Source organism: Anopheles moucheti, chromosome 3 (assembly GCF_943734755.1).
Source record: "Anopheles moucheti chromosome 3, idAnoMoucSN_F20_07, whole genome shotgun sequence".
NCBI classification, from domain to species: domain Eukaryota; kingdom Metazoa; phylum Arthropoda; class Insecta; order Diptera; family Culicidae; genus Anopheles; species Anopheles moucheti.
This window is the reverse complement of record NC_069141.1, coordinates 56,476,953-56,580,667: the sequence shown is the minus strand read 5'-3', so window position 1 is coordinate 56,580,667 and position 103,715 is coordinate 56,476,953. Positions and strand designations below refer to the sequence as shown.

Sequence of the window (103,715 nt, the reverse complement as noted above, 5' to 3'; positions counted from 1 at the left end):
CAGGCGACGAACAGGACGAGGGCAATGATCGATTTCATGGTTCCGCGCAAGGATGGTGTTAGTTTAACAGTTGTTTAGATGTGTATGCTAGCGGTTAAGCTGTTTGGATGATGTTTCCAATCCGTTGCGACTGCTTTTAAATGAAAATAATACCCTTTTTCCAATACAATGTACGGAATAGGGGTTGTGTTTGGTTTTGCTCTGAAGCACGTTTCGTCGAGTCACACAAAAAAGGAGTTTGATTTTGTTTTGTTACAGCAATCTTTCAAAGTTGTTTACTATACCTATAGTACACAAAAAACTATATCAATTTACGCTGGCGACACAAAGGTGCCTTTACGCGTGTTATTTAGACGTGCAGACCAAGATGATCCTGCGAGTGTGTGTGTGTGTGGTTGTTCAGCAAGTTTTTCAAGCGGGTCTATTTGCAACAATAAACATACAATTTTTCATCACCACTCCCACCTTGTTATAAATGCATATATAGCTATAAAAAGCTGGGCTACAATTGTGTGAGATATGAAACAATAATACGTAACAGGTCGTTTTTTGAACATATTTGCCTCGTACGATCTAAAATTCGACGCAAGAAAGAAGGATAGTGCTGAACAGTGAACAAGCAATGAATCAAAGCATTGGTAGGGGGTGGAATATTTTGTATGAAGTTAGAATTAGCATGCTGAATTACTTGCAACAAAGTACTCAATGCGAAAAATCATCTCAACACACTCGACACAATGGGATTCCTAATGTAGTTATATTTGGTGTCGAAAAGGACGAAAGAAAAAAATTAGTAGTCGAAGGAGAACACTTCTCCTCTCTCTCTCTTTCTCGGTCAGTTTTTCTTTGTGCATTGGCAAATTTTTGTTAGACAAAGATCGCTAATTACACATATCAAATGCTCTAACATTGCAGAACACGGACACGGGGCGGTACACAAACCATCACACGGGGCCAGTGTTCCAACAACATTGGAAACATTTGAGACTTTTTTGACCAATTTCCAATCATGAAACAGACACTATAAAGCCGTTGGCGGGGGCATCATAATGTCAATTGCATGGAAAATTGGCTAGAAACTAGGGCAAACACACGGTTAAATGCATTTAATTAAGCTCCGATTAACCCCTACACCGTAGAAGAGTGCAGACTACTTTTCTTGGCTAAAGATTTAACTAATATTAGGATTAATTATTCTCTCTTTGACTTCTGGCGACGGATAACTGTTCCAAAAATAAACACACTCATTAGCTACGCACCCGAAAACTCACATTTGTAAGGCTCCAAATGTACAAACCTAATTTTGTCATACGGATTGCATACATTGCGTACAAATGCGGTGTACGGGGTGCAAAGTATGCAACCCGCGATACATCGGAGCCCAGTTGCGGACAGTTTCTGCTGTTGTAAGTACAATAAAAACTAAAACACAATAAAAGCTATTTGTGCTGAAATGAATGTGTTATGGACAAATTTGTCTTAATAGATCAATGAATATATGATAAAAAGAGAATATAAATAGTATACAAAGGTAATAAAAAAGATATAAAATTACTGTAATTAAACTAGTATTCATTTCATTACTACAGAACAATTTCATAACAAATGAAAACAACTTATTTTATCGTGCTTTCTGATCAAAGATGTGTTTTTTATTGTGAAAATTAAACTTGAAAATTAAATGTGGATTTTAATGATTGCATTCGCACGGGCCATGCTGTCTGTAGGGGCATGGGTACAGCTCGCTGCTCTTCTTGGGCTTGCAGCTCTGACAACCGTGGCAAGTCTTGCACGGAACGTGAGGCTGATAACAGGGTCGGTCGTGGTGCGATACGACGCTCGGGCAGTCATAATAACGGTGCAGGTGGTTGTCCGGATATCCCAGCAAATGGTGAACGGGTACGGGATGGGGCAGAAAAGCTACAACGACACAACACAAGACGCCATCATTTGTTTGGCCTTATACATGCGCAGGAGAATCAACTTACATGAGTACGCCTGGGTGGCGCAGACGACGAGGAAAACCAATGTGGCTAGAGACTTCATGGTTGCTGGGTGCAGACTATGCAAGGCTATCCACTAAACCAAGGCAGACGATGTTGAATGGTGCCTGACGCAGAATTCGGATTGGCTTTTATACAAGAGCCTATTGGGTATGGCCAACAGCATCTCGGCAAAGTTGAGACACGTTTTAGCGATAATGGTTGATTGGGGTGCGTAGTGAGAAAAACCACACACATCCCAACACACCTCACTGTGCACGTGTTGTCAGAGGAAAAGCTTTAAAAGTAGAACTGCAAACAAAGTGTCCAATCTTCTTGTACATCGATGGAAAACAAACAATTTTTAGTTCTGAAAGATTGGAAAACTGATTCGAATTTCTCATACAACAGGTTTAGGCGCAGGCCCTTTGTCACCTCACGCCGTATGTACTCGCAGACAAGTTTAAGAAGTTGGTTGAATCTTCTACAAATAATTTGTTCAATGCTATGTTGTGTTCAATGTTTATGTTAGCTAAAGTGTTTTGCAATCTATTTAGCAGCACCTTTTTATATTTTCAACAAATCATCTCATGCAACAATTGACAAGAGATTCTTCCACCTAGTAACACGGTGGCTTGTGGGTGGTGCACTTGCAGTCAGGAACACAGAAATATCCATTCCAGAAGAATCCATGCGGACAGTGCTCCTCCTCGTACGTATGTTCACAGCTAGGCTTGGTCGTAGTGGTCACATCGCAGTCATCGTGATAGACCTTTTCTTCGACATAGTGCTCCACGCAGTACGGCTTGGGGGTCGTGGTCGTCGTGACACACTTCGTGCACGTGGGAACTCCACAATACTCATGCTGGACCTCCTCTTCACTGGAATGGTCTCGGTAGCTTGGTTCGTAGACCGCCGAAGCACACTTCTTGCACGAAGGTACTCCACACTTTGGAGAATACGATCCAAGACAAGCTGGAAGAAGAATCACAACACTTCGATTATCCTATGCACCTGCATTTGGCAAACGGAAGATCGTTACCTGTAGCAAACACGACGACGAACAGGAAGCTCAGGATGTACTTCATCTTGCGGGATGGAGAGTGTGTTGTGTATCTGCGATTCGAACTAGAACCAATGATTGAATCGATGTCCATCGCTTCCGCTTTATATAGCGACTTTTCTTCCTGTTTCCCATCTCCAGACAGCAGGGATCCTAAAGAATAGACGTCCTAAGAAACCCGAGCGCATAGCACACAATGTACATTCCTGCATCAACACGCGATCGACTACAATGTCGAGCCATGAGACCGGCGTATCCACGTGTTGGTCCGAACAACCGAGCGAACTGTTATGCAATGGCTGTTGACATCAATCGGAAGTCACGGGCCATTCTTCGGATAAACAACCTTCGGATACAACCGATGGGAACGTGTCTTTAATTCGTGCGCATGTGACTGATGATCGAACAAAGAACGCTCCGTATAAAAGCTTAGACCTCCATGCATTCGGCATTCAGCCAGACACACCTTCAGCTCCATTCTCGTAGGAATCAGCAACATCTTCAAGCAATAACACCAATCATGAAATTCTTCCTAGCCGCTTTTCTGTTGGTAGTGGCAGTAGCTCAGTTAGCCGAAGGTAAGAGTACCGAAAGCTGGGAGATGCTTTGGACATACAGTCTAGCGATCGTTTGTCCTTCTGTCTTCTGCAGGAGGTTGTTATCCGGTGACCACGTCCTGCTCGAGCTGTCTGAGGCCGCTTCCAGTGCACTATGAAGCAGGATACGTAACGCCAGTGAGATGTAACAGCTGTGAGAAGAGGTGCTGCCCGATGGGCTACAGGCAGGAGGGAGGACATTGTGTTCCGGATTGTGCCTGTATTCGCCAGCTAGTGTCGCGGTATTGATTCAAGAGCTGTGAGGAAAGCGGGTGAAACGTTATGAAGTGTGGAAAATGGGAATGCTAGAAACATAATAAATGATAATTGCAAAATCGTACCTACGATCGTTGTATTTTTGATATGATTGCTACTGTACGTATACTTCCATGGCCAATGTGTTATCATTGATCTTGTGCCTAATGGAACAATGGCGCTTTCTAATATCAATATCAATGGTTGTTGTAATAGGTTGTAAGTAAGGAAAACTGCTGATTCAAAGAAAAAGTATGTTGCAACATTTGGCATTGTAGATCCGTCCGCTAAATCGCCGTACAATACAATAAAAAATGTAGTAATTCTATACTGAAAGAAGCCATTTGAATTCTTCAATCAATGGGATATTCCATTTATTGCAGTTTTTACTATTTATTTGCACCCTTTGCATCAATTAGCCCTAACAAGAATGTTTGACACAAAAAGGGCCTCTGTAGCAGGTTCTTTACGATTTTATTAAGATCTTTATTACGAGTATTCCTTTCAACGAGTTTTTCACGTAACTATCAGAATTAAATGCTTTGTACACTTTCGAAGTATTTCAACTATTTCCATCAGTGAGTTTGTAAATTTATGAACTTATTATTGCTGCACCTTAAACAAACCTTTAACAGGACATAGAATGTTCAGAAGCTAGTTAGATCAATGCAACATACACGAAGAATATGTTTACATTAGCGAAATGATATTAGGGTTAGGAAAAATTTATACGATCACGTAGTATTACGAACTAGTTCAACTTCATACGGATTCGCTACAGACAGAAACAAATACCTCGATATATTTCCAATTTATTTTATTTTTTGTTTCATTGACTTCACATATTATTCATCACTCTACAATATTAGTAATGGCTTGCCACTGTTTTAAGACAAACGCTCTTTCGGACGCATTGGCATCCGTCGTAGTTGTAGCCCATTGGACAACACTTTTCGCACGAACAACGTTCGATGGGAGTTGTGTAATGTTCGCGATATTCCAGCACCGGCTTCAGACAGGTCCTACAGATTGTGGTCGACGGACAGCAAGCTCCTGTGAATGATAGGCGATTGTGGATGTCATGACAACGGCAGCAACTTCACTGGACATCTTCCGTCTACTTACCCGATGAAAGCTGAGCTACGGTCACAACGAGCAGAAGTGCTGCTAGGAAGTACTTCATGTTGAGTAGTGGTTGGTTGGGAATTTCAGAACAAGGAACTTGGAGGTTGATGATTGACTGATTGCAGATGGAAAAGATGTAGCCTTTTATACGGTTCGTTCTTTGTCAGACCATCGAAGCATGTTTAGGCAGCAGATAGGAAAAGACACTAATGTTTTCATTCTACATGGTAGTTGTTGTGATAAATTGGGGCAATAGATGTGTCTACCTCTTTGCAAATCCAATAGGATGGGGTTTTTGAAAACATGAGGTTATTTGAGAGGTTTCGCAAAAGGGCCCGCAAGTTTTCAACAGTCCGGTGCATTGCGGTATGAATTGCTCTAACATGAACAAGTATCGAGAAGAACTTTAATTGGGAAAATCCTGGATTCGCGATGAAAGCCCCTCAATCAACGAGTATCGAATGAAAATCGACTTTATCGAATATAATGTGGAATTATCGAATATAATGTGGAATTAGAGATTTAAATGGAACTTGTTGATGGAATGGAGTTCTTGTTGACGAATCCGATTTTGCACTCAAGAAGTGAGAGGAACAGTGTATTTCCACAATTTATTGAATGAGTATTGAATGAAAAAAGTAGTCAAAATTCCATTCTCTCTTCTTGGTAATTTGTTTTGGGTCCTGTTTTCGATTGGTTGGGGGGGGGGAGGGGGGGGGGGGTAGTGGGAGAGGGTCTACAGAACAATTTGTTGTGTACACGATTTAAACAATTATAAAATTTATCCTTTAAAGAGTTGTGTAAGGTAACTCTCTTGACCTGTTTCCCGTAGAAGAAAGCAGACTACCATTTGAGCTGCAATATTTATCTTCCTAGCTTGTACTTCCACATTTTCCATTTCTAGCGATGCATTATTATTCTAAAAATAAACGCACTCACACAGACTCCAAATAATTGTCCCTTGAAGAACCTTACAAATGTCGTCAGATAATGTGCCAACGATCTCCCAGAAGACAGGAATAAAACAAAGGGATAGGAAAGGAAAAACTGAATTAATCGTGTAAACGATCTCAATATAAGGCCGAAGAAATCTTAAGATGGTCAACTGCTTAAGTTAGAATTCACGAATTTTCAGACAATCGCATTGATGGCTCTTTCTTGGGAAACATGGGAAATTGGTGGATTTAATGCATTTTACTGCATTTGTTACATTTTACCTACTTCGTATTTGCTGTACTCATAAGGATTATGTGATACGCATCATTCAACAAATTATTCGCGGTTGTACCAATAGTCATTCACATTTTATTATATTAGATAGCAATCATATCCAAACAATAGATAAAGCTTGGATTGTTTGGTTATATGCGTAGGCTTTACGTAATTGGTACAGTGATGGCATTTTTAAACCGGGTGTAACAAAACATAAATCATCGAGGACATCGAGGTCACTGGCTCGTGTATGCCGTGAGTCTTGCATCGAATCTTATTCCTCTTCATCATTCCCAATATAGCAAATCCCATAGTAGCAATTTTAGTCTAATATCGAGTTTGCATATTCTTAGCAGGTATAGGGTGCAGAGACTTGGAGTTCTGAAGAAGTAGGCTCGACGGAGGCCTAAGATGTCATTGTTATTGCATGATATTTGTTTTTACTTCACATGCTTCTAGATATAACACAACGTTCTTCGTTGTAATGACGTTAACAATGTATCGTATTTTTTACTACCTCAAACACAGCCAAGTTTTATCGCATGAACGTGACCGTTATACTAAAGACTTATTGATACGATTCTAACAATGGATACTGAGCTGAGATTTGTCGTATAAATTCGAGCAATAACCACAGCAAGGAACAATTCACAGCATCCAACGCTCAATAAACCATCACCCAACGTTACCAAGCCACCCGATCCTCGGCTCTCAACATGAAGACGATCGTCGTACTTGCTCTGTTCCTGGCCTGTGTCGCGCAGATCCATTGTGGTGAGTGATTAGATTAAAAAGATTCGATCATTCATTTATAGTGTCCGTTCCTGTATTATACAGTATCGTATTCGTCGTGCGGAAAGAGCGTCCACTTTACCGAGAGGAATCCAGAGGGTTATTTGGAGGAGTTGCACCACAATGTGTATCCCTACCCGTACGCTGGATTGCACCATGGGCACAGTAACTGCGAGTGCTTGAAATGCAGACCTGCAGTCTACACACAGCTCTACAGAGCGCGCCACACCTACCACTGAGAAATGTTTGATATGATTCAATAAACAGAAAAAGAAACCCATCTCTACATTTGCTGTTTTCGAATGCTTCAAATAGTCCATAAACACAGCTTATTAAAGTGAATAAAAGTTTACAAAATTTAAATCTCCTTGTCACAAAAACGCTCTTGTGGACTATAATTAAATAAAAAAAATCATACAAGGAGAATACGCGCGACCTCCAATCAACAGTTAGCAAAAAAAGTCACATCTACAGTTTCGCTAAATCGTAGACACGTCTATTGCCCCAATTTCTCACAACAACCACAATGTAGAATGAAAACATTAGTGTCTTTTCCTATCTGCTGCCTAAACATGCTTCGATGGTCTGACAAAGAACGAACCGTATAAAAGGCTACATCTTTTCCATCTGCAATCAGTCAATCATCAACCTCCAAGTTCCTTGTTCTGACATTCCCAACCAACCACTAATCAACATGAAGTACTTCCTAGCAGCACTTCTGCTCGTTGTGGCCGTAGCTCAGCTTTCATCGGGTAAGTAGAGGGAAGATGTCAAGTGAAGTTGCTGCCGTTGTCATGACATCCACAATCGCCTGTCGTTCACAGGAGCTTGCTGTCCGTCGACCACAATCTGTAGAACCTGTCTGAAGCCGGTGCTGGAATATCGCGAACATTACACAACTCCCATCGAACGTTGTTCGTGCGAAAAGTGTTGTCCAATGGGCTACAACTACGACGGATGCCAATGCGTCCGAAAGAGCGTTTGTCTTAAAACAGTGGCAAGCCATTACTAATATTGTAGAGTGATGAATAATATGTGAAGTCAATGAAACAAAAAATAAAATAAATTGGAAATATATCGAGATATTTGTTTCTGTCTGTAGCGAAACGGTATGAAGATGAACTAGTTCGTAATACTACGTGATCGTATAAATTTTTCCTAACCCTAATATCATTTCGCTAATGTAAACATATTCTTCGTGTATGTTGCATTGATCTAACTAGCTTCTGAACATTCTATGTCCTGTTAAAGGTTTGTTTAAGGTGCAGCAATAATAAGTTCATAAATTTACAAACTCACTGATGGAAATAGTTGAAATACTTCGAAAGTGTACAAAGCATTTAATTCTGATAGTTACGTGAAAAACTCGTTGAAAGGAATACTCGTAATAAAGATCTTAATAAAATCGTAAAGAACCTGCTACAGAGGCCCTTTTTGTGTCAAACATTCTTGTTAGGGCTAATTGATGCAAAGGGTGCAAATAAATAGTAAAAACTGCAATAAATGGAATATCCCATTGATTGAAGAATTCAAATGGCTTCTTTCAGTATAGAATTACTACATTTTTTATTGTATTGTACGGCGATTTAGCGGACGGATCTACAATGCCAAATGTTGCAACATACTTTTTCTTTGAATCAGCAGTTTTCCTTACTTACAACCTATTACAACAACCATTGATATTGATATTAGAAAGCGCCATTGTTCCATTAGGCACAAGATCAATGATAACACATTGGCCATGGAAGTATACGTACAGTAGCAATCATATCAAAAATACAACGATCGTAGGTACGATTTTGCAATTATCATTTATTATGTTTCACGTTAGCTTTCCCATTTTCCACACCTCATAACGTTTCACCCGCTTTCCTCATAGCTCTCGAATCAATACCGCGACACTAGCTGGCGAATACAGGCACAATCCGGAACACAATGTCCTCCCTCCTGCCTGTAGCCCATCGGGCAGCACCTCTTCTCACAGCTGTTACATCTCACTGGCGTTACGTATCCTGCTTCATAGTGCACTGGAAGCGGCCTCAGGCAGCTCGAACAGGACGTGGTCACCGGATAACAACCTCCTGCAGAAGAAAGAAGGACAAACGATCGCTAGACTGTATGTCCACATCATCTCCCAGCTTTCTTCTCTTACCTTCGGCCAACTGAGCTACGGCCACTACCAACAGAAAAGCAGCTAGGAAGAATTTCATGATTGGTGTTATTGGTTGAAGATGTTGCTGATTCCTACGAGAATGGAGCTGAAGGTGTGTCTGGCTGAATGCCGAATGCATGGAGGTCTAAGCTTTTATACGGAGCGTTCTTTGTTCGATCATCAGTCACATGCGCACGAATTAAAGACACGTTCCCATCGGTTGTATCCGAAGGTTGTTTATCCGAAGAATGGCCCGTGACTTCCGATTGATGTCAACAGCCATTGCATAACAGTTCGCTCGGTTGTTCGGACCAACACGTGGATACGCCGGTCTCATGGCTCGACATTGTAGTCGATCGCGTGTTGATGCAGGAATGTACATTGTGTGCTATGCGCTCGGGTTTCTTAGGACGTCTATTCTTTAGGATCCCTGCTGTCTGGAGATGGGAAACAGGAAGAAAAGTCGCTATATAAAGCGGAAGCGATGGACATCGATTCAATCATTGGTTCTAGTTCGAATCGCAGATACACAACACACTCTCCATCCCGCAAGATGAAGTACATCCTGAGCTTCCTGTTCGTCGTCGTGTTTGCTACAGGTAACGATCTTCCGTTTGCCAAATGCAGGTGCATAGGATAATCGAAGTGTTGTGATTCTTCTTCCAGCTTGTCTTGGATCGTATTCTCCAAAGTGTGGAGTACCTTCGTGCAAGAAGTGTGCTTCGGCGGTCTACGAACCAAGCTACCGAGACCATTCCAGTGAAGAGGAGGTCCAGCATGAGTATTGTGGAGTTCCCACGTGCACGAAGTGTGTCACGACGACCACGACCCCCAAGCCGTACTGCGTGGAGCACTATGTCGAAGAAAAGGTCTATCACGATGACTGCGATGTGACCACTACGACCAAGCCTAGCTGTGAACATACGTACGAGGAGGAGCACTGTCCGCATGGATTCTTCTGGAATGGATATTTCTGTGTTCCTGACTGCAAGTGCACCACCCACAAGCCACCGTGTTACTAGGTGGAAGAATCTCTTGTCAATTGTTGCATGAGATGATTTGTTGAAAATATAAAAAGGTGCTGCTAAATAGATTGCAAAACACTTTAGCTAACATAAACATTGAACACAACATAGCATTGAACAAATTATTTGTAGAAGATTCAACCAACTTCTTAAACTTGTCTGCGAGTACATACGGCGTGAGGTGACAAAGGGCCTGCGCCTAAACCTGTTGTATGAGAAATTCGAATCAGTTTTCCAATCTTTCAGAACTAAAAATTGTTTGTTTTCCATCGATGTACAAGAAGATTGGACACTTTGTTTGCAGTTCTACTTTTAAAGCTTTTCCTCTGACAACACGTGCACAGTGAGGTGTGTTGGGATGTGTGTGGTTTTTCTCACTACGCACCCCAATCAACCATTATCGCTAAAACGTGTCTCAACTTTGCCGAGATGCTGTTGGCCATACCCAATAGGCTCTTGTATAAAAGCCAATCCGAATTCTGCGTCAGGCACCATTCAACATCGTCTGCCTTGGTTTAGTGGATAGCCTTGCATAGTCTGCACCCAGCAACCATGAAGTCTCTAGCCACATTGGTTTTCCTCGTCGTCTGCGCCACCCAGGCGTACTCATGTAAGTTGATTCTCCTGCGCATGTATAAGGCCAAACAAATGATGGCGTCTTGTGTTGTGTCGTTGTAGCTTTTCTGCCCCATCCCGTACCCGTTCACCATTTGCTGGGATATCCGGACAACCACCTGCACCGTTATTATGACTGCCCGAGCGTCGTATCGCACCACGACCGACCCTGTTATCAGCCTCACGTTCCGTGCAAGACTTGCCACGGTTGTCAGAGCTGCAAGCCCAAGAAGAGCAGCGAGCTGTACCCATGCCCCTACAGACAGCATGGCCCGTGCGAATGCAATCATTAAAACCAGCGACTTAAGTCATACGAGATCATGAAAAATCGTGTTACAAAATCGTAAATCGTGTTACATTAAAGGTCTTTTAATTGACTATTTGAATCGAAGTTGTTTATTTATATTCTTTTGTCGGTATTTTCTTCTTGATTGTTTAAACAGCTGGCCACTTGTATGGCATGCTGGAATTTTTTGTTTTTGATTATTCAGTGCTTTTTATCTTTTTTGTTTGATTCATTTAATATTTTCCCCCAATCAGAAAACCCCGATCGCAGGACTAACTGTCTTCAGCAATGGGTGGATCCAGTCAAGCCAGACGAGCCGGACGAGCCAGGTCTAGATCCTCTGAATTTTTAGCGCAAAAAATTCAAGACTAATGTAATAGTAATACAGAACTTTTTCTCTGTCTCTTTATTGCTCTCTGTGACATAATTTAACCATTGCTCTTCAAGTCCGTTAAATCCTGCACATGCACATATCAAACGATTTCTCAATAGAAAATACCAATCAATTACCAATCGACAATAAGCGTCAGGTATCTTTAAGTCGAATGGAATTCAGATGAATTAAGCAACTTGATGAAGGAATCAAGCCTGATCTGTACTAATCGGTGCACACACGAACCAAAGACTTCTGACGAATAACCTTCGAGCCATGGTCAATCGGTTTATATACTTTTTTACATTTATTAAAATAGGTTTATCGACAATTACATAAATTATTACATTCATCAACGCCAGAATAAATTTCTGTAATAATAATATTCATTTCATATCGCAACAGTGTGTTTTGGTTTATTTAATGTTTTGTGTAAATGAGAATAAAATTGCGCAAATGTATAAATAAATAATAAATAAATTAGAGCAAATGTAATTATATGAAGTCAGTTGTAATTCCCTTGTTGCAAGGAATTAAGCATACAGCCTTTTAGAAAATGGAAATTGTAGGTACATTTAAAGTGAAATTCATTACATTACAAGATGGATGCGCCTGGTGGTTTAGTGGCAACGACCGTTTCATTCTCTTTTAGCGGTCCGGTGCTAAGCAACACCTGAAGCCTTTCTGACACAGGCTAAACTCATTATTCAAATAGAAAGATCTATTAAGAAAGGCATACAAAATCATTTAAAGAATTAACAAAACAGCCTTTACTTCCAATGTTATAATAATGTGGCGAATAATAACATATTCTTGAACTTGCTACTTCAAATTTCGGCCATCTTCAACGGCGAGTGACCTATCATCGCTTAATTTACGGATAAGCTAAGACATTAAGCTTAGAGTCAGTGGCTGGTAGATGCTTCTCAGCATTAATGTGCCTAAATTTGTTTGTACATTGAATATCTGAAACTTCGCTTCTGATCGCCTTAATTAGTTAACGGTTCCCGTGAATAATATGTGTTTATGGAACAAAAGTCAGAAAGCATTTGAAAACAGTAGCAAATGTACAGCAAATGTAGAGATGGGTTCCTTTTATCTGTTTATTGAATCATATCATTCATTTCTCAGTGGTAGGTGTGGCGAGCTCTGTAGAGCTGTGTGTAGACTGCAGGTCTGCATTTCAAGCACTCGCAGTTACTGTGCCCATGGTGCAGTCCAGCGTACGGGTAGGGATACACATTGTGGTGCAACTCCTCCAAATAACCCTCTGGATTCCTCTCGGTAAAGTGGACGCTCTTTCCGCACGACGAATACGATACTGTATAATACAGGAACAGACACTATAAATGAATGATCGAATCTTTTTAATCTAATCACTCACCACAATGGATCTGCGCGACACAGGCCAGGAACAGAGCAAGTACGACGATCGTCTTCATGTTGAGAGCCGAGGATCGGGTGGTTTGGTAACGTTGGATGATGGTTTATTGAGCGTTGGATGCTGTGAACTAATTCTCTACATGCTTGTGGAGTCTATTTATACGGAACAACATAAAGAATCTTCCTTGATTCTAACCCGACAATTAGTGTCCAAGAATTGAAGGCTCGTGTTCGGAAGGGTCACGTTTAAACGATAAGCGTTGGTCGATTGATGAGTTGTCAGGTGCAAAATTGTGTCTTTGTGATGTTGTACGAATCAAACGGGATTAAAACATACGAACAATCAACTCGATTGGTAGCTTTTTTCAACTCTATTGTCCGCGATACAGTAAAAAAAAGCTTTGTTGCAATTATTTTCTCGCACGATCAGTCAGTATGAAGCCTTACAGGGCTTGGGGGGCGTAGTGGTATTAACGATAGATGTGATATGACGTGCGTACCTTATTGTATCGCCAGTAGAGGATCAATCCCCTTGAAGGCCCAGGGCGGAATTATAGTTGGGGCCTCTAATTTTAAAATCGATGCAGGAGGGAAGGGGAACATTGAGGGGACTTGAAATGAGACAAGGTGAAAAGCGCAGTAAGAAAGGGCCTACTCCGCCTACCGTTTTATTCGCCGCTGGGCGACCCTAATCATCTTCTTCAAATGGTCCGCCAGGGCCATCACCATCTTCGAATACAATAACGGAACCGGCTATATCACCACCAACACCAGTTACCACTGTATCTGTACTCTTCTAAATGGAGCTACAATCATACGTGCGCCAATTTCGAGAAGCAGCACGTGGTGGAATTTACAACTACAGCATTCAAGGAGCACTTTGCCATCGAATTGGTTCGCTCGCAGTGCTTCCGGGATATTCGCCATGCAACACTCAGTTGCAGCGGATACAAGAGGGCACAGTATCAAAATTCAATGATCATTGTTTGTGCTTTTGGGCAAACCAGATCTGTTCATCACCGTGACTTGTAATCCGAGTCTTGATAATAGGAATATAGTCCAGTACGATTTGCAATACAGAATGAGCGAGTTACTAAGTTGTGAATTTCGATTCTTTTATTTATTTGTTATTTAGTAGATTGTTTAACATTGTGTATCTCATTAAGCAAACAACGCAAATTTTATTTAATAATAATAGTAATTTGTGTTATGCACAGCCGGTTAGATTTGCATAGCTTTTAGCATTTGAAAACTAAAATCAAGTCAAGTTTTTGTGTTGAAAGACTACCTCTATGATCAAACAAACATCAGCAAAGTATCGAAAACAAAGTTCCCTTGCGTGCAACTCAGAGTTCTATTGCGTAGCCCTGAAACCGGGCCGTTAAGCTAGTCTCTATATAAACGTTTGTATGAGCTAAGGAGAACCATAACGCCACTACTTGGATCACATTTTCTACGATTTACGTACATTTATGATTCCTGATTAGTCCAACGCCTTCTACGATTTTTTCGCCCAAGGTACAGTTTCCAATCGGTTTACTTTTTCGGTAACAATCAGCGAAATTTCTTAGCAACCTGTTCCGCTCATGTAGGTGTTTTAGGCGATGAACAAAAATTAACGGTTGACTTCTGTGGTGAGCTCCTACTTACTGAACTTTTTCAACAATTGATCATGTTTTATAGCATTCTTTGATCCATTAGGTGCAGGGCCACGAGAGTTGCCAAAATGCTGACAAATTTGTCCAATGACAGAATCAGCTGGTCAACTGTGAAAACCACTATACCGTAGCCGCGCACACAATTGTTTTCAGATTTCCGATACCAGGAGAGCATGTTTTTCAAGAAGTGGAAAAAATTTGCGCTGCAGGTGAAATAACCTGCCCAACACTATTGCAATAAATAATTTACCCATCACTATTGCATTGCCTACTATCAAACCCGTGAGAGCGTTCACTAGTTTAAGGAAGATGCTGTTTTCAGATTTCCGATACCAGGAGAGCATCCACGGAATAGCACCTAGTACAGCAATTTTGCTCGAAACCGCCGAAAGGTATGCAATGTGTAAACACTAACTTTCCCGTTGGTTGTGAAAAATTTCTTCGAAAACTCCAGTTTCCGAGTGTATAGTTCCAGGAGAGCATCCACGGAAGAGGTAGCACCTAGTACAGCAATTTTGCTCGAAACCGCCGAAAGGTATGCAATATTTCAACACTAACTTTCCCGTTGGTGGAGAAAAATTTCTTCGAAAACTACCAGTTTCCGAATGTATAGTACGAGGAGAGCATCCACAGAAGAGGTAGCACCTGGTAATTTTGCTCGCCTAAAGGTATGCTATGTTTATACACTAACTTTCCATACAAACCAGCTGTTTTCAGATTTCCGATACCAGGAGAGCATGTACTTCAAGAGGTGACCCTCAGCCACTCAGACACCTGAGCCCCTGAGCCCCTGAGTTACTGAGTGACCGGCACTGAAAAAAGACCGTTGATTAGCCGTCAGTTAGACGTCAATTAGCCGTCAATTAGCCGTTAATTAGCCGCTAATTAGCCGTCAAATAGCTGTCAATTACCCGTCGATTAGCCGTCGATTAGCCGTCAATTAGCCGTTAATTAGCAGTCATCTCCAACCTCGTGTCACCTCCCACCTCGTGTCACCTCCCACCTCGTGTCACCTCTCCCCTCGTGTCACCACCACCCTCGTTTCACCTCTATTCTCCCACGTGTCATCACCTACCTCCCACGTGTCATCACCTACCTACCACGTGTCACCTCCTACCTCCCACGTGTTACCACCCACCTCCCACGGGTCACCACCCACCTCCCACGGGCCACCACCCACCTCCCACGGGTCACCACCCATCTCCCACGGGTCACCACCCACCTCCCACAGGCCACCACCCACCTCCCACGGGTCACCACTCACCTCCCACGAGTCACCACCCACCTCCCACGAGTCACCACCCACATCCCACAGGCCACCACCCACCTCCCACGGGTCACCACTCACCTCCCACGAGTCACCACCCACCTCCCACGAGTCACCACCCACATCCCACGGGCCGCCATCTTGTCCGCCATCTTGGCCGCCATATTGTCCGCCATCTTGGCCGCCATCTTGTCCGCCATCTTGTCCGCCATCTTGTGTCCGCCATCTTGTCCGCCATCTTGTGTCCGCGATCTTGGCCGCCATCTTGTCCGCCATCTTGGCCGCCATCTTGTGTCCGCCATCTTGTCCGCCATCTTGTGTCCGCCATCTTGTCCGCCATCTTGGCCGCCATCTTGTGTCAGCCATCTTGTCCGCCATCTTGTGTCCGCCATCTTGTCCGCCATCTTGGCCGCCATCTTGGCCGCCATCTTGTGTCAGCCATCTTGTCCGCCATCTTGTCCGCCATCTTGTCCGCCATCTTGTCCACCATATTGTCCGCCATCTTGTCCACCATCTTGTCCGCCATCTTGGCCGCCATCTTGGCCGCCATCTTGGCCGCCATCTTGTCCGCCATATTGTCCGCCATCTTGTCCGACATCTTGTCCGCCATCTTGTCCGCCATCTTGTGTCTGCCATCTTGTTCGCCATCTTGTCCGCCATCTTGGCCGCCATCTTGTGTCCGCAATCTTGTGTCCACCATCTTGTCCGCCATCTTGTCCGCCATCTTGTGTCCGCCATCTTGTCCGCCATCTTGTGTCCGCGATCTTTGCCGCCATCTTGGCCGCCATCTTGGCCGCCATCTTGTCCGCCATCTTGTGTCCGCCATCTTGGCCGCCATCTTGTCCGCCATCTTGGCCGCCATCTTGTCCGCCATCTTGTCCGCCATCTTGGCCGCCATCTTGTCCGCCATCTTGTCCGCCATCTTGGCCGCCATCTTGTGTCCGCCATTTTGTCCACCATCTTGTCCGCCATCTTGTCCGCCATCTTGTCCGCCATCTTATCCGCCATCTTGTCCGCCATCTTGTCCCCCATCTTGTCCGTCATCTTGTCCGCCATCTTGTCCACCATCTTGTCCGCCATCTTGTCCGCCATCTTGGCCGCCATCTTGTCTGCTATCTTGTCCGCCATCTTGGCCGCCATCTTGTCCGCCATCTTGGCCGCCATCTTGTGTCCGCCATCTTGGTCGCCATCTTGTCCGCCATCCTGGCCGCCATCTTGACCGCCATCTTGTCCGCCATCTTGGGGTGGGAAGGGGGGGGGAGGGGGATGGAAGATGTTACCGCTTGAACAACATGCTCACCTGGTATCGGAAATCTGAAAACAGCTGGTTTGTATGAAAAGTTAGTGTATAAACATTACATACCTTACGGCGGAAAATTGGTTACAAAGTTAGTGTATAAACATTGCATACCTTACGGCGGAAAATTGGTTGCAAAGTTAGTGTATAAACATTGCATACCTTACGGCGCAGTACCAGGAGCTACCTCTTCCGTGGATGCTCTGCTGGTACTATACATTCGGAAACTGGTAGTTTTCGAAGAATTTTTTCACGACCAACGGGAAAGTTAGTGTTTAAACATTGCATAACTTTCGGCGGTTTTTGAGTAAAATTGCTGCAAAATTTTACTCGACCAACGGGAAAGTTAGTGTTTAAACATTGCATACCTTTCGGCGGTTTTCGACCAAAATTGCTGTACAAGGTGCTACCTCTTCCGTGGATGCTTTCCTGGTATCGGAAATCGGAAAACAGCTGGTTTTGTATGGAATTTCGTACCAACCGACGGAAAGTTTGAGCGAGATGAAAGATGCTTTCCGTTTTATTGATATTACTTATTAGCGATCGTTCTGACGTGTTTGATAGTATGCAATAGCAATTGTGATGGGCAAATTTGTCCCAAGCTGCAGATGTCACCTCTGGGAAACCATGCTCTCCTGATATCGGAAATCTGAAAACAATTGTGTGCGCGGCTACGGCATAGTGGTATTCACAGTTGCCCAGCTGATTCTGTCATTGGGCAAATTTGTCAGCATTTTGTCAACCCTAGTGGCACATATTAATGTGAATTTCGATCGCTCGCTTGATTTTCGCGTATGAAGTTTGATGCTCCAATTTTAGGTCGGTTGTCCATGCGTCAAAAATACAAGAATTTCTGGGAAGATCTCTTCGCTCATTGTGAAGACACTTGCGATCATTTCGTCACATTTATACTTGCACATTTACATTAGTATGAAACACACTATGTGCTCCTCAGGCACAATTTGATAGTCAGTAGCCAATTATAGGGATACAACACCACAAAGCACTCACTAATTTTTCTCAAACAAACTGAGTTTTCAATGCAAAAAAACGAGACCGCTTTCAGCACGCACGACAATGTTTTAGCAATACTACTATGATAGGTTCTTCACTGAACACATCGTTTTTATATCAATGCAAACTTGATTTCTTCAAGTATCTTTTTTCATGTTCTTTTTTTAATTTAGATCAACGATTTCGCGGTGATGATCTTCAACCGTATGGATTTAGAATTGGAAATTTTAGAACAATTTCAGTCTAACAACGATGCAAATGTTACCGAGATTACAACAATGTAGTTTGAACAGTATTCTACACGGGGATATGATGAAGTGTTTGGACAGTTTGGGATGGGTAGACATAAGCTGAACCTACAATCCAGCTTCGAATAAGTAATAATCAAGAAAGACAGAAATGGTATTCCAAGAACCATGAAGTATCAAATATCGAACGGAAAAGAAAGTTCTAATGATTGCAATATGATTTTATTCATATTCTATGACAATGCTAGCTATTTCGTAGTACACTGACAGATTGTGTCAATTATAACATCATTAAGCCGGTACTTGCAGAAATTGTGACAATCGAAATACTAAACACCATACTCCACCACAATACTGTTCCGAAACACGCAGGCTGGACATTTTGACGGTTCTATCGGCGAGGGAAAACAATACCACACCACGAGTATCGCAATGGCAATAGCTGACGAATATTGCGGAAGTGAAAACAAGCATGGTTTCTATTCTAGCATCTAACGGTAGGATCATTTACGAACAGATGAAAAAATACCGTTCAAGAAATAGAATACATGAATAGGTTGAAGTAAAAGGGCATATAAGGGTTCACGGGGCGGCCAGATGGTGTATTGGTAGCGCAGTCGGTCTGCACAAGACAGGACCACGGAAAAATTTCATTTGGGCCACCAAACCTCCGTACGCAGCACTGACTATCCTACGGGTAAATAAAGTAAACAAAAATAGAAATGATAGGCTTAAACATCCTAAAGATGTCGTGCCGATAAAGAAGAAGGAGTTTGAATACACTGCATACTTCTCTTGCGTAGCCGTGTAACCGGGCCGATATAGAAAACTCAAATAGAAACAAATGTTTTATATAACCAAGGATATATAAAATCCAAGGATATTTTCGATCAAATTGTTTCCTTTTTAATTCGATTTTGTGCTTTAAATTAACTCTGCTGCTAAATTTCCAAAAATCGCACAATCGGCACAAGTTGTTTGGGGCCCCCAACACGGCGAGGCCCTAGGCGACCGCCTACTCCGCCTACCGTTTGATCTGCCGCTGTGTATCGCGCAAGTGAATAAGAGAGCATGCGATTTATTGTGAAACGCAAAACACTTTACGGTATCGAACAAAAACTGGATATGGAATCGCGTGCACAATTTAGAGAATGCCAATTCGTCCAGGCTGTTTACGCATATTTGAATTCCTATCTATTGCCTATCTAGTTAGCCACGCCATATCCTATATGTTGTCAAACCCTGTATTACATTTAACTAATAAATCGATGTTATATTTATCATTGGTGGTTGGTAACGATGCTGGTTTGACACAAAAAGAACTCTCCTTCTCAGATACTTCCAGAAAAATCCCCTATGCGTAGAACTGACTATCCAGTTACGGGTAAATAAAGTCAAAGAATAGTCAGAAATGGTTGGCCTAGACCTAGGAAGTGGTTGTAGTGCCACTATAGAAGATATCGATCTATTACTGAGTTTCTTCTCACTGAATTTAAATGCTCTTCTGAGTCTTAACTTATGTGGTTAATAAGTTTCAATTATTTATGACTTACACTTACACTACGACTGTGTAGAAGCGATTCCTTTGGGGTCGTTTCACTATTAGATCAGATATGAGCCTGTAAAGTATAACAATTCAAGTAAATACAGATGAATGAAACTTTTTTTCTACCAACATCGTTTATTGTCATGGTTTTTGTTGTTAACGCTAGTTCATGTTGTATAGTGTACAATCTTCAAAGTATTTATAACTGTTCTCGTTTAGGCTCTGAATGTCTTCATTAAAAAATATTAGAAGTGAATCCAAATATGTCTGTAGCTTCGGATTGCGAACGTTCTACGAAAAGTTATATAAACAATATTGATTGCTTTTTTTGATTCATTGTGATTTCCATCATTCTGATTTTAGGCGAATATCATGAAACCTTTCATAAAATTGTCATTCTTGATTAGTAACATGGTGGCTTGTGGGTGGTGCACTTGCAGTCAGGAACACAGAAATATCCACTCCAGAAGAATCCATGCGGACAGTGCTCCTCCTCGTACGTATGTTCACAGCTAGGCTTGGTCGTAGTGGTCACATCGCAGTCATCGTGATAGACCTTTTCTTCGACATAGTGCTCCACGCAGTACGGCTTGGGGGTCGTGGTCGTCGTGACACACTTCGTGCACGTGGGAACTCCACAATACTCATGCTGGACCTCCTCTTCACTGGAATGGTCTCGGTAGCTCGGTTCGTAGACCGCCGAAGCACACTTCTTGCACGAAGGTACTCCACACTTTGGAGAATACGATCCAAGACAAGCTGGAAGAAGAATCACAACACTTCGATTATCCTATGCACCTGCATTTGGCAAACGATCTTCCATACCTGTAGCAAACACGACGACGCACAGGAAGCTCAGGATGTACTTCATCTTGCGGGATGGAGAGTGTGTTGTGTATCTGCGATTCGAACTAGAACCAATGATTGAATGGATGTCCATCGCTTCCGCTTTATATAGCGACTTTTCTTCCTGTTTCCCATCTCCAGACAGCAGGGATCCTACAGAATAGACGTCCTAAGAAACCCGAGCGCATTGCACACAATGTACATTCCTGCATCAACACGCGTTCGACTACAATGTCGGGCCATGAGACCGGCGTATCCACGTGTTGGTCCGAGCAGCCGAGCGAACTGTTATGCAATGGCTGTTGACATCAATCGGAAGTCACGGGCCATTCTTCGGATAAACAACCTTCGGATACAACCGATGGGAACGTGTCTTCAATTCGTGCGCATGTGACTGATGATCGAACAAAGAACGCACCGTATAAAAGCTTAGACCTCCATGCATTCGGCATTCAGCCAGACACACCTTCAGCTCCATTCTCGTAGGAATCAGCAACATCTTCAAGCAATAACACCAATCATGAAATTCTTCTTAGCCGCTTTTCTGTTGGTAGTGGCCGTAGCTCAGTTGGCCGAAGGTAAGAGAAGAAAGCTGGGAGATGATGTGGACATACAGTCTAGCGATCGTTTGTCCTTCTTTCTTCTGCAGGAGGTTGTTATCCGGTGACCACGTCCTGCTCGAGCTGTCTGAGGCCGCTTCCAGTGCACTATGAAGCAGGATACGTAACGCCAGTGAGATGTAACAGCTGTGAGAAGAGGTGCTGCCCGATGGGCTACAGGCAGGAGGGAGGACATTGTGTTCCGGATTGTGCCTGTATTCGCCAGCTAGTGTCGCGGTATTGATCGGTCGGCAATGAAGATTGCAAATTGTTTCATGTTTCTTGAATAAACCGTACCATGACCGTTAAGTCTTGAATAACATTATTGTTTTGTGTCTGTTTTTTTTCGAGATTTGTTTGCCTAAAATATCTTCCATTTGTTGCATGCTGTTTGATGATTACCCACTACTGTTGTGTATTACTGTTGAATGTATTTTGTTTTATGATTTCTATGTTATTATATTTTGTTTGCTTTGTAGATAATTGCTTCTATTAGACAACTATTCAAGATGAGTTAGCGATGAAGGAAGTGTGAAATCCACAGACGGATTAATTTCAACTCTCATATAAATGTAACTGTAATGCTTGAAGCTAAGTAAACCAAAATGTAAAAATAAATTCGCATCAACACGTACTCAAGTTGCCTCAGATGGCTTTACGAAACCCATTTTTTTTTTTTGTAAACGTTCAAGTGTAGCACGAGTTTTAGCGAGATTAATCGTACTGGCACGTGTATTTGCACATTGTTTCAACAATTTTGCAGACGTTGTTGCGCCAGGGTTGAACAATACAGTGTATGTACAATGATTTACCAAAGAAGATATTTTTGTTTCATAACAGATGAACTTCTTGTACAGGATCAGTTAATTTTATGTTGGACTCATTTTATTCCCTTATTCTGACATTGTATGGCGTATCGTGTAATTTTTAAAAGTTAGTTTTACTGCTCATATTCTATAAATTAATCTCGTCTGTTAGCAAACGCAACAGCACGGTGGCTGCACGCGAATTTGGCTCGAAAAATCCTGCATACATTTTGCGCCATTCCAGGTAAATCCTTCAGGGCATTGGTGTTCATCGTGGGTTTTTGTTTGGCAGCAACAACCCAACGCTTCGCCACAATCGACTGTTTTGCAGCGCGTTTCACATATGACACATTTGCTGTTGCATGGACCGGTAGGAAATCCTTAAATATGAAAGTGCACATTAAGGTCAAGCGCCATATATTACTTATGCTTTTAAATTTACCTGATATACCACGTGCAGTTAGGGCGATCACAACAATCAACACTAGTGCAAACTTCATTGCGTACATCAAATACGACCGAGACTGTGAGACAAACTCTTGATGCTATTGTTGTAACATTCGCTTATATAGTGGATAAGTTTAAATTAAAATAATTATGTAGGTATGATTATACCAGCTGCTACTCCTAACAGCTGCACACAGAAAGGGATAATCGATAAAACGTGCAAAATGCATAAACAAATAATGTACCTATTTACAAAACACAAGAATATTTAATAACCCAAAGAAATCGAAACATTGTTGTTAGAGCGACACAAGTTCTTTATTGTTCGCATACACCTAATGTTCACGAATCGTCCGCTTCACATTCGCACTTCGGGATGCTTGAACCGCTGTTCCCGGCCGGTTCCTTCGTTAGTGTTTCACATGATTCCGACAGGCAGAACTCTTCCACGGTTTCACTTCCCTGTCCATAATTCTGATAACCTGCGGCGGATAGAGAAATTGTTTTTGGCATAACGTTAACATAGAAAAATCGGAGAATGAAATAATCCAGGCGGGTCAGCAGATTAGTCTTACCTAGTATCATCTGTGCGAACAGTACCAACAGGACAGCGATATACGCAAACAATTTCATCCTTTCCACTGAATTGAACAAAATATTTTATTGAAACTCGTTTTCGAACAAATGGTGCTGATGTAGATTTGATCCTCCCTTTTATACCGGTTGTCACCACGTGCGTAGAACGCTGCCTAGCTGCCATTAACCATCAATCGGCACGTACCCTGCAGCAAAACATTTATTCCTGTGGTACAGCATGCGTGTACGTCTGTTGAAACTGCTCACAGGTGTATTGCAAACGAATTGATGTGATTTTAAAATATATATAAACATTACATTGTTGTACATTACCAGTTTTGACCAGTGAAGGTTTAGATACGCAGTTCGTCGAGTAGATCGCGTGTGAAATTCGGAGCATTATTTTTCCATTTATTCATACTTTGTTCAGCAGATTTACATCTAATTGAACATTGCAGCAATGTAGCTAAGTTTATCCTGTCTGTTCATTCTAATAACTTCTTGTTTTAGAAAGAATCTTTGTTGATATTAAATTCGTTACCGAAGAAAGATATTTAAATAAAGAGTTGCTATTTCCCAAAACCTGCTCCAAAAGTGCCCCGACCATTAATAGGCACCCACACTGGCTGTAAAAGAGAGAATTATGAATTGTAAAGCATGTGCAACAATAAGTACAAAAAAAGGTAGTCGAATGTTTAAACTTCTCGGTAATTTTTTGATAGTTATGTATTAGTAGTTCTGATATTTTGTGTGTATGGAAAGAAAAATCGTTATTAAACCAACTTTGACATGTGGCGGCTGTAGGGGTTAGTAATACATAAACATGGGGACAATCGGTACAGAGTACCAATAATGAGCAATCATATTTTTTTGAATTTGTTATGTTATGTAATTCCAAATCATTATGAAAAGTGATCGAATTGAATCTACCATAAACTTGATACAGTAAAAGTGAGTTGTGTACGGTAACTCTCCATTGACCCTCGACCCGTAGAAGTTAGCAGACTACCCGAGTTGTGACAGTTGTCAAAAACATGTATACATCGTTATGCATTGTCACGCTTCTAGTGATGGATAACTTCCCCCCCTCCCACATATACACACAGACGATCGCAAAACGAAAAGTATGCAAACCGCAGAACATACGACAAGTTTTAACCTGTATGCAATCCGCATTACAACGCAGTATCTCTCTATCTTTCTCTAACTCTCTCTCTCTCTCTCTCTCTCTCTCTCTCTCTCTCTCTCTCTCTCTCTCTCTCCCACTCTCTCTATCTTTCTCTCTTTCTCTGTCTCATTCTCTCTTTCTCCTTGCTCGGTCATTCAATAAGAGCTAATAATGTTAAAAATGTGTAATCTTTTCAGAATGTTACGAGATTTATTTTGGAATTATTCAGATGAAATTTAGTAAAAGCTATCACGTCTAATGATGGAATATTCGGCCGAATCTTGGCTTATGCATTCCAAGAGTACAGCATTCTACCACAGACGGAAAAATCACTTACGTTTGAATTAAAAAAAACTCTCATCTATTACAAAGAAACGATTGCCATGCATTTCCATTTACAATTGTCCATAGCAATGATATGTGGTTCTAGCCTAGCAAAGATAATTAAATCAAACCCCACACGAAAACGTAAGGTCGTTTGTAGAACAGCCAGCATAGGCTGGTTAAGCGGAATGAATGGAATTAATATTCGATTGTAACATTCTTCTTTTTTATTATTTATTCCTCCACGGTCAATGACGGCACACGTTCACCTGTTTGTTCCGTGTCTGTGCCGTGTGTGTGGTTATGTGTAGACACGAGTCCAGTCGGCAACATGACACCCTGACACAGTCCTAGGCATAGCATATGACTTTGGATCAGGTCAACGGTGCAGTGCATGCAAAGGACACACCTCTCACAGTTCGACCGGTCACCGATCTGCCAACGCTCTTGTATTGCACTTTGCTTCTGGAATCACGAACATATACGTTACAATCGGCATTCTGGAATCACCGTGTTGACCTCCAAAAGATTAGCGCTAAAAAGGTTGGCTTGTCATTGCAGCCACCGGCCGCAAAGCATGCTCACTGATAGCACATGCTTGGGGCATGCGATGATGGCAGTCAGTCGTGCGTTGCGAAACGGGCACGGAGATGCAGCAGCGGGGACGGTTTGCCCGTGACGTCACCAGAACGTCATCTCGGCGTTGTTGCGTGATTTGGCTGCCCTTTCCGTCTGGTGCGGCAAAATTCCCGCACCGAAACCAGACGCGCCCTGCACTCCCATTGGTTGGGAACGCAATCGAACGATGCTGTCACGCAGCGCACACTCGCCGGCAATGCAGAAGGCAAACGGGAAAGGGCGACACATCACTATCATCAGACGGCCGCAAACGGATGATCGGTTTTGGTTAGCAAATTTCGCTCTTTGTGTGTGTTTGTGTGTGATTCGAGACTGTCTGGTGTGCGATATGTTACGAGCATGATCACTGGGAAGAAGCGGATCGTATGTTGTGACCTAATGCACTGATTATGATGATGGATTTTGCTCTTGCGAACTGCATGTTATTCTTCTCACCTTTGGTTGAATGTAGACTGATAAAGCGTTGTATTAGACCAATGGATGTTAAGAAGAATGTTATTTTTTTAATTTCTCTTCTTAAGGGCGGATATAAAGTCAGCATTTTCTAGAAGAAAAATAGTTTTAATTTAATTTCCTCGCTGTTTCAGGTTGCCGTAATTTGTCACATTACACTTCAATCTACCGACACATTCGATTCTTTAGCCCGAAGAGTATATAAGAAGGCACAATAATTCCAACGTTTAAACTCATTTTTCTCGTTTTTCAATAACATTTTGCAAATTGTTGCCGTGATTGGCTTGTCACTTTTTCATCAGACTTTTTTCGTGCAATTTATTTAACACTTATCGCATGCTTTTAATTTAAATTAATTCTCATTCTTCTTGGTGTAACGAAGACTTTACGAGATCGTAATTTGCCTGCCATTTCAGGCTTGCTAGAATTTTATGACCACGTAGCCAGATAGTCACGGTTGCGCTACCATGTACTCCACCGGAATAACCCATTTAAATGGAAATAAATGGATTACTATACTACACTACTGAACTTCACTGAGCATATATCTTCACATGAGAACAACTGGCAAATTTATGGACACATCAACGTCATCACTGCTTCTCAATTTAGGCCTATCACGCCCCTTCTGTTAATTTCGGCAACTCTACGGACCGGCATCGTCCGGCATCATTCTAATGGCATATCCTGGCAACCGAAGTCTGATGTGTCTAATCCGCGGTAGGACAGTGAGCTCATATGCAGCATTAGCCATTGTAGCTTATCCTCCTTAATTGTCCTTCCACACATCTAGGCGTAATGACCTGGCCTATTTCTAGTTTACCGGACTTATTGTACCACATAGCAAGGAGCTAGTCAGTCCTTGAACAGTCCGGATATGCTGTGTGAAATTGACATCGCTACCAAATACGCTTCCGGGCATCTTTGGAGTCAGTTTTGGAGAAAGTCCATGCTTCAGAAGCGTATGTGAGTAACAAATCTTTATAAGATCTATATAGTCCCACCTTCGATCGTTCGCTCCAACAGGTGTTTCGAGAGGCAATCAACAACCCTGCCCGTATCTCAACTTTAATGCTATTGCCGGTTCTGACCTTTGAGCCAGGACAGGTGAAGTTTTGAACGATGAAGTTCAAAGGTGCGATCCTCTATCTGTACGTAATCCCTCCATAAGTCATAATTTGCATTCAAAAGGCTCAGTAGGGGGGGTCCATTTGGGATTTGCCCCGTAAATCTCCAACCCCACAATATCTAATGGGGTATTATATAGAAGTGTAACAAAGCATCCTTAATATGTAGTTGTACTTCATTTAATTTTGAATACTCTTGATAAATGGTAATAATGAAAATAATAATGACAAAAAATAATTCTTGAATGGTGGTGTATTGGTAATCCTTGTAATTGGTGGTGTATTGGTAGCTGAATCGGTCGTTACACGACAGAACCGAGACAAAATCCCATCCGGACCAAACCCCCGTAGCAAGGACTGACTATCCGGCTACGAGGTATTAAAGTAAGTCGATACAGCCTGGTCGTTCTTCTGAGAAACAAAAATCTGATGTAGTATATTTCTGGTAATATTAGTCACTTTCGAATCCCTTCTGATGCTAGGTGTGTACGTGCAGTTGCTCTTTCAACTTCCAAACGAACCCATCTTAGTCAACCGACGTTCCAAAGGTCAGCAGAAAAGGTTTCCTGTAAAAATGACGAAATGATGCATCATCGCTAAATGTACGAATGCTTATCAGTGTGACCAACCAGATCGGTACACATTTCTTTTCGAAACTCACCTAAAATAGGACGCCCTATGTGAGTGTGTGTGTGTGTGTGTGCACACCATGCACCGGACAAAGGAGATGTGTGCAATTAGACGACCCTCGACCAGGGCTATACCGTGTGCCAGAACTTAACATTGCCAAATGCTATTTTATGATTAATTCTTCGTCCCCAGTACCGGCAGGGGAGTACACTTGTACTCCATGCTGGCGAAATTGTGCTGCGAACAGTTAAAAAATCGCCCTACTCAGACGGCTTAAGCCAGTAACACGGAGGGCACTATGCAACTTGACCGAATTTTGACGAAATCCAGCCCGCTGACGAAGTACTACGTTGGCCGTTGCCCTCGGAGGTCGCGCCTACGAAACACACACGTCGCAAGCCGGTGAGTAATGTTGCGAAGGGAAAGCCACGTAAAGGCAGATACGGTACGGCGACATCCGAATGGAAACAATGACAACCAAAGACAGGAAGGAAGGAAAAATAAAACAACGAATTGTGTTATCTCTGGTGCGATTGCTTTCGGCGCACGAGGGCAAACAATCGAACCACGATTACGCTGTTGCGCGAGAACGCTGACACAGGTGGATCTGGTATGTTGCTATCGGCAACGCAATAATAACTCACAATTACGCACCGTACATGCACTATTATCTTCCCACAAAGTAGGACCTGTTGCATCGTTTGAAAAAAAAACAGATTTCTTGTGCGTGAAATCTACAGCTCATCCGATTGACTGCAGCTTCCTTTTCTTCTGTCGAAAACATCTCGTTCGGTACGAATAAACCGACGGAAGCTATGGAAGCACAAGGGAAAAGACAGCGCGTGCCAACGATAAACAAACCACGCGCATCCCCCGTTCGGGCGAAAGGGATGGCAGATGGCCCTAGGGGAGCGCGTTTAGATAAAGCGCATGCGAAAGAGCGCGACAAAACACTTCTCCCTAGAACGCACGCAATCAAACACGCGATGTGGACGCGTGCGAGTGTATGCGTTACCGCGGTCTGTTGCGATTTCCGTATAACGCTCTCAGTGCGCCGCATGGTAACGCTCATTCATTGTAAGCAGCTCAAACCGTTCGCTTCGTGCCAGCTGCCGGTACGAAAAATCGTGTGCGCGTGTGGTGTTTTGGTCCTTCCAAACAATCGTGTGCGAAGGGCGGCGTAGCAGAAGTGATACCAGCGCGAGAAGTGAACCCCCTCCACGTGGTGGGCTTAGTGAAATAATAGCACTCGCTTTGTTTGCTGTGTGTGTTTTTGGTTTTCGTTTTGGGTGAAAATTACGCACCATTTTCGTGAGCGCGAGAGTATGGAGTAAAGCAATAACGACAACAACAGAAAGCTACTAACCTCTCAACAGTGACAGAAATCATATGCGCGCTGTATCGAACGAAAACAACGTTGTGTGGCTTGCCTGTATTGTGTGTGCCGTACCTTTCACCTTTCCCTCACCCAGGTCTGTGTCTATCGTGTGTGAGTTTGTGTGCATAACAAACGGTGCTACTTCGATGTGTGTGAGTGGAAAAGTGGAAAATTCTCTCTGCGTACGGTACGAATTTTTGCAACAACGCGGTCAGTCGTCTGTGTGAAACGAACCCCGAAACTGTCAAGGTGTCGCAGTCAGTCCGTACCGTTCCCTTAGGTGAGGACACCTCCAAGATCCACCGCGGACAACAAGCAAGTGTTTTAGCAACCTAACCAACCCTACTCGTCGCTAGAATAGTGTTGAACACATCGAGTGTGTGCGTGTGTGTGTGTTTGTTCTAGAGTCGAAGTTCGAACCAGTGACCCTGCGACCGTAACCATGCCATCGGAACCGGAAAAGGTGTTCAATCCACATGCGGATGTCGCCAGCAAGGCGTACATCAACAGCATGCAGCAGTACCAGGAGTTCTACCAGCAGTCGTTGGAAAATCCGGCCCAGTTCTGGGCGAACGTGGCCAAGCAATTTCACTGGGAAACACCGTACGATCCGAAGAACTTCTTCTCCTACAACTTCGACATCTCGAAAGGGCCCATCTACGTCAAGTGGATGGAGGGTGCGTCGACGAACATTTGCTACAATTTGCTGGATCGAAATGTAAAGAATGGTCTCGGTGACACCGTTGCCTACTACTGGTAAGAAAATGGTTCCGCGAATGAGTCATATGTACGGGATAACGGTTGGAATCGTTCGTCCTTGCAAGATTATGTAACTCGCAGCCAACTTGGGTTGTAATCCGTGCATAGCATGCAGTTGGTAGTAGGCGAGCGAGATGTCTCTGTCTCACTTTAGTGCGTTTGAAGAGCGAAGCGGATAGAGCGAGAAGAACGCGTGGAGATGCTTTGTTTCGAGTCCTTCGGGAAGTTTGTGAAGGATGCGCCACACGGTGTGGGGATCGGAACACCCGAACGGAACCACGCAGAAGGAAGACAGAAGGGAAAGCAAATTCGAAGGTCGGATCCGTGAGGTTAGACCAAACCGCAAGAAGAATCCACAGCCCCGTTGCATGGGACGAAAGAACACCTGCAGGCTTACGTCAATTTGATTCATCGATTTTTTTTCACTCGTTTGTTGTGTTCCAGGGCCCCGCGAGTTCTTTGAGAATTTTCGGGGGAGCAAATACAGAGCGAGAAAAAAAAACTATTGGCGGATTACGCACACAGCAAGTGTAGTATCGTTTGTTTGGACGATGCGTACGTTCGATAATTGGTACCACACTCAACTGGAGTTACCATTTGCGTAGGTTCGAACTTCCGCAGGAATTGCCACTTGCGAACACGGTGAAGTTATCGAACCGAATGGGCCTACCCGTGTTCGAGGCGGATTGACCGCACGTTCGGTTACGAGAGCGCCGAATGAATAATGGAAGGAACGCGGTGTTAATTCAGGTCGATTTAATTCGCTCTCCTCCGCACGTTGAGGTTAAGCGTGATACCGTGCCGATCCGTACCGCGCCAACCAACGCGCTCCACCTGAAGGTGGAGGTGCCTTCGATTGAACTGCTGCAGCGGTGGACAAAACCCCGTGGAAGCGAAAGTTCAAGTCAAAGACATACACCGGCCTGGTCGGTTGCTATATCTACGTAGGACCATTACTTGGGAACCAACCGACTGTACCACTGCCGCCTATATGAACTGTGTGCTCGACATGTTTCCTCGTGTAGGGTAAACCGAGAGCTTCCGGACATTCTAAAAGCAATCGCCAAAGCGGTACCCTTCATTCTGGTCCAGATTTGTGGTGTCCAGATATATAACAACAACAAAAAAAATCCCCCTATCCAGACAACATGGAAACTGAAGGCTAATGGTTAAAAATAGACTTCTGTTTTACATTCACAGAATCTTTAACTTGGAGGGTTACTTTTTCTTCGTTCTGTTGCGCCAGTTCATTGAGGTCGGCAAGCTTTGCAGGGTCACTTCTATCCCCCTCCCGTCGGTTGTGTAAAGAATGGCAAATTGCATCCTTCAAAATGTACCAACCAACCAGAACAAGATAGCAGCAATGGCAAGGTGTAGCTTGTTATGAACACGCCGCAAGTTATGCGTTCTTGGTTGTGGAAGAAGAAAAAACCAAGACAACACAGGAACAACACACGGCACACGTGCATTATTGTTCGAGGGCCATCGAATGAACACGATTTTACACATAACTATATTTTATACGAGATTATCTGTACGATCAACAGGTGGAATAGAGAGAAGGACGCTCAAGCATAAATTCTATCACCTCTTCTCTGTCGGCAACAACAAACCTCAAGAGGTTTTTTTTTAATAGAAAGGACCTCCTAAGTTTTGTATTTGTAAGCTTTCTTTGATTTAGTTTACACACCCGCAATTGAATAGTAAAAGTCCTGCGGGGTATGGGGGATATAGATAGAAATCCTGGTGGGATTTTATACAGAGTCTGTCGTGTGAAGAGCGACTCCGCTACCAATATACCACCGATCTGTCCCGAATATTCTAGCTCATTTCCAATTTAATCTGTCTCTTCAATGCCACTCCATCACTCATAAGCTTTTGAGAACTCCCCTTATCGGGGAATCGTTCAGTAGCTAGTGCGCTTAAATGCGCACTAATACACGAAATCTACCAGATGGAGCTGATTGTTAACGTAAATACAACAACGATCGATAGCATCCCCCACCCATTTGGCAGCGTGAAAGTAGACAATCGGTACACATTCGTTAACAGGCCGATTATGAGCGTCTGTCGCGGACGTCGAGTGTACCGAGTGAAGATTTTATGAGACATTGACGTTTATTGCATTCGTTTGCTGTGCTGCTGGTCGTCTATTAGCCACGCTCAATGTTTATTCGCAGTTACGTAAAGCTTCAAAATTCGCATAAAAAGTGGAGGTTTTTTTTTATCGACGCCCGTGCTCCACTATTTGCGTCACCTGTGTGATGTTTGTTTGCTGATCGTGTGAAGTTAATTTGCTACGGGCCTCTTGCTGGGCCGGAGAATTATACCTACTGATGAAGCTTCCCGTAAACAACCATCTCACGTTCCTCACACGTACATAAAATTCAAACTTTGCGAGAAGGTTAAAAAACATTTCTTATACAAGTAGGAATATGGCATAGGGAACGAAGCCGAAAAGAACAAACAAAAAAAAAAGCACACATTCAGACCAAACAAGGTCATGCGCCACACAGATGTAGGTATGGTAACGCTTGAATGCCATCGGCAAAACATCAAGCACTTCTCTCCTTCAAACGCGGAGGAGAACGCGCAAAACGCGAATCAAGCACGTGACCGCGAATGTTAGAAGAATGATAATGGTAGAAGTACACACTCAGCATTTCAAAACCAAGTGCCACGATGCTTCGTTGTCACTCGACTTAATGTAGTTGCAGGTTGGGGTTGGGCTGCTCCACGAAATGGCGCGTCTGTTTACTTTAAAAAAAAAACCATTACACGGAAGATGTATTTTTAAAATTGCTTTTTTAATTAATGGAACCCACTTCCTCGACAGGAAAGTAAGAGCTTTTGCGAAAGCTTTTTACCAAAAAAACAAAAGTACACACAAGCGCGTATACACGTGTCGTTACGGTGTTGTTTAGGTGTAAACATTTTAGAATGAAATTTTCATCGCCTTTCGAACCTCATCCAAGCAGGTTGGGTTTTTTTCGAATGGGAAGTTATTTATTCCAGTCGGTGTAATCGAGCAATACCTCGCAATACCTTCGCACGATATGATGGAGTTGGGTGCTACCGAACGGAACCGCTATTTTACCTTCGCATGCCCGAACGTGATTACGTGATTATGGTCAATTTGTGCAATTTTTTGTCATCTTCTTTTCCGTGGTTTTTTCCTTCCTCCAATCCGCGATCCAAACACTATGTTATCTGTGCATTTTCTATTAATTGTTAAATCATACGACATGGCATCTGGAATCAGTGAGCCGTTCGAAGGGGGGGGGGGGAGTTCTTTTTTTGTTGCTGTTGTACAAAGGAGACTGTTACCAATTGCCTTGTTCAACCTTGCCTGACCATCAGCTTGACCCACGTAGATTACAGCCAAATCGCAATGGATGCGAACTTGAAAGAGTGGTGTGATTATGGCTTTCTTTTATGGCACGTAATAAACGCACTACTGAGTGGCACGACTGTGGTTTAGTGGTATTGGCGCCGGTCTTCACATGACACCGGACCGGTACCGAATCCCATCCTTGTCTGGACAAATTGAAGGAATTCTACTGCCTAGTTAGTAGTACTAGGATAACGTGCTCTTTCATTGTTCCGAGAAGGAGATGTCTCCAAACTAATGCGAATTACGTACTTGTGATTTGGATCCAATAGAGTTTAATTGTTGTTGTTGATTAATGAATCCTTAGCGAAAAGTCTTTCATATAAACCTTTAGTGAGCCAGTCATTTAAATCAGAAATCGACTCTCAAAAGATTTATTAATCCTCCAATTAAACTTTGATGTACAGATGCAAATTCCATCCTCCAATTCAAAGATTCATTCAGATTTATAAACCTTCTTCTGCATCATCTCACCTGGTAGAATAATATTTTTGTGGATGGCGCTGGGTGAAATAAAGTTTAGGTTTGAATGGAAATGTTATAAATATGCTAAATTGTTCTTCTCACGACTTACAAATTCAATTTCGTGATAAAATCTTGTCTGAAGGCATGTCCACTGCATGCTAAACTGACTACTATTCAGATGGGAGTATTCCAATAGATATCCCAGTTACGCGTTACGCGAGTACGAAGTATGTGCACTTACTTCGGCTTTGTTCAGTATATCGCGCCTGGACAATAGTGTCGTTGACGTCAAACACCTCTCTTTCCGTCCGTTCGATGCGGTTTTTGCATAAACTAAAAGTTAGAGGCAATACAACATAACACTCAACTTTTTGAAAGGGGAAACAAAACAAAACTCCCGCCGTTGGGTTTTGTAACGAAAACCACACGGAAATGATTGACGTTGGCAAGGCATGTCTAACAATACCCAGTCCACCCTCTTCTGCACCGCATCCTTCCCGATCGCTGATGTTGTTGATCGATCGAGATTTGTAGCAAGGTCAGCGGGACGTAGAATATCTCCGGTTACACGGTTCCAAGTTTTCACACATTTAAAGTGTGCAAATTATCAAAGTTCAGCCACTGATCGACCTCTAGGGTAGTTCGAACAAAAGCCCCCCCTCAACACGGCCAGTTTGAACTGGTTTCGAAACTTCTTATCATAGTTGCAGTGTGTGTCTGCGTGGTGTACTGATGTGCTTTTCACCGTGACTTTCTCCGTGACCTCGTTTCTCTAGGGAAGGAAACCACCCGGATGACTATAGCCGGCTGACGTACAGGAAGATGCTGGAGGAGGTGTGCCGTTTCGCGAACGTGCTGAAGAGTCACGGCGTACAGAAGGGTGACCGGGTGTCGATCTACATGCCCATGACCATGGAACTCCCGGTTGCCATGCTAGCGTGCGCGAGAATCGGTGCCGTTCACTCGATTGTGGTAAGAACGCGAAACAGCCGGGCACGGCAACGGAACAACAAAAAATGAATAATCGCTCAACTATCTGATACGATTCCTTTCTATTTTGCCATTACTTCCAGTTTGCCGGCTTCTCGTCTGATTCGTTGGCGGAGCGAATGCACGATTGTCAGGCCAAGGTGTTGATCACTGCCGATGGAGCCTGGCGCGGTGAGAAAATCCTTCAGCTGAAGGAAATCTGTGATATTGCAATGGACAAGGCGGAAGAGCTCGGTCATCATGTGCAGACCTGTATCGTAGTGTCACACATAAACCGTGTTACGCCGGGCAAGGAAGATTGGGACGGTTCGTTTGATGTAGGTAGCAGAGATGTGTAGACCAAACCAAACCAAGAGCGAACTACATTGATCTCCTCTGTATTGCAGACTCCCTGGAGGGATGGACGTGATTTCTGGTGGCATCAGGAGATGGAAGATGCCGAACCGGCATGCTACCCCGAGTGGATGTCGGCGGAGGATCCACTGTTTATGCTGTACACTAGCGGCTCCACTGGAAAACCGAAGGGTGTACTGCATACCACGGCCGGCTATCTGCTGTACGCGGCGACCACGTTTAAGATCGTGTTCGACTACAAACCGCTCGACATTTACTGGTGCACAGCTGACATTGGTTGGATTACCGGGCACACGTACGTTCTGTACGGTCCATTGGCAAATGGTGCCACCTCGGTCATGTTTGAAGGTACACCATTCTTCCCGGACACCGATCGTTACTGGGAGATCATCGACAAGTATAAGGTGACACAGTTCTACACTGCACCAACCGCCATTCGTTCGCTGATGAAGTTTGGTGACGAGCCGGTATTGAAACATGATCTTTCCACCTTAAGGTAAAGAGGAATATGATTAATATCAAGCGATGCTGAGACATAACAAAATGTCCTGTGTTCTTCGTGATTACAGAGTTCTTGGAAGTGTCGGTGAACCGATCAATCCGGAAGCGTGGCTTTGGTACTATCGCGTGATCGGTAAGGAGCGTTGCTCGATCGTGGATACCTTCTGGCAGACGGAAACTGGTGGACATGTCATCACGCCACTTCCAGGAGCAACTCCAATGAAGCCTGGCTCTGCCGTATGTATTATCTTAGTGCCTGAAGTATATCAGTAGCAGTTAATTGCAATGCTCATCTGGACATTACAGTCGTTCCCGTTCTTTGGCGTAAAACCAACACTGCTGGACGAAAGTGGCACAGAAATCAAGGGTGAAGGCGAAGGCTATCTCGTGTTCTCACAACCTTGGCCGGGAATGATGCGCACGCTGTTCAACAACCATCCTCGCTATGAGTCGACATACTTTTCCAAGTTTAATGGTTATTATTGCACGGGTGATGGTAAGTGATAGACATGAGGCACGTTGTATTAAGAAGTAGTTATTGATTGTACTGCCTTTCCCTACAGGTGCTCGTCGTGACGCGGATGGATATTACTGGGTAACTGGCCGTGTGGACGACATGCTGAACGTGTCTGGACATCTGATGTCCACCTCGGAGGTGGAATCGGTGTTGACCGAGCATAAACGTGTATCGGAAGCGGCTGTCGTTTCTCGGCCTCATCCAGTCAAGGGTGAATGTTTGTACTGTTTCATCACACCCAACCAGAACGAAACGTTCGATAAAACGCTCATCAGCGAGCTAAAGGTGCTGGTGCGGGAACGTATTGGGCCGTTTGCACAGCCAGACGTCATTCAGCATGCGCCGGGACTGCCGAAAACACGCTCCGGCAAGATCATGCGACGAGTACTGCGCAAGGTGGCAATCAATGATCGTGATGTGGGTGATACGTCTACCTTGGCCGATGAGGCGATCATTGAGCAGTTGTTTGCAAATCGGCCTACAAACTAAACGGCTTCGAAGGCACTGTTCGTTGCAGACCGTCGAGGTTATCATCCTCGATGATGCTGTAGCTCTAAGCGAAAGAGTGCCGAGTTTCGCTGGGGATGGAACTCACACCGATTGTTTCAGGTATCTCACTGGAAAGGATAAGATTCTGTCGGCTTTTCTTCTGTACCATAACCTGCCCGCACATTACCAACCGAGAGGGACACAAATACGCTAATACAACATACGCATACGCATATCGAAAATTAATGCTGGACATCGGGGAACAAATCGGGGGAAAAAGACAGTAAAAAAGCAGAGCCTTAGCGATAGGCATCCTGAATTCGAGAATTCGTGCAAATTTGGCTGGAAGGAAAACAAACAACATGGTGCAGGAACTACCATGCATACCATACCATGCAGTAGCTCGAATTTACCGCGCAAAGGTATCGAAACGAACGAAGCTGGAAAAATCCTTCCCACCGGTGGAAGAGTGTAAGGATTTCAGTGCTGTAGCTTTAAGTGATGCCTGGTGGGTTGGAAGAAGGTTGGATTGGCCTGTTGTTAATCTGATTGGATGAAACATACTTTAAGTAGCTGTTATTGCATTCTAACAAATTTAAGGCTATCTTTGTTTAGTATTAAATGTTGCTAGAGCCCGCTGGGTGCTCCTATGTGCTGGGTGGAACTATCTGCCGCTTCTCGTTTGCCGGTAATCTCAAAAAAAAAGTGGAAAAGCAAAAGGCTTCACATTTAAATTAATTGTTGCATCGATTACACCAACCTCACAAGAAGTGTTTACACTACTTCGACAACGAGAACAAAGGGAAAAATGTAGAGGAGAGAGTGAGAGTAGCAAGTGTTATCAGAAAAGCTATTTAGAGAAGGGTTAGGAAATGTCGCAGAGCGATGTTTTAGGGGGTGTGATAGACAAAATAGGCCAGCGTGGATTAGAATGCGAAGCATACTATGAGTTAGTGAGGAAGTGAACGAAAACACACACACACAGTCACACAAGAACATCTCCCTTTCCGGATCCCTCACCATTCCCCATACACGTACGTCATCATAAGATGGTAGCATTTCTTCCTTTCCCAGTGTGTAATTACTACCGCCATTACTGTACGTACGCAATGCGGGAATAGTAACATCATGGATATTCAGTTAATCATATTTTATTATTTTCACTGCTTTTATTTTTCGCTTATAAGTTTTACCACAAATAAACACTCACAACGCTTGTCTATGGCACGTACCTATACACTTGAAACCGAAAACCATACACCATCATTGCTGTACCCATGCTCTTCCCACGTGTTAACCACATCTCAGCCACAGATTCGATGACGATTCCATTGAGCTACCGCAAGTGTCTGGTGCGGGGTGCATGCCAACTGATCACCCTACGGACGCCCCAGAAAAAAGGAAAACAGAAACTAAATCAACACATATCATTTTCCCCCTCTGCTAGGAATTTCCCAGCGTGGAGGAAAACTAAAACCATTTGTAGAATTAATGAAATCTATGCATCCACAGCATTGTACTAGAAGTTTATCAACTGTTAAAACTCGTAGCGCTATATATCTATTCATGAGGGCCACAAACCGGTGGTCCTCTGTGTTGTTATCTGGATGGGAAAATTGTGTTTCTCTCTAGACCGATAAAGAGGGATAGAGAGAAAGGATGGAAAGCAAAAGGTTTCTGTTGGACTTGCGCACATTTTCTCCAGAGCCATTAAACTAAGCGGGGTGCGATTAGAACACCAGTCCACAGCCCCCAATTCTTATCAATCGCCCAAACAACGATACATATCATGTAGCGTGCCTACACCAACACCCCATTTACCCGGGGAAGGGAAAGTAGGTGGCTCCCATGCAGTGGCCCTTACCACAGCTGTTCCCCTTTTTTGCGGTGTGACTATTTGTAATACTTTTGATAGTGGGCACGGAGCATAATGCAACAGTAGTGCAGCGGCGTGTGCATGGTTGTCCGTTTAATAATTTTAATGTACCTACATGCCCATTCACATGGGCATCCGTATTTGCATGCTGTTCGTTCTCGTGAGTCTATATACAACTTGAAGGGTGTAGTGCTCATTCCAGATATGGCAAATTAACTACAACAATAAAACCATCTCAAATAACTGTACTGAATGAAACGATACTGGAATAAATATACTACCGGAACATATCAATGTTATGCAAAATGAAAAGTAATGCTGCTTTTTCCTAATTCTCTCCATAACTGCAATCGTTCTGAACGTGGTTCATCGATGCAATCATATTGAAAGTGTCGGGTCTTTATATCACGCACTAGGCTTTCTAGGTGTGTATGAATAGAAACATTTTTGATTGAAACCTAATTTCCTGTGAGGATCTTAAGCATATGAAGATTGCTTATCGTGGTTCGAACCACAACCACCCCTTCTTCTGAGTTAGAATGATTTACAGTGAATGGGATCGTTAAAAGAATACACTATCTAATCTTTCGTGTGTATATGGTAGCAGAAAACAAATTTTAAGCTCAATTTGCTATCGAAAAACGAATAATGCATTACGAATTTTAAATTTACGCAACGGTCCGTTCGTATGACAGTTGCCAATTCCCGCATTTTATGCACACAGTTGCAGGAGTGTCAAACTAACATTTCACGAGCATAATTTTAGTTATAAAAAAAATATCTTATACTAGAAGTCACCATAAATTGCATCGAAAAATACCTTTTAGTATGTAGTCTAATGAAAATACTTTTTTTTGTCTTCCAAAATCAAGTAATACAAAGGGATGTGTCATTTGTATAACAGCTTGTTGTTTATACACCACTGGCCGTCATCAAAGCTGTCATCTTGACGAGCTGTTTACCAACAAAACGGTTCCACTCGTGATAAAAGATTACGAGCAGCGATTGCGGGCGCATATTTAGAAGCATAGAAAACGTGAAAAAGCAACGAGTGAGATACCCGAACCAATCCGTCCAGACCAGTCGTGCAAGAGGGCTGCGTTAATGTGCGGTTCAGTTGGTTTAAAGCACGCGAACGGTAAACAATAACAGCAGCTAGGGGTGGTAGTAGTCTTCTAATTGATTGAGCTTTGGGTGTGAAATTTGAACCTGGTGCTATTGCGCTCCACACAAAAATGGCTCTTAACTTGGACGAATGTTACGAACATGTTCTCGGATTGGTGGAAACTGCTGGAAGCGTAAGTTTCATCATCCTCGAGTCACTTCTGCTTCTATTGTGAGGTAATATTGATTGGTTTTGTAACCCTCCCTACAGCTAATCGCTGCCAGAAACTCCCAGCGGAAACGCGTGGTAGAAAAGTCGAGCAATATCGATCTGCTGACCGAAACCGACCAACAAGTGGAGCGCATGCTGATGGAAGGAATCACGGCGAACTATCCTGACCATAAGTAAGCGCAGGAGGGCGAATCGATTCGAATGGTTATTTCGAATGAAATTCCACCCGTTTGTAGGTTTATCGGCGAGGAAGAAACGAGCGAAGGGAAGAAGGCCGAACTGACCGATGCACCTACCTGGATTATCGATCCCGTGGACGGAACGATGAACTTTGTGCACAGTTTTCCACATTCGTGCATTTCCATCGCACTGCTGGTGGAGAAGGTGGCGGAAATTGCCATCATTTACAATCCGATCGTTGGCCAGAAATTTACGGCCCGCCGTGACAAGGGTGCATTTTTGAACGGCAACCCAATCCGTGTGTCCGGCGAAACGGCGTTCGAACGGGCCCTTGCAACAACGGAATTTGGAACATCCCGGGAAGAGGAAAAAACACGCGTTGTCCTAGAGAACATTGGAAAGCTTGTGCGACAGATTCATGGGTAAGAGAATTCGAAGGCCGTGACCGATTTGATGTTTTTCTGTAATATTTTTCTTTCCACAGATTGCGTAGTCTTGGTTCGGCGGCACTCAACATGGCTATGGTGGCACTCGGTGGGGCAGACTTTAATTACGAGTTTGGCATTCACGCCTGGGACATTGCGGCGGGAGATTTGCTGGTGCGGGAAGCGGGAGGCGTCTGTTTGGATCCTGCCGGTGGTCCACTGGATCTTATGTCCCGTCGGGTGCTGTGTGCCAGTACGCAAGAACTTGCCGACAAGGTGGTGCTCGCATTGACACAGTTCTATCCCGAACCGAGGGATTAGAAAAGTGAATCATCGGTTTGTACTTCCATCCCTTAAAAAATACCAATTGTTACCGTACTTACTGTCAAGAATAGTACAACGTGCTAATATCATTATATTATCCAAACCGTGTCAAGAGTGGTAAATAAATGTTGTTCTTAACTGTTGAGTGTATTGAAACGGTTTAACTCTAAAACATTTCCATTTTTATTCACGTTTCTCCATCGTATCGTATTACCGTAGCACCGTGCCATGCCAGCTTTATTCCGTGACCTCCCTACTAAACGCTTACACAACGAAATGGCCATCCCTGTTATACACACTCCCCTATCCAGTCAGTTCCGAAGTGCGCTGCTCCTCAAAATAAACCGTTACATGCACACATTGCATAACGTAAAAGGGAAAATGTGCGGTAAACAAAACTTAACAAAAGCACGGAACGCAACACATGGACGCACATGGACCTATCCGCAACCTAAATCCTTCGAACCCGGATAGCACAGAGCAGCAGGGTGGGGGGTGGTAAAGTGTCGTTTCCTAACATCATTTCCATACAGCACCATGGTGCGCGCAATAGTTTGCCGTCACGTAGAGGGCATTATTAGAAGGATGGGGATCAAATTGGCTAAAAAGGACACTAACGCTAATCAAAAGGCAACAATATGCGTAACAAAAATATGTATACGTGTATAGATGTATACGTTCATTATTTCAATATAGCTAAATCGTAGTCTCACTTTCTGTCCCACAGGGAGTCTTGTGTTTTGCTTCTTCAATACGTGTAAAAGGGTGCGATTTTGTACGAGCAGTGAGTCGCACAACGCACAACGATATAGCAAATAACAATAGATAAATAGAGTGAATGTTACGCGTACAGTTTTGCGGCATTTTCGCACTCTCGCAGAAACGATTCTCTTGTGTGTGTATATAAAAAGGAAAATGGGGAAAATATTTTCACTTTAACATATCGTTTAACAACACCGAAAGGGAAGCAACAACAACCCATACTATACGTCTAAGTAAAAGCGAAGTTTGAAATTGTTTTATCTACGCTTCTTTTTTTTCTCTGTTTCTCTCTCTCTCTCTGTCTCAATCAAACATCGGCCAGTGGTAAAATCGATTGTACTCGATGGGGCTGTACAATGATTAACGATCGTGAAACTATTCAGCATGATGATAAGCACAGTTAAAAATTAAACGCTATTCTTTTTCAAGAAGCGAGTTCTTGTTCGATCGCATCGAAGAGAGAAAGAATCGAACGCTATCGGAAGAGTAGAGTTCTTTGATCCTCCTACCTACAGAGAAAAAAGGATCTATATGGCTTAAAATTAGTATCGTAAAAATTACAGCACCAGTTTGTTCACTTATAATTTAAATAGTCTCAATTTGCCTATTACACTTCCTTCTTCCGTCTGCCGAAGGTGTCGATGATTGTTTCTTACTGCTCTCCTACCGCGGTAAAATATGTTAAACGCTAATGCTATTATGCTCATCTAAGTTCTATTCCACACAGGAGGGGGGAAATTGTGGCTACAGTTCACTACTGCTATGATATATTGCTCGAGTACAGCTCCATTTGTCACAACTCTGGAAGGAAGGATGAGAACAACAGTTGACCCAAACGGGCAGCACATACACGCACACATCGAGATATTTGTGAAGAAGGAGAGCACGAACGATAGCCTATGTAATGGCCACTACTTGCTTACTTATTATCTGCTGGTAAGATGTAACTCTGTTAGTCTTGTTTTTATCTTAAATTCCTATCGTGCTTGTTTGCTATCACCGCACAAAAAAGCCGATCAGTTTTGTGGTTAGCCAGCCGTGGTGGGCCTTTCGCTACTTATTGCCATTATCGTGTCATGGTACATAGCTTATCAGACATATTCAGCGGTCAGCTTGTGGGATTGGCAGGGAACGAACAACCCCCAAACAGACCACTCCACTATTGCTTTTGCTTCAACTAACACCACAACCCTGCCTGGACCTTTGTATTGTTGTTTTAACCGAAAAAAATGGTCTTATCTAGTTGATGCTGCGAGTAAGTGGTAATGGGTTTGAAAAATTCACATCAATATTCGTGATATGTGTCCAATAGTAACGGTATATGCCTATTATGCGAACGTACGCTTCGTCTTCCATTTTGCTAATCTGATGTGTATGATGTCACTGATAAATGGGGGTTTGTTTTTCCTACGGAATATTCGGTACCTTAGTACAATCACGTTACGTTACAGCATTCATCATTGCCTCTTGTGGCGATAGTTTTGTGTCACTCAACGTTTCACTCATGTGCAAACTGGGATCGGTATAGTGGTAGTGACCCGCTCACTGCAGATCTTCCTCGCACTTGGGCACATCGAAGATTTCCGCAAACAGGGGCGGCAATCGTACGGTGTTCCAGTTCGTCCGGAACCATTCCAGGTGCGCGGAATGTTTCTCGCCCAGCATTCGCAGCTCGTGCACTCTCGCTTCCAGGGCGGGCATTATCTGCAGCGCACTGATGCCATTGTTTGCCCGCGAACGTGTGATTTGTACTCGCAGCGCTTCCGCAATACATTCGCGGGTTTTGAGAATCAGTTTCGTCTCGACCAGCCCGGGTCGGTCCGAGAGTAGGATGAGCGCGGAATACAGTCCAATCTCGGTATCGCTCAGGCAGCAACTATTGAGACCGGTGGTAAAGTTGAACAGTGCGTTGGCGTACTCCGGCTGGATGAAAAGATTAATGAAAACGATTAATGATGTGGGTTTAATTGGATCGTACTTTTTTGCACTTACATCGTAGATCGCTTCTAGCTGCTGTCGCGTAATGTACACGCCATCGTCAAACGTTAGCGTAGAATCGTTTGTCGAGCGAGCAACGTGTGTTAACCACACCTCGAAGAATCCGAGCTTGATCAGGATCAGCTGGTCGTCCTGCAGAAACTCACCGAATCCCGGTACCCGTTTGGCAAACTCGACAATCCGCTGTACGGCCGGTGTCATGCGCATTGCGTACTGCTGCCACAACCAAATCCGCTGATCTTCGAGTGATTCGAGTGGCTGAAAAAGGCAAGAGAACGATCATTAGTCAATAGTACTAACATACACCGCAGAATACCGCAATCACATCACATTTAAAAATTGGACTGATATTTGTGATTTTTATACAAGTTCTTTGCCATGTAGTGAGTTACCGAAAATTGCTTCATTTTCTAATGTTATCAGTTCATTTGTTATAGTCGCTACGATAACAGTTGGAACTGCAGGAGTCACACAGAGTTCTCAGGATATAGTTGGGGTGACATATATTTTTCAGGTAGGAGAAGTATCTGGAGAAAGGCCAGAGTGTCAAACAGAAGTCTTTTTCTCGAAATCCGACAGACTGTAGAGATCAGCATCAAATCTTATGTGAAAATCGATGCAACGTGGACTTTTTTTATTCCTGTATTTTGAGACAATTGGGCAAATAGTGGCGATGTATCGGACATAACATGAACACAAAATTAGCTTTGTTGTGCAAGTGTAAGTCGAAACAGTCGAATCTTTATCTTTTAGACACCTCCAGGTAATCTCCTAATAGAAGCGATTGATGGTTCTATCTTAAATTAACGGTGACAAAGCTTAAGAGCTTAAGAGAGTAAATCCAATACCTTACGCCATTAGTAAGACAACGCTCATCAAGGGGTATTCCTTTACCGTACCGGAGAAATGTGTCACAAATAGAAGAAGGTTCTAGGAAAAGAAATTCCTTGATGACCTTTTCGTTCTGAAAATGATCTTTTCTTGAAGATTGTCAACCCCCCTCCTAATGACTGTTGCATGTGACGAACAGAATGTTTTTGGGCAAACCTTGGAGGACATAATTAATTTCGAGGCTAAAGCAAATTGACAGTTTTGTCTAGGACCCAACCCAAGAAAGTTGAACTCAAATCTAACATAGACTGCTTTGCATCACCATTCGAAATAAGTTATTTTTGAAACGTTAATGAAGAGTTAAGAGAGGAGTCACTCAAATCAGGAAACGACTCCCAAAAGATTCATGAATCGTCAGTGTCGTGACGAGAGGGCACCATCCCTCTGCTGCCTAACGGACAAGCCCCTGGAGGATAATAAATCTTGGACGATTCCTGAATCTTTGCGGATTAATATAGAGATTCAGCTTCCATCATTCAGTTCAAGGATTCATTCAGATTCAAGAATCTGAATCACATTCACCCAGTACTACTTCAGACCACTTACGTTATGTTTCTCGGTGCAGCTGAGCAGCGATATCCGGTTCTGGTCCTTGACCAGCTCGCTCGTGTAGGTACAGTGGCCACGGTGTGCCTGCGCAATGCACTGGATGATATCGTACACGGACAGTTCCGGTGGTGTGAACGTCAGCGAATCGGGCAGGATCGTCGTAGACGTGCTGATCTCGGTGCAGCTGTTGGTGGACATGGCGTTTGGCGTGCTGTTGCTGATGGCGGTGTTGCAGCTACCGTTGCTGCTACTGTTGCTGATCGTCGTGGTGGTGGTGGGCATTCCGTTCCCGTTGTTCGTGTGACCGTGCCCGAGCGCTCCGTTCAGCTGTGTCACCGAAGGAGTCGTCGAGTTGACACATATGCTCATGTTCTCCTCACTGCAGCTTCCCGCTTCACGTGACTTTTTCGGCACGCGACCATACCGAACGGCTGGAAGGATAGCGATACAATAAAGTGAGTGTTAGAAATAGACGAGGTCAAACTATACCATTTCCTAGCAGCACATTTATTTTTTCTGTCGGGTCGAGTGCCTGCCTTGAAGTGGTGTGTGATAGTGGCAACTATTTTACTCCCAACACGCATAGAGTACCCCGCCCGTACATGTACCGTGTATTCGCAAACAGAAAGCGCAACCATAATTGCATAGCGCCCACACGACGAATCGATTATGCATCCCCTGCCATGTGCCATGCGGAAGAACTAACCCTATCTTGGAGAGCGGGAACACAGTACACATATGGCAACAACGGCTTGCATTTCACCCCAGGCCCTTGGTACACTCCTTTTGTGCGGTAAATGGGTCGGTTTGCTCCCTCTCGGACTCCACACTTCAAACGGCGGAGAGAAGAAAATTGTAAATAAATCGAAACCAAATGCCAAGAGAAAAGGGCCCCGGACGGAGTGGCAGCGTCCATAGACCACGCTGCGTTACCTTATGATGCAAATTTTTACTTCCGCCTCTCGATGCACCCAGCGCCGGAATTGTGGTACGCTGTTTGAACTTTTCCTTTTACAGAGGGTGGAAAAAAGGGCCCTAATGGTATAGGGGGGATGCAGGTTGGGAGGACACTTTCAAAATCGGCATGTGCACGGTGGTGATGGTTTCGCGACGCAAAGGGCACTGGCATGCAGCACCACACTTTACACGGATGTTGGCGAAATCTGCACCGGTCTAATGGTGTGCTGGAACTAACGTTCGCCGCCCCGAGGTGTGTAATATATTTGATATTGAGTCATTGTGGTAGAATGAAGCAATTTTGGTACAATTTCGTACAGCACGATTATGACGGTTTAATGTGTGTAGGTTTGGAAGGAAAAAAGATCGCCTAGTGAATATTATATTTAAAATACTATAAAATTGAAACCAAAACGATCCTTATTTAAAGAACGTATAATTATAAATCTTTTTAAAACAAGAAATTTAAGTTTAATTGCTAAACTTGCCGCCATTTCCGAATCAATTATTAATTATTTATTAAATTAGAAATCCTCAGTAATTAAATTAGAAATCAGTTCTTCGAGTAATGTTCCAAAATTGGGGACATTCACAATGAAATGAAATTAATTATTCAAGACAATCAGATATCTTCAAGACTTCAGATCAAGACATCTTCAGAAGTCGAGAGATCTGAAGAACAAAAATCCACTTCTTCTAAACAAAACGTTGAAGTTTTTCGTTTTCTTCAAATTTGGTTCAAACATATTATAGTTTAGTTTCAAATTTGATCGATAAAGAATCCGTTAAAAAAGTTTTTAAAATTTTTGGATACTCACTTTTTTGTCTAGATTTTGTCTCAACTTTAAATATTACAACAACTAATTTACTTTAATAATTCAGATTATCCCATGAAATGTTCCAGGCACTAAAGGCATTATTAAATCATCTGATATAATTAAAAACAAACAAGTTGGACCATTTAATTTATCAAATACAGATTAAATAAAATGGAATATTTTCACGCAATTTCATATACTCGGATGGAATGGGTCAAAAGGATTCTGTACTAAGGTTTTTCGACTGACATAAACGTCATCTAGAAATGGTTCTACTTTAACTCGATTGTTCTACGTTGGTATAAATGATGTATAAGTATAAGTATCAAGAAGTATAAGATATCACTTAATCCAATTTTATTCTGTTAATTTAATCAGATTTACAGAGTTTTCAAATGCAAGTGGTAAACTTGAAGAATTTCCGGGATTTCTAAGCAATGCTTGCTTTACTGTTAAACTTGCAAATTTGAGGCTCACTCAAGAAAGCTCAGTACAAAATCTAACACATTTTACAAAAGGTTCAAACGGCAAAGGTAGATTCCTGATCCTGAGTTAAGCATGAAAAGCATCTAGTAATTGCACCATCTTTGCCCCCCGTAAATCGTTACATTACTTCATTCCTTCTACGCAAATGGCGATGAAAAGGCACGCGAATTGATAAATGTTTCTAAATTGTAACCTATGTCAAAGCCACAAGTAGTCACATTTCTCCTCTCACGTGCGTTGTTCAACTGTAACCCGAACCATCAAACATTCCCTGACCCCTTCATAACCCATTCCCATTCCTCATCAGCGTCCACTCGAAAAGCACCTTTTTCCAGCTATGTCGAACGCATGGTACACTTCCGCGTTGCAAAAAAATGTGCAACAGCAGTGGAAGGGAAAGAAATGTGTCACGATATCACAGGCAGGAGAGTTCAAAGAACCCAAGCGCCACGATTTCCGCAAAACACTTGGGAATGGCCGCCGGAGGTATCATAAATTGCGAAAAGAAATTGCACCCAGGCACAACGCAGTAGTGCGCCATTTACTGTAAAAGTACAACCGCGGGCAGCTTTGTTGTGGTGCCATTACTTCACCGGTACAGCACGACACCTTGCACCGTGGGTGTTGCAGTATGGGCGGCAAGCATAACAGGCGCCCGTAGTGAAGCGCGTGGAACATTATGCTACGATAAGCGGCCATCCGACCCGTTCCAACTATTCAGACCACTAGAGGAGCGTCACGGGTGGAGAGTCATTTTTTCACGTCCACATTTCACAACGGTAACGAGTGTATTGGGGGAACGCAACAAACTGACTGCACCACGTGCAGTTCCTGGTTGCACTTTTATTCGGCTGTGTGTTCCTTCCTTTTAATCGGGTGACACGCAAGGTAGTCAACATCAGTAACACGGCAGCTGGTATGGAAAGGAGGATAGTTTTTTTTTGTTGTTTCCCACTTTTGCTTGTTGAGGTTACATTTCATTTCCCTGAGATCTTCGACTCCATTGGGTCGCCCCTCGTCGTGAACTAACCGGCATGCAACAAAGGGGTGGATCGCCCGCACACACGCTCATGTTCGCTCGTATCAATTTGGCAAACATTAGTGAAAGGAGTGAAAGAAAGGGTGCAAAGCGTTTAAGGGTGATGCTATCGTAGTTCTCTTCCTAGTCTAATCGCCTGTTATGGGTACTGGGCTCAAGTAAGTGTGTGAAATATTACGGCAATCTGTTTTGTTTAGCATTTATTGTGATCACGAAATGGTCACCAAAATGATAGAGTACAGTAGAAGCTAATTATAAATGGAACTTGTACTGCTAGAACAAGCAGCCTACAGGGTTTTCGAGTTGAAATTGTAAAATTGGAATTGAATATGTTTTTTCGGTCAAAATTCAATGTCTGACGATGCAAATTCAACCCACTTGCTGCTCAAAAATTGTCGAAAGACGCATCATGTCATGTTTGAATTTGTAAACTTTGCCCGCAAAAGATTGATAAAGGCGGAATGAATTTACATCTTCCTTTTCATATTTCTTTGCAACATGAAGTGCAAAAGAAACACTTCAAAATCTTGTATTATGTTTGTTATTACTAAGTTCTCAGGTTGGGGGTAAATTTGAACGCATTGAGTCCATCCAGACGAAAGTTTACATGCTTTGCTCTGAGCTCCTGGAATCACCACCTGGATTATAGGACGAGCTGTTTGCTGTGAGGACTAATGCCCCTCGAGGAGAGGGTATTTAACACCAGGCGGGGCTATTAAATGGTCACATAGAGTCTACTACACTACTACTACAATCAATCAATACGTTTATGCCCATGCCCTATGCGTGCGGTTCTTGTTCGCGGTAGATGATCGACGAAATGCGTTTGGATCATCCGGCCCGTTCCTGCTCATGTGCCGGAACTTCGACGAGATCTGCGGCTTGTTCGAGCCTGGAACGTCGACATCGGCATTTGTCAACCACATTAATGTACTGCGTGTGTCGTCTTCAGAGCTGTAAAGTTGCATGTATATCTGTTGCTGTGATATCGAGAGGGCCCTGCAGTCGGTTGATCAATAAACCAATTACAATTACAATATGGGAAGGTTGATTCCCGATTTTTTTACCTTTGCAAGTTGAAATTGATACTGTTCACACAATTACAAAAAAACATTAGCGTATCAGACTAGAAATCTTTTACAATTGGAAAGGATTTAAGATTTTCTCCGATACATTATTGTTCGACAAGAACGAAAGGGGTTTCGTGAGAATGTAATTCAGAAAGTGCAATGTATTCCAAGATAAATATCAGAATAATCTAATTTAACATGAAAGTAATCCAGAAAAGAAAATTGCCCTTGCCAGATGTACTCGAAACCCCTCTATTTTAATGTATTTATTATTTGTTGTGCTACCAGGTTGATGTGAAAATTATTCTGCACTTAGAACAGAACCTTTCATAGTTGATTATATGCAAAAGAACCTTTCCGCATAATGAATATTGAAATACAACGATTAAAAGACGCTTTATCCTCATTATAATAGTATTGAGATGTCTGTAGTTGGGACAAATAAATAATGTGGGAGATGCTCCAAATGAGATTTGGTACTGGACCTGCCGTATGAAGATCACCCTCACTACCCCTAAATCTTCGACTTACGCATACGCCGTGTACACTAATTTACAAATAAAGTCGCACCGTTGTGACCAGCACCACAAGCACTAAATATTTTTAAAACACCATCACCACCACTTAGGACAACTTCACGAATATAATATTTCTTATAATAAACATCACCAGCATACAAAAACCAACATTAACGATGTATAAAAGGCATATTTACTCGTTAGACTTTGCTGTACGTTGCACTGCATGGCGTTTGCATAATAAAGCTGCGTTGCTTGCTTTTTGATAGAGATTTTAACCGCTTGTTTCGCTCAACCGTCGTCCAAGAACACTTTCACTTGAAGCTTTCAATTCGAACCGATGCGTTAAAGCTTGTTCGGCGGCACCTTCACTTATCGAACGCTAATCACCGTACGTAAACTTTACAAAACACAGCACGAAACGATTGTGCGTTATAACGCGGCCGAAACACTTCTCGACGACGAGCGTGTTATTGCTTAACTTTTGATTTAACTGTTTCGTGTACCGATCGAACCTGCCGTACGTGCGACACTGGCCCAAACGCACTAAACTGCACATGCATCGGTTGCATCCAAACACCCGAATACGGTTTCGCAGCGTGCTTTTTTTTTTGGTTTTGCTCTCTTCTGTCTGCTCCCCTTTACGGGAAGGGAGCACTGTGTAACACTGCTTGTAACACCGATAAGAGAAAACTACCGACTGCCCGGGTGGAAAATAAAAGCGAAAGGTAAGCAAATGCAATCCGGAAAAGCGTGCAACTGCAACCGGCGTTTGTTTCTTGTGTGTGTGTGTGTGTGCTTTGCTTCTTCCTCGGCTTTGTTGCTGTTTCTCCTTCCAGTCGCAATGTACCACCACCGCGCACTATCACTTTCCTTCCGCCTTTTGGGACGAACCGCTTTTGAAAGAGCGGGGATAGAGCGAGGGTTAAGGGTGTGTATGCACTTTTGCCGCAAAAACACACACCCCCGGAGACGCAACGCGATTGCAACCCAACGCCCGAAGCACGATGGAAGGGATACGCTTCCGGTCACGGTTTAGGTGTTTGGACGGGTCCGGAAAACGGAACTGTGTATCGCCCTTTGCCGTACCCTGCGCGTACTTGCGCGCCCTTAGCTTCAGGTTCCAGGTGTTTGGGGTTGGAAAACTTGGTGGGCTTCCGAGTGGGACAAGTGGACGCTTCCGAAAATGCCAAATTAAAACTTGGGGCTGCCAAGCGACAAAATGGTAACTGTTGCGAGTACATCGACATTGAGCGGCAAGGCAATGTCGTGCACTCGCGCAATTGCACTTGCAAACTACGCTAGGGATTGGGAAGATTGGAGCGCCCGGGGGCGCAAGGGAACGATGGGGATGGCCGGGTAACAAAAACTTTCTCTCCCTCCGATTACGGAACCACATAAGCCCAAATAGTCGAATGCTCTCTCACACTTACCGATGGGAATGGCGATGGGAGGGGCGGCGGCTTGGGAAGGAACAGACAGAAAATGCACTTCAGATGCAGAATCCCCTTCCAACGGCATGCGGCAGCAGCAGCAGCAGCTTTTGCGCCAAGCACGCTCGAAGATGGAAGGATGGGAGTTGTTTGTTGCATTCGCGGTTGCAGAAGAAAATCCCACCGTACCGAATGGACGGAACAAATTTTCGAACCGTGTAAACGGAAAGGAACACAGGGAAAAGTGCAGCTTAAGTGTGCCCAGTGCCGCAGTGAAATGCCCTCCTCCTCGACTGCCGCCGGAGTGCAGTTTCGGGCAACCGACGGGCAAGAAATGCTAAATCTCTTTCAGCACACCTTATTTTCTGTGTTTGTGCGTGTGTTTGTGGTACTTCCATCCCTCCAGAAGAGAAGTTAACCGTTAAACAAAGAGGGAGCAAAATCGGGGGAGCCACAAAAGAGAATGTGGCAAAGAAAGGCAAAAGAAAAATTCACATTCGTGAGCCCTTTTGGTGAACGAGGAAATGCAGTCGTATTGTGTCTGTGGTGTCTGTGTTTCCTAGTTCCTTCTCGTTCCCTCTGTATTGCAAACCTATCCGCAACTGCAATGAAAATACGTGAAGTGAAATGGAACACTCCATGCGTCGCGTCCATGCCCTTCTTCACCCACGGTACGGACAAAAGGCAAACTCCAAAAACTGCATCATTGTGCAAGCGGTGCATTTCTTCCCATCGGCCCTTCTTCGATGACGGCGATGACGGTTGGCGGAAGTGTAAAAGCTACACCGTTTTAGAGGGTTGTAATGGGCTGTGTTTGACGTTTGTTTTGGTGTTGATTTCCACATGCGTTGCTGTTCACCCCATCCGCTTGACCTTCGGCAAGAAGGGAAGTTTTCAATCCATATAAACCGTGGAGTGGACGAAGGGAATGAGAGTGAATGTTTAATATGCATGTCGTTGACTAATCTTAAACAAACAGGGTTAATGGAAACAAACCCACAATGGTCGATTAAAAATCATACTAACAAATTTTTGGTGGGATTTTGTGTAGGTTCTGTCGTGTCTGTAGACTAGTAATGGGAACTCCGGCAGGGATTCATGAATCCACTCCGATTCCGAATATGAAAAACCGGATTTAACTCCGAATAAAACCAGGAGTCGACTTCAGATTTGTCTCAGAATCACCTCGAAATTGACTGTGAATTACGACGGATTTAACTCCGAATTACATTGGAGTCGACTCCGGTGTTAACTCCGGAGACGATCCGCAATCAACGCTGAAGTCAACACTGGATCGCCGGATATTTTCAACATTGTTTCACGGATTTTAAAACAATTTTTAAATGAGTTTTTCACAGTTTTCTTACATAAACAATCTAGTAATTTTCTTTTCCTTACACAGCATTATGCATTGACATTTGCATAGCTTTATCACGAGTTTTTCAAAGTTTTTGCAATAATTTTTGTTTGATCATAGTATTTGGGGGTTTGTTGAGGATTCTAATAATTTTTTATTGGTATTTCAATTTTCAGCGCTAATTAAGACAATAATTTGTATAAAAATTTTGCAAAATTCTTCATTGGTAGTTCAGCATTATTATTTGGTGTTGTCCTCAGTTTTCTTGGACAGAGAAATTTGGAGATTGTAACAGCAATGACTTTATCAGCGAAGTCTTAGTATTTCGCAGTTTGTAAGTTTTTCAAGCAAATAAGAGGATTTTTGCTGAAAGCTTCTTTTAGGTTCATGTGGCTAGCAATGACTTTATCAGCGAAGTCTTAGTATTTCGCAGTTTGTAAGTTTTTCAAGCAAATAAGAGGATTTTTGCTGAAAGCTTCTTTTAGGTTCATGTGGCTAGCGTTGAGACGGAAAATATTCCAAATCTCATCCGAAATGCGTCAAAATGTCAATTCCAAAATAATAAAAATAAAACAACAAAAAAACATAAAAATATTCCGAATGAAAAATATAATTAATTTTTTACTCTTTAGAAACTTGTTTGAAGATCTGGATGTAATGAAAATGACCCAGCCCCATATTTTGGAGACATTTCTAGATGGACAACAAAGTTTCATGAAATTTGGATTGGGATTTCGTACCCCTTAGACAAAAAGAGTTAATTTAATAACATAATACATGCATGCAACATTGCATAAAGGACTTAAGAGGAGATATCAGAATGCTCGGAAAAATCGAATATTTTTATTGCATTTTCCTCATAAGTCCTTATACTTACTAATATATTTTTAAAGTTAAAAAAAAAATCTTTTAACCATTTTTTAACTCTGTCATTTTATTAAATTGATATTATCAGTATCACATTGTTTAGGTGTTAATATCATTCGAACGTCGATTATAAATAAATGTGGAGACTGAGATTGTAGTATAATTGGAAAGAAAATAAGTTATGTTAAGCGATTATAACTAACTATATTGTTGAAAATGAACAGATAAATGTATCTAAAATGTCCAACGTTTACATCAGCTATTAACTTGTAAAAAGAAATCGTGAAAGGCACAATTGTGTAGTGTAATTTGTATCAACACAAACATTGTGTCGGTGATTTCTCAATTTAAAAATTAATTCAAATACCTATTTTTACTAATTCTAAAAAAATGTTTTTCGTATAAATAACAAGCTATATAAGACATTGCGAAATTCGCTTAATGTTAAATTCTTCGCTAGTGAGTGTTTTCTTAATGTTAACAAAAAAGTTAATTTGTTGCTTAAGCGGAATCAATAACAGATTGCTTCAACCTTTCCACCAAATATGGACTGCATCTAATTACGAAAACAATCCAATAATGGGTATTCATATTCCCGCAAACCCTCTAAAAAGCTTCTTCCTGCGGTTAAACCAGCCCCGACTCTATTTTAATCCTTCCGTAACGGTACAGCGGTGCATTAATACCGTTAGAAGGAAATGCCCAGCAGCCGGCACAATCCTTAACATCCTCCGTACGACGATCCAGAGCTCTTTCCACCCAATTACCATGTTTCAAATTAAACCCACTGTCCGCTTTTCCCTACCGTACCGCTGCTGTGTGAACCAGCTGGACGAAAGGAACAACAACACTGCCGGTCCCACAATCATTCCCATGCAAACTGGTTCACATCGTGCCTGCGTGCAAATCAATAATAGCCACGTTTTGTTTTCGGTCCGGGAGCATTTTGTCGGGTGGACAGGGATCTGTTCGTCTCGGTTTTTGGGGCGAAAGAAAGATAAAAAGCAAACCCCCTCCGGTAGCACTCATCCCGTGGCTACTCTTTCTGGTTAGCTCTGGCTGGCCCGAAAAGCGGGTGAAAATTATGCTGAGAAAAGCAGCAACGAGAACACGAGGGATAGGCGGGAAAGGAGCAAACACAACACACGGAACAAAAACCGGTGTGCAATTGCAGCCCTAACCTTTGGCAGTGGGGCGGTCTTGCAACAGCATTGGATTATCTCGGGTGGCTCATCGTGGCAAGAGTGCATTCGCCTTTGTCGGTAACAGAGCGTGGCAGCACCAAGCTTCCGAAACGGCCAACAGACGTGGCCAAGCGGCAGTAGGACCACCTTCAACATTTGGCCTGCTACTCAGCTTCAACTCAGCTTCAACTGTGTGTGATTCGCCTTGCACGGACAGGCAAACCACTCGAAAACAAACAAACTTTCTCATCCTTTATTCCATCACCTAAAAGCGAGAGGAGAAATTATTCGCTCGAAAACAACAAAACATATATAGTACAATTCCACTTACATGCTGTTTTTTTTCTCGAAACGATTGGAGGAAAACTCTTAACCAAATGTCGATGTGCACTGGTCCGGATGCAGTGGGTCGTCGTAAGTTAGGAAAAATTGAAAGTTCGAATGCAAACAACGCATTGGGAAGGCTACAGAGCGCATGGTAGTAGAAAAAAAGGTGGAATTTCAAGTTTTTCGGGTTTCAAGCTTTCCCGCTTTTCCTCCCACTCATGGGGACAAGAAGTTTGCGGATCTAGCCGGTTGCGTCATGTGCGCTCAACTCTCACTCTCGTGGCAAACACGTTGCTGGTGTTTGAGGTATGAAGTATGACTGGAAAGATTTATTCGTAAGGAATGTGTGTTGGTCAGACATCTTGACCAACGTAATTATATAAAACAAGCGAATACACCGTTTTAACGGCAATGGAATATTAAAGTTTAGAACTTCATAATATGAAGTGTTCTGATGCTCTTTTTAGATAGAGAAATTGGAGACAACTGAACGTTTTTCAGGAGCAACTATATATCCTTGGTGATACCTAGCAAACATATCTTGGACATTCAAGACACATGTCTAAAGATTTCTCAACTTTTGTTATTCCTTCTCTCCTGTTTAGACGTCTACTTCAATTATCTCAATATAACAAGTTCCCATACAATCAAATACGAATTCGCTAAATACATGTCCGCATAAATATTCTGATGCAATAATTGGCATCAAACCACAACATTATAACAAATAGACACGAAAACTGAAAACCCCTCACACACATCAATCATCGTTAACCGAGGAGTTTTGCTTCTCAAGAGCAGAGGATTCAACTGTGAGCATGAAACTTTTGTACGAACTAAAGCTTAAGGACCTCTATAAGGCCTAATATCAAATAAGCTTTCAAGAAATTGTCCAACAACTGTCAGAATACACTCGTTATGTTTGTAATACTCGTATGTTTGTAGTATGCGTAATTTCCCAATAAAATCCCAACGGATACTTACAATCACGGCTCATGCCCACCGAGAGACACTTCTTGAAGCGACAGTACTGACACCGGTTGCGGTTGAGCCGTATCACTAAACACTTGCCATCGCGCAAACATCGGTACTCGATCTGTTTCTGTATGCTGCGCCGGAAGAAACCCTTGCAGCCCTCGCACGAGGTAACGCCATAATGGTAGCCGGATGCTTTATCACCGCACACCCGGCAGGCGACGAACGTTTTCACGGTCGTCGTCGAGCTGGCGTCCGAACCGGCACATGGTGGATCTGAAAAAAGAAAAGCAAACGAGAAATCCATAAAATATAATGATAGGCCAAACTTAGGCAATAAAGTTTCGAGATTTCGAGAAACGCGAAGCTCAAGTTCAACTAGGCGGAATTCTTCAGTTTAAATCAACTCCTTGGCTCAATTCAACGCATTTTCAATCCATTTAATTCTTGCTCCCGTTCTGTGGAGCGCCTACTTAGGGGACGTGTTTGATTAGAATGCATCTTCAGAAATACATATTCATCCCACTTGCCTGTCAGCTGTATGCAAGTTTCGTGCACGTCCAGCATTCTGCAGCTGGAAAGATTATTTGCCCCTTGACCGACGAACACAGAAAGGAGACTTTGAATATTGTTTTCCAGTGCTCGAATGTACACATGTACACGCCACGTACACGCATGCAGAGGGAAAACTGCCAGCGAACAACATCGTCCCAGAGGGATAGGTTAGGGATAATGTTGCATACATTTGCGCTGCATCTTCTGTTACACCACATAGGTCAATGTTACGCGAACGCAATTAGCATAGAACAGAAAGCTTCTTCCCCCCGGTTTTGCTCACTCCGATCACGATCGTGGCCGCTCTGCCGAACGGTTCCACAGATGCAGATAAAACCTCCGGGGAGCCCCCCCAAGGGTGGTGAGATTTATTCCCGATTGGTCGCATGTATAATCGCACTCGGATGTTTGCCTGATTGTATTTTAAAGATGTTTGTTGTATGGTGGTTTGGAAATGAGAGGAAGGAGAGAATTTCTACTTCAAAAAATAAAGGATATCCCGATTGAACTATGCTTGGTTTAATTGACGCGAAGAGCCCTTTATTATATGTTTAATTTATAATTTGGTTTCATCGTATCTCAATTAACTTTTAAATTATGTAACTAAAGTATTAAATATTGCTTGTTCTCATAAATATAGAAGCACGAAGTATGGAACAAAATTACTAAATTATCTTAATTTGTTTTGCAATCTCAGTGGTAAATGGATTGAACAATACATTTAGTTGTCTAAATGTTAATTTGTTTAAAATAATCAATGTCTAAATTGAAGGGCAAGCAGAACATCATTCTCACAATTCTATGTCTTGTTACAAGAAAAATCCTTCACGTCTCTCATAAAGAATCCTTGTGAACATAAGCACATCCCTCGGCTATGCGGCCATTCCTTATGTATGTCCTATTTATGTGACCATTTCTTTACCCTTCAATTCTCCCCTTCCTCCCTCAAAACCGATTGCATTACAATTGCAAATATTTCAATTTAAAATCCATTGATCAACGCGATACAGTGACGATGACGGTGTGATGGGGCGGCCGTGGTATGTTGGGCGTACACGTTTACGTCCGACACCGAGGCTTGCGACGGGTTTGCGACTACTTCCTTTGCTTCGTTGCGCGTTTGGCGAATTCGAGCACCATAAACGGGCCCCAAAACGGCGCACGATAACCGGCTACCCGTAACCGAATAGGAACGAAACCCCCCGGGGGCAGTGGTGGTCGCGGACAGTTCGTTGAACTTGGTGTGCCGTTTTTGTTTTGCTACCCGGTTCGTCGGCATTTTATGTGGAGCGAAGAAATGTGCGAGCAGTGGATGAAGGTTTTCGCATCAGAAAACACTTACATACACACACACACGCGAGCGTTAAAGTTCTCAAGTTGGTTGGGCCGTGTTTGGAGCATAGCTTGGCGAAACGAGACGCCGCTGGTGCCGTATACAAACGCGTGATCTCGTTCGCGGACAAAGCTGCAGCATAGGTACCCCCGATTTCCTTTCCCCACGCGGCGGCGGGTGCGATCGTTCTCCAAAGTAAAAGCTCGTGTAACTGTAACGGCCGAAACTGCAGAGCTTCGGAAGCAGCAGCAACAGCATCGGACATCGCAACGCGACGTGGTTGCGTTGCCCCGAACGGCCTGATGATCTTTCGCATTTCTTCTGCATTGATTTTCCGGCTGGAATACGCAACCCTCGTGCGCAGGGGTCGTTGCGGGTGAAGGAAGGGCGTGCGGCGAGGCGACAGCATGGTCGTTGTGTAATACATGTACTGCACTTTGGCAGGAACAGTTTGCAGACGGCGAGGACATATGGCGTGTTGTGCCGATTTATTTTGCCATGGCGTTCACTGCGATTGTCGAATGAAAAATTAGATGTGTACTGCAGTATGTAAAGAGCACACATTTTTGTAATGAGAAACCTTATGTACAATCGTATATCGATGTGTATGGACAAATAATTAGTTTTGTTGGAAAATTGTTCTATCCCCCAATCGTTCTAAGACAAATTAAATCAAAATTAAACATTCTTTGTTTTAAAAATTAGCGTAAATCCATCGATCTCACATGTCAAGTAACGTAAAGTTCAGAATGGTAAATAATATTGAGTGTTTATAGACAAATTTGATTAAGCAAAATATAGTAAAAGGTGTTGTTGTATGAATTTAATCCATAATCATGTCAGGAGACCAGTGGTCTTGTGCGATGGTTTAAGATACAATACACCGACGAGCCGAGGTTCGAATCTAATCTCGACTGGTCTGCAACGATAACATTGCTATCCTGTTTAATTTGTTTTTAAACAACAAAGCGGCAATTCTTACATAAATAAACTTTTATGGTAGGTTCGACGAAATTAATGTAAAAATGCTTTAAAAATTCAAGCGTAAACATACTTTAACAACGTTTTATAATGCTACATGGAATAGAATAACTATACAACTATTTGTTTTCTTTTTATGAGGATGAAAAATAGAAATATGAAAATGTAAATACAAATGATGGTTTACGGAATTTTTTAGTTTGATAGAACACGTGTTTATGATTTTTTGCACATTTTTACGCCAAATATCATATAATTTTCTACAGCCCTAAAGTTGTTCCATGCATGGACACAATTAGAAAAAAATCTTTTTGTTCGATCTGTTTATTAATTTTAAAATTCGTACAATAATAGAAATAGACTTTAGACTTGTATATACAAAGCGAGATATTAAGTGGAGTAAAGCAATTCAAATGATAAAGGTATAATTGTTACTAGCAATTTTCTATAAAGTTAACTTTGATTTTCTGTATCAATCACAGTTTTCATTCCAAAGACTCTTGGCACATTCAAAATGTTTATAAATGATAATGTTTATAAATTTATAGCTCTTAAGATTCCCCTCTGTATCCACAAATTGTGCAGTAAAATATTAACAGTAGTGCGAAAATGCCCAACCTGCGATGTAATTCATGTACTGAAGTTAAAAATGGTCCAATAATCTGTCATAATCTGTCACATAGAGAATGTGGCATTTTTTAAATATTTTTCCAATAGTCCCCTACTGATACTCCCTCAAAAGTTGTACGAGCAAAAATTTAAAATATAACTCTTAAGAGTGCCATTAAAAGAAAACTGGACAAGCGATTCGAAGCTACGAAACACCTTCCCAGTTGACTGCCGTTGCTTCATTCATTCGTTTCCAATTTTTCCACCGCACGTCCATCATGGGGCAAACGCTTTCCTAGGTGACCTACGGCAACATACAGCAGGGCTCGCGATCGCGATCACGAGAGAACGAAGGGAATTATACTTATTAATAAACTCATAAATGTATAACGGTACTACCGCTCTCCTAAATGTAACAATACGCAAACGACGCAGCGACGCAGGGGCGAATGGGCAGCAGGCAAAAGGGGCTAGAAAAGAAAGCATCTTGTGGAGAAAGAGGTAAAAAAAATTTGCGCACCGTTCGAAACGGCCGTTTGCGGAAACACCCTGGACAACGGTGGGGCTAGTGATATCCATCAACATCATCAACCCGCGTCGTCTTTCGCGGTGTGTACACGGCGCGTTTACGCTCCAAGTCACACGTCCTCCTCCACAATCGTCATCGAAACAACGAAACAACGACAAGGTGGAACTTCGTCTTCTTCGGTCAGAGAAAAGTGATTGAGAATGAGGTTAGAGATGGAGGATGGACAGCAGAAGAAAGCAAAAAAAAAAGCCCCTATACGAAAACACACATGTACAGCACACTCAATCACAAAGCGTCTTTGGTTTAGCTTCCAGGCATCGCTTAACCTCTCGTTAAACTGCTAAGCCAACCAAAGACGTACGACACACGCGGCCCCGGTCCCCCCATCACACGATACTGCGGGGTGGCATCTATTTTATATGCCCTCCAGGGGCAAGATCGTACGCGAAGCCTTTCGGCCGATAGAGGCAGAATCTTCAGCAGTACAGCATAAAGCTTTCAAGGGTTTGTTTTTGTGTGCCCATTTAGAACTCACTGTTCGAACGTGGATCTGCGCTGTACGGTGAAAAACTAGTGACAAGCAAATCGGTCGAAGCAAAATGCAAAACAAAACTCGGGATCGGTTTTAGTTTTGTTATTTCCTATCGCTCGGAATGGTGCTTCGCCAGAACTCCCTTTACGATGATTTTATTTGATTGCGTGGCGTACACACGCACCGTCGTCCCAACATAGTTCGCGAAATGAACAAAGGCCACAGCAGGAAAATCTTGGGGCTCGCTTGTGGGCAATAGTCAAAACTAGCGACATACACACAACGTTCCACCTTCGCCCGAATGCCTCTCATTCGCATCTGGACCTGGAAAAGAAAAAAAGCTTTCGGTGATGGTGGAGGCATTGTACCGATTGGCACGATCAAACCCCCAACACCCCCAAGAACCCGGTTCCGATGGTCCACGGACTTTGAAACCACTCCGGAACCCCTTTGGCCGCTTCCCACATTCCCACACACTGCCACACTGCCACACTGCTGCTGCTGTCCCGTTAAGTATTCGATCTAACAACGAATCGATCAGCGGTGGTTGTGTGCTTGTGGGTTCGTTCCCTATTCGCGCGATATCATCGTGATCCAATCAGCACAAGTCATAATTAATGAGCTATGCTCATGTACGAATTCTGACAGCCAGCCAGCCAGCCAGAGGCACCCATTTCCTTTTGGGCCATCAGATCCACACATCGGGTTCGTCGTCTGCCTGTTGTTATTATTCGTACACGCGCGTTTTTGTTTTGCTTTTTCGTTCCTTTTTTTCCGCTGTTCTGTCCCCTATTTCCCTGATGAATGTGCGCTTCTTTCCTGTCACTTGTTAACGCTCGAAAACGGCCCCCTCTTGCGCTGACGTAAAGCTTTCTCGCCCAGCGCATGCCACATTAGTGCCCATTTGAGCAACCCAGATTACCTAATGGGGTCTACGAAATTCCGTGCGTTTCATTAGTCCCAATCGGGTCCGAGTGTCCGAGTATCACGAGTACAAGCGTTTAGCACTGAAAAACAATGAAATGTACAGCAGCAATACAAACTTCGCAAACCAGGCGAAGAACAGGGACGAAAAACGTCCAAAGCAAGGCTTCTTGCTGGGCCCAGGGAAACATATGGTGGGAGGCAAAACGGCTTTTCGCGACCGCTGACCGCTAAATTTCGTATTCGCAGCTTCGATGCTGCACGTGAATTAGCATCATTCCATTCAGGTCTGACATTGGTACATGGAGTACATGTACTGCTTCCTTTTTACTCACCGTAAGCTATGCACTCTGCTTGGTGTGGCTACGCCGAGTAATGTTGGAGTAACGGATGTCAACCCTCGTTCCCATCACGCCCCCAGAATCTTCACCCCGAAAAATGTCGGCTGCAAATCTGGACAAATTTTCAGCTGATCGCACTTGATAGTCATTTTATGCAGCTGATTCTTCCCAACCGTTCCACAAAAGGGGGTGTGTTCACCTTCCGTGAAATTTGCCATGTACATAAATTGACACGCGTTCCGTGCGCGAAAAGTGCGCAGAAGCCGAATTTTAAGTGCGTACGATCGAAACCACGGTTAGCGAAGTGACCGAAAAATTTGTCATTTCTGCGGTCGAGTTCTGGTAGTTTTATAATCCTGACAGAGCATATTTATGCATGCATCAGAACGAACGCACGGGTGGAGAAGGTGAGCTTGACCTGAAGTTCAAGAGTTCATCGTTTACGTCTTGTCCTTTTTCTGTCCGAATTTGACCGATCGTTTTGGGTCGGTTTAAAGTAGAACAGATTAGTCATGAGATCGGATTAGCTAAGCTTTGCAACATCAAGAACGTTGTCCAATAATACGCAGAAAGGTCTTGATAGTGAGTTGTGCAGGGTACTTTACTACTTACTTTAATACTTTAGAATAGCTGTGTGTTGTATTATTATTATAAAATTATTGCTTATCTCGACAAAGGGTGTATAATTTGATCTTATTCAACTCAAATATAGGTGTTACAACTCATACATGAGTGCTTTATAGTATTACAACACAGTTTACAGATAAGTCAGTTACAGTTTATAGTATAAGCTTTTGTGACCAGAGGATTGGGTCAGAATTATGATGTACATACTAAGTAAGAATAAATGAACGAATAAATTCTTGTCTCTACAAGGGCCTTCAAGGATTTATTCTAGGTCCTGAGTTGCTAAAAAATGACCCCCAATGCCATTTTGCTTAAGGCATTAAGCTTAAGAGGAATTTATGAAACCTTTGAGAGTTGATTTCTGATTTGAATCAATCCTCACTTCGGATTCATTTCAATGACTCTTCACAAAATATTCATTAGGCACAAATCTAGTTCCCATTAAACCAAATATGAGTGTAACAACTGTAACGCATGAGTGTTATGCTCACACACAGTGAATGCAACAAGTTTCCCCAAGGAGTTGAATCGCAATGTAACTAATTTAAATCTCTCAGAATAAGTTGCTGAATGGAGTCAGTTAAAGTGTCAAATGTATATTATGGTTCACGTACTTTATTAATCTTCACGCAATTATCTTAAGTGAGTTCTTATCTTCAATGCTAATTCAGAACGTAGTGGATCGCACGACAATGGTGGGGTTACGTCGAATGCCTTGATATTGCTTCATTTCAAACAAAATCCGTTTAAGAACGAATAAAAATAAAGCCTTCTTTCCCAAGAGAAGAGAGGATTTATTGATATTATCTAAATATAAATATTTAAATATAAATATAGTCTCTTGGATTATAGGATTCAACCTAGCGCTAGAGAAGGCCATCCGCGACTCGGAGGTAGAAACTTCGGGGATCATCTTCTATAAGTCAATCCGGATCCTCGCAGTCGCTGATCAGATAGACATCATTGGCTTACGGCTATCCTACGTAAAGGATGCTTATCAAAGGATTGAGAAGGCGGTGGAAATGCTCTGGTTGGAGATAAACGAATGGTCAAAAGTCAGCACCGATAATAATCTACGAGCAGTACGACGAACACACTGTCGTACAGCGGATTAGACTCACCAGGCTCCGGTGGATTGGTCACGTCATAAGAATAACGCTGGACGACCCAACCCGTAAAGTCCTTTAGATCGTCCACATGGGCAAAGGACGCGTGGAAGGCCCAAATCAAGATGGATCAAGATCAACCGCGAAGCAATTGATGTGCCGGATAAGTAAGGAAGTAAGTAAGTACACTCCAAAAGACCAAAAGATATTGCAATAGTATCAAAAAAGCCATACTTTGTTATGAACCATTTACTAAAAATAAATGCACAGTTTACTGCTTCCAGATCGAAATGGAAAAGGAGTTAAAAAACTCTCGCGTAAAAGGGACCAAACTCAGCCTTTTCTTCATTGGTACTTGATGTTTCAAAGTGACGCTCTAGTTCTATTACTTGCTCTTACCTGCTCGTACTCCGACACATGATCTCTGAACAGCACCATCATAGCTCGACGAGGACACTTTCGTCCTTTCCGCAACGGTGTGCGCCGTCGAGCTGATCAGCACACAGTTACCAGCCCCTATCGCCGACACTAGACCACTCCCGGTGGAATTGCTTCCGTTCGTGGACTGTCTCGAGCTTGGTAACATCCCCAGTCCGGCCCGGGTAGAATTGCACACCGGGCTCGGTGGCGTATCCCGGGCGGCCGACTCGCTCGACTCATGATCACTGAAGCCGCTCTGCGTGTTCGAGTCCTCGGGTGTGTCGAAAAAGTGCAAATTAAACTCTGACCCGGCATCAAAGTTAACATCCGCCAGGTCCTCGTCGATCTTGGCCAGACTCGGGCTAAGCCCGGTACCGGATGGATCGAGCGAATAGATATCCATGCTTTCTTCCGCTATTTTAAAAGATAAAAAAGGCACAACAGACCACTCACAAACGCACTGACAATATCACTAGCGCACCGGCCCGTCCGGTGACAGACGGTGCACAATTAACTAACCTTGTAACTAGTAAACTTGGGGCACTGGGAAACATGGCACTTGGGTTTCGCAAGGAATGGGATACAATTTTCGTGCGCTCGCTCGTTGAACACTCACATCGCTACGCTAAACCGTGTCACGTCGATCCACCGAATGGGTGAGCAAACAGATTCACCACCGCACAAACCATGCGCACGCGACATCGAAACACCAAACAAACCCTTCCGAATGGGGAGGAAGACGAAGGCGACCCAAAAGCAACCGCCCGAACGAAAAAGCTCGCCCAGAACTCGTTACGCTGCGGCACGATCGTCAGCGCTGCGCGTATCCATTCTGGCGAGAATCTTAACGCATACTGGCCGCGATGGTAGAAAGGTAAACAGTCAACATGTTCCCGGTTGGTTGAACCCCATTTGCAGACCACAAGACTACCGCTCCAACCCGGCGAGAGAGTGTACGTTCGCAATGCTCACGCGGCCCCGGCAACGGCATACGTGCAAGGGATACGGGAACCTGAGGGAAACTCTTTCAGAATGGAAGAGATGCGCCACGACCGTCGGTGTATCGGCTATCGGGGTTTAAATACGATCTTTGGAGAGAAAGAAAGTATGTGTATGCTGCATGGTCCAGAAGGGTGATTTGTTTTTTTTTTCTCTCGGATGAGTGCGTTGTCCCATAGATGGAGAGATTCACAAAGGGTCGCTACTGCAACGTGCATATGCAAAATTCGTACTATTGTTAGCAATAATCGAGCAGAACGAAGAAGGTTCTGAATAAATCTCTGGATATTTTTCGATCAATTTTAGCCACCATTCCTCAAGAAGAAGTGTGAAGAAGAATAGTTTTATAGGAAAATATGTATTGATAGAGGTGAAAAATACTCCATACTGAATGATTATGTTATTGAATTTTTCAAAAGCTGCTTTCATTCGAATTAATTTATAAAACTGATTTTTTCCGCATTCATGGAAAACTAATCTTATCCAACAAAATATTTTTACTTATATAAGTTAACGAGTCTGCACACTCTGGTGGTTGCTTATCGACTAAAGTTTTATTATAAAAGACACGCACCTTATACCTAACGAGAACTAATACATAGATAAAATACTTAATACTAACATAATACTATTCGATCGTATGCGATGCGGTAACTACCCCATCCTTAAGTGTTGATTCTCCAGGATCAACTTTGATAATTATCGCCTTATTTCTACAATTCATATATGTTTTACATTTCATTTCATAACGTCATATTTGTACATTCCGGATATTCGTTTTATGAATCACATGATTCTGTTCGTTTTTCGCAGTTACTCGCGTATTTGTGATAACATTTGTTTTTCGAAATAGCGGTTTTTGTTTACCTTTAAATATTTTGTCTTTAACAAATATTTCTTGGCCCACCCTTAGCTCTGGAGGTGCCCTTCTGCCTTTGTTGTGATGTTTCTGTTGCTTCTCTTGAGCTTCTTTCAGCTGAACTATCACTACATCGTACACTTTTTGTCGCACTGTTTCGATGTCTTCCACTGTAGTGGGATTATGAGAAATTCCTAAAAGAATTTCTTTTGGTGTTTTTTTCGTAACACTGTGGATTGTGTCGTTGTACTTTCCAATCACAATTGCCATCCTCCTCTTTGTCGAGTAATTGGGTTGAACAAGCTTTTCTATGCGGTACATCTCAGTTATCGTTGAATGGAACCTTTCCACCTGACCATTGACCTCTGATTTATTACTTGGCGTAATATAGGCTCTTATGTTTAAGTCCAGCATAATTCCTCGTATTTCCGTTGATAGAAAAGACTTCTCGTTATCGGTGACAATCATTGACGGTATGAGATACGATGTAATGGTTTTTTCGAACGCTTTTCGAATATCTACAATTTGTCTTGATTTTATAGGTAACATTCTTCCAAATTTCGAAAATTTGTCAATACTTGAAAGGAAGCTTTCCCCGTCTATCTGGTAGATGTCTACGTGGAGTATTTCGAAGGGGTGTTTCGGTATAGGCGTTTCTTGTAAGTGTATTTTGAATGGGTGTCGATCGTATTTGCACGTATTACATGCATCGCATGTTTTAATGTAGTTTCTGACCTTTTCGGTTATCTTCGGAAAATAATACTTCCTTAATATCTGTCTCTTATTCTCATCAATGCCTCTATGGGCTCTTTCGTGTTCGTTTTTTATAATTTCTTCTTGTTCTTCAACGTCCCTAACATCATTAAGAATATTCTGTGTGAACCTGATCTTGTACGTTTTTGATAAACTATAATAATCTTGGTACATTCTTTGAAAATCGCCCATGATTTTTTCTGTTGTGTGTAATCCCGTCAATTTGTTTGGAACAAAAAGTTGATTGAAAATACTATGTAGCACTTGCTCTGAATACTGTCGTCTTTTAACGATTATTTTTTTATAGCCGGGAAAAGGATTTGAAAAAATAGTATCTTCATTATCATCCGTCTCAATAACAATTTGCAATTTGAAAGCGTTGAGAGGAGCTTCAGTGCATTTGATAAGATCTGAAGGATCTTCATCGGCAGAATGCCGAGTTGGAGTAAGGGAGAAAATCTGTACGCGACTAAGCGCATCAGCTACAACGTTGTTCTTTCCTGGAGTATACACCATTTCATAGTCGTGTTCCTCCAAATAAGATTTCCAACGTTTTAGTTTAGTGTTAATGTTTTTAGGCGACAAGGAAAACGTTAAAGGTTGATGGTCAGTAATAATTTTAAATTTTTGCCCGTAGATATAGTTGCGAAAAATTTTAAGAGACCAGTAGATAGCCAACATTTCTTTTTCAGTTGCTGAAAAATTTTCTTCTCTTTTGTTTAAGGTTCGTGAAGCGAAATGTATCGGTTTATCTTTTCCGATTTCTCCTTGACTGAGCACTGCTCCTATGGCGTGGTTAGATGCATCAGTTGTTATAAGGAAAGGCTTGTTGAAATCCGGGTAGGAAAGAATATCGTTTCCAGATAGAATTAGTTTCATGCTTTCGAAACATTTTGTTTCTGCAGAGGTTAATTGAATTAGTTTGGAATCATTAGTAAGGCCTCTAAGTAGATTGGTTAAAGGCTTGGTTAGGTTAGCGTAGCCTTTAACAAACCTTCTATAGTATCCAACCATACCTAAGAAACTTCTTAGCTGCTTTACGTTTTTTGGTTGAGGCCATTTACGTATCGTTGCGATTTTTTCCTCGTTTGGTTTTATACCGTTTGACGTGATTACGTATCCGAGAAATTCGACGGATTTACAGAGGAATTTAGATTTTTCTAGTTGGACTTTGAGATTAGCTTTTTTCAATGTAGACAAAATTAAATTTAAATTATTTATGTGATCAGCCAAATCTTTACCACAAACTACTAAATCGTCCATGTATACGTAGCAAATTTTACCAATGTACTCCCGGAAAATATCGTCTATCGCACGTTGAAAAATTGCCGGCGCATTCTTTAAGCCAAACGGCATTCGCAAAAACTCATATTTTCCGTTATTGACCGAAAATGCAGTTTTTTCTACGTCAGTTTCGTTTACTTTAATCTGGTGAAAACCAGAGGCCAGGTCCAATGTAGTAAAGTATGTGTTTCCACCTAATTGGTCGAGAATATTTTGAATTTCCGGCATAGGATATTTTTCCGAGACTGTTTTTTGGTTTAGTTTACGGTAATCTACGACGAGTCTAAACTTTTGTTCACCGGAATGGTCAGCTTTTTTAGGAACAATCCAAAGAGGAGAATTCCAAGCAGAACGCGATGCTCGAATAATACCATCATCCAATAGCTTTGAGATTTGTTTTTCTACTTCGTTTTTGTACGCAATAGGATAGGGATAACTTTTTTGGTAAACAGGAGCATCATCGGTTGTCTGTATCCTACATTCAACATTTGTTGTGCAAGTAAGCTTTGAATCTTCTGCATGGAAGATATTACTGTGTGAGTTAAGGATCGGAATGAGAGAATTTCGCTCTTCAATCGAAAGGTAAGGTAGTTGAATTTTGGATTCGATATTGAGAACCTGATGAACTCTTCTTTTATCTGTTTGGGTATTCTCGCCCGTTGCGTGAAATTTTAGTGGTATGTGGTAGATTCTGTTATTTGCGTTTGTAATTTCTATTCTTCGGTAACGTGTAATGAGATTAAATTCTTTCGCGAATAATATCTCGGTACCAATTATTCCATCGAAAAAATCGTGGTAATCGTAAATATGAAACACAAATTCTCTTTCTAACACTGGTGAAAATAATTTCAAAGCCACAACTTCTGATGATACTAACGTACCGACAACACTTTGAAACGATTTCGGTTCGATTTCAAAAATGTTGTTACCTGAACTATAAGCCCATTTTTTTGATATAATGTTGGTATTTGCTCCACTGTCGACCAATAATCTTATTTTGCCGCATGAAACTGGGACTTCAATGTATGGAAGCTGCGGCACGATATTCTCTACGAATACGGTGTCTCTGTACTCGTGCCCATCCCAAAAAAATTTGAGCTACATTGTGCCTCATTATCTTGATATGCGTTGACTTGTGTCGACTTTTTGGGAGCGTGTGTTGATCTTGATCGCATAGAATGATCAACCTCCATGGGTTCTGATGAACGTGTCTCTCTTTGTGGCTGTGTCTGATAACGGTAATTTCTCTTCGCTTCTGGTTTAACAGAATACTCCATTTTTTTAAATCCGTTCTGGCCAAGCTTATCTTTTTTTAGCTTTTGAAATTCCAAACAAAGTTGGTATGCCTTATTTAAGCTATCAGGAGCTGCAGTCTTAACCAAAATTCCGAGTTCATTATTTAATCCTCGAATAAAACTATCTACAGCTTTTTCTTTAAAATATTCCACAAAACCATTTCCTAATTCTGTATATTTTTCACTATTTTTAATATATGCTATTATTAACGATAAGAGTTCATTTGTTCTATTGTAGTATTGCTCAAGAGTTTCGCTGTATTTTTGTTTAATTACTGTTAAATCGTAATCGAGAGTTTTGAGGTTACGTTGATCACGGAAATTTTTTTTAAGAGTTTCTTTTGTACTCTCCCAGTCAAATCCTACGTGGTTTGCGTTGAGAACGTCAGACGCTTCGCCAACAATCTTTCTTCGCACAATTCGCATTATAATTCCCATCTGCGTGGGACAATTGGCGAACGATGCATAAAAATGAAAAATGCCTTCAACATCATCAAGCCAAGTATTAAGGCCTTTAGGGTTACCATTATATTCCGGTAACATTTTTAGAATATCGGGCACTTTGCCCATTTCTAGAAACATCTTCATCTCTTCCATTTTTGTTTCCATTTCTCCTGGTTTTTGCGATCACTATCACTGTTTTTTTTTCACTATACTTACACGTACAGGAAACAGTTAGATCTCCAGGATACTGTGAGAGTCGATTTTATTTTTTTTGGATATCGGTCTTCCGAAGAGAAATCAGCGCACCTAATCGCGCTACAACACCGCAAATCAACGACACGTTCGATGATAGCTCTTGGGCTGGATGCTGTATTCTCAGAAAAGAGACAGCTAAAGGTGGCTTCGCTCTGAGAGTTTATACAGTTGCTAATCACTCTTCTTGATTCGGGCGCCAGTTAACGAGTCTGCACACTCTGGTGGTTGCTTATCGACTAAAGTTTTATTATAAAAGACACGCACCTTATACCTAACGAGAACTAATACATAGATAAAATACTTAATACTAACATAATACTATTCGATCGTATGCGATGCGGTAACTTATAAAGACATCTCTTTGACAAGAATTTAACTAAAGGCAATGTTTTTTACGAGTAAAGAGTATACCATCTTTAGAAGGCTTATTGGAAATCTGCATTTGTTCTGACATAATAAATTATATGTTTAAGCAAATTAATACACAAATAAATATATCTCGATTTGATTGAATCTTATGGGCGTAATGTAGATAGAAACAAAGATGAACGTTTTGTCTAACTAAGAATCAATACTTAATACATTACCATATACGTTAGTTATTACATATTCATTTACAGTCGAAACGAAAGAAGTCTAAACAATCATTAAATAAAACATAACGGGTTTGAAGTCTGCAAAAAGGAGTTATTTCGTAGATTGAATTATGCCGATAGTTTAGCTTTGGCTCAAATCAACAAACAGATTGTTTGAGTGTCACAAAACCCCTTCTCCGCCGCACCGGTACTAAATAAATCAGTTACGCCACTGTCGATCACCTGCCCAACCGACTGACGATCATTCCTACCCTAATCTGCACAAGCAACTGCCGCTGACCTCTTCCGCTCGCGAGTGAATCTTCTTCAACGTTCAAGTTCAATGCTGCACCGAGCACAGCTTAAAGTTTACACCCGACCAGCAAGACCTCCCCACGATGGGCGGGCACACATAAATCGCCAAAGATCAAACGAGGCAGCTATGACACTGGTGGGCAATCTGCGCAATGGTGCACTCACGTTCGGTGCACGCGAATGACCGGGGCTTAATGCAACCGGTGCCCGGGCCTCATCCGCGACACAGGACCGCGGTCATCGAACGCCGCACACAAGCGGTTCGTGCAGGATAAGCGGAAGGAATCGCTGCCCAGAATTGAATGCATCGAGGGAGTTTCTTCTTCATTGGGTGAGAGATCGTAGCAGCGTTAAGCAACGCCAATGTGTATCGCTTCAGGTGAGCATAAAACGAAACGTCGTGCCGCAGCCGCAACCGATTTTCATCCGTTTTTGCGTGAACACAGTGCGATCGAATCTTCGCACACTGGCACCGTACTGATAAAGCGGGGCGCGTGTACGCGTGTTGGAAGCTGCGCTAGAGATGATGGTTGCGGGCAGCAGGACGGCACAAGACGATGGAAACGGTGACTAAACCGACAAACGCACGGTTACGGCATTGGGCGATGATGGGTCCGAAACTAGGAATGGGACGACACGAGGAAACAAACAGCATAAACGGGCGATGCTTATAAATGGGTACACAAACAAACGTGAAAAAAATACATAACGTATTCCGTTCCATGCCGGTGAGGATGTGAGGCTTGCAAGAACACACTGAATATTTTTCTTCAAGATTGAAAGGAGCGAAAGAGCCAACAGTGGGAGGGAAAGAGATAAAAAAAACGCACCGGGAAGATCGGTCACTGACCTCCACGGGGGTTGTTTTGTTGGGTATGATTCGATTTTTCCTTATTCTTGCTCTCGCATGTAGACAGCAGTAAACATTGGAACTTACCACTTTTATCAGCCCATTAGCTATCCAATTTGTATATTACACATATCGTGATTATAATTTTAGTTCTATTCACTTGTTTACTTCGTTTTAGTAACTCCAGCATCTCTTGTGCGCACAATTTCCACGAAGAAATGACAACTGCCATTTGACAGGTGTTTTGACAGCAAGGACTTGTTTTGTTGTGAAAAATCACTATCGCAAAGAAAAGCGACACACAACGCAATGGTTCAGTGATCTGTAGAAAAGGAATTGTGCGAGAAGTTTCTTAAACCGTGTTTCTGCAGGCAAAATTACCTTATCCTGGTTGGGTAAAGTACAAAAAGAGGCTTTTAAAAGATTTATTGAGCATAAATTGCGTTCATTACCCGTCCGTTTTGACACTGGACTCAATAATGCTAACGCTCGCAAGAAGAGTTCACACAGGAAGTGGAAAACTGACCGAACGCTGCTCAAAGTTGGTTGATAGTGTAATCAGAGTAGATCATGCTGGGGAACTGGGAGCGAATCAAATTTACCGAGGACAGTTGGCCATTCTTGGTAAGGAACTTTAGCTTACCCAGTGTGTACTACTCATTTTGCACTTTGTACGGAAAGTAACGTATAATCATCTCAATATTATTATACTATCCATTAGGCCACACCAAGATGGGTAAAACTATTGAACACATGTGGGAACAGGAGAAAGTCCACAAGGAAGCGTTCGATCGGTTAATCATCAAGTACCGCGTTCGGCCAACGGCACTGCTACCATTTTGGAACGTAGCCGGATTTGCGCTCGGAGCCGGAACGGCACTACTCGGTGAAAAGGCCGCTATGGCGTGTACGGTTGCAGTTGAATCGGTGATTGTCGAACATTACAACGATCAGCTCTGCCAATTGGTGAAAGATCCGAACTTCACCGACAAGGCACTGTTAGAAACGATCCGACGTTTTCGGGATGAGGAACAGGAGCATCACGATACTGGCATTGAGCTTGGTGCAGAACAGGCCCCATTCTACAGAGCCCTCACGGACGTCATAAAGTTTGGGTGTCGCACTGCAATAAAGATTGCGGAGAAGGTGTAGATCTAGAAGATCTTGTCTGATTAGCGTCACTTTACGGATTTATAGCAAGTGGAGATGTAAATGATCCTCCAAGTTGAAAGATCAGTTACTGTGGTCGCGTACACTGGACAGATAACTTGGAAATGCCCCTGCCCAACATTCGAACGATGAACTTAGAACTAATCGAATATCTACCATGCAATACCCCATCGTTAGAATCAATTTTGCATCGGTTGCAGAAATTGCATTTCTTAAAAAGGAAAGCTTAACAACTGCAGCTAGTACTAGCTGGTGGAGGATCGGCAAATCTGGCTGAATCAAATGATTATAAAAGTGATAAATGTATATCACCGTGTACGATTTAAAGCGGTCATAAAAGTACATGCACAACGCTCTACCGAAGCAAACGCGAAAACACCCATTTTATTGCGCGAGATAATCCGAGCAGCTGATATTGGACCCTAGAAGCTTTATTTTACGGACCATCATTTGGGAAGATCCATCCTCGGCCTGTTCAACGGTGTCATCTAGCCCCATTTTGCATATCACATTGATGCCATAGCGAAGGCTAAAGCTCCTACAAAACAGACGTCATAACCCACCCAGAAACGACAGTTTCGCTTGTCATCGTCGTTCGCGTCGAATTGGTCGAAGAGATGTAGCGAGAAAAAAGTAACCTCCTATCGTTAAAATAGAATGGAGAAGAGACACCAAAAAGGAAAAGAATCCATTACATTATTAGATAATTCATGCTTCATTTGCAGAGGCCCGTAACGATAAAGACTCGGCCATCGTTCATCGGACGTTCCGCGTGGAAGACTCTCGGTTCAACAAATGTGAACGCCTTGTAATCCATTTAATACGCTCTTTAACCTTAATACCTGATGCACACGCTGGGGTTTTGTATCAAGATGTGAGAAGAAGACGTCTTAGAAGACTGATGGATTATTTGAGCCTCCACCTGAACAGTGGATGGTTTTTGAACCAATAAATCACAAAACCCCCACACTCTTGCCGGATAATCAACCCCAATTACGGTGCTGCACCGTGTGATGGCCACGTACACCAACCAACCTCGTTCGGAGTGAGATGATAAGAATGCGCATATCAAATTCGTGCAAAACTCGTGGGAAAATCGACCAAGGGCCGTTGACCCGCGGACAGAACGCGCACCAAACCCATCAGAATACGCTCATGCGTAAGTACATGCGAACGCGTAAGGTTAGCTGGCGAGGGCTGAGAGAGCAGCAAGAACGAGGGGGTAGAATCGATTCGCGCGGTCTGTTGAAGGTGGTAGTAACGATCACCGTGTGCCATCGTGCCGTTTGCGATCGTGTGCCCGTGCGTAATGAGGCTTAACGCGCGCGCGAAGAAAGGTGAATGAACTTGGCGGGCCCATCGCGCCGGCATCGTCTTCGTCGCCGTTGTTGCTGTCGCCCGTCATCGCCCTTTTGCCTTTTGGTGCTTTCTTTCTACTTCTCTCTTCCGTATTCTGCCTTTTTTCCATTATTTTTGGACCCATTCTCCCGGCTGCTGGGTCTTTCGCATTCGGAGTCACCTTTTTTTCCTCCTGTTCTCCTTTTATTGGGCTCTTCACCGTTTAATCGTTTCTTTGCACCTTTCTCCACACGCCAGAGCAAAGATTTTAAAGTTCTGTTTTGAGCGGTTGTTGGTGTATCGCATCTTTTGGTATTTCGTTGTTTCGCTTAGCTTTACTATTTCTGCGTTCCGTATCCTTCCGTGTGCCCTCCCGCCCGGTGGACAATTAAAATTTAAAGAACGAAAAGAGCACAACGCGCTGTTTGACATCTTGATATGGGAAGAATGGGCCGTTACGAATCGATCTTTGGCGATCGACAATGGTTTAAGGGATGTGAGTGTAGCAACCCGACTGGTGGAAGGAGGGCACAGTTTGAAATGGAAGAAAGTAGAGCTGAAGATGGGTGAAAAACGGCTTTACAATAACAGTGCCGTCCCATCGGCCGACGTACGCATCGCGTCGAAATGTTTGCGAAGTTATGCTTTAGATCACATTTCAACGCACGAAGGCAAAAGTGTCAGCGAAGAGGTGTATCAAAACTGAACCACAAAAGAGAATGATGAAAAATCGGCACTGGCAAACGCTTGGCAAAACGGTGCGACAACATCATAGCGGTGTGTCGCAATTATACGATGGTGCTCATTTCGTTTGCTATCTTTAGCTAATTGACTGCTACATAATGGGACTTATTTTGTGATTACTTCCAGGAGGTAGTTGAAGTTATTGCTCTACGTTTCAACGTAAAGCTCTGTTTTGATTTTAAATTTAAATTAATTAAATTCATGAAACAACTGTTTTTTAAATGCAACATAAGGTGCTGTTTCTTAGATGTTTCTTAGACGATTTTAAAATAACAATCAGTTGATATTCAAATGGAATCAAATTAAGGTCTAAGATATTTTTCAAATTAAGTGTTAGATATTTCCCTAGCTTTTAATAATAATAATAATGAAGATAAGGTGGCTAAGATGGATATGACTTGACATGAAGAACTCGTTAGAGTTTGCTTGGCTAACAGCTGCGAAACAAACTTCCAGTCGATCGGTAGAACTACTTACGATCGTCTTTACACTTACCTATTTACGTATTAGGCGTTTCAACCGCTCAGTGTCCGACCTTGGCCTGCAGCATGTGAACGATCTAAAAGGACTTAACGGGCTGGGTCGCCTGGTATCATTCACATGAAATGACCAGCCCACCGGAGCCTGATGAGTCTAATCCGCTGTACGACAGTGAGTTCGTCGTACAGCTTGTAGATCTTCATCTCATAAGTTATTGTTAAGGCTCCTCCAATGCCCCCCTCTCTTTTACGCCAGTTGTTTCAATCGCAGTTAACAATGTTATCGGTGCTGCCACTTCTGGCTCTCTTTGGCTTTATTTACCCGTAGCCGGATAGTCAATCCTGCGTATGGAGGATTGGTCTGGATGGGATTTTGGACTGGTTCCCCGACTACCACCCGACCCGATTGATTTGAGATCGACTTTCGCCATAAGGTGGGTAACATTTTGGACGAATTCGCCAGTGTGATCGTCCATCTGTACGTTACCCCTAAGTAACACATTGTTATTAGCAGAGTTGCTTGTGATGCCACCATCAATTTGGTGTTTGGTTTTCCACCACCAGCTCAAATCTTTGCTAAGCTTCCGCTAAGTAAGAGAATCGAAAACCAATCATGTATTTGTCATTAGCGTATGCCAGGATCGGGATTGACTTATAGAAGGTGGTGTCAGAAATTTCCACCTCCGAGTCGCTGATGACAACGCCGTAAGTTCAAGAGAAAACAAGCTAGGGCATATCCTTGATGCAGAGCCGTGGTGGTATCATAGGGCCTAGAGAGTATTCCATCCACCATCAATCGTTCTTTTAGCGGTTTATTCATTGTGAGACCAAAACTGCTTATAGGAATTTTCCTGGCAAATAATTGTTTCATAAGATTCCTACAGAGTTACTGAGACCGTACATTATGACCTAGCAGTCGATTAAGCAGAGAGTCTTTGGAGGCGATGGAATAAAATTATTTAGGTATTCCTCCTCAGAGTCGATGATGACCCCTCGAATTCCACGTGAGATAGGTGTCATATGATTTAATTTCCTTGATTGTGTCACAAGGTACCGGGCATTTTTAATACGTTTCATCTGGTTTAAGATTAACGCTAAGAGTAAGATTAAGAGTACGAAGAACGCTGAGGAAAACACCAACGAATAGTGCTAAAATGCCGATAGAAAACATTTGAGAGATCTCAAGGAAACGCAAAAAACGGTGGAAAACCAAAATATGGGTTAAAACCCATTAAAGTAAATTTATTCGTTAAATTAAAAATTCGAAGTCAAAGTCCGGAGTAATCCGACTTCAAATATGTAGATCCCAAAGTATGCCGGAGTCCAATCCGTAGCTAACTTCGGAGTAAACCGTAGTCGACTCCGGATTTCTTTCATCTTTGGGGTAGGGGTGGAGTCATGATTGCACTCCGGAGTCCCCATCACTAATTTCATTGCTCGATAGTGAGAACGTCCTACAATGTTATATTGGCTTTGTTTTTGTAGCAACTCCTTTAGTGTTCTTCCACCGATGCAAGGCTAACTATACTTCGGGACATTATTCCACTTAAAAGTTACTAAAAGATTATCTTCAGTTTTGGACAAAGTTCTTGTCCTAGAAATGAATTATTGAAATGTGAGTAAAATTCAAAAGGATATGACATACACAAAAAATTTCTTATTATATCAGCAAAGGCAACTGGTTAAGTTTTACTCCAGAAGTACTCGTTACAGGCAGATAAATTACTGTCCCCTCATTAATGTATCCACTTACCTTCATTTTTAAGATCATCCAAACTTGAAATTGACGACTCGGTTGCCGTGTTGATGTAGCCCGGCGACGAAACCGTCTCATCGGCCGAACCGACGCTGCACGTTGAAGATACTTCACCGACATTGACGCAGCTACTATTTCCCCCGACCTGAACCGCGTGTCCTACAGGGCTGGCCGTGTTATGCAGAAGGGTTGTAGTGGAGGAAGCGATTGCCGAGCTGCAGGGTAAGAATTAGTCAGATATCAAGCAAGCATTAGCGAAACGAAAACAGAAGATCGAAATTTGCGCCAATGGATGGGCAGTTAAAATGTTGTAAAAAAAATCCAGATGAAAAATGTAACGCACGTTAAAAAAAAACGTGCGGATCAAACTTCGGCTGGGGTGAAAAGCATACAATGTCACACCATCTTCTCGCGTTCGCTTGATCCTGGTTCTTTTTCGAACTGCACTGACCCTCTCCCGAATGACCGTGCTTCTGTGGCGGTTTCCCGGTGCTTGTCGCTTTCGCCACCGAAGAGCCCGAACTCGCCAAACAGAAACAAAGAAATCGTTGACCTATATTCAGCTGATCAAAACCAGTGCAAACGGGAAATGACTTTTAGCACCGGGAAAATGGGGTCAGCACCGGTGAGAATGCCTTGCCAACCGCTTGGTCGGTGATGTTGCGAATATGCAGTCGCTGCAAGCGAATGGTCCGTACCTTTCCGAGCTGTTCGAGTTGTTGGAGAACAGCGAATGTTCCATCTGCTACGCGTCCCGGGTTCCCGGGTAGTATTTATATTCGCAGCCTGTAAAAGAACCTCCACACACACACACACACACACGCTTCACATTTCGGTACTGCCGGAGCAATCACTGATGAACGTTTTGGCAAAAGTGTATTGCAACCGTGTTGTATTATCTAATCACATGCTGCACTTCACTGTCTTCGGTACGCACAACAACTCCACAACACACCGCAGGAAGTTCACAATCTCGCAATCACACGACGCACTAAGGAACATGTCACCACCAGCGAGTATGCGAGCGCCGTGTGCGTGCTCGGGAGCGTGTGCGAACCAGGACGACGATTTGCCGTGCAGCCAAAACACTTGACATCCTTTTTCGCGTTCTTTCGAGTGCGTTCTTCTTGTACTGCTCACCAACACAATGTGACTGTCGAACCAAAGCCAAGCCGTCCTCCGATGAAGCCCGCCCCACTGCCAATCCGGGAGAGCCTGGCAGGCTTGTTGTGTACTTGCCAAGTGAGCACAGGCTCACATATGCTGGGGACGTTTTCTTCACCGGTGCAAACAACTGCACCTTTTGCTCTCCACTTGGAGCCTGCAACTTTCGGGCAGGTGCTCTAGTCTAGCCCCATCCTTTGCCCTTACTGTTTTTTTTAAACATTTCACAGCCTACTGAGGGAAAGCCCGATGGCTACCGCATTACGCCCGGTTTACTGTGTGCGGAGTTAATTTTCTGTTCTCACCCATTCTCCACCCCCGGAGTACGTCCTTTAGCGGTGCGGTTCTTCCTTTCCCATGTCATGACATTGGGTATCCTCTCGACATCGGGATCTCTTTCTCTTTTCCTTTCTCTCCGGCGTACGGCGTAAAGGGATTCCGCGAAAAGGGACTTCATGGTACTACGGTGAAAATCACACGCGAGAGAAAGAGAGCGAGAGCGAGAGTGCATCAACTGCGTAAACTTTATTCAATTGCTATAGAGCCACAAAGCAGGAAGTGCACCGCGAAATGTTACTGCAGGTCATGGACACACTGCCTTACATTGTGCCCACCAGCGGTTGTCCGTGAGCGCGAGAGTATTTACTGAAAGTCGGGAGCACTGCAACTTATATTTGGAACGTGGTGGAGTTGAGAACTTATCAAAGAGATGCATTTCACATAGAAAATAGTAAAAAAAGGAAGTAGAAACGTAATTAGAAAAGAAATTGATTGATTGATATAATCTTTCACTAAAGAGTACATCTTGAAAACCCATATCATAAACAAACAGGACGTTGGTTAATGTTTTTTTTTATTACCTGTATCAAAAATACATCGATTAATTCTAAATAACTACAACGCACAGTTAAGAGTGTTTAGTTGTTTGGAGAGTTACTTCGAGTCAACAAACGATTACAACATACATTTTAAAAGCAAAAAAACAACGAACAGAACTAATCGTGAGTTGAAATGTTGCTTTCCAAACCCGTGTTTTGTGCTTCCGTATTAACTGTTCGGTTTGTCTAACGTTAAGAACTGTGTAATACTTTCCCACTACTCGTTTGCTAATTGATCGTTTGCTTGTTATAGTTAAGGCACTGTTATTAATAACATAACGACATAAAAACGACGATTCAACGACAAAATCGTTATTGTTTTAAGTTGGTAAGAAATAGGGGTCGATAAAAGATATTTTGTTGTTTCGTTCAAATTGGCATACGGAGGGAGAAAGAATAATTGATCCATTGTGGAAAAAAAATAAATAATCCTTTCAGGTTAGTTCTCGTTGCACACCGTTCAAAAAAGACCACTTGTCGCGAAGAGGCACACACTGGTGAAAAAGGTACACCACCGACGTATACATCGTTCTTAACCAATGAAACTAACGCTTCATTTTGTCGAGTATTGGTATGATCATATCGAACGTCGGGCGCTTGCCCGGATCCTCGTTCATGCAGATTTTGATCAGCTTCGCCAGATGGGGCGAAGTACCGGGCGGAATCGTTACCCGCAAACCCTCCGTAGCGATCCGCATACCGGCCTCCATCGGGGTCAAGTCAGCGAACGGGATTTCACGCGTTGCCAGCTCCCAGATGCAGATCGCAAAGCTCCACATATCGGCCGCCTCCCAGTTGCGTTCGCTGCGCTTTTTCTGCAACATTTCCGGGCTCATCCAGGCGGGCTGATAAACGCGGCCCCGCTCCTGGAAGGAGAACTTTGCGTCCGCCATGTTGATACGTGCGGTAAGATCATCGTCGATCTGTAGCAAAGAAATCACATAAATACCATACGTTTCATACGATTAAACAAACAGAGCTATACGCACCATAACGTGGAAGCTGTTCAGATGATACTCCGGGATGATGCGTTCGAGCGAGTGCAGGTACGCCATACCGCGTGCAATATCGAGCGCAAATCGGACCGCTTGTGCCGTATCGACTACAATTCCGGCCGTACCGTGCAGCAAATCGTACAGCGAACCGCGCGGCATGTACTGGCTGATAACGATCAAATTCGTCGGTGCATTGCACGCACCGAGGACGGGCAAAATGTTTGGATGGGAAAAAATTCGTAGTTTCGGAAACTCTTCGTTGAAATCGCGCGCCACACGCGCGGTACACTCGCGTATCGCAAGAATCTTTGCAATGATTTCGTTGTTCTGCCAGCGACCACGCCATGTTTCACCGACGGGCGTTATCGCGACCTTGTTGTGAAGTGTCAGCTCCTGGATGTTGATGCCCTTGAAGCGGGACAGTGTGGCATCGCGGGAGCGCGTTTTCATGCCTGACCACCCCTGATCCTTGAAGCTAATTTTCTTCAGCTCCTGTCCACTCTCAACCGCCAGATTGTGTAAACTACAAATAAAAAGGTGTAATTACACCTCAACATTAGCACTTTGATCGAGCAAGCTGTGCGGATTGATATAATTATTACTCACCGTGTAGCTAGTAACGTTTTCGCCTTATCTAGCGGCGTGTCACCGTCCTTGTTGGCTAACGAAATCAATGCACCATTATTGACCAACTCCTCCGCAATGGCCTGATAGCCCCAGAAGCATGCATAATGCAGTGGCGTATTTCCATGCTCATTCGCCGCATTCACATCCGATCGATGGCGCATAAGCTGCAGACATGAAAAAAAAGCTTATTCCAGATTATCCATCACATTTATGGTTCAATGTTACCTTACCATCTGCACAATATCATAATGGCCGTGGGCTGATGCCAAGTGAAGAGGTATATCGTCGCCCATGTTTGTTGCATTAACCCGTGCGCCACGGTGCAGCAACATCTCCACCAGCTTGGTATGTCCTTCCTTGGCGCACCAGTGCAATGGGCTAAACCCATGATCATCACTAAAAAAGGGGAAAAAATACGGAACCAACCGCATTAGTCAACTATGCTAAAAATATTCAAATCGTACATGACGCGCCCAAACTCACGCCGTCTGCAGATGAACACAAACAAACGCGTTTACTATGAGCAGCGCGTAGGTTCATTTCATTCATACTCGCCTTCCGCTACCTCGCAATGAACCATCCCATTGCGCGATCCAAATCTTCGTCAACACAACATGACGTCATATTTTGCAGTGGAAAGCATATCTCTTCATCGCACTTTTTTACCGAAATTGTTCTAATACCTTTTGTTATGTATTATTTGAAGTGAATGTTACACAAAATGCTTCGTATTTTTTCGTTCTACACCTGTTGCAATTTTCTTCCGTTTATGGGTATCGCACGCAACACCCCACATATGACAGCTGGTTCTGGCGACAGCGAAAACTTACCCCAAATTCATATCATGTTCCGTATCGTCCAGCCACAGGCGCACCTGGATCGAGTTTCCCTCACGACACCAATGGAAAATATCTTCCATTTTCAAATCTTATTTCGCTGTTCTCTTTTCCGAAACAGATGTTTTTAGTACGGGTGTTTTCAGGACCTCCCACACGTACGTTTGGGTGGTTTGATGTGTTGGCTTTAGTGAAACGCTTTTCTCCACTCTCTGCCGCTTGAAACTGCTGGATAACGACGTGAAACACAACTTTACGTGTTAAAGAAACATTTGCCAATGTTTTAAGGCAGTTTTCTACGATTTAATGGCACATTTTTGATGATTTTAATCTCACTTGCTAGGAATTCGTGAGTTGTTTTTTATTGTCGATGAACACTGTGTTCGGTCATGCATGAATACAACGGACATGGAAGTGACATTTAACGAAGATATGTTTTTTTTTTATTAAGAAAGATCACTAGGTAAGGAAACGGTACAGAACTTTTAAAATTTGCATATTTTTCTTGTGCAACAAATAATAAATGTACTATCTTTTAAACAAAGCTTACATGTTGTAACAAAAGTTAAAATGCTTAGAATTTCAGATAAACCCGAACTGAACGAAACTTTTTGACATTTGACGACGGTCGACAATGACGTCACCGTTATTTATAAACAAAGTTGGTGTTTGGATTTTACTGGGTTCGGCAGTTATGTTTTCCGGTGCGTGAAGCATATTTGAAATCCGATGCAATAGTGCCACACATAAATCCCACCGCAGAACCTTCGTCATCGTACGTGGATATGTGGTTTTGATAGAAATGTCCTGATTTTGATGCTATTTCGTGCCAACCAGTTCGGCTTGCCTGCCCGCATTCGCTTTGCCTTGCCACACGCATGAATTGAATTCTGCGCAGCCGCAAACAATCAAACCCCCTGTGAAACACAACATCGAAGCATAACAATTTCATCAATCTGAGCAAAAGCGTGCAGTGAAAAGCATGTCCGAGCAAATGGACCAAATTGGGTTACCGCCCGGTTGGGACTGTAAATACGATTCCAGAACGGGTCGCTAGTAAGTATGGCAGGCAGTTGGTGTAAAAGTTGCTGTGAACAGGATAAAACCATTGCCACACACGTGCACAACAAGGGGCGTGAAATGCGTTGGAAAATGTGTTTGCGTGAAGAAATCCAACATGGCGATAAGGACGTTCCCTGAAGCGGATCTTATCGGAATGTGTTTCTGTGTGTGTGTGTGCTTGTGTCGGGCGATTGTGTTGTTGCATAACTCATATGCTTGTTATCTGTGTCATTTCGTGCAGCTACTATGTGAACCTGTTTACCAAGACGACGCAATGGGAGGACCCTCGGGCCAGGATCCGCCAGCTGCAAACTGGAGCACCACTTCACATCTCTAACGACAGCATTTCCATGCAGGTAGGTGGCGAATGTGTGTCACCATGCTCCGTGCGTTTCAACAACCGATCCTTGAGTCTGGGAAGCCCAACCAATGCTTGGGGCGTGCTCGCGAGGACGCTTCTGCATTCGTCCCGGCTCGCGAGTGCGTCAAGTGCCCCGTTGGCAATCTTTCCGGAAGGGGACGGGATGAGTTAATGAGAAGAAGAAAGTTGGAAGGGAAGAGAAGGGTGATGTCGTACGAACGTGTTGTTTGTAGATGTATCTTGTTGCAAGTTGGAACCAACTCCTTTCTATAGCTAGTGTGCTCTGTTTCGATTAGTGTAAATGTGCTGTTTCTATGTAAAAGTTCCTCTTCAATTCATTTCTACGCCTTTCTCTCAATCTTTCTTTCTATGGCGCCTATGTATTCGTATTGCCCGCTATATCTGACTGTGTCCCGTGTCATCATTCCGTGTACATTGTGTACTCTGTAACCGCATTGTCATACGTCGCCCGCAAAAAAACCCCGAAACTGTACTGCCGCTATGCTAATGTTCACCCACTCCGTAAAATTGGACCGTACCAACACGATTCGGCAAAACGTAGCCAGTGCATGGTTCTCCCTATCATGTGTACCCTTCGAGTAACTCGTTCTATCCAGCCCAGGCCGCCTTCCAGAATCCACCCTCCGGTGTGCCTAGCCTTAATGCTAGCCCGAACCTTGCCCAAAGACTGCAACAGCAACAGCTTCAGCAGCAACAGCAGCAGCACATCGTAAGTACTACAACCCACCATGCGTCTCCATCCATCCACACCCGTTGTTTGTGTTTGGTTTTTCATTTCGTTCTCTATTTATGGTAATACATAAGACAGGTATTTTGTTGCTAAACGACACAGCCGAACCTTTTACACCGTTTAGTAATTGCATTAATTTTCCTTCTTTGCGCAGGAAATGTCACCGATGGTACGGTCCAGCCCGCGCATGGGACTCGGCCGCCAGGGCATGGTGGAGACCACGTTCACGACGAACGTGACGGCAGCGGAAACCGATCTAACGGTGGCTAAAATTAACTCCATGTTCCCTACCGTACCGGAAACCCACATCCGGATGCTGTTGAAGAAGTGAGTATGAGAGCGTTCCAAGTGGAACGGAAAGCTTCAATGGAAAGTGTCCAGCATCACTTTCGCTTACACTCTCACACGTACACACCACTGGCATACAAAAGGCAGATATCTATGGAAAAGCACCTTCGGGTTGAGGTATTAGTTAATTGTAGGTAGCTAAACAATTAGGACCTTTTTACTTTAAAACGGGATGAAATGGAAAATTCCTTTCTAACCGGTACGGAGAGGATTGAATACCGGTTTTTGGCTTTGTGCTGTTGAATCGGTTTTGTAGTAGTTTGTGTCATTGAAATGACTACAATTCTAATTGTAAAATTATATCAGTTAAAAGACTGCTACCAGTTTCATTACATAGATGATGCATTTGGTGGGGTAGTGCACTCTGGTGATCTGAAAAATAGATAAATTTGGTATTATTTTTTTAATGTTTAATATAAATGTGTGACAAAATGTTTAACTTGTCATATGCCTGATACCGAAAATAATGTTGAACAACTCCATCGGGTGTTATAACGCAGGAAACGTGACATCACTGATAACACAACCTTCCCATCGTTGGAGCTAAAGCGAAATCTATATGTTTATATATCTATATTATATATGAGTATTTTGGAAAAAAGAAGCTAGTATACAGACCCAGCCATGTTAAAATTACAATTATCTGCATCGGCTACGTGCGATGACTGAAGAAATTGTGTAGAATTCAGAAAAAAAATCGGACGGTTTTTATCGGACGAATTGTTTTCGAGTTATAATGTTCGCCAATGTTGAACATACGGTTTCGGGATAATCGTCGTTTGAAGGCTTGAGTCCCATAGACACTGTTTAATTTTTCAGTCCTGTAACTTTCAAATGGATAGTGTCACATGCACTACGGGAAAAGTTTGCTATATGCTAGTCGCTTCAATGAAAGGCTTTAACAAAAGTGTAACACTAATGACTGAACCTGACCGAGTGTACTACCTCCTACAAAAATAGCAACCCCCTATCAGGACACACAAAACTCCACCGAAGCCTTCCGTGGTCTGTTGCCACAAAACTTGGACACGTGTGTTGTGCTTTACCGGCCGTTCTCGGTGTTTGTAATGCTGTGCGATGCTTAATGCCCACTCTTCCGTCAACATCAAAGCACATCCTTGTTTGCATCTCTTTTTTGCATTCTGTCTCGCACCGCTCGGCTGTACTAGCTCTGACTCCACTGTCGCCTTGATTAGCTAAGCTTTTGCTTTTCCTGTTTCCTTTCCGTGGCAGTGTTTTCTGGTGCGACGAGTGCGCTTGCAATCTGATATCTTTGATCTTTCGTTTTTATTGCCGCAAGCACAACAACAGAGAGAGAGTTGTTGTATGGTCTGTTACTATTTTTAGTTGCTGTATCACTTCCCATCAAGGCCATCAAGGCTGGAAGGCTTTTGTGGTTGGTGCAATGTGCTTACACACAGCTGCCTCTATTGCTTCCCTTAAAAACTAGTTGAAGCAAATATTTGAAATATAAATCACGCAGTCTAATGCTTTGTTCGGCCATGTTTTACTAACACTTTACACACAGACACACACACACACATATTTGTTTCGATTTCTTTTCTAAATCTAAATCACGCACGCTAACTCTTCTGTATCGAATCATTCTCTATCCTTCAATGCGCTCTCGTTAACCGTGTTAATCTAACAATAATCAACAAAATACTTCCTTGGCTTGGCTCACGTGTTTGCAATACTTGTGCGTGTACTACCGTGTCGCAAAACTTGCGCTTCCTTTCCTTCCTGATCCACCCACACACCCACACACCCACATACACAACGAAACAAATGCGTGTACACGTACTGGCAGGTACTACAACCGAGAGGCGGTCGTAATAAGCGCACTGCAGGTGGAGAAACATCCGCTAACGACGCCGGGTCCCTACTCGACGCCACCGCTCGGCCATCGCCCGTTCCACAACACGGCCATGGGCGTGGTGTCCGCGTTCCAGATGACACCGGTGCTGGGAGGACGCAGCGAAATGTCCAGCTCGCGTACGGGAAGCCCCGTACCGCGGCCGGCCAGCGGTGCTAGCGGTAGCTATGCTGGCGGGTACGGTGGCGGATACGGATCACCACGGAACGGACCGGGGGACGGTTATCGCAGCTCGCCGAAACCACACTCGTCGCCGAAGATGAAGCTGAGGTTCCTAAACTAAACGCGTTCTACTTTTACTGCCTGCTTGTGGCTGCTAGCCGTTGACTGGGTTTAGTCGTTGTGTTACATTTTTATTATGCTTTCCCTCACTCTTTGCTAGTGTTTAGGCTATGCATTTATGTATCCTTAAGTTACACCTTTATCTATTTGTTTCAGTTATATTTTGGCTTCATTTGTTTTCGGTATGTTTAAACCTTAACGTTCTTTTCTCTTCCCGCTGCATGTGTTCTTATATGTGTTGGATGTGATATGCCGGAACAGGATTTCTGTTTTCTCTTGCGTTTTGTTCATGTTTTGCTAGACAACAAAACCCCTTTTCTTATGTTAGCAGTATTTGTGTGCCCAACTTCAGTGTTTATACCTAACGTACCAATTTCGTTTTTCCTCCCCCCGTTTATAGATACATGAAAAGCATCTTCCCAAAGGCGGAAGAAACGCTCATTCTCGACGTGCTGGCTAACGCGGACAATAACGTACAGAACGCTTCCCAGCAGCTGCTATCGATGGGTTACGATAAGCGCGAACAACCGATTCCGCAGCGTAATTCCGCCTCACGCAAAGGTACCGGTACGTCGCAAGCGACCGAAGATGACAAAAAGGAGGAACAGAAAACGCCTACACCGAAGCTAAAGTCACCGGAAGAAAAGAAGAAAAGTAAGTCAACCGGTGAAGTGTAGTTACCTGCGTGCAGTATGCATTTTTCATTCCCATGTGTTTAATGTGTTTTAGTTAAATCACGCCTGCAGACAAAGTATAAGGATACGCCGGAGAAAATCATTCTAATGGCACTGGAAAGCGTGGACTATTCGGAGGAACGCGCCAAAAAGATACTGAACATTGTTATCCAGGAGGATAAGGATAAGAAGAAGAGTGTCAAGATTGAGGCACCACACAAATCCGAGGAGGATAAGGAAAATGCCCGCGGTACGGGAAGCGCTGGGCCAAGGTAGGTGCACCGCGGGGGTACACACACGAATGGCAGCTTTAAAGTGAGTCGACAAACAGTAAAGCTGCAACAATTCAACAATTGAATGCATTCTGTGCTGCGAAGCTCTGTTTCTCTTTCTCTAGTCCTTAATTTGATCATGAAACAGAGCCGTTTGAAAAAAAGATCTTTATTAGAATGGGACGAAAGCTTTAGTGTTAGCATCTCGACAGTTCTAAGGGTGATGTTATAGCTCAGAAACCGGAAATTCACCTAGCGTGTGTGCGTGTGTTATTAGTGTCAGTAGAGTATTTTCCTTGCAAAAAAAACCGCTTCACAAAGCACCACCGTGCTGTGTATTCTTTCGTTTATGTGTATCGTATCCTTTTCCTTTGCTGCGATGCTGTTGCCCTTCCCAAACGTGCCGTGTCCTAGTTTTTTTCCATCTGCATGCGTCTCATGCGCTTTTAGTGAAGCTGCTGTCCATGCTGCAGAGATTCATTTTGACAAACGATGCACCAAACCCAATCGCATCCCGCGCGCATAACGTAATGAATTAGAATGCTTTATCGAAGCGATGATCACGCGATCGTGTTGTAGGAAGCGCATCGCCGGTAACAGAGTGCGCCACACTACTGATAGCTGCTTTTGATTAGGTCGCCATAACAGACACATTACAAATGCGAATCTATCTACGAAATACGCATATCCTGTACATTCTTTCTCTCTCTCTCTCTCTCTTCTTCTCTTCTATCCTCATTCTCGTTCTCGTTTTTTCTTTCTTTTCATCCAACATTGAAATCATACCCGGTCCCAACACATGTTACGCGAAATTATTGACAATTTGTTTGCAAAATCGAAATTCGAAAAATGCTTCAAAACTGGAAACTATCAACAACAATCTTGACGCAATATTTGCCAAAAATTGTCCATGCCAATGTCCTTAACAACGGTGTTGTTTCCCCTCTAACCCTTGAACAAATCGTTCGACAATCGTTCAAATTCAAATGTTTTTTTTTCGATGTGTGTGTGTTTCTGGTGGCACGCATCACGTGTGATTTTACACCACCGCATCACCACGCTCATGTTCGTTACCGCCCGCGTGTTTTTGTGTGGACTCTCCTTCCCTCTTTATCTCACTCTCTCTCTCTATTGTGTTTGTGTGGTTGTTGCTTGCCGTCGTGCACCAAATATGTTGCAGTCGAAGCAATAGCACCGCTTCGTCACAGCCCCGCACACCGCTGGCCAAACGTGCCCACGATGGCGGTGTCCTTGCTTCATCGGCCGCAGCAGCAGCAGCAGCAGGAAGCTCCGAGGGTCCAGGATCAACCACGGTGGATGGTGTTAAGTCCACGGACAAGCAGGAAGCATTGGCGGGAAGTGCCACTGCAAGCGCAGCCAAATGCTCCGACCCCGAAACGAGCCCACCCGGTACGACGGAGGAGTCATCCAGCAGCGATAGTACCCCCGGCGATGACTCATCCCCCGACTATCCGTCCGCGAAGGTGCGGGAAAACGGTGCACGCAGCGGTGCGGTTGGTGTTGGCAAGCAGAACCGCCCGAAAGCCAAAACCGATCACGCAAAGTATGATCTTTTACTTCCGAATAGTGTGTTTCACCCATCACTATCGTTTTACTATGTTCCTATCTTCCGTATGTGTGTGTATTTTACGTGTATCTATATATATGTGTGTGTTTTTTTAGATATGCTCTATGGTTTATAATTACTTTGTTGTTGATTGTTTCGTGTCCCCCGGTTTGCGGTCGTCACGCTGAAGCGCGCGAACGGTTATTTACTAAATGTACTAACAAAAGAATTCCAACTATCAAATCTCGCTCAGATGTTTACATTGTTCATGTTGGTGCTCTAGTGTGGTCTTATTGTGTTTGCTTTCGATTTCACTTTCATTTTGATTCTAAACTGCACTGTTTATTAAATTTAATTCCTATATTAGATGAAGATAACAGGTGAAAGGTCTATATAATCTAAAATAAGTAACGAACAATTGTGATGTAACAATATTTAGCTAAGATTGGTGTTGGGTAAATTTGATTAAGATCCAGAACCTAGAAGACTCTTTGAACTGATTGAACGAACGATATGAATATCTGTGCCTATACTTATTTCATTTGTATATAAAATCCTTTGGTTTGACTTTATATCTATTCTTTCAATATATTTTTGTTGAATAGAAACATTGTATGAACCCAGATCTTTTTTAGCAAACTTAAAACATCAGATTATTAGAAGAAGACTAACTTAACGTACGTGCTTTATAACATTGTCAATTGGTCTTGTCTTTGGAAAGGCTTCATATGTTTAATACATAAAGTTTGAATGTATAAGTCCTTCCTGTGCAGAATTTTTAGGATTTTGAAGCTTATAAGTAAGGACTATCCAACTTAACATCGGCTTCAAACTACTAGTACACTTAAGTTTTGCAGTCAATAATAATCCACTAGAATTTATTATAATTACTAGGGGTAGTTCCAACCAAAAACCTTCTAAATGAAAAACTCATCGATTTCTAGCAGGAGAGTCGAAGCTATCAATAAGTTCACACTAACATTATATCAGCTTTTTTTTATCATTCGATCATGCCCAAAAATTCCCTTATCATCAAGCACGTTATCTTCGCTCGTCACCAAGAAAACGCAAACGCTGGTATGTGAGTATACGTAGTACGGCATAGATAATGTGACCCCCCATTCCTGTGTAAATCGTTTAACCCACGTTTCCCTAACGATGGTTGTTGTTTGAGATACTTTGCACAGTTCGGATCGCCTCCGGGTGAAAAACATCGTGGGAGCTAGTAACCGCCCCGTGTACATACCTTACCGTAGTAGTTACTCCATTAGACGCATGCAGTACTTAGCACCAAGGAGTGTAAGAATGTTTAAAACCTCTCCCAAAAGTATTGTCCTGTTGTGGACAATTTGCATTCACGTTCCATTTCGTTTCTTATCACACACACATATTATCCTTGCTCTTCGGTTTTGTCCTTTTTGCTCGATCGTGCGCGATCTCTCTCTTTCTCTCTGTCTCCGCTCCGTCTCCGTGCTCTTTCGCTCGCTATCACTATCACGTTCTCTGTTCTCTCTTTACTCCCACTGTCCTTGGCATTACATTTTCTGGTGTTCGTCCCATGCGGTGTAATGTTTAGGTATTCTATTTTTAGAACATCCTCCTCGGAAGACGAATCCAGCGAGATGGCAAGCAAGGGTTCGGATGGCAAAATGGATAGCAAATCGTCCCAGCTAGCGTCCCGCATACCCACCAAGGGACCGAACATGAAGCTATTCAAGGGTCCGAACGATGATTTGCTGCTGTAAGACAAACGCTTGTTGTGTTCCACGTGGCCTGTTGTAATGTGCTCTAAATCGTTCATTTCAGTACCGACTACGTCACCTGGAACGGTGCCAATCCGGATCTTGCCAAGGGCAGTCAAAAGAAGGCAACTGGTACCGATCGCACGATACGTACGGAACGTACGTACAAAGCGCACGGTCCAAACGCGGAACTGTGCAAGGGTCCGGTCGGTTCGCTAGCGAAGGGCAGCATGTACACGCAGCTGATGAAAGCGGACGTGAAGTGTAACTAGTTGTGGAACACGTAAGATGTTCTGCCGGAGGAATGGAACCGATTCGTCACCTCCAGGAACATTCGGTCGTTTCTTTTTGTTTTTTATATTCTCCCCAAAATCCATCCAAAATTAACGTGATGTTTTGATAGATGTAGGCCCCCCAAATTGGCTGATATGGCGCAACTTGCGCGATGTGTAATGTTAGAGTGTTGGAATTCATCCCTAGTTGTGACACTGTTTAGATAAAACAAAATTGACTGTACTAAGATGAAGGTTGAAGCAAATCTACCGGAGCACGCATAGGAGAAGGTTGATGTTGGTACTATTCGATGTTAATTTCACACCGACTTGATCGTGCCATAAGGTTTCTTGTCATTCTACACATTTACATAAATAATTCCATTCAAACGGGTGCCAATTTTTGTGAAAGATAACGTTTTAACGACGATGGCCTATTTTTATGCGTGATTTACGTGTGTATTGACCCGTGTCATTATTTACTTACTTTCTTTTTAATTATATACAATTTTTTTTCTAATGTGTAGATCGTAAGCATAGCTGTCACGATACGATCAGCAGCTTGCGTTTAAATTGTCAACCAGTAGCGTAAATCATTCCAAAGAGCGTTATTTCAAATGAAAGCATGATAAACAATAGAACCGTTTATAGGGACACTCTTTTCAATTAGATGTATAGCAGCGGCAGTTAGCAAACCGGTCCAACAGATACTGGCACCATTTGTAGTACACGCACCTAGACGGCACATTTGTTATTGCAAACTTATGATATATCTAGAGAGACGCGATCATTGAGGTGCAATATTTTTCTAGCAGAACCGTTTAAAAACACAACAAAGTATAGTATAACAGAGGGAACGAGTTTACTAGCATCATATATACGACGATTGGGTAGCAGACAGGCGGGAGCGTTTGTTAATGGCTGCAGCCTAGTTTGTTGTTCGCTACTTAGACTTATCCGCACGGCCGCACGAAATCCTAGCAAATGAACAATACAATCAATGCGTATTGCAACGTACGTACGGGAGCTGGCAGCACGGCTGGCCTCTTTGCATGTTCCCTTTTTGATAGTACGTTACTTTGTGCCTATATTTGCGATGTCACATAACAATACAGCTGAGTACGCGTACAATGTACACCAAAATTCCCAACACAATTCAAACATTACTTGCAAACGGAACTAATGAAACGGAACGAATCGTTAACGGTGTTAATACTTTTAGACAGTCCGACAAAACAGAAGGCGTTAGATTTATTACGATGATGTATTTTTTTGTATACTAGCGAGATGAAATCAGATATGTCCATAACATGCAATCCACCAAAGATCACTATCAGAATCTCTTATGTGGAAAATTATCTATTACCAACACACTTTAGAACGGTTCTCATTTGTTTGGCAAGATTGTCTGTTTCGTACGTTTGTAGTGTTAGTAAGGTAACCTAATTGCGAAAGCGAAATCCTTCATTATTTTTTATCCCCATTTGCGATACGATCGGATCATAATACGGTGAGACAAAAATGTACCTTACTGCAAAGGAAGTAACTGCAAATCATTCGTCCTTTTTCCACGCAATCTGCATGCGCGTGTTACTTAATAATACATACAATACATACATACCTTTCTTCCAAAATGTTTGATGTGCCGGGACGTGAAAATGCGCTCACACGGTTCACTATTCATACTAAAGAACAATAAAGCAACAACGGTTTACGGCAATAGTGGAGTTGATTGTTTAATTGTCTTAGTTACAATGTTTTCCTTTTCATACCTCTACTACCGTACCTGTCATATAACATTAATTACGATCATAATCGAAACAATACGACATTACTGTTTGACCAATGCATCCGGCCAAATGTTACGTTTATGTTACATTAACTTACAGAATAGCACATACAGGAATAGGAAAGCTGATGGAAATGCTTGCACAAATGCAAACAAACATACTTAAACCTCATCCTCGTTCAGCAACATGTTCGGTACACCCTTGTTGATCGGGAATATGCGTCCCGTTTCTGGACACTCCAGCGTACCCTCAACTACGTCCACCTCGAGCAGAATGTGATGAAGCTTCTGCAGCGTTTCCATATCGTTCTGAATATCTGTGGGCATGGTGCTGGGAATCTCGGAACCAACCTGTGGAAATAGAAACATACGCAGTTTTTGAGAGACCGCTAAACCACTAATGGCAAGACATCCTACATTGGCTGCTGCCGCACAGATTGCGCTCCACTCCAACCTTGGCAGCATTCGGGTGATGAATTCGGAGTTGAAATCAGCATTCACTTCTTTCTTCTCCAAGATCTGTGGGATTCGGGGAAATCGGTTTGGTAAGCACCTTCGGGACTGTCGCTGTTATTGGCTAACGCGTTACTTACGTTTAATTTCAGTGGATATCCCACTTTTACACCACGGATGCACTTAGAAGTGAGAAAATTGTACGTAAGCAGTTTCATGGTGCAGCACGTTTTACGTATTTTGATGAGGCGCGTTTCGTATGCGGCGGAAAGGTTTGTTTTGGTATCGATCGAAGCATGCGAGAACTGTCATTTGGTGTGTTGTTTTTTTCTCTTGATGCTGAGGGGTAGGAATGTCAAGTCTCCATAATGTGGGAAACACGAAACACGCGCGATTTTTGTTTTACAAAATGTTGAACCAATGATTAAGTTTATTTAAATCACATCAATTTACATACATGATTTGTTCTTATAGAACTTTATTTCTCAGTATTGCACAATGTCCACAAATATTGGAACTCATTTCTGTGGGTGTTATTTAATACTTTATTGAATCAGTGCTTAACCAAAAGCAAACTTTCGGCAATGGTGTAAGCATTACTTGATATGTTGAAAACCTTGAAACCTTCGACGCTTTCGACAGAATTGATCATCCTACTCATTGCTTGCGAATTAAATCACTTCAATCGGCTTCACGCCCAAACGTTCCGACAGCTCCGTGCAGGTCTTAATCTGATTAACATGGTAAGGAAGTCCACCGTCCTTATCCACCTTTGCCATGTGCATACGTTCCGGGTCACCCGCAACCAACACGGGATGGTTTGGATCGGTCTGAAACAAATCGTAACACATTATTTCGATCACATTATTATAAAGGACAAAACCCATATTACCATTGGCATATTGCGCAGAATGCTGTTCATATCCGACAACCGTCCTTCAAATCCCGGTGCAAAACAGGCCGGATTGATCGCAACAAAGCACTGGCCAAGATCGGCTTCCGAATCTGCCCCCGCGTGTGTCCACTTTCGTATCTTCGTGGCGTAGTTTGCTCCGGACAGAATGCCACAAAATACTTCCACCATCGCACCGAGACCGTACCCTTTGTAGCCGGAAGTTACCTCCGTTCCACCCAGTGGCATTAGGCAAGCGGTGTCGAATGCAACGCTCGCGTCCGTCGTCGGATGCCCATCGGGGCCTTGTGCCCAACCGACCGGGATGGGTTCATTCTTACGCCGCTGCATTTCGATCTGTACCGAACGATCCGGATGTGAATAAATATTGATCGCTGGATGCTTTCCGATGCTTACCTTTCCGACCGCCACAGCAGTGGTAGCCATGTCGAGCACGAACCCATCACCATCTTTCCCTGGGGCTCCCACCGAAATAGGGTTCGTACCGAGGGCTGCCTCCTTACTTCGAGTTGGACTTGCCAGCGGCGAAGTGTTGGTCATGGACATTCCGATACATCCGGAGTCCATCGCCCGCAGCGTATACCATCCAGCAATTCCGTAATGATTCGATCCTACAAATGGAAGGTTGAATGAAATGTTTTACACCTCAATTCTCCATTCGCACAGGAACACACGGTACTTACGCTTAGCGCAAACCCATCCAACACCAACCTCCTTCGCTTTGCGGATTGCCAAATCCATGCAAAAGTTACCGACCACCGCACCGAGCCCATTGTTCCCATCAACCCAAGCGGTGGCGGGCGTTTCGTTGAGGACGGTCGGTACCGCTTCACCGCTGCACGCATTCTTGTGCAGATCATTAATGTACATCTCGAGCCGGTTCATACCGTGGCTGAAGTGTCCCCGATAGTCCGCTTCGAGCAGTAAATCGGCTTGCTGTTTTGCGTGGGCAAGCGGTGTCTTCGATTTCACCAAACAGTCCACCATGAAACGGCGTGCTTCTTCGACGGCCACAAGCCCTTGTTTGGCGGCAACACTGGAACTCATATTGCGGTGCTGTGTGGTGATGAAGGGTGAGCTTTCTGTAACACAGGGTAAGGGAAATACAATTAGCTCGGTAAACAGACGGATTGCGGAGAAAGTAGGACTATTATCGAGCCAAACAATTTGGGTGTTTGTTACCAAGCCACACCAAGCCATTCCGATAAGACAAGCAACCGAACTTATGCGAAGTTCGTATTTGTGACATTCTTGGCGAGGTTATCTCCGGCACTTGTAAGCAAAGTGCCATTCGCTATCTACCCATGTCTTATTAACTTTTCGAGTTAGCAAAGATTTCGCCCCTTTTGGTGGCCGTTACCGAAAAAGAAGATAGTCCAACGGGGTCAGGTTTTAAAAACAGGTTTACATTGTTTACCTTACACAACACATGCAAATTGGACCTGTTTGCCGTTGCGCAAGACATGCAACGATTAAAAAAAGCCATAAAATTCTTGAAGATCGTTTGCCTGGCAGATTCCAATGCACAGGATCGTTTACCTTACTCACCAAAATCTTGCCTGCTAGTGTATCGATAGCTGGCCAAATGCTTTCGCTTCTGCTTGCAGCCGTTTGCTACGCAACGGGTCTGATTCCGTACACCACTGGACGAACTGTTGGACGATGATGGACTGTCGCTGGTGCCGCTCAACAGACGAATAGTAGGCCGGGATCGTGCGTTTGCCGTTGGTGCTCGTATCGTGGACGTGATCAGCATCGTTGTCGTGCGGCGGAAGCATGTTTGCATGGCGCTGGAAGATGTGGCAAACCCGTACGATGTTGCTGGTGGTAGTGGTGATATGACCGCACGTGAAATCAGGTTCTGGAAGCAAACGTGTACCAGACGGATCGTTCTTGGTGTTTGCATCATTGTGAGCGGCGAGCGAGAGAGGATCGCCTAAAACATAAATTGATAGCATTGTTGCGCATAACGAAATAGAACCAGTTTTAAGAGGTCACGTTTTGCTGTGGCTTTTGGATGACAATACAACAGAAAAAAAAGAGTATCACTAGGGCAAGTGTTACGAAATCGAATGAAACGAAGTTTATTGATGTAAGGAATGCGTACATGCAGTGTATTGGATACAAAAAATGTTTTGATTTTCTGCTCGCATGACTCTATAATATAATATAAGTAACGAACTATTATCGTTGGTTAATGTTGAATTATAATCAAATAAAAAAGATAAACCGTACCTCCTCTGTATCGTATATTCAGCGGGACCACGCACACACGTACACTGAATAAAATCTCTTATCAACCTCCGCTGAAGCACCGCAACTTATCAATGATAAGCCTGACTGATTACGTGTAATCTTTGTGCTAATCTTTCCTACACTGACTGGTAAAAACGGCACAAAACGGACCAAACTTTCCGGTGTGAACGGAGCAGTCTTTTACGTTCAACTGTTCGTCAATGTTTCGCGCTAATGAAACCCGGGATCCGACCTCTACCAGGGTTGAACTTGTCCGTTTGTAAGGTTAATACACCCGTCGACGGTGTGTGCTAAAAATATGCGAGTTTTATCCGCTCCTGCCTGTCCTACAACGGTTCTTGACTCAGTGCGTTCGTGCTTTTTTTTGCGGTCCGTTCTTTACCGCGACTTCTTAATCCGTGCGTGCTTGTGTGGGAATTAATCGATAAATTATGTGGGTGCGTGTGTGTGAGTGTGAGTATAATAAGAAACGTACTAGCATTGTGGTACAACGTCATAGTGAAACACTAGTGTGGTAAAGGGGAAAAAAATAAAGTAAGAAACGAACGCGCCGTCGCGTGACTCGGAATGTGTTGTTTACGGAAATGCACCCATACAAACCATTCCCTCACTACGCCACTGATAGACCGTGTTAAAACTGTGCTGTCCTGGGTGGAAGTAGCAGCAACGTGATAACGCGGGAAAGCGCGCGGACGGTTCCATTGATGAGATTTTACGCGCGCTACAGTATGTGGCAGATGTTGAGCGTACAGGTTGGCGTACGGTTTAAGCACATCGCTCGATCGCATGTATGATGCGTGTCGCGTCGTAAAGCAAATGATGAGGCACTCGGGGTATGGTGGCTAAAAATAGAGGAGGGTGTGTTGGTTTGATTAATTTCTTTTCCTTCCACAAGGAGTTCGTCAGAGCACCACGTAACTTACGATATATATTTACGAACAGGTTACCGCGGCCAGTGGGTGTTTTCATACCTTCGCCCTGGAACTGTTTCACCATCGGTAATGCGGTTGGGAATGGAGGAATTATGTCAGTGGTCAACAACTTCTGGTCGATCGACCGTACGTGTAAAATTCCGCCAAACAGGGCCGCGGACAGTGGGACGGTGACGTTGACCATCAGATCATCCCCGACAACGGTGAATGTGTGGTGTGGCTTTACGACCAGTATCACCGACACATCACTCCACATTTCATCGATCCGATGGCCAAACCCTTTCATTTGAAATAAACCGCCGTGGCGCATGTACGGTGAAATCGGGATGGCCATCGTCTGCCAGACCGTACGGTATCTACCTTCGACGGTAAAGCTTCTCGGGAAGGTGATCTCTTTCGTTGTTCCATGGAAGCATTCTTCAATTTCCAACTCCAAATGAAATACCAATGATGGTACGGTCAGTAGTGATGCTATATCCAGCTCATGAGGAGCTGCTGTTTCATTGTTGTTTTCATCGGGCGGCATTAGTGCGTACGAACGGGGATTGATAGCAAAATGTCTGCGTTGCGTAGAAAGCATGGAAGGTAGGACAATGTTAGTCCGCGCAGTTGGGTAGCAGGGTTATACTTACTGGAATATTTCGAAACAGTTGCCGCTGAACTCATACACCGGGAAGTGCTCCTTCAGCGTACCAACATTATAGCGAGCACGCCACTCTGCGTTCGCTGTTTGAGTAAGAAGCGGTGGTGGTGGTGGTGGTGGGGGAGGGGGGGAGGAGGGAGATAGAGGGGTGGAAAAGAGAGTGATAGAGAGAAAGGGAGAAGGGGGGGGGGGGGGGTTTGATTGGGGAAGAAAAGTAATTGTTCGAATGTTAGATCCAAACCGAAGGGATGATTTACGTCACATCTACAAACATACTTAAAACCTCGCACGCTTCATTGATCAGCAGCCAATACTCGCGTTGCTCGAGATTCTTGATCGGGAACGCTTCCGGATCGTAGTCCTTCGATTCCGGATGACATAATGGAGCATATTGCTGATAGCTGGAGGGACAATGGGAAAATAAACAAGCAGACTTAATTACTTCACATTCTAAACATGGTTTTCCCCGTCCAAACCGACTGTACCCATCAAATCTGTGTTTCGCCAACCCACCCCAGCTCCAACACTTACGCTTGGCAAATTTCCCTCATCGGCGCATCTTCGCGCACGGCCAAAGCTGCATAATAATTTGGTGTGTTCATTTTAAATTCTACACTGTTGTTGAACTTTGCGCGATAATTTGAAACCGAGAGTTAAACGCCAACGGAGAAACGAAACACTGTTCCACAGTACGGCAATAGAACACTCACGCACGCACGGCCTGCTTGTACGAGCTACTTCCACGAAATGACATCCACTTTCGCTGATTCATCTGCGGAAGTCGCCTAGTGACACATGGATATTGAGCATCCTCCCCCCATCACCTAAAAATCTTTTGTCTAATTTGACACTTAACACGTTTGAATGAAGGACGTGCTGGAAGGTAAATAATTGTGCCGAAAGCGTGATTGACTGTGCAACGGCGCACGCGTGAAGAGCTTCCTGGGGGTAATATGGTTTGCCACGCTATACTTCAGACCGGCGGTGCAGCAAGAAGCAATCGCAGTGAAACAGATATTGTTAATTACAGATGGAAAAAGTAGTTCATTTAAATTTAGCCGATTTGTAAACAATGCCCCCTACCTGTCACCAGGCTGTCAATGCATTGATATGTGCGTGGAATCTGTATTTAAATTGAACAGTATTCGTATCGGAATTTAAATGTGTTGACACCGTTGCGTATAGAGTTTTTAATGCTTTTGTGGTTTCTTTGGTAGTTTTGTGGTTTTGTTTTTAATGTTAACATGTAATTGTTGCTAAATTTTAAGCCAGGATTTTCCCTCTCGCTAACGTTCTGCTCTCTCTGGCGGGAAACACCTATCTCGCTCACTCCACGGAGCATTGTAAACCATGGGCGAAAGAGACAAAACTCTCAAATCCGAGCAGCCCTCAACGAAAAGGGCATCTCGCAACATGTGGTGATATTGGTTACTCCACTACTTTGATAATTTTTGATTATTAATAACGATTACCAGCGAGTTGGGCGCGCGACAGATACCAACAGTAAAAGTAAGGAATGGTGTGATTCGTGTGAAAATCATGCTAGACCTGTGTATTTGTATTTGAAACAAGCTTGTGGAGTTCTACTGTTTTCGGACGTAGGTGAGATGTGCCCCGGGTTATGGCTACGGTTAGACTCCACATGGCGACCGTGACAGGACCCGGGGCACATCTCACATCTCACGTGCGTTCACGTCTCACTTTTTGCAAAATCGCGCGCGCACTTTGGAGCGAACGTCATCGCTTTTCATCGTCATCACGTTATCGCAGTTTCCCCACCTTCTCCTTCGTGCGCATCGCACATGCAGAAAACTTCTGTAATATCTTCTTATACCCCCGGTGCAGCTAAAGTAATACCCGTTATATAGCATAATTTGACACCTTTTTCTCCACGTGTGGTTATTCTCGAAGAATTCGTTTTGTTCTTATTTTCTCACCCGGAAGCTCATTCGCGGAAACTCGTTGTTCACACGCTTCGATCATCTTATCTATATGCAAATATAAAAATTCTTTTATGGTGTAAACATTTCGCTATGTGAAAGCGATTGATTAGAGGCATAGTACGATCCGGTTTTTTTTACAAAGAATGTGATATTATGCGGCTGTGCAGAACAAACTCTAACTGACCGCACACAATTACTTTCCTTTTCATCCGATATCGTACGCGGTCTTTCGAATACAGTCTTTTTTCTGAGTTACGCGAATAATGCGTTCAAACGCGCGGTCGAACAACCTTAAGGCTGACGTGCAGTCTCTGATAACGATAACGAGTCTGTGCAGTCACACGTTGGTTAACCCGGAGGAACACGACGCGCTACAGCTGCCGACCAAGCTCCTCCACTCCTTGAAAGTGTGAGGCATCTCGGTGCATCAGTTGCGGTTGAACGTGGGCTGTGCAATGGAACTCGCAATTCTGCAATAACGATGCGAATTTGCCATTCTTGAGCCTGGCCTAAGGCCACAAGCAGTTCCCGGTGTAGCTGTGCTTTGCGATGACCATTAACAAGGCATAATGACAATCTTTAAATCACCTCGGCCTGAATTTGCCCATCGCATTTGTAACATTGCGACTGAATGTAACAGTTTGGATCGAGGACCCGTAACGCGAGGATCAGGATGGTGTCGCGGTCAAAAAGGTCGTATACCGAGAGGTCGTCGGCGATTGAGCGACCGGACTCGAACTGAATAGGTGAGTCATATTTATAATCAAGTAATACAAACACCCATATACAATAAAGTACCCTCTTTCATCCTCTCAACAGGATAACGATAACGAGCACATTGGTGCAATACACCGCGCGAAAGATATATGCATGCAGTAGCAATTAGCCACAGCGACAACAGCAGCAAGTGGGATTTTTAGTGGGTTTGCTCACCGCCCTACCTTGGAACATCGTTGTATCAACCCATGGGAACTAAGACGAAAAATCCTTTGCATGCACCTAGGAGTTTACATGCATCCCAGGGATTCCATTCGTAGGAATTCCCCGTGACCTTGCGGAATTATTTAGTCATTGAAAATAATTGTCCCCAGGCGTTCTTTAGCTTTTCTATTCGGATTCATAGCGACATAGCGCATATTTTCGGACTATTTTTCAAAATGAATGTTGCATTTGACCTTTACTATCTTTTGTGCTTTGATTAATAACTTCCTTCACCAATTGCAATCACGAAGTAATACAATGTAAACGATCATTAGGGTACTAGGGAACCCACATCACCTTAGTTGTGCCGCTGAATCGCCATTCTAGAAAATTTCCCTTCGACCATCTCAAATCTGTAGATCGTATTGCCGCCTCATGGCTACATGAGACCAGTATTTAAAGTAAAGAACTTCTTGTCACATCACTAACGAATATAACGCCCAAGGCCGCTGTCTTGAGGTACACAGGATGTACTGAAGGTTCTTAGGCTTAGAACTAGATAGTTGCGAGATCAATTAACCATGTTATGCGACCCATTCAGTAGACAACTATTGATCATTTCGTTATCGATTATTCTGTTGGTGATAATTTCGTAATACAGAATAGACATTACAGATGCACAAAATCTTAATCCCAATGGCATAACAATCTGTTTAAACCATCTAGAAACGTCCTAAACTAAACAGACGAGGAGCTCCCATCACTTTTTGACAAAGTCATCAGGATCAACAAACAGTTGGAATGTATCAACTCAGCAATAGACGCAGAGATGGAGGGCAGAACTCATCAAGATGGTCATGGCTAGGTCTGCCGCTACCACGAATCGGATGTTTGTAAGGATCCAGGAAATAGCAGGAATAACTGGAAGAGTGGAAACTGGGTGTTATACATTCAGTGTACAAAAAAGGGTAACGGACTGAACTGTGCCAATTTGTGCTTCAAGATCAATGACAACTACAAGATTCTGTGCTCATTCTCTTTTGCAGATTTCGACATCATCGGACGAACATCTGTGGCAGTGTACGAAGTGTACATCGGACTTAAACATCATGAAAATTGAATTAAGGATCAAATCCTGCTTGATGCTCTTCATAAGTTTGTTCAAGGATGGCAAAGGCATCACGTCATTATCGTGTTAACTGTCGCAATGAAGCTCTGTCGTACTACTTTCTGCACTGTCTGATCTGGAATCTCCCGTATTCTCACCGTTAAGTTGTTAATTGAAGTAGCACTTCCACCTGTCGATCACATTTCGCTCGTTCGTTAGCGATCTTGGGAATGAATCCTCTCCGTGCCACGTTCAACATCATGTAGAATCTGAGAATTTTCTCGACTGAGATAGGCACTTAGCTGCGTTAGCTGTTCGTCCGATTCTTCAAACTGGCGTTTCTTCTCTTGGAAGAGTTGCTGACTTCAAGGTCGTCTAGAGACTGTCGTCAGCCAACATAAAAGAAACAGCACAGAAGAAGTAAACATCGAATGCCACACATCAGCATATTTCCGTAGGAGCTACGCTTCCATGATCGCGTTTCCGGCAAACGCGACGACGACGACGGTGTTCCCCTGAAGAGCAGCGAGAAACGTGACTTGAGCGACATTCTATCGCAGCGTTAGGTCTTAAAAGCGGACACTTGTTGGGGAGAGTTTAGTTCTAAACTGAACTCATCAGACGTAAGCATGGGGTAGAGATATAAAACTATATTTTTTTTATCTATCCCTTGCTTTGTGTTTATCTGTAGTTCTCCACGTTCTGCCCGAGTTTCACATTAGGGCATTTGAAGCAGAGTTCCCTTGCACTTGTCATCAAACCATTCCTTTTTCTGGTCGGTAGTTCGTTCGGCTATACGGCTTCGATAGTTCGCTAAACCATACGCGAGTGATCGTTTGGGGATTTTTGTTGAGCCTCAGGGGGACCTGTCCTCATAATTTCTTAGCTACGGCATGTTTCTGACGCTGACGTTTGCTCCTCTGTATGTCCGTACGCCGATGATAACCGAGATGTGGCTCCCGAGAAGTGCCAGAAACGTTGCGAATGTAAAACGACTGCAAATATTTAAATAAGACACAGGAAAACAGCCGGACAATTGGTTTGCACAACAAAATATTTATTGAACTCGTCAATTAACTAGATTTTGATTGAATGGTTTTTGTTTTTTCATTGTTATTCTTATGCTTGTGTCTGTCTGTCTGTCTGTGTGTGTAGTTAATTTGAACTTGTTGTTACATGTTTCATGTTGAAAATGTAAATTTTTAAAATTACACCTTCCTGTTTGTCCTGCTAGCATTAAACGAGTCTTAAAAACACACCACAGATCCACAGGTGATGCTAGTGAACATTCTGGCTGGCCATTGTTTTTGGGCCGTTTCGTTTTGCTAATAATTATACGCATTTATCCTAGATTTTTTGGGCTGCACTTTGGGATATACCTTACCAGGGGGAAAGGAATGAAGGAGTTGTCCGATTCGAAATGGAGAATATTGTTTGATCACATAGAAACAAAATGTATTTCACATCGCAACAGCATATCCTTTTGGAGCGATCTCGATCGCTTCAAATGTTCATTCCCATGAATGGTTTCGTTTCGTGCTTCCGTTTTTAGTTTATGAAAATTTGATTTATCAATGTAATGCTAGACGTTTGTGAAATGTTGTAATTTGTTTTACATTTCGAGCATAAATTCATTCACCCTTTACGGGTCTTGGCCATTGGCGGTTTCCCTTTTTGTTAGTGGGTTTGTTTTGTTTATATATTTATGTATATATATATATATATAATATCGAGTGTTAATGTTTTAAGAAATTGGATTACCCTTTTTACATACACGCACCCATACCTCGGGGCATGTGTTTTGTTTTCGTGTTTGTGGTTTGTAATATTCGATCATCTCTCTTCATCCACGGCCGCTCAGAAGGTAAACGAAAAGTGAACGAAACAAAAAACCAACCCAAAAGTGATGTGAATTTATTGACTAGCACAGTTCCGATTTTATCCCTTCGGTACTTTCCTCAACATTTCAATTCTTCCTGTATCACCTGTTTTAGAGATCCTTGCGAAACCGTTACAAGACTGTTGCTTTAACGTTAATTTAAGTTACTACTTTCTAAAATGAGATTCTCTTTGTTTCGTTCGTATCCTTTGTCTGCGCGTTTCGTCTGGTACGATCAAATATGTATCATTATGCCGGAGGGCACCGTACGATTATTAAAACATTCAAAAAATCTGCTAATGTATACAAATCGCCTTTGGTATATCGTGTCGTTTAAACGTACTATCGACTATAAGTCAACTGATCGGAAGAAGTTCC

The 103,715-nt window shown here is 43.1% G+C and overlaps 9 protein-coding genes across 13 annotated transcripts; 4 read left to right on the top strand and 5 right to left on the bottom strand.

Moving 5' to 3' along the window:
- The first annotated feature begins 28,593 nt into the window (after positions 1-28,593).
- Positions 28,594-38,520, top strand: LOC128301953 (acetyl-coenzyme A synthetase). 2 transcript variants are annotated; one of them, XM_053038638.1, is made up of 7 exons: positions 28,594-29,638; positions 34,274-34,469; positions 34,571-34,793; positions 34,842-35,337; positions 35,411-35,579; positions 35,649-35,838; positions 35,906-38,520. In XM_053038638.1, the coding sequence occupies exons 1-7, from the start codon at positions 29,325-29,327 to the stop codon at positions 36,346-36,348; spliced, it is 2,031 nt and encodes a 676-aa protein (XP_052894598.1). In that variant the 5' UTR covers positions 28,594-29,324; the 3' UTR covers positions 36,349-38,520. The 2 variants fall into 2 exon arrangements, with proteins under 2 accessions (XP_052894598.1, XP_052894599.1); XM_053038639.1 differs by having other exon boundaries at positions 34,571-34,804; positions 34,874-35,337.
- A 779-nt stretch (positions 38,521-39,299) lies between these two features.
- LOC128305882 (inositol monophosphatase 1) lies at positions 39,300-40,620 on the top strand. Its single transcript, XM_053043512.1, has 4 exons — positions 39,300-39,522; positions 39,600-39,733; positions 39,797-40,162; positions 40,225-40,620. The coding sequence occupies exons 1-4, from the start codon at positions 39,460-39,462 to the stop codon at positions 40,484-40,486; spliced, it is 825 nt and encodes a 274-aa protein (XP_052899472.1). The 5' UTR covers positions 39,300-39,459; the 3' UTR covers positions 40,487-40,620.
- A 16-nt stretch (positions 40,621-40,636) lies between these two features.
- Positions 40,637-77,629, bottom strand: LOC128305881 (ecdysone-induced protein 78C). The gene is made up of 6 exons (XM_053043511.1): positions 77,492-77,629; positions 76,791-77,008; positions 55,730-55,996; positions 44,687-45,120; positions 43,244-43,507; positions 40,637-43,174 (listed from the first exon to the last, which is right to left on the bottom strand). Exons 1-6 carry the CDS (start codon positions 77,533-77,535, stop codon positions 42,794-42,796), a joined length of 1,608 nt encoding a protein of 535 aa, XP_052899471.1. The 5' UTR covers positions 77,536-77,629; the 3' UTR covers positions 40,637-42,793.
- On the top strand, positions 71,708-72,458 carry LOC128305883 (5-demethoxyubiquinone hydroxylase, mitochondrial-like). Its single transcript, XM_053043513.1, has 2 exons — positions 71,708-71,930; positions 72,028-72,458. Exons 1-2 carry the CDS (start codon positions 71,786-71,788, stop codon positions 72,456-72,458), a joined length of 576 nt encoding a protein of 191 aa, XP_052899473.1. The 5' UTR covers positions 71,708-71,785.
- Positions 77,630-78,823: 1,194 nt separating the features above from the next.
- Positions 78,824-81,657, bottom strand: LOC128301700 (integrin-linked protein kinase). The gene is made up of 5 exons (XM_053038294.1): positions 81,288-81,657; positions 80,688-80,853; positions 80,437-80,621; positions 79,825-80,353; positions 78,824-79,758 (listed from the first exon to the last, which is right to left on the bottom strand). The coding sequence occupies exons 1-5, from the start codon at positions 81,374-81,376 to the stop codon at positions 79,381-79,383; spliced, it is 1,347 nt and encodes a 448-aa protein (XP_052894254.1). The 5' UTR covers positions 81,377-81,657; the 3' UTR covers positions 78,824-79,380.
- Positions 81,658-82,101: 444 nt separating this feature from the next.
- LOC128303312 (muscle M-line assembly protein unc-89) lies at positions 82,102-90,948 on the top strand. Of its 3 annotated transcripts, none has more exons than XM_053040227.1 (10): positions 82,102-82,349; positions 82,597-82,711; positions 83,279-83,446; positions 83,622-83,794; positions 85,626-85,961; positions 86,374-86,627; positions 86,703-86,919; positions 88,100-88,483; positions 90,078-90,227; positions 90,293-90,948. In XM_053040227.1, the coding sequence occupies exons 1-10, from the start codon at positions 82,276-82,278 to the stop codon at positions 90,498-90,500; spliced, it is 2,079 nt and encodes a 692-aa protein (XP_052896187.1). In that variant the 5' UTR covers positions 82,102-82,275; the 3' UTR covers positions 90,501-90,948. The 3 variants fall into 3 exon arrangements, with proteins under 3 accessions (XP_052896187.1, XP_052896186.1, XP_052896188.1); XM_053040226.1 differs by having other exon boundaries at positions 90,063-90,227; XM_053040228.1 differs by lacking the exon at positions 85,626-85,961 and having other exon boundaries at positions 90,063-90,227.
- A 907-nt stretch (positions 90,949-91,855) lies between these two features.
- On the bottom strand, positions 91,856-93,019 carry LOC128303311 (multifunctional methyltransferase subunit TRM112-like protein). Its single transcript, XM_053040224.1, has 3 exons — positions 92,883-93,019; positions 92,707-92,808; positions 91,856-92,640 (listed from the first exon to the last, which is right to left on the bottom strand). Exons 1-3 carry the CDS (start codon positions 92,958-92,960, stop codon positions 92,452-92,454), a joined length of 369 nt encoding a protein of 122 aa, XP_052896184.1. The 5' UTR covers positions 92,961-93,019; the 3' UTR covers positions 91,856-92,451.
- A 257-nt stretch (positions 93,020-93,276) lies between these two features.
- On the bottom strand, positions 93,277-95,561 carry LOC128303388 (uncharacterized oxidoreductase YjmC). 2 transcript variants are annotated; one of them, XM_053040324.1, is made up of 5 exons: positions 95,204-95,561; positions 94,339-94,737; positions 94,052-94,266; positions 93,635-93,991; positions 93,277-93,572 (listed from the first exon to the last, which is right to left on the bottom strand). In XM_053040324.1, the coding sequence occupies exons 1-5, from the start codon at positions 95,559-95,561 to the stop codon at positions 93,414-93,416; spliced, it is 1,488 nt and encodes a 495-aa protein (XP_052896284.1). In that variant the 3' UTR covers positions 93,277-93,413. The 2 variants fall into 2 exon arrangements, with proteins under 2 accessions (XP_052896284.1, XP_052896285.1); XM_053040325.1 differs by lacking the exon at positions 95,204-95,561 and adding an exon at positions 95,073-95,105.
- A 981-nt stretch (positions 95,562-96,542) lies between these two features.
- LOC128302844 (chaperone protein DnaJ 2-like) lies at positions 96,543-98,088 on the bottom strand. Its single transcript, XM_053039691.1, is given in 7 exon segments — positions 96,543-96,620; positions 96,622-96,658; positions 96,690-96,753; positions 96,835-97,403; positions 97,476-97,569; positions 97,763-97,887; positions 98,018-98,088. Coding segments are annotated over 7 exon segments (1,038 nt in total).
- Between the last annotated feature and the right edge of the window lie 5,627 nt (positions 98,089-103,715).

Bases quoted from the DNA above. Each gene is read 5' to 3' on its own strand.
- LOC128301953 (XM_053038638.1), top strand. From the start codon at position 29,325: ATGCCATCGGAACCGGAAAAGGTGTTCAATCCACATGCGGATGTCGCC. The intron at 29,639-34,273 runs GTAAGAAAATGG...TCGTTTCTCTAG, and splicing joins GACACCGTTGCCTACTACTG to GGAAGGAAACCACCCGGATG. The intron at 34,794-34,841 runs GTTCGTTTGATG...AACCAAACCAAG, and splicing joins GGGCAAGGAAGATTGGGACG to AGCGAACTACATTGATCTCC.
- LOC128305882 (XM_053043512.1), top strand. From the start codon at position 39,460: ATGGCTCTTAACTTGGACGAATGTTACGAACATGTTCTCGGATTGGTG. The intron at 39,523-39,599 runs GTAAGTTTCATC...CCCTCCCTACAG, and splicing joins TGGTGGAAACTGCTGGAAGC to CTAATCGCTGCCAGAAACTC. The intron at 39,734-39,796 runs GTAAGCGCAGGA...ACCCGTTTGTAG, and splicing joins GCGAACTATCCTGACCATAA to GTTTATCGGCGAGGAAGAAA.
- LOC128305883 (XM_053043513.1), top strand. From the start codon at position 71,786: ATGCTAACGCTCGCAAGAAGAGTTCACACAGGAAGTGGAAAACTGACC. The intron at 71,931-72,027 runs GTAAGGAACTTT...ACTATCCATTAG, and splicing joins AGGACAGTTGGCCATTCTTG to GCCACACCAAGATGGGTAAA.
- LOC128305881 (XM_053043511.1), bottom strand. From the start codon at position 77,535: ATGGAACATTCGCTGTTCTCCAACAACTCGAACAGCTCGGAAAG. The intron at 77,009-77,491 runs GTACGGACCATT...CTTACCCTGCAG, and splicing joins AACTCGAACAGCTCGGAAAG to CTCGGCAATCGCTTCCTCCA. The intron at 45,121-55,729 runs GTAAGTATCCGT...CTATCCTTCCAG, and splicing joins GGTGGGCATGAGCCGTGATT to CCGTTCGGTATGGTCGCGTG.
- LOC128301700 (XM_053038294.1), bottom strand. From the start codon at position 81,376: ATGGAAGATATTTTCCATTGGTGTCGTGAGGGAAACTCGATCCAGGTG. The intron at 80,854-81,287 runs GTAAGTTTTCGC...CCCCTTTTTTAG, and splicing joins GAACATGATATGAATTTGGG to TGATGATCATGGGTTTAGCC. The intron at 79,759-79,824 runs GTGCGTATAGCT...TCTTTGCTACAG, and splicing joins TGAACAGCTTCCACGTTATG to ATCGACGATGATCTTACCGC.
- LOC128303312 (XM_053040226.1), top strand. From the start codon at position 82,276: ATGTCCGAGCAAATGGACCAAATTGGGTTACCGCCCGGTTGGGACTGT. The intron at 82,350-82,596 runs GTAAGTATGGCA...CATTTCGTGCAG, and splicing joins GATTCCAGAACGGGTCGCTA to CTACTATGTGAACCTGTTTA. The intron at 90,228-90,292 runs GTAAGACAAACG...CGTTCATTTCAG, and splicing joins CCGAACGATGATTTGCTGCT to TACCGACTACGTCACCTGGA.
- LOC128303311 (XM_053040224.1), bottom strand. From the start codon at position 92,960: ATGAAACTGCTTACGTACAATTTTCTCACTTCTAAGTGCATCCGTGGT. The intron at 92,809-92,882 runs GTAAGTAACGCG...CGAATCCCACAG, and splicing joins GATATCCACTGAAATTAAAC to ATCTTGGAGAAGAAAGAAGT. The intron at 92,641-92,706 runs GTAGGATGTCTT...CTATTTCCACAG, and splicing joins TCTGTGCGGCAGCAGCCAAT to GTTGGTTCCGAGATTCCCAG.
- LOC128303388 (XM_053040324.1), bottom strand. From the start codon at position 95,561: ATGCAAACACCAAGAACGATCCGTCTGGTACACGTTTGCTTCCAGAAC. The intron at 94,738-95,203 runs GTGAGTAAGGTA...CCTGTGTTACAG, and splicing joins CACTAGCAGGCAAGATTTTG to AAAGCTCACCCTTCATCACC. The intron at 93,992-94,051 runs GTAAGCATCGGA...CGTTCGGTACAG, and splicing joins CTGCTGTGGCGGTCGGAAAG to ATCGAAATGCAGCGGCGTAA.